Source organism: Arvicola amphibius, chromosome 2 (assembly GCF_903992535.2).
Source record: "Arvicola amphibius chromosome 2, mArvAmp1.2, whole genome shotgun sequence".
Taxonomy (NCBI): domain Eukaryota; kingdom Metazoa; phylum Chordata; class Mammalia; order Rodentia; family Cricetidae; genus Arvicola; species Arvicola amphibius.
Genome location: NC_052048.2, coordinates 122,299,931 through 122,444,109, shown reverse-complemented (window position 1 = coordinate 122,444,109; position 144,179 = coordinate 122,299,931). Strand labels below are relative to the sequence as shown.

The following is a 144,179-nucleotide window of genomic DNA, read 5'->3' as shown; positions in this document are numbered from 1 at the left end:
TTTAATAAAATAAAATTTTAAAAAAGTGGTCCTGGTCAGCAAAAGGCTTACAGATACACAATAAAGACAAATTCAGACCTCTAAATGGGTCACAGTGGTGAATAAATGTATGTGGGCTTGTGTGAGAGAGGAAAAAGGATATAGATAGTTTTAAAAGGGTAAATGGTTTTTAAATGTTTAAAAAATAAAACAAAGTTTTTAAAGAGAGTGCAGGCAGTTTAAATTAAAGGAGTAAGCTACTGGCCAAGCAGTGTTGCAATTAATACAGTTCCTGTGTGATTATCTGGGTGGCTGGAAAATGAACAAGCAGCCTGCACCAACAGAAAAGCAAGAACTTTACCTATAACGCCACCTCCCCAAACCATCTTGCCTCTTTTTTAAAGACTATTGTTTTAGTTCACTGAAAATATTTCTTGCTGATATATCACCATTTTTGTCATCTTCTCCTCCAGGCAAAAATGTTTATAGCTCATTCATTTTGACAGCATGTAGCCAAACAAACCCACAAATGGACCAATTACCTTCTTCACTGTAGAACTTTATGTGTACTTCTTAAGAAACCAGTTTCTCCCAACACTGTTAGATAGCTAGTTTGATATTGATGGAGGGATGGTTCAGGGGTTAAGAGCACTGCCTGCTCTTCCAAAGGTCCTGAGTCCAGTTCCCAGCAACCACATGGCTCACAACCATCTGTAATGAGATTTAGTGCCCTTTTGAGAAAGAGACCTGGTCAGTCGTCCTTATCAACTTAGACCATGAAACCCAACATGGACTAGTTCAACAGAACTGCCATATACAGACTGCCCATGCATGCTTCAGCATTGCCAGGGCATAAATTTCATTCATTTAATTCATATTAATGAACTTAGAGGACCTTGAAACTAGATTCCTTCTGTCATAGTCAGCAGCCAGTAGAAAAAAAAAAAGGACAGGAACAAGAAGATTTTAATTATTCAGAAGAATGTAGCCTGTGTCATTTGTTCTGCGTCTGGAAGGAGATGAGCCATCCCAGACTGCCTACAAGGCTATTAATGGGTAACTATCAAACTGGATTCCACGGAGTCCCAACCCTCATAAGATTATTGTAGATCAGATAGCAGTGACATCCTTCCAAAGTAGCTAGTAATTCCGTGAGATGAACCGAAAAACTCTCCATGCTTCTCATCAGAGGAACTGCTTGATTTGCTGACACTCTTGCATAATGGCTTTTGGGCTCAGTGGCTTCAAGTTGCCCAGTAACTTCTTGGAGAAGACGCATCCAAGTGTTATAAAAGGATTCTGAACATGGAGATGCTGGAACTAATCTCTCTGTAGGTGGCAATGCCAACAATGCTATTTCTTCTGACTTTCAGGAGGGGGCTCGGAGAAGACACCATCTCTCTATCTCTTTTTATTATTATTATTTTGGAATTTTTGAGACAAGGTTTCTCTGCAGGTTTGAAGCCTGTCCTGGAACTCGCTTTGTAGACCAGACTGGCCTTGAACTCATAGAGATCCACCTGTCTCTGTCTCCCAAGTGCTGGGATTAAAGGCATGCGGCTCTACCACCTGGCAGCACCATCTCTTAAATGAGGAGTTCTTTCTCATTTATGAGAACTATTGTTCCTTGATGTAATTTCTGGGCCCTCTCTTAAGGCAAAAAAGTTTGAACATGGAGTGTTACTATTTTCCCAGTCATTCACAGATCAATCTAGTTGTAAAATAGTATTGTAACCGACACTCCCTTTTCCATGCCAACTCTCCTGTCCCGCTCCTTGCACTGAGGTCATATGATTTTACAGAAAAATCAAATCAACCTCTTTATTTCTAAAGTTGGGGTGGTGTAAAAAGTTTGTCCCCAGTATAAAGAATACACCCTGAGAGAAATCGGTAAGAACTGAGAGGGGAGTTATCAATATAGAAGAGAAGGAATACAAGAGGCCTGTGGAGAAGCTGTCACTTCTACGTGAACCTTTTCAAATCACTATTGAATGAATCCCCCGTTCACTCTCCAGGCTAGATATCAATAGTTGTATGCTTCGTCTTGGCTGGTGGGAGTCAAGGTCTATATGTATTCTTTCAGCTTTTCCCTCTGATCCACGGTACGGGAATGATTGCCTTTTTAAATACTGCTCATGATTCTTTGCCACAAGGATGTGGAGAGGTTGAACTTACTCTCAGGAGGGTACCAAGAAGAAATAACTGTGTTCAGATCTTCCTCAAAAGAATTGAAGGTTAACAGTCATGAAGGGAATCTCCAAGTTCTCCTTCAGGACTCTTTGGAACATGGTGCAAAAAAGGGCCTCAAAAACAAAGGAACTCCCCTATTAGGGTCTGGCATCACCTCCTCAATCCTATGTAGGAAATAAAATTATTTCACTATATGATGGTAATGAATTCAATTATGAGCCAGAGATAAATAGGAAATATGAACTATGTTTCTGAAGTTAGAAAGCCTGGGCAAAATGGTTAAGGTAAATAATAGCACACAGCCTTCCAATTAGGTCTTATACTGGTAATCAAAATGCTGAAGAAGTCACCAAAATAATGTACACTTGAAAAAGACTACATAAGCACAGTTACCTCTTCTTAAAAACTGTATTATAGCTAGCACAGAGACAGCAGGTAACAGAGTATAAGTTGAACAAGAACAGGTGACCCAAGACATACTATCTCAAAAACTAGGAAAGTGAGGGTGACCTCACAGACTGGTAGGGTACGTATTTCAGGGGCACTTGTAACCACAGAGGAGCAGAGAATACTATACAAAAAGACGATTCTATGTCCTCCCATGATAAAGATAAAGGAAATCCCATACAACCAGATAGGAATACCAAAGATGTCACCAGGATCCCAGTCCAGACATTTTCCTCCTCCTTATGACCTCTGGTGAAACGATTAGTATGACACAAAAATGAACAGAAGAGAAGATAGAAGACATGTGGTCTATTGCAGAGCCAAGGAGAATACATACTCAAGAGGTGAGAGGAGACTGTGGCCAGAGACCATTGCCTTAGTCTATATCCTCCATAGGTTGTATACTGTATTCTGTTTTCTCTAGAAATGACAACTTCACCTTAGAGTCTGTTCGTTTCAGGTGATTTAAACAGGTCTGTTGGAAATGACTCTTACAGGACCGTCAGTGGTGCATATCATAAAAAGGTTTCTAATTGTTCCTCATGGGATAGACATGAGGAAGAGGGTGACTCAGGCCTAGACAATATATAGATGAGCTATATGCTGTAAAACCCAAGTATTCCCAATAGGACCTGAAACAGTACCAACATATCCCCTGACGGAATTATAACAGCAACGCCAGATGTGACCTCTGCTGGAGGAACCTGCCAAACACTAAAGCAAAAGCAGTGAATTGTGCCGTACTGATGACAGTTATTGATCAGAGCCCTACAACAATCCAGACTGCCGTTCTCCAGTGCCTCACGGAGCCTGTTCCAAAACATAGCTAACTGTCCCCACCTCCGAGGAGGGTAAAAGTCCTTCTCTGTAACACCTTTCTCACCCAATCTGTCTGGTGCCACAAAGGAATTACAGACCTTGTCATTGGAACCCAAGACCCCGCTACTGATGGCCTACTAGATGTAGAAGACTATGCCTCCTGTAATCAGGCTGAAGAAAAGGAACAGAGAGAACAAATGGAGGCTAAACTTACCAGAAAAAGACAAAATAAAGTGAGACGAAGAATCTTTAATAGCCATATGGGATGGCTCAAGATTCCCACCAGAGATTGCTAATTCTGGAGAATTTAATCTGGCAGACAAAGGGTAGACAGGTCACAGAAGAGAGATTGCCCAAGCCAGTTCTTTTTCTGAGTGTGGTAAGACAGGACAAAAGAGGGTTTTTGACTCCAACATGCAAAGGGACCCCTAGACTGCAGTCCAAGATACTGTCTCTGGTAAGAAGAAGTTCATGACTCCAGTTGGCCTTCAACTCAACCACCACCACCAATGGGACAGAGCCTCAGGGAGATCCGAAAGGGCAGGTAGAACTATATTGTTTTCCTTGACAATGGGGCCTCTAACTGTGTTTTCACCATGTATTGACAGCATCAGTGAGATTCCTACGACCAAATGTTTCATTCTGCCTTCATGTTGGCTATGAGATAGTTTACTTTTCATCCCCACTTTCCTAGTCAGGCCTGAATGTCTACTTCCTTTATCAGGCAGAGGCCTATTGACAAAACCAGGGCCTAGATTACTTACAGTCTACTAAACAATCCCACCATACTGGCAATGGACACCTCTCCTGAAGGAACACACTGTGACTCGGTCCTTTGGACCTCCCTATTAATCCCAGGTACAGGCTACTGCCATGCCAACAGGACAATCACAGTCTCTCCAGTGACCATCAGATTAAAACATTCCCATGCTCTTCCAAATTTTAAATAACATTCTCTTCATCTTGAGCCTTGATAAGGACTTCAACCCCTAATCAGTAAACTCTTCTGTTATAAGCTCTAGCTCTTTACCGATCACCCTGTTATACCCCAGTGCTGGCTATCAAAAAGTCTATCAGAGACCATCACTTGGTACAAGACTTCCATGTTGCAAATAAAGCTGCTAGTCTCATCACTCAGTCATCTCTGACCCTTAGACTACATCAGATCAATTCCATCTAACACTCAGTGGTTCACAGTTCTGGATCTTAAGATGACTAGATGACATTTTTGTAGCCTAGTAGCCCCTGAATCTCAATTTCTTTGCCTTTGAATGGACTGATGCATAAAGAATGAACTCTTTTTCCCTAGGGATTAGGGATAGCCTCATGTTTTCAGACAGGTTTTAGTTAAAGAATCTAAATAACTTAACTTTAGAAAATGCAATAATTTTACAATGTGTAGATAATCAATCTCCTTTGTTAAAGAAAGCCCTAGTCACCCATAACAGATTTCAGAATCCCCCCCATCTAATAGTGAACAGACACTCTCTAAGTGCAGGGTCCAGCTGTCAACCCAAAGGCATTTTTATCTGGGATTCACCTTAACTCTGGGTCATATAACTCTTTGGTTTAGCAAATTCAAGTTCTGCAGACCCTTCCAACACCTAACACTGTAAAATGGCTTTTTTGGAACAGGTTAATGTTGACTTCACATTCCCAGATGGCTAAGCCTCTGTTCATAATGACCAAATTTCCCCTTTTTTTGGGAACAAAAACAACAGAAATCTTTGATAAATAAAAGCCTCTTGACTCCAGGCTCCAACTTCAGAACTACCATACCTGACAGGCCTTCTAAATTGTATGTTACCAAACATTAGGGTGTAGCCCTGGAAGTCCTCACCCAGGCTTTGGATCAAGCCCATTATTAACCTGTTTTGATAATTATCGAAACAGCCTGACCTGGTGGACCAAGAATGGCTGAGTTCCATTTGGTTTCTTATGGAAGAACTTCATGAGTTGATTCTGGGTTCTTCTTTGCTTGTTTGTTCTTCATACCAAGTAACCCGTTAGAACCCAAAGGTTCCCACTGACTTAGACATGTTCGTCTTTTACTTTACCAAGGCTTGTTACTTGACAGCACTGAACTATCTTTAGGTTGACAGTCCACCCTCAACACTGGTACTTGTTTTTCTACCCCCAAAGAATAGTACACCTAGCTCAGAGGACACTCTCGGTAAATCCATTTGCAATCGCCTTGATGTTACTAATTGATTTCATTATAGTAAAGAAGACTTGCAAGATAAGCTTTCTTTAATAATTCAAAGGTATTTGACTCACTGGTGGCCATTCCCATGGAGAATATGGCAGACAATGAGCTAGCTATGCTGCTGTTTCCCTTAAAAACACTCTAAAGACCTAATCCCTGCCTCCCAGAAGCTCAGAACAGCTGGCTGACTTGGTAATCTTAACTCCTGCTTTGAAACTTAGCCAGGGAAACGGTACACAATACACACCAACTCGAAGGATGTCATCCCGGTACTGCACTCACTGTTACCATCTGGTGAGACGTTGCCGTTATGTTAACAGTTCCATTGAAGGCAGGCCTCCGGTGCTAGTCTTATTGAGAGCAATACACTTGCCAGCTAAAACAGCAGTAGTCTATTGTAGGGGCCATCAAATAGGGATGCAAAGGGAAATCAGAGATCAGACACAACAGCTAAATGGGCGACTAGATCTAGTTCAGTTAAGTCACATTTAGCTCCCATCTTCTTCCTTCTCCCACTTATAGACCAAAAGAAACCACCAGGGCCTTGTCCTAAGGGTGTAAACAAGAACAAGATGGGTGACTTCAATCAGAAGACCCCTTTCACTTCCCCCAATCTATAGAAAACCAGTAAGAAATAACATGATTTCTGCCCTCTAAACCAAGACCAAATTTATACCAGATGTTCTGTAGTAAAGAACTTTATAAAACTAATGACCAGATTTCAAAACCTATGCTCTCTGTGCTGTTACTAACCCCTCAGAATCTAAAATCTCCTCCTTTGTGGCTCCAGACCAGTGACATGGGCCATATACTCATGAAGAATGGCAAACAGAATTGATGTAAGCCCTATGGTCAGAGATTTAAATATAGGTCTTCACTGATACACACATGGGATTTAAGAGACCTTCTTTATGTGACCTGAAAGCACCCTCTCCTAACAAGTTGAGGTCTCAACTCTTAAGTGGGAGCAGAGGGTGCTAGGCAGCTAGTTGGATATTACCAGTTGTGCAGGCCTAGAAACTGGACTCCCCGCTTCCTCATCAGAAGCCTGTAGAGCAAAGGGAGCAATAGGCTTACAGGGGCTGAGTCATGCTGCTGGGTCAGGGAGATATGCTAATGTGTGCTTCCCAGAAGGCTATTATTGGGGAACTATTTAAACTGAGCTCCATGAAGCCCTAAATCTCATAAGATTATTGCATAGCAGGGGAAAAGAAAGACGTATCATCTTATGGTATGTATCACCAACCCATCTTGTTCTAGAGATCCTAAAATACAGTCCATAATATTGGGACAGGCATCGGCAGGTGAAAGAGAGAGGGGAGTGAAAGAGTACGCAGCTGTTTACTTCCATCCCAGAGGATCCAGAAGCACAGGCAGGAGAAAGGAGAGGGGAGCGGCATAAACATCAAGATCTGACTCTGCCTCCTCCAGCTAGGCCCCAGCCCCTAAAGTTCCCACAACCTCCCAAACCAGCATACCGAGAAGGGGATTGAGTGTTTAAACATAAGAACCTGTCGGAGGCAGGGTAGGACATTCTAGACATTTTACCCCTAAACAATAAGGTCTCCTTTGCTTGCAACAAATTATCTTCTATGCAATAGTCTTTGTGTCTCATCTAAACTCTTCAACAAAAATGACAAGGATCAGAGAGAGAAAGAGTAGGTAGACCAAGACCATGGTGATGATGTCAGCATCCTTTGTCTGAAGATTCACAACGGCTAATAATGAACATGCCTCTTTCACCAGTGAAGATTCCTATGGTAACATAGAATTTAGCAGTAGAAAAGATTCTAATCACGGCACAGTAAATCCCATAGACTGGGAAGACAGAAAATGACCTGGATTTTAAGACAATGAGCAAACATGCAAGTCCACTTGGCAATGGAATAGGTCTATCAACTCAACATAATAATCTGGGTGTGACCTAAATTTCATCAAGATCACCTGAATCGTTAGGTATCACTTCTCATTTGATGCTCCTCATCACGGTTGCTAACTCACCAGATTCCCTTAATATTAAGATATTTCAAGCATTGTTGACAACCCTGAAGAGCTTTATATGTCTTTATAAACACACACTTCTACCTTTTAACAAACAGGCTCTTTTTGGAGCAAGTATGATTTGTGCAGGGTTGAGCTCTGGCTCTCGGGCAGGACAGGGCAGACACAGGCATTGGGGTCAAGGCTCACAACAGTACAGTGTGTGATTTGTCTAGAACGTTCTACAGGCAGGGATTTCCTTGTCATCCCTAGAGGTAGCAAAGGATGAGGTTGAGGATATGACTATATCGTCACACTAATTAAACTCAGAACATGGAGAGATTTTATTTGTGCTCCACTTGAATTCCTACAGCCACTATATTTTCTTTTTCTCTTCTCAGCTCACTGAGCTTAAAATAATATGTAATTAATCTTCTAATACCTAGCACAAGATAAATTAATCCTCAGACAGCTGGGATGACTATAATGCGCAAAGTAAATCAAAGAGGATGTCCCAGAGGACCAGGGCAGGATATTTTACACCTTAAAGTCCAGAAAAGTACCCAGTGAATTCTATAGACCCTTGCTACATTTCTCCCCATTTTTGTTCTTTCCTGGTCTAAATCATACCCTGTCTTGGGGAGGGAAAAATATTAAAACTTGGGGTTTTTGATAGAGAAAGCAATAATGTTTAACCTAGAAAAATAAAAGTGTAGAAAAGAAGACTTGTTGAGAATTCTAGCATTTTTAATTAACAAACTTTGCATGCTTAGGGGGGTATTGTGTGACATTTCAACACAGTGTGTAATGATCTCACAAAGGTAATCTGCATGCCCTTCAGTGTGTGAGGTACTTTTGAGTCACTGTGACTGTCTTAGTTAGGGTCATTCTTGCTGTGATAAAACACCATGACCAAAGCAACTTGGGGAGGAAAGGGTTCCTTTCACTTGGGGGAGGAAAGGGTTCCTTTCACTTGGGGGAGGAAAGGGTTCCTTTTAACAGATCATCATCAAGTTGCAGGAAGGGCAGGAACCTGGAGGCAGGAGCTGATGCAGAGGCCATGGAGGGGTTCTCTTTACTTGCTTCCTCCTCATGGCTTGCTCCGCCTGTATTTTTTACAGAACCCAGACCACCAGCCCAGGAATGGCACCACCCACAGTGGTCCGGGCCCTCCCGCAGTGATCACTAAGAAAATGCCCTACAGCCGGATCTTACAGAGGCATTGTCTCAATTGAGTCATCTTTCTGATGACTCTAAACTTGTGTCATGTTGACACAAAACTAGCCAGGATAGTGACCAAATAGTAAGAAGTTCTGGAAGAAAGGATTTCTTCTGGCTGATGGTTTCAGAGAGATTTCAGTCCTTCACAACAGGGAAGGCCAGCAGAGTCCATGACAGTGGGAGCATATGGCAGGCATCTGCTCACATGGCATGGACCAGGAAGCAGAGAAAGCAAGGAAGGACCAGGAGCTGGCTGCATCCCCCAGGCCTGCTCTTCCTCCCGCCAGTTATGTCCCACCTCTCAAAGGTTCCACGGCTTCTTAATAGTTACCAGCCCAGGAACAAGCGTTCAAACATTGACTTGGGGCAGCAATTTTAAATTCAAACCAAAGCAATCATTTCAAATATCTGCCATTTCTTTGTGTTAGGAACATCCAAACGTCTAATCTATTTACCTACTATGCCACAGAAGAGTAGAAGTTACCACTCCTGGCCAACTGCACCCCTGTATCCATTAAGCAGCTTGTCTCCACCATTGCCTTCCCCTCCGCTAGCCTCTGCTAACCAATGCTCTACTTGGCGCTTCTACAAGATCAACTGTTTTAAGTGAGAACACGCAGGGTTTGCCTTCTGAAGCTGGCTTATCTCACCTACCGTAATAGTCTATGTTCATCTGTTGGCACTGATGTCGGAATCTTACGCTCTAGCTGGCTGAATAGTGTTTTCTTGGACACACACATCCCATTTCACCTCACCCCCCACCCATCCATGGACAGTGGTGGTGATCCATAGCCTGGTTATTTTGGCAAGTGCCGCAGTAAAGATGGCATAGAGCACTTCTGCAGACCGATGTCCTTCCCTTTGGCTATGCACGTAGTAGGGAGATTGCTGGATCAAATGGCAGTGATATTTCTAGCTTCATACTTTCTCCATAATGACTGAGTTGTTTACCTTCCTAGGAACAATGAATGAGCATCTCTCTTTGACGAGCTGTCTTGTTTGTTTGATTGGTATTAAATTTATTTATGGGGGGGACACATATGGCACAACATGCATGTGGAAGTCAGAGGACCACTTGTGGGAAACCAGTTCTGTCCTTCTAGCAGGTGGAACCCAGGAACTGGGTCACAAGACGCGGCAGCGAGTGCCTTTAAAACCCTGGGCCATCTTACCAAGCCACTTTACAAAGTTCATTAAGAATTATTGACTTTTTAACTTAAGTGACTGGATTTCAAGGCATATAACTTGTGCCTTAATATATTTTCCTTTAAATAAAGTTTAAAAATAAAAAAGACTGTCACAAATTTGCCCATTCACGTAAAAATGAACTAGTAGCTTTATTCACGACTCAAAAAAAGGAGCATCCATTGTCCATTGACTAATGGATGAATAAATAAAAGCTGGTCTATCTGCAACACAGACTGCTGTTTGGTGATAAACATGAAGTACTGATACACTGACGTGTGCTGCGAGGAAGATGGACCTTGACATTTTTACGTCAGATGAAGGAAGTCAAACACAATAAAGTTTTTTTGGTTTTTAATTCCTAAATGGATGATATAGCTTTTTATGGGTAATTTTCATTCATTTGTAATTCTTAGACACTGTAAGCAGGCATCTGGCAATATTTTTCTAATAAAGTTAATCAGTTGTGCCATCACTATCTCCTTACCAATCATCTCTTTCTCCTTGGCTACTAAAGGCTGTGTGCACCTACGTCTCTACTGGGCTGTTGTCTCTTCCATTCATTTTGTGATTCCCCAGACTGGTTGTGTGCTGTTAGACTATTTTTTTTATAGGAAAAATGAATAAACAAGAGAGCTAATTTATTCTTATTCTTCTTATTATTATTATTAAGACTCTTCCTGATTATATTCGTATGTTTATTCCTCTATCTGAATATTCAAATCAAGTCTGAAAGTGGCCTGGTTTGGGCAGGAATTTTGTGAATTAGTTTCTGCAAACACAGTATCTGTAAAACAGTGAGCCTTTGTGTGTGAGAACACAGGATGACTTTTCACTTAGTCTAGCCTTCTTCTTTGCCTGTGAATAAGGCTTTTATCCTCTTTTCTTGTAGACCTCGAACATGGCCAACTGATTGTAATGAGACACCATGGCGCAATGTTCATAAGCAAAGCTCTGGAGCCAGACTGCTCGGCTAACACCTCCAGTACTTCCTGGTCATGTGACCACACAAATCACCTCACTGTTTAATCTTTAAGATGGAAATGATGGGCTAGTGGGATCTGTCTCAGTTGGTGAAGTGCTCCCTTGGCATGTGAGGTTTAGTTCCCAGTTCCTCTGAAGAATTAAAATATAAGTGACAGGATTTACATTACAGGATGGTTGGGAAAACTAACCAGATTTCTTGTGAGGATTTAAAGAGATTATTTACGGAAATCACTTGTTTTAAGAGTGCTTGGTTTGAGCTAGGCATAGCGCAACCAGCGCCTTGCACTTGGGAGGCCGAGGCGGATTAAAGGTCATTCTGAGCTACACAATGAGACTGTCTCAAAAAACATACAAGCAAAAGGAAAGAAAGAGGCTGTAATAATCGATGCGATCATTACAAACCAGGAAGAACTTCACAACCATAACCAAAGGGTAACAACCAACAGAAAAACTGTTAGAAGCGTTCAATTATACAACATTTGGAGGACAAATAAGAAATACCTATTCCTTTTGTACATTTATTTATCCCTTTGACCCGTGAATTCTAGTTTTAAATATATTCATTACCTGGGAGGGAGCATGAATACAACTCACAATTTGATTTGCAGTGGAACAGTTTGGGGACTGTGCTCTGTAGAGCTCATTGTCACAAAGAGGCAGAAGTTCTACAACCCTTTATCTCAATAAACCTTACTTGCAGGCAGGGTAGTCCACAGCTAGGTCACTACTGAACCTGGTAAATAGCTAGTGTTCAGTCACTTGGGGGAGCAGATTCTTGCCATTGGGGGCCGCACAATATTCTTGTTTGAACTACCTGTTCTTTAAGGTGTTTCTGGAAAGCAGGATGGGATAGCTGTGAACATGGGAGCAGTTCATAAAAATATTGATTCTACTGCCTCAAATCTGTCTCTAGGCAGGGGCTGATTTCATTTTTCTGTTTATTTCTTGTTGCAGTGAATTGTTAAAAGTCTTCACAGAAACAACTTAAGGAAAAGAGGCTATTGTAGCTCTCAGTTCAAGGGTACAGTCAATTATGCAGGGAACCCCTGCAGCCAAGAAGCAGAGAAGCAGAGTGAAATCTCATGGTCAGCCAGCACCCCTCTTTATACAGTCCAGGATGGGACTCAAGTCCAGGGCATAGTGACTCTCTTCTTTAGGGTGGGTCTCCCACCTAAACGAACCTGATCAAGATTATCCCTCAAAAGCCTGCCCAGGAGTCCACTTGATATAAGCAACCCCTCAAAGTTGTGCCCAGAGACTTGTCTCCTAAATGATTTCAGATCCTTGAAGTTGACAACATTTTTATTTTTAATTTTTGGTTTTTTTGAGACAGGGTTTCTCTGTAGCTTTGGAGCCTGTCCTGGGAACTAGCTCTTGTAGATCAGGCTGGCCCTGAACTCAAAGAGATCTGCCTGCCTCTGCCTCCTGGGTGCTGGTATTAAAGGCGTGCACCACCACCACCCGGCTTTTTTTTTTGCTTTTCTTGACAGGGTTTCTCTATGTAGCCCTGGCTGTCCTGGTTGGTACTTGCTTTGTAGACCAGGCTGGCTTCAAACTCACTGAGATCTGCCCTCCTCTAGCTCCTGAGTGCTGGGATTAAAAGCATGTACCACCACTGCCTGGCCAGGACTGACAATATTAACCATCCCACTATCTCATAATATATTATAATATATTATATGTTATATAATATATATTATAAGTGAATATCATAATATTCACTTGCACTGAATAATATTTAATAGAAAATAATGAAGATAACCTAAATATCTGCTAGTTCAGAGACTAGTTAGATATCTCACAAGGTACTTATGAGTAATTAGAAAGAAAAAGGCATAAATGAAATTACATCTATATCAACTATTATGCATGTTTTGAATGATACATATAACACAGAAGCATGTCTGCATATTCATGGGAAATATACAAAATGTGTATCATAAATCATATTTACTTCTGGAGAGTGAGATATGACCTAGAAAGGATAAGACATTCATAATAAACTATGCTTCTAAATGTTGAATTGTTAATGAAATGACTTTAATTAGAATTCAAATTAGGTTGTCTTCAATTTTCAGCAATTCTTGATCTCATTAGAAATGCAAGCAACCCTGGAGCTTGCTCACTACACTGTGAAAAATAAAGTAATTTAATTTGTCAGTTTCTCCGGGGAATATTTGATTCAAATAATACTTATTAGAGAATGTCTCCTGAGCAACACTGTCTCTCATCTTTCCTTTAGTTATAATATTGGCATTGGAGTGTCTAAGGATCATTAAGGTGATTAAGTTTGAATGAAGGCCCATTTGTTCCTCCCATGAAGGACTAGCAATAGTCCTATGGAATGAGAACCAAGACATTAGGGTTTTGTCAGGCCCAAAGCAACACGAGGAAGAGTCAACCCATGCATGCAGTGAGTTATAAGTAGCTCGGCTGTGCAACTGGACAAAGTGTTCCCGCTAGCAAGTGCAGAACCAAACAGGCACGGCCGTGGCAGGAAGTGCAGAGATTGGTCTATTGCCTGCACCACAAAAGGAGATTACAAGAACTGTTTCCAAAACCATGCCCTCTTTGAGCAGAGGCAGCACGGGGATTTTATCCAGGGATTCTATACAAGGGCTACCCCGTCCCAAGAATGCTCAGTTTTAGACTATGATTGAAGAAAAAAGGATAGCTACATCTTGTGGCATGGCTTATCTCAACATTATGAGACACGTGTTTAAAATATTGAAGAGAGGAATAAGAATGTAAGCATGCTTGGCTTGAAAAATAAAAGTTTAGTTAAAGATAAAGAACTTGAAGATATATTGACATAGGACTTTGGCCCTAAAGGTTCCTCTCTTGCACAGTGGCTAACCGAAGTAAGCTCTTCTAGTACCTATTTATCTGCATATACATATGGAATGGACTAATTTTCCTAAATGTCTATCAACTTATATGCTCCACTGAATTCCCTTCTCTCCTGCGGAGTGGGACCCTGGTCCCCAACACTTTGTGTGGAGCTGTAGCCGCCAGCACCTCAGTCTTCACTTGGTAGCTCATTAGCCTCCCTCAGACAGGGCTCCGCTCTCTCCAACCACATTCTCTGAACCCACATGTCTCCTTCCTGCTCTCGGCATTCAGAACACATAGGTTAAAACAAGGCTTTCTCATGAAGTTGTGTGGCCTCTTTCCTTTGGGTTGTGATGTTCCCTCCACTGGAACAGCTGTGGTGACAGTTGTCATTAAGGGTCCCCTTTCTCTTAGTCATTGCCACTGATCCAATTTGTAGAATCGTCCGTAGGCTGGGTATGGGAAGATGAAGTGTACGAGTGACCCTGCCCATATGGGAGCAATCCAAAGCAGCCTCCTTGGGGAGTTTCAAGCTCAAGTATATCCTGCTAAAGACAAAGTACCACAGGTTTTGTGATGTGCATGCCTTTTCTGCTTCCCTGTATCCGTGATCATCGTGTGTCCAGCCTTCCATCACATCTACTTTTGAGCTGGGCGGCATCTCTAATATTCCTTGGAAATACTCTCTCTGCTAGATTTTTACCACCACTGGGGAACCAGGACACTTCCTAGACTCAATGGCATTCGGAGCCTAATAATGATCCCTTACTCAAGTTGACCTCCAACTAGAGCTGAAGAAGCCAGATCCCAGGCTGGTGTGCATCACAGTGATTCTCAGGGTGAGGTCTCGCCCCTCCCCAAGGCCCTTGGGTATAAGAACATGGAGCACCTAGCCTCTTCAGCAGCCGTGCACTCTTCCAGAGGCTACTTATTCCTGAAGAAAACCCAGAGACAAGGTGGGAAGTGGAACTCTGCCTCTTTACATGCACAATAAAGACATGTTTTTTTTTACTTTAGAGTAGAGGTTACTCAGTATATTTTGTTTTCAGTAAAGGGATTTAGCACCCATCTCAGAAGAAACAATCTCATTTGGCATTTTTATTCTTTCTGGGGGTTCACGAACCCTGTGTGTTCCCTTTGTCTGCTCAGTCCATCCTCTCTGTGTACTGCCACGACTTCTGATCCTGTGTATCCATCATGCTTTTGCTGAGTACCGTGACACCCCGAAGAAATGACTTATTTAGTATTCTATGTTCTTAGGGATTGTAAAGGAACATGTGGACTGGGTGAGTAGCATCTGCACTTCTGCAATTCCTCCCTACATTTGACTCTTTCTCCCATAATTCTCAATAATTACTCCCAACGTGATTTGTTTCAATGCTCCACCTGATGACCTCAGAAAAGCGCCCATTTTCTGGTATTCTGGATAAGCAAAAGGCAGAGAGGTACATTTCCTTTGATCAGAATGTATTCCTAGCAAGACACACGGTGAATGTGGCCCTTTCTTATGTGAGCTCATTATGTAATAGGTTCAAACACTGCTAAATCTTATCATTCTTCTAGTCTCAAGATACGCTCCAAGAAGCTTTTATTCTCAGGGAAGCTAATTGTTAGGAATTGAGACACTACCTTAAGTAAATTCCTACTTGCGCAAGTGTTTTGAAGCTGCAAACTTCCACGTTCCCTGCCAGTTGCTCCAAGGTTTCGCTTGGCACTGCAAAGTTTTCCCCCAAGTTTCGTTAAAAGTTCACAAGTCCATGTGCCCTCTACAAAGCCTTTCACTGTGTTTGCAGAACCTTATAAAAACTCCAGATATCACTTGAAAATGTTTTAAGTAAGTGCCCTTCCCAGATCCTTTCAAAGGGCATGAACTTATAAAACGCACTACAGAACCTTGCAGCAAAGATGTAAACAACTGTGTCTCCCAGAAGAGAACTGAACTGAACCTAATTTGGAAGCAACTTAAATCAATACTGGGAGATAACCGAAGTACTTTAGTAGTTTAGGTCAAAAGTAAAGGACATTTCCAAATCAGTGTGATACTTCTATAGGCAACCATTTATTAATGAAGAGTAACATTCCTATTCTTTAATATTTTTAAGTTTTCATCTTCTAAGTTAAATAAATAAGGCACAAGTGAGAAACTGAAAATGAAATACTCATTTTGTTCATCAAAAATTAATTAGCATTATATTCTTTCTCTGTTCTCTCACTGACTGAGCTTGTTACCTTGAATATCAGAAATTAAATGAACACTGGATGGATTAATTGATGACACCTCTTGGATTTCACACAGGTACCAGTGTTTACACTTTGCCATGAGGATTAAATTTCATTGTGGATACTGGGGAGAAACTTCAAACTATGAAACATTTTCATAGGGAAAATTCCAAAATAAGGTTTTATTTCTTCCTCAATATTTCAATTTCAATATTGCCTTTTAACTTGACTTTTCGTAAAAGACTAAAAGTGCAAGAACAGGCTCACAGTGGTTCCTACAGATGATGTCTGGTCTGTTTCATTTTAGAAACGCATCAGAGGCCATCACTTAGAAACACGCAAAGCTTCTTTGAGGGTGGTCCATGCAGCATCAACTTTGACCTGAAAATTCTTGACCTTTGCGTCAGAACTAAGAGCCCAAAGGCACAGTGGTCAATGGGTCTACCTAATCAACAACCAATCCAGCTGCTTTATATGTTCTTAAATAAATACCCCATTTTTCAATTTGCCATCTTAATTACAAATACTATCTAAAAGATTTAGTAGGCCTGCAAAGCAGAAGTCATATACTAAAACACTTTTAAAGTATAGTATACATAAATTTAGAGATATTTTCAAACACTAGATAGCAAATTCTGATGAGGAAAGTTAGTTTGATAAACATAACTAGCTTTAGACATAATTTTAGCTTCCAATGTAAAGTCCAAAGCTTCTGTATGGCTTCTACTTTTTCAGCTGTTCTATAAGTCCATGTTTCACAATCAGGAGGTCTCTCTCCTCTGAAAGTTACCCTACCTGCCACTAGACAAGTGTGTGTGTCTGTGCGCATGCGTGTCTGCACATGCTTGTTGGTCAGATACAAGAATACAAGTCTTTCCGTTGAAAAGTGAAGAATTTAGATACATGGATATTTCTACTTATCCATCTTATTGGTTCATTAATTCAAGGTGTATTGCTACTAAATGTCAAGAGTTGAGATAGAAAAATAAGTTTGGTACATGATACAACATATTCATAAGAAAAATTTATCCTAATATATAACAAAATAAACGTCAAAAAACAATCAATCAAAAGAGACAAATAAGGACATTTCATATTAGTCACAGGAAAAACCCATCAAGAAGAAATCTCAATACTGAACATCTATGCCCCAAATACAAGGATATCCTCATATGTAAAAGAAATACTACTAAAGCTTAAATTGCACATTAAACCCACACACTAATAGGGGGAACTTCAACACCCCACTCTCACCACTGGACAGGTCTGTGACATAGGAAATTAACAGAGAAATAAGGGAACTAACAGATGTTATGACTCAAATGGACTTAACATAGCTATAGAACATTCCATCCAAACATAAAAGAATATACCTTCTTTTAAGCACCTCATGGAACCTTCTCAAAAATTGACCATATACTAGGTAACAAAGCAAACCTCCCACAGATACAAAAAATTGTAATAACCCCATGTATCCTATCAGATCACATGGCTTAAAATTAGAATTCAATAGCAACACTAATTTCAGAAAACCCACAAACACATGGAAATTAAACAATTCTCACCTGGATCATCAATGTGTCAAGGAAGAAATTAAAGACTTCCTAAAATTCAATAAAAATGACCACACAACATACCCAAATTTATGAGACACAATGAAAACAATGTTAAGAGGGAAGTTCATAGCACTAAATGCCTACATAAAGACGCTGGAAAAATCCTACACTAGCAAGTTAACAGAACATCTGAAAGCTCTAGAACAAAAAAAGCAAACTCACCCAAGAGAAGTAGATGGCAGGAAATAATAAAATTCAGAGTTGAAATTAACAAAATAGAAACAGAGAAAACAATACAAAGAATCACTGAAACAAAAAGTTGGTTCTTCGAGAAAATCAACAACAAAAAAAACCCTTTATCCAAATTAACCAAAGGCAGAGAGAGGATATCCAAATTGACAAAATCAGAAATGAAAAGGGGGATATAACAACAGACGCAGAGGAAATCCAAAGAATCATCGGGTCATATTTCAAAAACCTGTACTCCACAAAATTGGAAAACTTAAAGGAAATAGACAATTTTCTGGATAAATATCATCTATCAAAATCAAATCAAGACTAGATAAGCAAATTAAATAGACCTATAACTGCTAAAGAAATAGAAACAGTCATCAAAAGTCTCCCAACCAAAAAAAAGCCCAGGATCAGACAGTTTCAGCTCAGAATTCTACAAGAACTAATACCAATATTCCTCAAATTGTTCCACACAATAGAAACAGAAGGAACATTGCCAAACTCTTTCCATGAGACTACAATTACCCTGATACCCAAACCACACAAAGACATTATTAAGAAAGAATTACAAACAAATCTCACTCATGAACAATGATGCAAAAATAGTCAATAAAATACTGGCAAACCGAATTCAAGAACACATCAGAAAAATCATCTACCATTATCAAATCAGCTTCATCCCAGAGATGCAGAGATGGTTCAACATACAAAAATCTGTCATTGCAATCCACCATATAAACAAACTGAAAGAAAGAAAAAAAACACTACATAACATTAGATCTCATAACACAACATCTCATTAGATGTTAAAAAAACATTTGAAAAAAATAAAACATCCCTTCATGATGAAGGTCTTGAAGAGATCAGGGATAAAAGGAACATACCTAAACATAATAAAGGCATAGTAGAGGCAAGATACAGCAAGCCAACAGCCAACATCAAACTAAATAGAGAGAAACTCAAAGTGATCCCACTGAAATCAGGAACAAGACAAGGTTGTCCACCCTCTCCGTATCTATTCAATGTAGTCCTTGAAGTTCTAGCTAGAGCAATAAGACAACAAAAGGAGATCAAGGGGATATAAATCAGAAAAGAAGTAAAACTCTCACTATTTGTTGATGATATGATAGTTTACATGAGTAACCCCAAAAAATTTTTACCAAGGAACTTCTACAATTCAGAAACACCTTCAGTAATGTAGCAGAATACAAGATTAACTCGAAAAAATCAGACGATACACAGATCCTCCTTTACACAGATGATATATGGGCTGAGAAAGAAATCGGAGAAACATCACCCTTCACGACAGCCACAAATAACATAAAATATCTTGGAGTAACTCTAACCAAATAAGTGGAAGACCTATATGACAAGAAGTTTAAATCTTTGTAGAGGGGGCTGGAGAAATGGCTCAGAGGTTAAGAGTATTGCCTGCTCTTCCAAAGGTCCTGAGTTCAATTCCCAGCAACCACATGGTGGCTCACAACCATCTGTAATGGGGCCTGGTACCCTCTTCTGGCCTGCAGGCATACACACAGACAGAATATTGTATACATAATAAATAAATAAATAAATAAATAAATAAATATTTAAAAAAATAAATCTTTGTAGAGAAAAATGAAAAAGACATAAGAAAATGGAAAGATTCTACCTGCATAGGTAGAATCAAAAATGGCAATCTTATCAAAAGCAATCTACAGATTCAATGCAATGCCCATCAAAATCCCAGAAAAATTCTTCACAGACCTCAAAAGAACAATTCTCAACTTCATATGGAAAACATAAAACCCAGGATAGCCAAAACTGTCCTGTATAATAAAGGAACTTCTGGAGGCATAACAACCCCTAAATTCAAACTCTGCTACAGTACTGAAAATAGCTTGGTATTGGCATAAAACAAACAGGAGGACCAATGGAAGAGAACTGAAGACCTGGATATCAATCCACACACCTAAGAACACATGATTTTTGACAAAGAAGCAAAAAATATAAAATGGAAAAAAGAAAGCATATTCAACGAATGGTGCTGGCATAACTGGATATCAACATGTAGAAGAATGAAAATAGATCCATAGTTATCACTATGTACAAAACTAAAGTCCAAATCGATCAAAGACCTCAACATAAAACCAACCACACTGAACCTCATAGAAGAGAAAGCGGGAAGTGCACTTGAATGCATTGGCACAGAAGACTGCTTCCTAAATATAATCCCAGCAGCACAGACACTGAGAGAAACAATAAATAAACAGGACCTTTTGAAACTGGAAAGCTTCTGCAAAGCAAAGAATATAATCAACAAGACAAAAAAAAGCCTACAGAATAGGTTCTATATCAAACAGAGGGCTGACCTCCAAAATATACAAAGAACTCAAAAAATTGGTCATCAAAAGAACAAATAATCCAATAAAAAGGGGGTATGGACCTAAACAGAGAACTCTCAACAGATGAATCTAAAATGGCTTTAAGACACTTAAGGAAATTCTCAACATCCTTAGCCATTGGAGAAATGCAAATCAAAATACCTCTGAGACTCTATCTTATATCTGTAAGAATGGCTAAGATAAAAAAAAAAACATGATGATAACTTACACTGGAGAGGAAGTGGGTTAAAGGAAACACTTCTCCATTGCTGCTGGGAATGCAAACTGGTAGAGCTGCTTTGGAAATCAGTATGGTGATTTCTCATAAAATTAGGAAACAATCTTCTTCAAGACCCAGCAATACTATTTTTCGGTATATACCCAAAGAATGCTCAACAAGGACATGTGCTCAACTATAGCAGCATTATTTGTCATAGTCCAAACCTAGAAACAACCTAAATGCCCTTTGACCAAAGAATGGATGAAGATGTGGTACATTTACACAATGGAGTACTACACTGCAGAAAAAAATTACATCTTGAAATTTGTGGGTAAATGGATGGATCTAGAAAACATCATATTGAGTGAGGTAACCCAGACCCAGAAAGTCAAATATAATATGTAATCACTCATAAGTTGCTTTTAGACATAAAACAAAGAAAAACCAGCCTACAATTCCCAATCCCAGAGAACCTGGACAATAATGAGGCCCCTAAGAAAGACATACATGGATATAATCTACATGAGAAGTAGAAAAAGACAAAATTTACTAAATAAATAGAGAGCATGGGGATCATGGGAGAGAGTAGAAGGAGAGAAAGGAGGGAGGGAGGGAAGGAGGGGAGAAGAATATATAGCTCAATAAAAACAATTTTAAAAAAGAAAAGAAAAATTATCCATAACTTAAAAAATTCAGAACTTCTAGCATATTCTCTCGAAACTAGGGCATTATTTAACCCTATCTGAGCACCATTTAATTCTCTAGAAGAATGTGTCCATGTCGGTGCTGTTTGCTGTTAATTAAAGGATCCAAACCTATGAAGTTACCCGTTAACCAATAGATCTACGTGCTACTGGTGTGCAGAGGTCAGGAGTGCTGAGAAACACTGTAAAAGAACTCTCCTGTGGTATTTCTCTGGCTTAAAAAGTCAATAGCACTGGTATTGAGAAACTGCTCCAAAAGATCAAAGCCACTGGCTTGGGAAATGAGGAGGCCTTTGTTCAGAATGGTAGAGAGCAGCTTTGGTGGTTTCTGCGGGGGAGGGGTGTCAGCCGGTAAAGGCCGAGAGAGAACAATTTTCTAGTTTCAAAAGTTAAGGATGTTAAACAAAGTTATTGCTTAAGGGGGAGGCTTAAGTGGAAATTTTGATAACTTGTGATAACAAAGTATTTAAATATATTTGAATCGAATGAAAATTCCAGTTTTCATTTAGAAGAATGATGTCTTTCACACAGCAATCTAAGCCATTGTAGCATGGTATGATTTTATGATTTTGGCATTTTAAATGGGTTTAAAAGTGGTTATGCTTTATAATGGTAAACATTTAGCAAAGGAAAAGAATAAAGTATCTTAACATCTACATCAAGTTTCAAAGTTAGATATGTAATCAAAATCTTTTACGTGACTGTATTGTCACTTGCTTAGTAAAGCCTTGCTGTATTTCTAAATGTAAATATCCAAATTATCCACGCTAGTTTATTGACCATATTCCATTATTGAATAAGACACTTATTGAGTGTCTTCCTACTTTAGGAGTGACGGATGGCTATCCACTATGTACAGCAGAAAAGTTTGCCCTGGCTGCTCCAGCTGGGGAAATGAAAAGCTTACAACAAACAAAGGGGTCAATGTGAAGCCATTACTATCAGAACTGCCTTCCTTTTATTTTTAAGAGGACTGAAGGCTGTTTTGTTGCATGAGAGAAAGCTGAAGCGTTGAAGCACCTTCCGGCTCAATGAGATTCTTTGCTGGACACCTGGCAGAGCCTATGGCTGGCACGAGGAAGACTTCTTCTGCACTAGCTGGTAAGTAGTTGCCACACACAGAGTGCAGTTCTCTTTTCCTCCCTCACAGGACAACCTCCAGCTCCTGCCACACTACCTTATTTTTTTTGCAATTGGGATCAGCGAAGGCCATTGCACAGAGATAAGAGATTTCCTGACGTCAGTTCTCAGAACGCAGCAAAAACCATGCTGGACATTATCATATAGATTATAAAAGATTGTATGAGTTTGTTTAGGAAACTAACCATCACTTGTGGCATAATTTTCATAATTTATGTTTCCTGCTGTACACAAACAAACTATAGTTGTATTGGGTTGGAATACAGACTTCCTTCTGAAATTGTTGCACTACTAGGTTTCAGTTTTCATTATTTTCAAGATTCACATCTCTGGATGTGAGTCCAAATATGCTTATTAATTATAATGATAGAAATGACATTTTATAAATTAAAGTTTTTAATTTTATTATTTAAAAACACTTGAAAACGACTACACAACTGAAATTAACCAGACCTAAAGTTCGTACATCCCTGAACTTCTACACAGTTAGGACTGTCCTTCTGAAGCTGTGGCTCTCAACATGGGCCTTTGCTGTTTTGCTGCCAAGCATGTGCTTATGAACTTATCCACCACTACCAACAAAACCTCCATAACAGAACTGGAGAAACAATTAGCTCTATATCCTTTCTCATAACTCCTGTCCTTTACCTGTATTCAGTCCTTTGCATCCCTGATATTTAACCTTTCTTGTTCCCTTTACTGCATGTTATATTGTATGTTGTTAAAACAGAAAGCTTGAACAATGGTTGACTAATGAGTCTCTATTTTAACCTTACTGATCTGTTCTACCAATAGATTAATATTACAAGGTGCTGTTTTAGTTTTTCCCCATCTCCTAAACCTTCAGGACATCTGCTCCTGAAGGGGAAGTCACTTTTCTTTGCCTAAACTGAGGAAAGGAGAGCTACAAAACCTGTGGGACCCGCTGTCCTGAAGCAGAATATCAAGCAACCTCTTCACTAGTCAAGGCTTAATAAAAAGAAATCTTTTGGCCGGGCGGTGGTGGTGCATGCCTTTAATCCTAGCACTCGGGAGGCAGAGGCCAGCCTGGTCTACAAGAGCTAGTTCCAGGACAGGCTCTAGAAAACTCTACAGAGAAACCCTGTCTCAAAAAAAAAAAATCTTTTGTTCTACTTATTGCAAGTAAACATTTTCATTAGTTTCATTTACGTGTAGTATTAACATGATTTTTCCTGATGATTATTCAACTGTATTTCATTCTAGCTAGATAATGAAACTGACCTTGGCTTATCAAGGACGTCCTTCAACATGATCTCTCAGGCTGAAAGAACGGAGGGGGCTGAGCTACTCTCCTAGGATCTATTTCATTCTCCTTTAGAGCGCTCTGAATCCATGTAAGGATAGGACTTGGAAACTCTTCTTCAGTTTGTGAAGGAACATCATGGAGTAACCTAGAAAAACTCAGGTCAGTCACCGGGTAAGGTTAGCATCAACCCAGCCAGGTACTGTTCATGGCTTTCTGAGAATACTTTTGTCTTTAATTGAATGAAAGTATATTTTCCATGTAAAAATAAAAAGTTTCTAATAAGAGCTCAGTTTCTTAGTAAGGCAGTTACATTTTTCAATAAATTGACTCAGTTTTTAATTGCTAAGTAATGTATACATGTATGTATGTATATATTTATATTTGAAACTTGACATTCATGTTTATTTAAAATGCTAATTTGTATTCTTTCAGTACAGGGATAGTGGACAACCATTTTTATGTATTTAAGTAAATAATTTCTTGCATAATCAATCTGCCATATGATAATATTTAAGAAAGGTAACCATGCACATATTTAAAGAACTCTTGCCTTAGAGTTCCAATTAACCAGTCATAGTTTCAGGAATTTTTCTTTGTAATTTCCTGGTGTCTTAGAGACACCCTAAACAGTTTTAAAACATCAATTTGATTGGGTACATTACTATCCCCCCCAGTTTCATTTCTAATAGAATCTAAACATGGCAAGCAGAATAGTTTTACATCCTGTGGCTTACAGTGCCAAGCCTGGAGGGCTACCCTTCATGAGTTAAATGTTCAGAGCTAAGTTCAGTTCCTCTTCCAACAAAAGCAGTGAAGACTGAACCCTAAATAGCTGAAGTGGGTAACTCTTGTCTCAGGGGATCCAGCTCCCTCTTCTAGCCTCTACTGGCAATGCACACACCCTATACACATACATACATACAATATCCATAAACATAAATTAAAAATCAATAAATCTTTAAACGAATGAAACCAGAAAACTGGGCATAAGGGTCAACAGATGTTTCCCTTCAAACTAGCCTAGGAATGAAGGCAGAATTGCTGTTTGAAATGGAAGCTGGGGACATCATAATTGTGATTTTTACAGCTGCAGTTCAGTACTGTTTACTGTGACTTTCAGAAGGCGAGATTGGTAAATGTGAAAGGGAAGAACCACGGATGTGAGTTATCGCAGCTGACGTATCAGCCCGAAGAGCCATGGATGTGAGTTATAGCTGACTGGTAGCAGTCCTTGAGTTTGACAGGAAAATTCCTACCAAATTCCTAACAAAATGAAAAGTGTATCAGGTCAAGGTAATAGAGTCAGGGCACTTATTTCTCTTTTTAACAAACAGTTCATTTCCCTCAATGGTCTATTCACTGAATAATGCCACGGGTGATTAAGGAACTGAAACTAATTGAGCAAGAACCATAAAACAGTAATCCATATGATATACTGATGTCAGCTACAGGATGAAAACTTTGTCATTTCAGTAGTTTCAGAAAATAAAACTAAGATAAAACCTCAGAAACAAAACCATAAGCCACCGACTATATGAACTATAATCTATAAACCGCTTCTATAAGAACTAGAAATTTTGTAAATGCTTTCCCCCCAAGTGTATGTATATTACTTTCAAAGAAGTGTTTCCAAAATATTTTCAAAAATAAAAAAATAAATTAAAATGGCATGCTGTGCTAGACCCTGGGAAACAAAGGTGAACGCTGCCTTCCATGTCTGGAGGATGTGCACAGCATGGGGACACAATGGTCACTGGCAAGCAGTAATTCCGTGCTAGGCACAGAGGTTTGATGAAAGACAGCAGAAGGCGTCTTATGTTCCCTTAAACTCTTCATCCTTTCACGGGAGTTTCAAGGCAGGAATGAATCCTTAGGGACAAGGAGAATGTGTCTCAAGGGAAAGAGATTGATTTGCTTTACACAAGGGGCAAGGAACAGGATGCCCCAGTATGAAAAGCACACAGCTTACGGAGAGATGCTGGGGTGGTTTGTCTACAGAGGATACTGACTGGCGGGAGCAGAGTGGGAGCACCAGTGGAGAACGTTAGGAAGAGCACCGGCAGAGTAGGTGGAGACACCTTTGGAAGAGAAGGTAAACATTGATGCCAAGTGACCAGAATGCGGCATTGACTGTGATGAGTGGCAGCAGCTATGGCATTCAGTGTTCCTTGGTTTTCCAACTGCTAGTTTAAAAATCAAACAGTCGCCGGGCGGTGGTGGCGCACGCCTTTAATCCCAGCACTCGGGAGGCAGAGGCAGGCAGATCTCTGAGTTCGAGGCCAGCCTGGTCTACAAGAGCTAGTTCCAGGACAGGCTCTAGAAACTACAGGGAAACCCTGTCTCGAAAAACAAAACAAAACAAAAAAATCAAACAGTCCTAGAAGACATGGAGGAAGTTACTACTTCTTCTTGTTATCCTTAACATTGTCTTTCTCGTTTTGATATTTAAATTTAACTGTCAGATTAATAGTTATTATCTATGAGCTTCTACATCTTAGATAATTTTAACTGCTTTAAGGACTAAATCAAAGGCATTGCAGGCTAGTGGGAACAGGCGTTAGGAACACGGGACTAGGTTAGTTGCAGTATCCCAGTTCAGAAACGCAAGAATCAAGCTATCACCCCACCCCAGCCCTGCTCCCACCATCCTCTTGTAGCTGACTTGGTAGGTCTCTCTCAACCCACAGCCCTCGATTTTATAAAGCCTATTTTGAGCTGTATACCGGGATGCAGCCATGAACTCAATGGGTTCCTGGGAAAGTTTTTTTGTGTTATTGAGAGTAAAGTTTCTCTTGTATCCACATCTTCTTAAAGAGGAAAACACCCAGGGTTGGGGGGGGGGGGTGCATCATATCATATCATAGTATGGTTAAATGAAGTAATTAGCATTAGATTGCAATACCTTTACAAACAACAATGGGGTAAAAGTAGTTAACTGCTCTGGATCTGAAGGGTAAAATATTAATCTGTTCTCTACTTTTTAAAAGTGTGTGTGTGTGTGTGTGTGTGTGTGTGTGTACAATCAGCCTTGATTCTTTGTACAGCACGAGTGCATCCATTTTTAATTCTCTTTAGTACGTGGTGGGGACTTTAGTAATTAAGACTATCCTCAACAAGCAAACGTCTAAGCCAATCACGTTCCAAGTGAGAGGGACTTGTGAGCTGTTCTTAAAAAGTTAGAATTATACGAATTGCAGAATGAGATGGTAGCCAAAACCTTCAATCTAGTAAGACTGGTTTCGAACTAAAGGCAGCTCAAAAGCAGTGGGGAGACGAAGAGGCTAGGAATTTCGATCATTAAAAAAAGCAATGTGAGTTGAAGAAATGAAGACCTAGAAATTAGTGCAAGGTGTGATGTCTGCGTCTGACTGACGGAAAGTCCAAACTCTGCCAAAAAGGAGGGTTAGCTAAGGGCGCCCTGAGGATATAAGTGATCGGTGGCAGCGATGGGCCAGGGCACACGCAAGGTGAAGGGGGACGGCGGCCTTCGAGCCGGCCTGCCGGACGCACCGCGGGGCTCAGCTTTCCGCGGGCGGTGAAAAGCAGGAGGGGAGCCCGAGGCTGAGAAGCGCCGGCGGGAGGAGGCGGGAGCCCCGGGCCGCTAGCGGCTCCTCCCCCGGCGCCTCCGCTATTTGGGTCAGACGCGAAGGCCGCGCCGCCGGACCTTGGGACCCGCGGGCTCCGGGGCTCTAGTCGGCTGTCCCTTCCCGCTCGTCCGCCCTCGGGCCCCGGTTCCTCCGGCTCCGGCCACAGAGAAGCCCTCGTCGCGAACCCAGGTGAGTAACAGCCGGGGAGGGGGCGACGAGCCTGGATGACTCGGTCGGCCCGGGGGCGTGTGGAAGAAGGCGGCGGCACTTCCGGCGGCGGCTTCACTTCCGGGTCGTGGCCCGCCGCCTGCTGACCCGGCGGTGGCGGACTGTCCTGGCGTGGCGCTGGCGGGTCCGGTGTCGCGGAGGGCTGTCAGCGTGACCCCTGGGCTGGGCGACCACCCGAGCGGGCACCGCGCCCCTGCACCTGCCGCAGCCTCGCGCCAGCCTCCGTCTCCTTGTGTGCACTAAAAAATTTGGAGTCTCTGCCTATTTTATGCAAACATGGAAACCAGACTAACCGCACTACTAGCCTTTGCAAATAAGCTGAATTCTAAGGGGTCCCAAATTTATGTCATAGATAAGGAAAGACTTGGGAATCTGATGAAACATGAGTGTTAGAATTCAATTGGAAAGTACTGACTTTTCGGCATCGCTGTACAGAGTCTGGCTAACCTTATCCCCCCACCAAGGGGTCAGAAGGTTCCCTTTGGAAACCTGCAGCTGATTTGTAACTTATAGTGTTTCTTGACCCTCTTGGTGAAGTTTTTCCTTTCTCAGGTTTTTATGAGCTACAGCATTTTATGTCCTCCCCCCAATCCCAAGGACCAGCTGATGACTGGTGTGAGGTGCTACTTAGGACCTCACCCTAAATATTCTTGTTATATTGAGAACATAATTTTAGTATGAACACTAGACCATCACCGTGAGGTTTTCCTTTTCAAGGAGGCGTTCCATCTCCTAGTTTTCCTGGAAGTTAATATTCCACCGTTTCACTCGCACTGTGCCAGTAGACGATCTAGTTCTCGGCTAGTAACCATTGATCGTGTGCCATACTAATTTTAGGTAACTGATACCAACAATGTCTCTCACTTTCCATCATAAGTGATTTAAAACTGGGAGTTTGTAATTATCTTTTGCATCTGAAATGCAAATTCCGTGTGTTAAAATGAGGTGTAAGGTCTGCTCAATAAATTTTGATTACTTAATCCATACTCAGTATAAAAATATACTACTGTAAGCAAAAGTATAAAAACAATGTAATTTTATGCTACCCTCTAAGTTATACCGTAGACAAGCATGGATTCTTATTTACAACTGTGGCACGTCTCCCTCTCGTCAGACTATCGGTCCAAAACCACACTGATTTATTTCTTGCTTGTACCTCACTATTTTTGTTCGGTGTTATTTTTCAAATTATTGACATAGAAGCACGTTTTAGCATAAATTCAAACACGGACCTATACGTTTCTAATGGTGAGATTTCTAAACAAATGCTGACTCTATTGATTCTCGTTCTTCTCTGGTGGTTTTCCTGGTTTTGATGTCTTCTTTCACCTCTGAACACCTTGGCTTCAGTCAGCATTCTCCTTCCTGTCCTTGCTTGAAGCCTCCAGATTCCGCATGCAGCTAGATGGCCCTAGGATGAGGAAACAGGAACCCACGGGTAACCTGGTAACCTTTCTCGCTTCTTTAGTCAGATAACCCCTGGGCAAATGGCAGCAGCTTGATTGCCTCAAAAATAATAATGGCGTTACTGTTTTGAACCTAGGTAGTACCTAAAGAAAGGTAAAAGTTGAACTGTTTCTCGTGTGTGTAAACCTGGGTCTGCCATCGACTTTCACTTCCGTTTATTTACTTGTTAAATGAAAAAAATAAAAACTTTCAGATGTGTGTGTTTCATAATGTAAAGTTCAAGGCTGGCCTGACAGAGCTGGACCAAAGAATTAAGTCATCATAGGAAAATTCCTTGTGCTGGACTTTTAGATGGGCATGTGGACGTTCCGTGTGTGTGTGTGTGTGTGTGTGTGTGTGTGTGTGTGTGTGTGTGTAAAAGAGAACAACGCAGACAATGAGTGTCGTTAGGGATCTGATGCTGGGCCTCGTGCATGCTAAGCAAGAGCTGTACCATTGAACTGTTCCCCTACCCTAGTATTGTTATCAATGAGTAAAAAACAAAGTATAGCCTCAAGATGATCCAGTTTGATGCATGATTTACCTGGAAGATAAATGTATATCATAGGTATGTAGTAGCTTTTTTAGTTCTATCGCTTTTTATGGTAATTTTAAAAGGTAATTTAGTTTTATGATATAATGTGGTTTTTAAAATTGTTTTTATTGAGCTCTATATTTTTCTCCGCCCCCTCCCTTCCTCTCCCCTCTTACCCTCTCCCATGGTCCCCATGCTTCCAATTTACTCAGGAGATCTTGTCTTTTCTACTTCCCATGTAGATTAGATCCAGATATGTCTCTCTTAGGGTTCTTTTTGTTGTCTAGGTTCTCTGGGATTGGGAAATGTAGGCTGGTTTTTTTTTTTATGCTATAATGTTTGATGGAGCTAAACAATAGTAAACACTCATCTGTTACAAAGCCTTTCGATTCTGCTATCATTGTGTCTTCTGGATGAGTAGGAATGAGCATTTGGTTAGATTTACAGTTCTTTATATTAGTTCAGAGGATATTTGGGCTTAAAAGAGAGATAAAAAGAAAGAAAAATTGGCAAAAGCTCTGCCATCAGACAGGCCAGAATAAGTACCAAGGTCATCTCTGGAATTGGTTAAGAGAGAGATTTAAAGTCAGTCTCTTAGAGATCACAATCTGAGGTAATTTCTGAAAGACCCCCCCCCCACAACCTTATTTTTTTTAATGAGATAGAGCATCCAAACTAGGTAGTAACTATTGTCCATGCATATAGTATAATTGAAATTACCTGGCATGAGTGAGAAGGAAGCATGAAACACACAACAAACCCACTTAGGAGTTTATTAGAGGAGACATGTACAGGCCTGGCAAAGTCAGTGTGCAGAAAAGAAAGAGAGAGCTGAACATGGCACATCCAGCTTTTAAAGACCTAACGCATGCGCACAGGGAGAATGACATGACTATGTCATACACAGATGACAGAGCTCATGCATGCGCACAAGAGCTCATGGAACTGCGTCATATGTAGGTGATGCAACCATGCCGCACAGGGGTCACACAGGGCCTTTCAAGGTCCCCAGGGCGACTAGCTACTTTTTGCCTGAGGGCTTGTCCACACAGGCATGGTCCTGGAACCCAGAAGTGCCAGCCAAGAATTAAAGAATTAAAAGTGCATGGCTGGCACTTTTAATTCTTTTTTGATGGAGGAGGGTCATCTGTCTATGTGTTATTTTCATTGGTTAATAAGGAAACTGCCTTGACCCTTTAATAGGACAGAAAATTAGGTAGGCAGAGTAGACAGAACAGAATTGTGGGAGAAAGAAAGCAGAGTCAGGCAGACACCTCAGGCAGTCGCCATGCCTCTCCTCTCCGAGACAGACACAGGTTAAGATCTCTCCTGGTAAGCCACCCCTCATGGTGCTACACAGATTACTAAATATGGGTTAAAGCAAGATGTGAGAATTAGCCATAAGAGGCTGAAACTAATGGGCCAAGCAGTGTTTAAAAGAATACAATTTCCATGTAATTATTTCGGGTAAAGCTAGCTGGGTGGCGGGAAGCGACCTGCTACCTCATCAATACAGAGTGGCGCCTCAATGTGGTAAACTGGATTCATGTAAAACCTGAGAGAGCTTAAAAAGGAGAGAGAGAGAGTTTAACACGGCTTTTTGCTGTTTGCTAGGGCATGCTGTAGAGAGATTTCCTGATTCAGCAATAGCAGCAGAAAAAAAGCCACGCCATCCATTTTAAAACGTGGCTTCCTGGGCCCTGCCGCTGCTGGTGCAAACTCCAGCTATGGAGCATTTCTGGGCCCACCTAGGGTCGGGAACAAAGTAGCTGAGACCATGCCTGTGGCTCAGCTCTCCTGCCTGGGTAGGCCGCGGGATCAGGTCTACTAAAAAGTGGTGGTTTTGAAATACCAGTTTCTGGGCTGTGCCGCCATCACGATCTGGCTCCTGCTGGAGACAGAGCTTTTGAATGGAGCATCTGGAGCAAAGTGCTATGATTTGTTTGATGGCAACTAGACTCGCTGTGTGCCTAAAAGGGGGACATTGTGTGCTGCTGCTCCGAGACATAAGCAGCTCTGCCATGCTAGTGGTGCAATGTGCAAGGATCAGAGGCACAAGCGGCGGCTCCGCCATGTTGGACTGGGCGTGGAAAGCAGATAGTACCTGTTTTTGATCTGGGAATGTCACAGTTTAGATTCTTAAGTGCTTAGTGATTTAAAACTGCAAAACAAAAATGTTCCTGGATATTAAAAAATTACAGATTCACAATAAGAAAAAGTCAGACATAGAAGACCTTTAAATGGGTCACAGTGTCGGATGACTGTACGTAGGCATGAGAGAGAGAAAAAATATATAGAGAGAATAAAGTTAATGCCTTAAATAAAAACAGTAAAGTCTTTAAAGAGACAGAGTACAGATAGTTATAGATTAAAAGAAGTAAAGAAACATAAGCACGTAAAAATGGAAAATTCACAGAATCTGGATTCTTTGTATTATTGTGTTTTCTTTTAACTTTTTGACTGTGAAGAAGCTAAGTACAGAAAAACATTTCATTGTATGGGCTGCCAAACTAAACCAATATGTATGTTCTAAAGGTATCTTGACTTCAGAATTTGGATCTAAGGATATGATGCTTTGGAGAGGGTCTTCTTTTGTTTTCACAGAGGATGAGACCCTGTGGATTTCTTTTATCCCAATCTGGTATGATAGACCACGCCCTCTTGAAAGGTTGCTGTGAACACCTTCAAAAAATTACTTCACTCAACTGCCGACTGAGATGAACCTAGCACACAGGTTATAAACCATAAAAGACCTAAATAACAGCGCCCCCATTCAGCAGGAAACAGTTTGGAGAGAAATAACTATGTCCATATTCCCAAATATTGTTTATAAATGTTCTTTTACATTTAAAGGGGGTATGATATAGATATGAATAATTTGCATTGGTATGGATTTTAAGGTCAATTTTGTTATATGTATATGTATTTCTGCTCTTGATTAAGGTATTGTGATTGTGTAGTTCATTTAAAAATGTAATGTATAATTAGGAAATATAGGTTGTTAATGGATAATCATCAATAATAGTCAAGCTTGTATTCATGTTAGTTAGATTTTCTAGATATATAGTGGTATATTTCAATTAGATAGGCATTCTTCATATCTTTCAAAGACTGCAGAATATGGCATTTAATGTTTTAATAACTTAGGGCTTTTCATGACAATGAGACACGTCTGCTCCTGGCAGCACCAATCTACTTCAAGAGGAAGATGGGCATCGAAGAAGCTCCTTATGGAGCTTGTTAGCCATTTGGGCAAGAAATTGCACTTGCCTGGACTGTTGCATAAACTGGACACAAAGAACCTGCAGAGAGAGGACTGCTGAACTTGCCTAAATGTGAGATGGTCTTTTGGGGTTCCTGATTCATGAAAAAGTCTGTGAGACATTCTGCAGGATAAAAAAAAAAAGTAACTGAACTGTCTTTGGAATTTCCTGCTTCATAGAAATGTCTGCTGGATACTATGGGCCTGTAGGCCGAAGATGGATGCCCCAACAGTATAGAGGAACTTTGGGTGACTGTCCAGGCAGCAAGATGTCTCTCTCATTGCTAGAATTTGGAAGTTGCTTACTTCTTGTTTACTTAGGTAATATTATATCCTTCTGGAGTCTTTGATGGAGTTGAAGAGTAAATAGATAGTTATAGTTTTCCTTAGTTATGATAAAAGATAAAATAGATATAAATATTGTAGCTGTAATTCTTGCTTGATAACTGTTTTGTTATATGTAATTTTACTATGTTAAAGTTAAAGCCTTTCTTTTTTGTTTAAACAGAAAAAGGGGAAATGATGGAGGAGGGTCATTTGTCTATGTGTTACTTTCATTGGTTAATAAAGAAACTGCCTTGGCCCTTTAAGAGGACAGAAAATTAGGTAGATGGAGTAAACAGAACAGAATGCTGGGAAGAAGAAAGCAGTCAGGCAGACGCCTCAGGCAGTCGCTATGCCTCTCCTCTCCGAGAGAGACTCGGGTTAAGATCTCTCCTGGTAAGCCATCACCTCGTGGTGCTACACAGATTACTAGATATGGGTTAAAGCAAGATGTGAGAATTAGCCAATAAGAGGCTGAAACTATGGGCCAGGCAGTGTTTAAAAGAATACAGCTTCCATGTAATTATTTCGGGTAAAGCTAGCTGGGTGGCGGGAAGCGGCCTGCCACCCCATCACTACACTTTTTTTCTTTTATTTAGTGTGTGTGTGTGTGTGTGTGTGTGTGTGTGTACAACAGTTGTTTCTTTCCCTTTGCCAGGAGGGTCCTGGGGATTAAACTCAGGTTCTTGAACTTGATGGCAAATGCCCTTAACCACTGAGCCATCTCAACTCTAATAGGAATCTGAAAAAAAAACATTGTTTTAAGCAGCTCCTTGGGAATAGGTTCCTGCTGCTCCCCGCACCCCATAGGTCATCTAAAGCATTATGTTTAGTTGGCCTTGTAGTATCCAGGAAAAATAGTGCCTTGCTAGAATATGTCAAATATTGTTCTAGCCACAGGACCCAAGGCTTCACATATACCACCTATTTCAGGAATGATGTCTGTCTAGGATATCTGCCCTGGCTTTCACGCCTGCTGTTTTGGAGAAGAAGCAATCAAAGAGAACTTTCATAGACTTGTATATCTACCCACTTAACCTGAATTTTTGCTAATGAACTCTGTCTTTTCTTTCATCGCTGTGAATGAATGGCTTATACACCCACTCAAGGTCAAGCTTGTGCTCATTCTCTAGAGATCATCTCCTTTGCTCACTTTGTAGTTCTGCAATTCTCCGCCATTTCTTCTACACCAGCTTCGCTTTTCTATTGGATCTTTCATATTGGAAAATAAAGTTTTCCTTGACCTTTTGCCACCGTTTCTCTATATAACTGGTATCCTCTCTCCTTATTTGCTTTTCTAGTTACACATCCCTTAGGCCAGTAAGCCTTCCTTTGGACTAAGTAAATGTCTTAGTATTCCGTTTTTACCCCCCACAACACACATACACACACATGTGCACGCGCGCGCGCATACACACACACACACACACACACACACACACACACACACACTGGTTTATCTATACCCTTATGGTTTTCTGTCCCGGACTTTGGACTTTCCCATACTTTGGACTGTTATCCTTCCTCTTACCTTCTAGGTCTGTTATAAACCTATGGTGATGTGTCGTCATTTTAGCTTTAATAGCAACTATTTTATAAGTAAATACTAAAATGAAAAAGCTGACTTTTATGTTACCCATATTTGCCACTGTTGGTATGTGGTGTCCTTTGTGTGCATTAACTGTTTCTGTTTGCCTTCTTCTTGAAGAACTTCCGTATCATTTCTTCTAACACTTTTTGGTTGGTAATAACAGTCTCAGCTTTTGTTAACCCACAACATCAACCTTTTACCTTTGTGTTGAAAGATATTTCACTGGATATAGAAAGTTCAGTTGGCAGGGCAGTCCCCCACCCAAGCGTTTTAAAGATGTCATTTCATCATGTTCTTATTTAAATGACTCCTGAGGACACAGCAATGGCAACCATTCTCCTTTTCCCCTCTCTCTCTACTCTTCCCTTCTTCTGGCTCACTCCACCGATTCTCTCTCTCTCTCTCTCTCTCTCTCTCTCTCTCTCTCTCTCTCTCTCTCTTTCCAGATAGTCTCTGTGTGTAGCCCTGGCTGTCCTGGAACTTGCTCTGTAGACTAGGCTGGCCTCAAACTCAAAGAAATCCTGGCCTCAACTCAAAAAAATCCACCTGCCTCTGGTTCCCAAGTGCTGGGATTAAAACACCTCCGCTGGGCTTCCCCACTGATTTTTCTCAACACAATAATTATACACCTTGGGTTTTGTTCTTGTTGCTGTTCTTGTTGTTGTTGTTTTAATTCTGCTTGATTGAGTTGACTATTGTTTAATTTGAGGATTGTTTGTTCCCCTTTTTCTCTCCTACAGTCCTGTCTGTTGTTGACTGTTCTCGAGGTTCCACTGGCTGGCTTCTTTGTTTTCCTTCTTCCCTGCTCTTCATTTAGGGATGATGTTTATTGCTGTGTCTTCAAGTGCACTGCTTTTTGTTGTCTCTTGTTATGTTTTTTCACTGTCAATCTCATTTCTTAAAACTCTTTTTCAGAGATTTTTTTATTCCTAGAAATTCCCAACAATCTTGCTTAAAACTTTCTTTGTTCTCTCCTCGTGAATGAATTTTGACATTTATAATATGACCATATCTTAATTTACTTGTAATAAATGGAAAATATTTTAATAAAATATTTTAAATAATTGTTTTAAGGCCTCTGCTAATTACATCATGTCTGGCATCCTCTGGCTTGTGTAAATGTCTGAAAATTTGTTGCTAAGTGTTAGACAATCTGGTTGTATGTTGTTGAATTCTGCGTTTTTTTCTGTTTATTTACAGGATTAGACACATTCATCTTCATTCCAGTTAAATCACTGTGAATCAATAATACTTTGGAGTCTTATTTTTAATCTATTTTGGAGGGATCCTAAGCAGTCTTACCTCTAAGGTTCCTTTAGCCTCCCTACCAACACATTGTCCTTTTGAGGTCTCTGCTGAAAGCCTCACATAGCCTGAAAGTCTTCTTGGCAACTTGAACGTTAATCAGTTCTATGAAATCTTTGGGACCCATTCATCCTATAGCTTCCTGGTAGTTGTGATTTCCCTTTAACTTACTCTTTGCCAGTCCCATGGAGATTAAATGTCTCTCTTCTAGACAGACTTCTCTTTGCCTCTATCTCTGGCACATAAATTCTAGATATTTTAGTATGTATGGACCCTAAGGTTATCCACTCAGTTCAGTGACTACCTAGTTGTTTGATTTTCATTTTTCCCCCTTTTCCCATAATCCAGAAGTTACTTCCAGCTGGGACCCAAGAATTCCTACAGGATTTATTTCTTTCTGTTTGTTTTTATAGTTAGCAGTGTTTTAATGATCTGCTTATTATGTGGTTAGCTTATGACTATTTCTCCCAAGTTGTTAGCAAACTTTAATACAAATATATGTCTGATAGAGAAAATTGAAGTAAAACCAAGTTTGGGGACTTCTAAGGATATTTTTTAAAGCTTCAGTGTACATAGTTACAAAAGCTATTGCAATATTAATCAACTTATTTCTGTTTCAATATCTCAGAGGGAAGGGGAATATACCAATGTTTTCATTTAATCATTTTCTGACTTTAGATAAACAAAAATATTAGTAGAAATGAGATTTGCTAAAGAGAAATTTTGGTCCATTTCATCAGAGTAGCTGAGTTGATACGGAATGAGGTAGACTCTGTTTTGTGCTTTCAATGAAAAAAAAAGTGAAAGATGAGGAAAAAACAGACTCAAAGAAATGGCTTTCAAAAGTTATTTTTAAAAAGTGAAAATTTAAAGTAAAAGCATTAAGATCTCAGATATGAGTGGAAATGTAAGAAGCAAAGGAATTCTGGGTCAGAAGAAAGATGAAACTTGCGTATGCCTTACTGGCTGGCTTCCTAGCTGAACGAAACGGAGATGGGGTGAATTATGAATTTAGCAAACCTGCCATTTGTATTTTATATCTCTAAGCCCCAAGCTTTAAAAAGAAAACACTATTAATCTCTGTAATATTAAGTCCCAGTGTGAGCAAGATATTCAGAAAGAGCCGCTCTCAGCCTTTAATGATGAGCTAAGACCAAGAGACCCAGCCCGTTAATTGCACACAGAATAGCAGAGAAAATAAGGAAATTTGAACTCTCACCTACTTCTCTCAAGCTGATGGCATCTCTACTTCTATCTATCTAACCCTTTAAAGTACAATTAAAAGGTAAGTTGCAGATTGATTGTAGAAGGCATGAATTCAGAATTAAAGTCAGTATTTCACACTATACTTCAGTAATAACCTTAAGCAATTATCTCTCTTGAGGTCTGAGTTAAAGAGATACTTCCTTACAGCGTAGTTTAGCTTATGATTTGTCAGGCTTTTTGATAACATTTAACGATAAAAGTTTATCTTTGACTGATTGAAAAAGCATCCTTTGGGTTTTTGTTTGTTTGTTTTGCTTTGCTTTTCAAGTTTCTCTGTAGCATTGGAACCTATCTCAGAACTCACTCTGTAGACCAGGCTGGCCTCTAACTCACAAAGATCCACCTGCCTCTGCCTCCCTAGTGCTGGGATTAAAGGTGTGTGCCACCACCACCCTGCAAGCATCAATATATTTATTCTGGATAGAAAAAAAATTCATTTGCATTTTTACTTTTTTAATTTTAGAAATTAAAATCCAAGAAATGCCTCATTCCACAAAGAAAGAACTGATCCTTGGCATCATGGTGGGAACTGCCGGAATCAGCTTGCTGGCCTTGTGGTACCACAAGATCCGCAAAACAAGAATAACAATGAACTTGCCGAAATGTCTTTCCCTGGGCAAGAAATTCAATTCACTAACTTTGCAAGATGAAACTCACAGTGAACAAGGGGCATCAGTGGTCTTTCAAAGAAGGCAACTTCAGATCCTGGAAAAGTTAAATGAATTACTGACCAACATGGAAGAACTTAAGGAGGAAATCAAATTTCTTAAAGAAACGATTCCGAAGCTGGAGGAATATCTACAGGATGAACTTGGAGGGAAAGTAACAGTTCATAAGATCAGTCCCCAGCACAGAGCTAGGAAAAAACGGCCGACGACTGCTCCAAGTGCAGCAACAAACAATAGTTCAGAGGAAGCAGAAAGTGAAGGAGGGTAAGTGGCCGTGCTGCCTCCTCTGCAGAACTGGTTATTTCTCATGTTATTGTTGTGTAGTAGCTATTCACTTGTGTGCTCTGCTCTGAACAGAAATGAAAAACAATGACTGTTTTGCCGTATATTTAATTAAATTTAATTAAAAATGTTAACTATTATTGATATTTTAGATAGCTTAGATCACATTGATAAAAAGATGGGATAGATAGATAGATAGATAGATAGATAGATAGATAGATAGATATGCCATCCTGTTAGAGTTGAGGAAGTTATTATTTTCCAGAGTAGATAATAGATAACTTATTTTCTAATGTGGTTATTAAAAATAACCAGTAGTAAGTTGCATCATGTAATAGCTGGGGAAGATGATCATCATTTGCCAAGATGGATAACCTATTTTATAATGTGATCACTGTGTGACTTTTATATACAAACTCCGTATACCAATGTGGTTCAATAGACCTTCCTGTGATGTTAGAAGCTGACTGTATCTGTGCTGCCCAACACAGTAGCCACTAGCCATGGGTGATCCTTTAGCACTTAAATGTGGACTGGTACGAATGAGGAAAGAACTTACAATTTTTAACTCATTGTAATTATAATTTTATTTCATGTAATTAAATGTACCACTAGGAACTAATAGCTACTGAATTTTACTGCTGATCTAGAAAGCTCAGAGGATATATAAGGGATTCTGTTTTATCCCTACATTATCTTAGTACTAAGAACAAGTATTCTCTTAATTGGGAATCAATAACCTGTGAACTTAAAACCTTGGCACCCTGGGTAGTGTTTCTGAAGAACAAAATATCCAGGGTTTTGTCGTTTGTTTCTTAAGGATTTGTACTGAATGTGATAGAACTGGCATCCTTGAGGGTGGGGACCTTGTCTTTCACAGAGTAGGTGCCAGTAAGAATGTCTGGGCCGAATGAGTGCACCTTCTGTGGAACTGGGAGGTGGCATCGGAAGACAAATGCATGTACTCAAGTCTTAGACATCAGTGCCAGGTCCAGAATTGCTAAGCATCTTTTTGTGCATTGGGAGAATGACTATGAAGTTCTTTAGATAGGGAAAAGCCAAAGATGCCAGATGGTCAGGTCTAAGAACTTGGTGTTCCTGAACAGAAACAAAATACCCTAGACTAGTTTTAAGATGGACAAGTGGAATGTTTAGAAAGCTCTTGAGTACATTGGGAAGTGTGAATGAGAAGAGAGACCTGGGAATTTCCATGAGAGTGGGTAAGAGCCTCTAAGGACTCTAGTAGTTTTCAGTTATCTACCACAATGGGGCATCATTGAAAGGCACAGATAACCAATGGTTATCGTGTCTGCATGGACATTCTTCATCAGGAATCCCTTCACAGACAGAACACATTAGAGCGAGAGACTGGGAGGCGACCCAGAAGCCTGGTGTAAGAGTACAGGCTAAAGTGGTAAGTAGCCTTTATTCTAAAAACCCTGTCTCAATTAATTCAAGCCAGCTTGCTCAGGAAAGTCTAAAATTCTAGAAAGAAGCAGTCCGTGTTCCATTTAGGACAGATAAAAGAAGATAATAACGCCACATATCAGGATAAGTATGTAGTGAATGTGGGTTCAAAGACAACGTGTAGAAACTGTGAATGACGTAACTGGAATGGAGGTTTCTAAACTTTGAGACAGAGAGTGACACGGTATCTCCCTTGGCTTGATCATGGGTGTTTTTGCTAGCAATTGCATAAAAGGGTAGATACAATACAGTTTTACTAACAGACTAGACTATAGTAAATGTCACTAAACCAAATAATCAGGGAGAACTCTCTCCTATTTAACACTACTTTAGAAAAGTTCTTTAAGCCAAACAAAAAAATGTTTAATTTAATTAAATTATTTTTGAATGAGATACAAAAAGATGCATCATATCTTTGTAGGTAAATATCTGTAAGCTAGCCACCTCCCTAGGCCTTCTCTCTCTATGGAACTTGCCAGATTGTAACCCCGCCGGCAGGGTCAGCTATTCAGGGTTCTCTGAAGGGGCGCTAACCTGCAAGACATGAGCTGAAAAGAGGAAGGAAACCAAGCAAGATTCTATTGTCAAGGTCTCCGTTTATTGGGGTGAAAGTTACAGCTTATATACCCTTGAATGGGGTGGAGGTAGGGGAAGGCATGAACTCTGCCGGGTAACTGAAGGTCATCAGCCAGCACCTGGTGTAAGCCGAAGCATGTGATTCATTAACATTGGAGTAAGGGGTGGGTTCCGTTAACAGATGTGATCCATTAGCATTGGAGTAAGGGGTGGGTTCCGGATAGCTCTCAAGATAGTGGGATGAGGGGTGGGTTCTCTGTAAACATCCTTAGGGCAATGACCTCTGCTATCCCTGTAAGGACGATGGTCCCTGACAAATCTATCCTTAGGAAAATGGTCCCTGACACCAGATCTCAACCAGCTCCCCAGCAGGCACTCTTTAGCACCACAGTCATTTCAAAGACCCCAGGAGAAAACCAGTCAAGAACGAGGAGTATGCCAGTCAGATTGTGCTAATTTAGGAATAACAAAATGATGGCAAGTGTGGGGCAGCTGACTGGTCCCAGTTTGCAGAATCTACTGGGGACCCTTTAACTGTATGAGCTGACAAACCGACTTTGTCTTTGTGTATGTGTGTGTGTGTATGTGGGGGGATATTTGTTTGTTTTTTGTTGTTTTTGCTCTTAACAGCTACTTCCTTCTGTTGGTGTTGAAATTCAGGTCTAGACTTCCAGGCAAACAGACACAGATGCTGACTGTAATGGTGATCTTGTAGCCCTCAAAGTTGTTAGAGTTAGAAAATGATTTTTTTCAGATCTATTAAAAATGAAACATTGTCATTGAAATCTTTTCTTTAGGAGACAGCCATTACCTTAATCTGAATGCAATCTTTGACGGTTTCAGTGTTTCTTTCTACATGTATGTGTTCCTACATATGAGGAACAAATGGTAAATTGTTTCTAAAATTTATAATGTACAGAAATGACATTATGTGATGTATTGGTTTTGTAGCTGTTTTGCTTTAATACTTTTTTCTCTTTTGAGGCTTTTCCATGCTGATGCCATGCAAATATGTTTGTTTTTTAAATGTGGTATTGCATTCCATTGATGGGATATTGAAGTGGTTACTTACATTGTTCTATTAGTAAATAAAACTCAAGAGTCAGATATCAGGATAGAAATCTGATTGCTCAGAGAAGCGGCTACTAGACGACCAGTGACCTCCCCTCTCTCTCCTTTCTCTATCCAAGAGGGCCCTCAAGTTTTTTTTTTTTTTTTTTTTTTTTTTTGTTTTTTTTGTTTTTTTTTTTTTGTTTTTCGAGACAGGGTTTCTCTGCAGCTTTTTTAGAGCCTGTCCTGGAACTAGCTCTTGTAGACCAGGCTGGCCTCGAACTCACAGAGATCCACCTGCCTCTGCCTCCCGAGTGCTGGGATTAAAGGCGTGCGCCACCACCGCCCGGCTCCCTCAAATCTTTCTAAGTCCCTCCCTACTACTTTCTGTGTCTCTTTGTATGTCCTGGGTTCTCCAAAATCTCTAATTCTGGCTAGCTGGTCGCTAGCTCTGCCCTCTAATTCAAGGTAAACTTTATTGGCAGTTTAGGGAGTGTCAGAATGCAATCAAAGTATCTCACAACAGGATACAGGTATGCCCTATTAGTGAATGCTTAAGTCACCGTTTGTTTGATCCTATAAATAATGTTTCAGTGAATGCCCTCATAGTTCCTTAGGCACATGTGGATGAAGTTCTATGAAGCATGTGTGTGAAGTACTGTCTTAGAGACTGCTTGTATTGCTTATATGCATATTAATAAATCTTTAATGCGTATTAATAACTCATGTGCCTATTAACAAGTCTTTAAAGTACTCCCAGCTCACAAACCTGACTGTATGAGACTGCTTATTGTCTCATACTAATACTTGTAGTGTCAGACTTTTAAATTTTAGACAAACGTGTGAAGATGAAATGTTAACTAATAATTTTCAAATTTGTATTTCCCTGAACATTAGTAATGTTGAGCATATTCTCATAATATGTTTGCAAACAGATCTTTTTAGAGCCTGTCCTGGAACTAGCTCTTGTAGACCAGGCTGGCCTCGAACTCACAGAGATCCACCTGCCTCTGCCTCCCGAGTGCTGGGATTAAAGGCGTGCGCCACCACCGCCCGGCTCCCTCAAATCTTTCTAAGTCCCTCCCTACTACTTTCTGTGTCTCTTTGTATGTCCTGGGTTCTCCAAAATCTCTAATTCTGGCTAGCTGGTAGATCTTCCATGAAGGGGGAAGGGAGAAAGAGAGAGGGAGAGGGAAGGGAGCTGGAGAGAAAAAAATAATATAGTTGAAGTCCCTCTTATTCACTGACTATGTATCCACTCTGCACCAGGCACTGTTTGGACTCTGGGGACACAAGAGAGAACTAAACAGTCCTGTAAACCCTACCACTTTTCTTTAAGATGAAGCAGGCAGGATGCTGAAGAGGAATGCTTCCAGTCATTTTAACCAGAGCCCCAAAGGTGAAGAACTACACAAAACCTTTCAGGTGCTTAGCATCCTGTGTGCTAGACCCTCCTGGCAAGGACAAGGACGCGCTAAGAGACTGAAGCCATTGCCTGTTGAGCACTCACACATGTGCGGCTCTGGAAGGAGACTGAAGGGGAATGTGTATAGCCTTCTGGGACCAATATGGCTGGAGTGGGTGGAGGCAAATGAGCCTGAAAAGGACCTGTAGAACTGGTCGAGCAAGCGTGTGTTGAGGTGGAAGAAGAAAACCAAACAACCCCACCCCAGAACAAAGCAGCAGAGGACAGAGAAGCCAAGGAAGAATGCAGTTTGCAGGACATCAGTGAGACCCTGTGCTCTCCTCATACCGACACAAGAATACACCCTGGCGCAGCTTTGACAACATAGATGACATCAGTTCCTCAAACCTGAATTCTTTACTTAAGATGTAGTTGAGGCCAGTGAGGTGACTCAGAGGGTCAGAGCCTTTGCCATACAAGCCTGACAACCTGTGTTCAGTCCCTGGAACCCAAGGTCAGTTGACCTGTGACCTCCACATGCATGCCATGATTTGCACACCCCATCCCCAGTAAAACAAAAGAGCAAACAAACAAACAAAAAATAACAAGTGAAATAATTTTCATTAAAATGTGGTTAATAATGTATGTGTCTTGTCATTTTTAGCCTTAGTTGAAATGATACAGGCAGGTGCTTTGCCCCCGGTCTGATCCATAGTGAATTCTGTAAAACACCGTTATTTTATCAGTTAGAAGGGAAATGGGCCTGGGGATGCAGCTTAGTGTTTGTGAAGCACCTGCCTAGCAATTGCAAGGTCCTGGGTTGAATGCCTAGCACAGTGAAGGAAAGGGTTAAATGTCTCAAATGCACTTAAATGGGGGCAGGATTATTTTCTTTCTGCAAAGATTTTAGGAATCGAAGACATGTAGGGTCTGTCTCATCTATAAAGCTCTTCCACTGGGGCATGGAAGTAACTGCAGACGACATGAGTATGGCTGTGATTCAAAAAAAAAGTTTTCACAAAACAGGTGGCAAGTAGATTAAAGACGGTAGGTTACTTAAGCCATGTTTCTTTCCTGTAACATAATCTGTTTTGAGCCCCTCTGCATTGCCCTAGGGCAGTGGGCCAAAGAGGGCCAGCCCGAAGATTCTGGCAATTACACTGCTTGCTGTGTCATGAGTGTTATGTCTCTTGTTGCTGACTTGGGACTCCCACATCTTCTGTAAGAGGTTAACCGATTCGATTGTGTGTCAAATAAAGTCATATCACAGATCTGACAGTGTTGTGTTGGAAACTGATAGCTGTAGGCCTCTTGTAAGGAATCTGTTCAAGGGTTTCCTGGAGCAGAATCTTAAGGAGTGAACAGTCACAAAGGAGTATAGAAGGATCTTGAGCAGCAAATAAAAGTGTTTGAGGGGCAGCTTTACACCCTAAGTGGGTATACACACGCTTTAGGGACAGTACTCTAAACTGAGATGGAGAAAGGACTCTTTTTTAATAACTCTGTTAAACTTACAGTTGATAGGTGTCAGTGGTTCAAAGAATAATAAATCATAAAGGATAATACACAGCACAGATCTCCTTCATCTGTGCCTGTAGTCCAAGTATCAGATGGGGTGCTTCCCTGTCATTGTGGAGAGATAAATATTTGCTACTTTTTAAACCTTCCTTCCCCATTTCATATATCATCAGTTCAAGTGTTTAAGAGTAACCACTGCACAAGATGTAACGACACTAGGCAAAGGATATTCCAGAGAAAGAAGGAAGGATCCCGACACCAGTCTTACACATAAGATTGCTGGTGAGAGGCCATCCCAAGGAAAGAACTGTGCAGAAATCGTGTGTGTTAGCACCTACATTCAACTGCGTTTTTACTTCTTAACTTGTCAGCTGGCTCCTTGAATGTACTGAAATCCGAATACACATTCCATAGCCATAGGAACTCCAGCTCTTCAGAAAGGTAAGCCTCAGGAGAGCCCCAAAGAGTCTCCTATCATCACATTCTGTGTGGTTGCCATGGTAGTCCCTCGCACAGCTTAGGCTTCTGACACCTGTGTCACTAGATTCTAGAGTCTCCCACCATCACAGACTGTGTTGTTGCCATGGTAGTCCTACATGCAGCTTAAGTATTCCGTTTTCTGACCTGTTCCACCTACACAGGGCATTTTACGTCTTATGAGTGATGGCCTAGAAGGGAAAGACTTACTTTGGATTAAATTCAGTATGGGAAAATGCTTAAGGTACGCCTTACAGACAAAGCAAACAAAAACAACAAACACTTCATGTGTTTCCTATCTGGTGCGCTAAAGAATGCTGAAAGTGTTCAGAAACCCACTGTAGCACTGCCCTCAGGTTCCCACAGCAACTGGAGATGTGTGTGTTTGAAGCATCCTCAAACCTGCCGAGATTTTTTTGCTTCATCCATGGCAGATATGTTAAAATGTAATTAGTCAATGGGATATGATTTGTTTCAGTTAAATATGGTAGTTTAACAGTCTCAAAGTGTGTGCGTGTGTGTGTGTGTGTGTGTGTGTGTGTGTAAGTTCTAACTCTCTGGGGACTTATGCATAATGTCATCTTATGTTTCCCTTCATTTTTCTTTCTTTCTGCCTTCTTCCCCGAGTCTTTCACTCTCCCTATCCCTAAGCTTTAACAGAGTGGGCAGGCTCTTGTTGGGAAATAATCTACCTATCTACACATTCTTGGGCACATCTGTGTGTCCATTGACCTTAACCGCCCCGTTTTCTAAGTAGCTGTTGTTTCCCATTGCTATGGTAGAAATTATTCTCCAGGAAGCTTGCTAGGTCTCCACTCATTTCCCTGTTGGCTTTTTCTTCCTCATTTGGTCCTCTTTTCACTCTAGCTGCCAGAAAGATGACCAGAGCTCCCAACAAAATTATCCTGAGGACCTACTTACTCCACCACACAAGCATCTTGGATCCTCTTGTATTTTACGACCCAAAGCAGCTCTGGGTTTAATAACTTGTCGTCCTTCTTCAGCAAGTAAGTTAAGTAAAAAATTCTCTTCTTCATCAAGTGCATCCAGTCGCTTTCTTTCCTCTAGACGACCACATAATTTACTGGCAAGACTTAGAAGGAGACGGAGACGGCGAAGTAGAGTTAACTTCGATTCTCAGGAAGACGTAACTTCCAATGTCACAAGGTCTTCGGATTTCATTGGTGCCATTAGATCTCGAAGATGTTTTTTATCCCCTCACCTAAGTGTAGTTTCCTGTTATAGGAGTAGCATTAGCTCTGATACTCCACAAGGTAATCTGAACCTGTCTCATGAAAAGGAAATGCAAAGCTTTCCTAAAAAATCAAGTATTAATGATGCTCAAAAACGTATAAGCTTCTCTGATCCTGACCAAGGCATTAAGTACTTTCCAAATTGGGAAACAAAAGCCGTTTCTCCAGGCCATCGGACTGTTGAAAGGACTTCTCACTCACCAAGCCTAACAGCATCTCCCTTTTCTCTTCCAACTGTTATGTCTTCTTCCAGTCAGGTAACTTTATCAATTGCTGATGGCCGAGAACATGGCCAACTAAATAAGGATTCGGAAGATGCCCTTCATCACAGGTCTCAGAGTACAAATTACTCTCCAGGTGACACCAGACGTCTGTCTCAGAATACTTCCACCAGCCTCTCCCATGATGGACTTCCTTCACCGTATAAAGATGTCAACAGCTTAATTGTTGAAGTTACCTCAGGCCCCTTTGAAGAAAAAGGTTTTGCTGCCTCGCCTCCAGATGAAGATACAGCTTCACCTATTGAAATGGCTGAAATAAGGTCACCTAGATTTTCCTTTCTCTGAGTAGGGCAGCTTAAATCAGAATTTCCCAGCCTTCAGTCTCCAAAATCACTAGAAACCAGTACTCACTCCACTTGGAAATCTGTGCTCATGGCTCTACCACAGTCAGGGAAAGAGGTTTCTGGATTGTAGTCTAAATGTAATAGTGTGTGGTTTTGAGAGTTTGTAGATATTATTAGAATGTAGAAGCCAAAGACGATTTCATGTTTTAGGCTTCTGTCAGATTACAAATCAGAGGTTGGCTAGTCCTAACTTTCTAAGTGACTGTTGTAATGTACCATAGTCTGAAAGTGACATTGCATTTTTTTTATGTGTAACTTACCTGAACAAAATACTTCCTTGGAGACAGTGCTTCCTTTGGTCCTAATCACACTAGAGATGGTAACTCTATATAATCTGTGGTTATGGTGATTGATTCATCCGTTTTCATTCATAGCACCTTTTACTTGTCATATTTCCCACACAGACACCACAATGACAGAGTTTTCATTAACACAAGAATTCAGTAAACAGTGATGTAATGGGAAATATAGCTTATTTAGAACCCAGATTTTTAATGAAATTAATTTATTTGGGGCGCATATACGTGCCGCGGTGTATGTGTGGATGCCAGGTGACAGTCTTGAGGAGATGATTCTCGCTACCATCTAGGATCCAGATGTCAGTCTCGTGTCATCAGGCTTGGTGGTGAGTGCCTTTATCCATGACCTGGAAATTTTGATTAATAATCTAATTCTGCATTTGTGTATATGCACAAATCTTGGAACTCAAGGAGTCACGTAATGTCTCTCAAAACTGTATTTTTAGAGTATTTTTTTATTCTTTCTCAGTAAACAAAAGTTACATAAGTACTCTCAAAAAGTAACGAGTAGAGAGCTAATGTAAGCAACTAAAAAAAACATTTGTTTTAATATAATTAGACTTTGTTCATAAAAGGGTACTTATGGGTATTTTCAAGTTGTTTATCATAGTAAAATGAAACCCCAAGCCCCATCATTAGGTTGAAATGTTATTTTTAAATGCAAGTGTTTTCTATTTATCTTAACATATTAAAATTTTATTTTTAATTTTAAATTTATTACTTGCAGTGAACATGAAATTCATGTACCATTGAAACCATTTTGAGGTGTGTAGTTTGGAGGTATTAAAAACATCCACAGTATTATAGGACTAACATTACCATCATTTCCACGGCTCTTTTCCATATTGTAAAACTGAAGTTCTATACCCATTAAATAACAACTCTCTGGTTCTTTTTCCTCCTGTACCCTGTCTACTGGCTTTCTGCTTTCCATGGTTTTGACTAATTAAGTGGCTCATATAAGTAGAATTGTTAGCATTTGTCTTTTCCAACTGGCTTATTTCACTTTGCATTACGTCATCAAAGGTCTGTGTAGCATATATCAAAATGTCCTTTCTTATTTGTTAAGGCTGAATAGCACCCCGTTTTATGTATGAATCACCTTTCACCCATACAATTCATCTGTCATTGGATAATTTGGATTTTTTTCTGTGTTTGAGTTGTTCTGAGTAATTCCACTATGAACATGAGGGCAAACGCTCTTTGAGATACTGCTTTTTAATTCTTACTAGCATGTATCAGTTATACACAATAATGGGTTTCACTGTGGCGTTTTCATACATGCACACCATGTATTTCAATCCTATTCACTGCTACCATCTACTTTCCCTCTTACTCCCTCTGATCCCCTTTTCTCAACTAGCGCCCCAATTCTATTTCTTGGCTTTTATTTATGACTCAAGGTTTGTTGGGAGGAACATGGACACCTTACCAGTGCTATACTGTTGAAGAAAACATTTCCCCACCAGACATTAACAATGTATAAATTCTCAGGGAGGAAAGGGCCTGAAGAACTTCTCCCTATCCCACGACAGGATGTTGACAGGCCTGCTCTGGTACAGGCCGTGAGCAGCACCTGTGAATTCTCGAGTGCAACAGCCGTGCAGTGCCTGGTAGTCAGCATCCCACACCGTACTCCCCGTCTTCCAGCTCTTACGTTCTTGCCCATCGCTTCTGTGATACGTGCAGGACTTTGTGGGGACGGGGAGCTGTGCAGATGCCCCGTGTCTTTCTGAGCATTCAGCAGTTGCTTATTCTCCCACTCGAACAGTTGTGTGTCTCTGAAGTTACTGCTGGCGACTTCAAACAGAGGCTTCTCTGACCGAAGCCGACAATGCCACTAATCCACTGGCGTAAACAAAGAGGGCAGTTCGACAGTCATGTCATGTCCAGTTAGCAAAACGACAGGAGTAGCCTCCTCACTAGGGACTATCACCTCCCCAGCCTCAGGCTTTTGGCTGGCTTTTTAGTAGCAGATGTGAATTCCCTCCTGTGGAGCCAGGCCTCCAATCCAATCAGAAAGCACATCGGTTACTCTCCAAACAGACTTGCCGTTATTGCACCAGGGGTATGTCTTGCTCATAGTTGAGTAAAACTCCTAATGGCAGTTCTCTCTCGGCATCTGCTTAGCAATTTGAGGGCTAGCCAGGGCAAGCTTCCAGCTCAGTTCCAGAATGATTTTTTTTGTCGTATAAGCAGGGCATGTGGTCAGATCTTACTTCAAGTTGCTGATCTTTAATTCTTTAAGGAACCATCTTAATGTTTTCTGCATTATCTGCACTAATTTTAAATTCCTACAAGAAAGGCATAGGATTTCTTTATTTTCTTAATTTGTCAACATCTATCTGTTTTGTTTTAATGGGTGTGAAGTGATATTTCATTTGAGCTTTGATCATCTTTTGGTGTGATTTTCTTTAGAGAAAATCTATTCAAATCCCTTGCTTATTTTTTTTTTTTGAAAATCAGATTATCCATTTTGTTGTTTTTTTCAAGAGTTCTTTATGTATCGGGGATATTAACTCCTTTTCAGAGATAAGAGTTGGAATATTTCCTCCATAAGTCTGTGTTGAATTTTTACTTTGCTGACTGTGTGCTTTGATACAATATTTTTGTATCTGTATTTGGTAAAGTCCTGAGCTATTCCTCAGTTTTAATATTTTCTTTCATTGCCTTTGCATTGGGTATTGTAGTCAAGAAATATTAATTCACTGTCATGAGGTCATTGCCTTATGTTTTCTTCTAAGGGTTGTATAGTTTAGTTTTGTAGTTAGGCCCTTGGTGTGTTTCAGAGTTAATTTTTGGCTATGATGCTAATTAAGGCTCTAAGGGTGTAATTTTTTAAAAGATGTATCTATCTGTTATTTCTGTGTGCATGAAACCCAGCTTGTTCATGAATACTGACGTCAGAACTATGAACCTCATGATTGTACCAGAAGCACTCGCACCTGCTGGTCATTTCTATAGCCTCAAAGAACATGATGTTATCCAAATTGATTCTTTTGTATATAGGAATACAGTTTTCCCAACACCACTTGTTAAAAGATACTGTTCTTTCTTCTATAACTATAATATAAATGATAGTTTTGACTCTGTCATAATCCTTTTTTCTTTTTTGTGGTGAATAAGGCATTCACTGAGCTGAGCCAAGGCAAGCGTGCGAGTGACTGCCTTAACGTAGCCATGTGATGTTCTTCTTTGTGAGTTCATCATAATCAGTGGCCTTATAAAAATTAAAAATAAGTATAAAATAAAAAATGAAAAATAAAGTAAAGGATCTTGGCACCCTTATCAAAATGATTTGACCAGAGGCTCTTGTGTGGGTTTACCCTCTTGGCTCTCTATTCTGTTTCGTTGGAGCGTACGTCTGTTTCCATGCTCAGGGAACACTGCTTTAGCTCTGTTGTCTTGTGGTAAATTTGAAATTGAGAAATAAGATATCTCCGACATCGTTCATTTTTTATTGTTTTTTTATTTTTACTGCGCTCTACATTTTTCTCTGCTCCCCTTTCTGCCTCTCTCCTCCCCTCCCCTCCAATCCTCCCCCAAGGTCCCCATGCTCCCAATTTACTCAGGAGATCTTGTCTTTTTCTACTTTCTACTTCCCATGTAGATTAGATCTATGTAAGTCTCTCTTAGTGTCCGCACTGTTGTCTAGGTTCTTTGGGATTGTTATTTGTAGGCTGCTTTCTTTGCTTTATGTTTAAAAGTCACTTATGAGTGAGTACATATGACAATTATCTTTCTGTGTCTGGGTTGCCTCACTCAATATGATGTTTTCTAGCTCCATCCATTTTCCTGAAAAATTCAAGCTGTTATTTTTTTTTTCTGTGTAGTACTCCATTGTGTAAATGTACCACATTTTCCTTATCCATTCTTCGGTTGAGGGGCATTTAGGTTGTTTCCAGGTTCTGGTTATGACAAACAAAGCTGCTATGAACATAGTTGAGCACATTTCCTTCTGGCACGATTGAGCATTCTTTGGATATATACCTAAAAATGGTATTGTTGGGTCTTGAGGAAGGTTGTTTCCTAATTTTCTGAGAAATCACCACACTGACATCCAAAGGGGTTGTACCAGTTTACATTCTCACCAGCAATGGAGGAATGTTCCCTTTACCCCACAACCTCTCCAGCATAAGTTGTCATTTGTGTTTTTGATTTGGCCATTCTTACAGGTGTAAGATGGAATCTCAGAGTTGTTTTGATTTGCATTTCTCTGATGACTAAGGATGTTGAACATTTCCTTAAGTGTCTTTCAGCCATTTTAGATTCCTCTGTTGAGAGTTCTCTGTTTAGGTCTGTACTCCATTTTTTAAAAATTGGATTATGTGTTCTTTTGGTGACCAATTTCTTGAGTTTGTATATTTTGGAGATCAGACCTCTGTCTGATGTGGGGTTAGTGAAGATCTTTTCTTATTCTGTAGGCTGTACCGTGTCCTTTGCTTTACAGTTTCAGGAGGTCCCATTTATTAATTATTTCTCTCAGTGTCTGTGTTGCTGGGGTTATATTTAGGAAGTGGTCTCCTGTGTGTATGCATTCAAGTGTATTTCCCACTTTCTCTTCTATAAGGTTCAGCATGGCTGGCTTTATGTTGAGGATTTTATCCATTTGGACTTGAGTTTGGTGCATGGTGATAGATATGGATCTATTTTTAAATATGCTTTCTTTTTTCCATTGATATTTTTTGCTTCTTTGTCAAAAATCAGGTGTGTGAAGGTGTATGGATTAATATCCGGGTCCTTGATTTGGTTCCATTGGTCCTCCTGTCTGTTTTTATGCTAATACCAGGCTGTTTTCAGAACAGTATCTCTGTAGTAGAGTTTGACGTCAGGAATTGTGATGCCTCCAGAAGTTCTTTTATTGTTTTGGCCATCCTGGGTTTTTTTGTTTGGTTGTTTTTTTTTTTTTTGCTTTTCCATATGAAGTTGAGTACCATTCTTTAGAAGTCTGTGAAGAATTTTGCTGGGATTTCAATAAGCATTGCTTGAATCTGTAGATTGCTTTTGGTAAGATTACCATTTTTACTATGTTAATTCTACATACCCAAGAGCATAGGAGATCTATCCACTTTCTGGTGTCTTCTTCAATTTCTTTCTTCAAAGATTTAAAGTTCTTGTCATACAAGTCTTCCACTTGTTTGGTTAGAGTTACTCTGAGATATTTTATGTTATTTGTGGCTATTGTGAAGGGTGTTGATTCTCTGATTTCTTCCCCAGCCCTTTTATCATCTGTGTACAGGAGGGCTGCTGAATTTTTTTAGTTAGTCTTGTATCCTGCTACATTACTGAAAGTGTTTATGAGTTATCGAAGTTCCCTTGTAGAATATTTGAGGTTGCTTATGTAAACTGTCATATCATCAGCAGACAGTGAGAGTTTGACTTCTTCTTTTCCGATTTGCATCCCCTTGATATCCTTTTGGTGTCTTATTGCTCTAGCTAGGACCTTAAGAACTATTTTGAATGGCTATGAAGAGAGTGAACAACCTTGTCTTGTTCCTGATTTCAATGAAATCACTGGGAGTTTTTCTCCATTTAGTTTGATGTTGGCTTGCTGTATATTGCCTTTATTATGTTTAGATATGTTCCTTGTATCCCTGCTCTCTCAGAGACCTTTATCATGAAGGGATGTTGTATTTTGTCAGAAGCTTTTTCTGCATCTATTATGATGATCATGTGGTTTTTATTTTTCAGTTTGTTTATATGTTACATTGACAGATTTTCATATGTTGAACCATCCCTGCATTTCTGGGATGAATCTGACTTGATTATGGTGGATGATGGTTCTGATGTGTTCTTGGATTCGATTTGCCAGTATTTTATCAACTATTTTTGCATCAATGTTCATGAGTGAGATTGGTCTGTAATTCTCTTTTTTAGTAATGTCTTTGTGTGGTTTGGGTATCAGGGTAATTGTAGTCTCATGGAAAGAGTTTGGCAATGTTCCTTCTGTTTCTATTGTGTGGAACGATTTGAGAAGTATTGGTATTAGTTCTTTTTTGAAAATTCTATAGAATTCTGAGCTGAAACCATCTGGTCCTGGGCTTTTTTTGGTTGGGAGACTTTTGATGGCTATTTCTATTTCTTCAGCAGTTATAGGTCTGTTTAATTTGCTTGTCTGGTCTTGATTTATTTTGGTGATTAGTATTTATCCAGAAAGTTGTCCATTTCCTTTAAGTTTTCCAATTTTCTGGAATACAGGTTTTCAAAATATGACCTGATGATCGTCTGGATTTCCTCCGCGTCTCTTGTTATGTCCCCCTTTTTATTTCTGATTTTGTTAATTTGGATATTCTTTCTCTGCCTTTTAGTTAGTTTGGATAAAGGTTTGTCTATTTTCATTATTTTCTCAAAGAACCAACTCTTTGTCTCATTTATTCTTTGTATTGTTTTGTTTCTATTTTGTTGATTTCAGCTCTCAATTTGATTATTTCCTGCCATATAGTTATCTTGGGTGAGTTTGCTTCTTTTTGTTCTAAAATTTTCAAATGTTCTGTTAATTCACTAGTGCGGGATTTTTCCAGCTTCTTTATGTAGGCATTTAGTGCTATGAACCTTTCCTCTTAACAATGCTTTCACTGTGTCCCATAAATTTTGGGTATGTTGTGTGTTCATTTTCATTGAATTTTAGCAAGTCTTTAATTTCTCCTTTTATTTCTTCCTCGACACATTGATGATTCAGGTGAGCATTGTTTAATTTCCATGTGTTTGTGAGCTTTCTGGAATTAGTATTGCTGTTGACTTGTAGTTTTAAACCATGGTGATCTGATAAGATATATGGGGTATTTCCATTTTTTTTATTTGTTGAGGTTTGTTTTGTTACCGATTATGTGGTCAATTTTTGAGAAAGTTCCATGAGGTGCTGAGAAGAAGGTATATTCTTTTTAGTTTGGATGGAATGTTCTCTAGATGTCTGTTAAGTCCAGTTGAGTCATAACATCATCTGTTAGTTCTCTTATTTCTCTGTTCATTTTTTGTCTGACTGACCTGTCCAGTGGTGAGAGGAGAGTGTTTCCCACTATTAGTGTGTGGGGTTTAATGTATGATTTAAGCTTTAGAACTGTTTCTTTTACATATGATGGTACCCTTGTATTTGGGGCATAAATGTTCAGTCTTGAGATTTCTTCCTGATGGATTTTTTTTCCTGTGACTAATATGAAATGTCTTCTTTGTCTCTTTTGATTGATTTTAGTTTGAAGTCTATTTTGTTAGATATTAGGATAGCTACACCTGCTTGTTTCTTAGGTCCATTTGATTGGAATATTTTTTTCCCAATCCTTTACTCTGAGATGGTGTCTGTCTTTGAGGTTGAGATGTGTTTCTTGTATGCAGAAGAAGGATGGATTCTGTTTTCATATCCAATCTGTTAGCCTGTGCCTTTTATAGGTGAGATGAATCCATTTACATTAAGGGATATTAATGACCAGTGATTGCTATCTCCTGTTAATTTAGTTTTCATTGCTGGTGATGTATATTAATGTGTTTTTCCCTTCCTTGGGATTTGCTGCTATGAGACCATCAATTGTCTGTTTTTGTTGGTGAAGCCAACTTCCTTGGGTTAGAGTTTTCCTTCTAGTATTTTGTGTAGGGCTGGGTTTGTGGCTAGGTATTGGTTAAATCTGGTTTCATCATGGAATATCTTGTTTTGTTCTTCTATGGTGATTGAAAGTTTTGCTGGGTATAGTAGGCTGTGCTAGCATCCGTGGTCTCTTAATGTCTGCGTAACATTTGACCATGACCTTCTGGCTTTCATTCTCTCCAATGAAAGTCGGGTGTAATTCTGTTAGGTCTGCCTTTAAATGTTATTTGGCTTTTTTCCTTTGCAGCTCTTAATATTATTTCTTTACTCTGTATGTTTAGTGTTTTGATTATTATGTGGTGAGGGGACTTTTTTTTGATCCAGTCTATTTGGTGTTCTGTAAGCTTCTTGTATTTTTATAGGCATATCTTTCTTTAGGTTGGGAAAGTTTTCTTCTTTGATTTTGTTAAATATATTTTCTGTACTTTTCTCTTTCTTCTATACCTGTTATTCTTAGGTTTGGCCTTTTCATGGTGCCCCATATTTCCTGGATATTTTGTGTTAAGCTTTGGTTAGATTTAATGTTTTCTTTGACTGATGAGTCTGTTTCCTCTATTGTGTCTTCAGCGCTTGAGATTCTCTCTCCCATCTCTTGTATTCTGCTGTTCATGCATGTGTTTGTGGTTCCTGGTCATTTTTTCATGATTTCTGTTTCTGTAATTCCCTCGGCTTGTGTTTTCTTTATTGCCTCTATTTCAGTTTTCAAGTCTTGAATAGTTTCTTTCATATGTTTTATTGCTTTTTCTTGGTTTTCTTTAAGGGATTTGCTGATGTTTTCCAATTTTTTTAAATGTTTATTTATTTATTATGTATACAATATTCTGTCTGTGTGTATGCCTGCAGGCCAGAAGAGGGCACCAGACCTCATTACAGATGGTTGTGAGCCACCATGTGGTTGCTAGGAATTGAACTCAGGACCTTTGGAAGAGCAGGCAATGCTCTTAACCACTGAGCCATCTCTCCAGCCCTGTTTTCCAATTTTTATTTGTCCTCCATTTCTTTGAGGGAATTTCTTATTTCCTCTTTAAGAGTTTCAAACATTCTCCTGAAGTTATTTTTTAGGTCATTTTCTTCTGCTTCATCTATATTTGGTTGTTCAAGTTTTGCTGTTGTAGGGTCTTTAGGTTTTACTGGTGTCGTGCTGCTCTTTGTGGTGTTATGTGTGTTCTTACCTTTTCTACTCATCTTTTCCTCTAATAGGCGTGGTTGGGGCTGTCTGAATTCTGTTGAATAATCTTCTAGGTGAATCCAAAGCTCAGATGGTTGTTCCTCGTAGTACAGTTAGTTCCACAGCTCTAGTTACCCCTTTGGTCACTCTGTGTTCCTGGAGGTCACTCAGCGCTCCTTGGAATTGCTCCACTCCCTTGGAGTTTGCTGTCTCAGTTCTGTTCTAGCCTAGCTTGTTGGCTTTGACCTGTTTCTCTAAATCCTGGTCTGGATCTGTTCCTACAGAGGTCCCTGGCTTGGAGTTGGTCCTGCAAAGGTCTCTGGCTCCAATCCACTCCCTCCAAGTTCCCAGGCTTGGGTGCGCCCAGATGTCCACACCTGCAGAGGATGTGGATCAGGCTTACTTCCTCAGAGGTCCCAGACTCACTCCTGGACCTGCAGAGATCTCTGGTTCCTGTATACTCCCTCAGAAGTCCCAGATTCACACCCAGACCTACAGGGGTCCTGGCTTAGGCCTACTCCCTTAAAGGTTGTAACCCCGCTTGGCGGGTCAGCTATTCAGGGTCTTCTGAAGGGGCACTAACCTGAAAGAACATGGGCTAGAGAGAGAAATGGAGACCAAGCAAGATTCGATTGTCAAGGTCTCGTTTATTAAGGTGAAGGTTACAGCTTATATAGCCCTTGAATGAGAAACTCGGCTTGGGGTGGGGGAAAGAGGGTAGCAAAGGTCACCAGCTAGCAAACCTGGTGTTCCTTGTGCAAGCAGAAACATTCTTTTTGTGGTTCCCTTAACAAACAGCTCTCAAGATAGTTAAGATGTGGGGCAGGTTCCTTAACAAACAGTTCTCAAGATAGTTAGGATGTGGGGCTCTCTGCAAACATCCTTAGGACAATGGTCCCTGCTATCATCTTTAGGACAATGGTTCCTGCTATCATCTTTTAGGACTATGGTCCCTAACATATCCCCCTTCCTTTTATTATGGCAGGCAGCTAATTAGTGGAGAGCACCGGTCAGAGTCTAACCACGTTGTCAGACCTATAGGAGAAGGGACTGGGATAAGGAGGACCTTCCTCTCAGGTGGTGGAGCAATTTTTTCCTCTCCTGGGAACAGAGGGGTGCCTCGTGGGTAGCATTAGTTCTTAGTTCAAGAGGGGACCAGGTTTTTCCCCCTTACCCGTCCTAGGGTTCCCAGGGCCCTGTCTTAGGTTGGGGGTAGGTCCTGCCACGAGCTGCCCGTCCTTGGAGCTCCTCAAAAAGGTATCTAGCAAGACCAAAGTAAGCAGGTCTTTGACCGCAGGGTCCCTGTCTTAGGCTATGTGGAGGGCAATCCTCATCCCCTGACATCATGCCATGTTGAGCCGGCCTGTATGATGTGCTGTTCAGGGGAGGGTTCCACAATATTCCCGTCGTTGGGCCTCTGCGTGAATTATTAATGAAAAGACTGTGAGGAGCTTTTCAAATAAAAGATATCTCATATAGACTGAGTAAAAGATATAATTTGGACACCAATGACTCCATCTCTGGACAAGAAGAAAGGGCACCTTCCAAACCCAGTATTCACCTTTTAGTCTGGTCTATGGTATATACTTCTTCCTAAGTGTCTACTCCAACATAAGATTACAAGTGCTGCTTGCCAAATTTTTTTCCATGGGTTCCAGGTTTGGGGTTTGTAGCAAGGGTAGAGAGACAGAATGCATGGTCCTCTCCCTGCAGTGCTTTGCCTCGCACCCCTTTTGCTGGTGCCTATGTTTATCGTGGATAGGCACACATATCTCTGGGTTTTATGTGGCAAAATCTAAAATTTTTAACATATGCATTAAACCCAAACATTTTACAGGGTGTGTCAACTTTTCCCAACATCGATAAGCAGTTACAAATATCATTAGGTCAGTTCCAGTAAGAGTACAATGACAGACATTGTTATATCAAAACACCACCAGTTCCAGTCTCTGAGCAACAGTTAAAATCCTGCTCTTTCCCCTTCTTAAGTGAAGAGGAGTTAAGATTTTAATCAAAATGAGTTTTGTGTCCCAAAGATTAAAACAGTCAGATGTTTAGTCTGCATCTTAGCTCCAAAGCAAACAGAATTCAAACTGCAGAAAATTGTAGTCACCAATGGTCAGGTCATCTCAGCAGGGCATCTGTGTCTGTGTCTCAGGTCTGGAAGCAGCTCAGCGTTTGTGCTTCAGGGCAGGTGGGATTCCTGGGTGGGGTGAGCTGGATTCAGCTACCTGAAGCACATCTTGTCAATTATCTCAGCTGAATCTCTGGAGGCAGGATGTGTAGAGTGGCATAGCAGGTCCTACCATCAGGCACTTCTCTCCATGGGGGCAGGGAAGACTGGACCAAGGACTCCCCCCCAACTCGTCTCTCCTCGAACTCCTCCATGGGGTGTTTGCAGCTATGACATCATCAGGTCCAGCTTTATTTTCTTTCTGTGAAACAGAGGCACAAACATATCCTCGACCCCAAATATATATAGGTCGGGTTTTTCTTATAATGCACTGCAAGGGCTTTTTACCTTGCATTAGTAAAGATCAGCTTGATGTTATCATGTCAGATCTGTTCGCATCAGGATCTGTTTGCAACTTTTTAAGTTGCTTTCAAGGAGCCTTGGTACGTTCCACAATTTGTTTTTATTATTAACCATATATGCAGTTCTTCCATTGGAAGAGCCATTTGTAATATTTAGTATAAAATCCTTTAAGGGATTTTTAGCTGTAACATTAGCAAAATACAGTTGTGTGAACTGTAGCAATGATCATCTGGGAAAGAATCATTGTTCTGGCCTTTGAATTGAGCAAACACAATTGTCCAGGAATCAATCTTAAAATTATCAATTAATCTATTGTTTAGTATAAAAAACATTGATCATAGTCAATATTTATTGAACCATCTTTCAGATTTTATCCTGCCCTTTTGTACCAGACAGGCTACTGCTTTAAATTAAGACTTTAATATCTTAACTGACAAAAACTGGGAAGGTTTAGCCATAAACAGCATTTTTTAAATAAAACTATTGTAGAATAAGTTTTGTACTTAATACACACACTTGCCATAGCTGAACCATAATTAATATATTGTACTTGTACATTATTGTATACTTTACCTGCGTGAGTACCTGTTAGGCAGCTTTTATAAGCTCTCTATTGGATACTGGCTCATTGTTTCTTGTAAGAATTTTACCTATTGGCTCAATATCTCCCATAAGAATATTAAAACTAGGGCTTTAACCATTGTATATCTAATTAAAAGTTTGTAAGCTATCCTCCTTTTAAGTTGTAAGTCTGCCTAGCAGATAGGAAAATGGAAAAAAGAAGCATTTTAACTAATGATCAACATGTAGAAGAATAAAAATAGATCCATATCTATCTCCATGTACAAAACTCAAGTTGAAATGAGTCAAAGGCCTCAACATATAAAAATTATATTGAACCTCACAGAGAAAAAATTAGAAGTACACTTTGCCACATCTTAAACATAGCCTCAGTGGCACAAACATTGGGAGAAACAATAAATTATATCTCCTGAATTGAGAAACTTTTGTATAACAAACATAATATCAATCTATAGAATGGGAAAAGATTTTTACTTATCATAAACCCATTTCAAAAACATATGAAGAACTCAGGAAATTAGTTATCAAAAAATTAATCCAATAAAAATATTTGTTACAGCATAAACTGAAAACTCTCAACAGACGAACTTAAAAATGACTGAAAGACACTTAAAAATGCTCAAACATAACATCCTTTAGCCATCAGAGAAATGCAAATCAAAACTCTGAGATTGTAGAAGGAACGGCGGGGCTGCGTCCCACCACCCGGCTGCCGGCTAGCTTTACACCCGAAATAATTACACGGAAACTGTATTCTTTTAAAACACTGCCTGGCCCATAGTTTCAGCCTCTTATTGGCTAATTCTCATATCTTGCTTTAACCCATATTTAGTAATTTATATAGCACCACGAGGGGTGCCTTACCAGGAGAGATCTTAACCTGCGTCCATCTCGGAGAGGAGAAGCATGGAGACTCACTATGGCGAATGCCTGAAGCGTCTCCCCAACTCTACTTCCTTGTTCCCACAATTCTGTTCTGTCTACTCCACCTACCTAATTTTCTCTTAAAGGGCCAAGGCAGTTTTCTTTATTAATAATGAAAGTAACACATAAACACTCCTCCATCATTTCCCCTTTTTCTGTTTAAACAAAAAAGAAAGGCTTTAACTTTAACATAGTAAAATTACATGTAACAAAACAGTTATCAAGCAAGAATTACAGTTACAATATTTAAATCTATTTTATCTTTTATCATAACTAAGGAAAACTATAACTATCTATTTACTCTTCAACTCCATCAAAGACTCCAGAAGGATATAATATTACCTAGGTGAACAAGAAGTAAGCTACTTCCAAAACTCTAGAAATCATAGAGACATCTTGCTACCTGGACAGTCACCCAAAGTTCTTTTGTACCATTGGGGCATCCATCTTCAGCCTTCAGGTCCATAGTTTCCAGCAGACATTTCCACGAAGCAGGAAATTTCGAAGGCAGTTCAGTCACTTTCTGCTGTGTCCTGCAGAATGTCTCACAGACTCTTTCATGAATCAGGAACCCCAAAGAATCATCTCACATTTAGGCAAGTTCAGCAGTCCTCTCTCTATGGGTTCTTTGTGTCCAGTTTCTGCAACAGTCCAGGCAAGAGCAGTTTCTTGTGCAAATTGCTATCAATCTCCATAAGGAGCCTCTTCGATGCCCATCTTCCTCTTGAAGTAGATTGGTGCTGCCAGGAACAGACGTGTCTCATTGTCATGAAAAGTCCTAAGCTATTAAAACATTTAAATGCGATATTCTGTAGTCTTTGAAAGATATAAAGAATGCCTATTTAACTTAAATATATCTCTATATATCTAGAAAATCTAACTAACATGACTATTAGCTTTACTATTATCGATGATTATCCATTAACAACCTATATTTCCTAATTATACATTACATTCTTAAAAGAACTACACAATCACAATACCTTAATCAAGATCAGAAATACATATAACAAGATTGACCTTAAATTAATATCATTAACCAAGATTCACAACAATCCAACTTATTTATATCTATATCATCTCCCCCTTTAAATGTAAAACAACATTTATAAACAATATTTGGGAACATGGGCGCAGTTATTTCTCTCCAAACTGCTTCCTGCTGAATGGGGGCGCTGTTAATCAGATCTTTCATGGTGTAACCTGTGTGCCAGGTTCATCTCAGTCATCAGTTGGGTGAAGTAATTTTTTTGAAGGTGTTCACAGCAATCTTTCAGGAGGGCGTGGTCTATCATACCATATTGGGATAGAAGCAATCCATAGGGTCTCATTTTCTGTAAAAACAAAAGAAACTCCTTTCCAAAGCATCATGTCCTTAGATCCAAATTCTGAAGTCAAGGTATTTTCAAAATATCTATGTTGAATTAGTTCAGCAGTATTTATAAACAAATATCTTTTAGCAGCTGTTGCTTCTTCCCCAGCATTCAAACAATTCAAAGAGAGCATAGCATACAGTATCAAGATTCTCTGTGCATTTTCCATCTTTATGTGGCTTTACTTCAACCTCTATTTCTTTTATTTTTACTTTTACTTTTTGAGACAGGTTCTCTGTATATCTTTGTCCTGGGATAACTCTGTAGACCAGGCTGTCCTTGAACTCACAGAGATCTGTCTGCCTCTGCCTCCCCAGTGCTGGGATTAAAGGTGTGTGCTACAACACCTTGAACTCACAGAGATCCTTCTGTCTCTGCCTCCCAGGCATTGGGATTAAAGGCGTGTGCTACCACACCTTGAAGTCACAGAGGTCAATCTACCTCTGCCTCCCAAGTGTTGGGATTAAAGGTGTGTACCACCACAACAAACTACTTCCTTTTTTTTCTTTTTCTTTTGCTTTTAAGAACTTTAACCTTTAGCCTGCATATATTTTTAACACAGTGTAAACCACTTAGACATTTTCTTCAACTTTGAATTTTTCTTTTACTGTATATCTCTCTTTCTGACTACATGAGTCTTTATCAAACAATATCGGTAGGACTAAAGCCGTGACTTTGGCGGCTGGATCCAGCCCTTTCCCTAGCCTTCAAGCCTCATGGCGGAGGTACCGGCTGTAGCCATGTTTATCACCACAACTCTGTGGCGGTTCAAGGTTCCTGCCAGCGAGCAAGCTGCAACAGTGTTAAACAACAATCAAAAGCTCCATAGTTAGAACTGCCTGCTTGAAAGAGTCAGAGTTTGCCATGGCAGGACGGACCAGAATGCCAGCATTTTAAAACAGCACAACTTTTTTCCTGCTGTGGCTGAAAACCGAAAAGCACACGTTCAGCTTTTCATCAACACCGTTTAAGTGTTTCGTGGCAGGACCTCTTAAAATGGCTGCAGGGTTTTGCAGCTAAAGCTGAGTCAGGAAGCCTCTCTTAGATGAGAGTGCTTGCTTGCCAGACCCGAAAAATAGAGCTTTACTCTATTCTTTCCCAAGCTTTCTCAAGCTTTCTGCGGATTCGGTTATCCACGTGGGCGCCATTCTGTAGTGAGGGGAGCTGCGGGCCGGCTTCCCGCCGCCCTGCTCCCAGCCACCGGCTAGCTTTATCCAAAATAATTACACGGAAACTGTATTCTTTTAAAACACTGCCTGGCCCATAGTTTCAGCCTCTTATTGGCTAATTCTCATATCTTGCTTTAACCCATATTTAGTAATTTATATAGCACCACGAGGGGTGCCTTACCAGGAGAGATCTTAACCTGCGTCCATCTCGGAGAGGAGAAGCATGGAGACTCACTATGGCGAATGCCTGAAGCGTCTCCCCAACTCTACTTCCTTGTTCCCACAATTCTGTTCTGTCTACTCCACCTACCTAATTTTCTCTTAAAGGGCCAAGGCAGTTTTCTTTATTAATAATGAAAGTAACACATAAACACTCCTCCATCATGAGATTTCATCTTATCCTTGTAAAATTGATCAAGATTAAAAATTACTACTAACAACTTATGCTTAAGAAAATCTGGGTAAAGAAAAAACTCCATTGCTGGAAGTACAAACTGGCACAGCCACTTTTGGATCATAGTATGGTTATTTTTTAAAATTAGGCAAATATCTACCTTAAAACTCAGCAATACCCCTTTTGGATCTAAATACAAAAGTTTTTTAACCATACCATAAGGACATGTGCTCAGCTATGCTTACAGCAGAATTACTTTATCATAGCCAGAATCTGAAAACAACCTGAATGTATCTCTTTTACACCTAGGATAAATGAGACATCATCCTTTTAAATAGCCATAAATATCACAAAATATCTTGGAGTAACTCTAAGCAAGCAGGACAGAAGTTTTGGATCCTGTCATCTCTGCTTGTGAAGGGGGAAATGTTCTTTATTTTTAACCATTATCACTTGTTAGAGTATAACTCTGGCCCTTGATAAATTTAATAAGAGGTTCCAGTCTTAGCAGTCCACCCTGAAGCAATACCTGACAGCAGGAAAGAACCACAAGCTGAGATAACTGGACTCCCACCCAAGAGCGGGCCACACAAATGGAAAAACTTGTATGATAAGAACTTTAACTCTTAAGAAAAAAATTTAAGACATTAGAAAATAAAAAGATCTCCTATTTTCTTGGGAAAGTAGAAGAAACACAGCAAAAATGACAATCTCACTGAAAGCAATCTACAGATTCAGTGTAAATGTCCATTTAAAATTATAGCAACATTTCTCACAGAACTCACAAAAACTTAGGATAGCCTAAACAATCTTAAAATCCTGTACAATCAAGGAACTTCAGAATGCATTACAATCTCTGACTTTAAACTTTACTACAGAACCACAGTACTAAAATCAATTCACCTTGGATACAAATTCACCTGTCTACAAACAACAGATTTTTGACAAAGAAGCAAAATTGTGAAATGGAAAAGCATTTTAACTTGCTTATCTCAGAGGCTACCTTAATTTAAACCTGTCCTTTTTCCTTTAGCTGAAGCTGCGCCGCACGGCAGGGGGTAGGTCACAGGCTCACTTTGCCTGTTAGACTGCCTTTGCCTTCCCGAGCTCTAGCGGGCAGATTTTTAACTATCTTTTTTATTTTAATTTGTAAATCATAAAGTTAGGAGAATTTTTTGAATCCTCTCCTCTGTTCTATAGACTGTGTGAGGTTAAATTTGCTCTCTAAACTTACTCTTGCTTCTGCTTGCCCGCAGGTGAGTTAGGTTAGCTGACTGTGTGCACGTGGCTCCTCACAAAAATCATTTTTTCTTTACCTTTTTTACTCATTTAGCATGCAATAAAAGTTGTAATTCTACATCTATCACGCTTACTGATTCTCAATAAATCTGCCATTGTTCCTGCTCCATTCTTACTCCCTTTAGTTACCAACATAACTGAATATTTTCCTTATCCCCATTATAACTTATTTACAAAGTTTTACTCCCGATTTAACTTTTGTCCCGCTTTTCTACCTTTCTTTCTCTATGCTACATCTCTAATAAGAGCCCAGTAACTGAGGACAGCCTCCAGCACGGGGTCTCCATTTTTTAACATTTTACTAAGATCTTTCCCTACCTTGTCCCATGTCTGGGGGTGAATTCCTGGGCTGGTTAAAATTAACCAGGGGCATTTTTCATCTATAAAACAAAAGAATTCAGCTAAATCTCTCTTTTTAACTCTTACTCCTCTCTCCCTGAGTGACTGTTTAAATTCCTGTATGAATTTCTCTTCCTTTGAAAGCGATTGTCCCATGTCTTATAGACAACAACAAACCTGCGCCTACCTCATCCTGCAGACCTGTCCGAGTATCATAGCTGGCCAGGATCTTATTTTCCTTCGTCCGGGGACTGCGCCTCGTCGTCCTGTTAGGTAGCCGTACTTCAGGGTCCCTATTCAGGCGCCACTGTAACCCCGCTTGGCGGGTCAGCTATTCAGGGTCCTCTGAAGGGGTGCTAACCTGAAAGAACATGGGCTAGAGAGAGAAATGGAGACCAAGCAAGATTCGATTGTCAAGGTCTCGTTTATTAAGGTGAAGGTTACAGCTTATATAGCCCTTGAATGAGAAACTCGGCTTGGGGTGGGGGAAAGGGGGTAGCAAAGGTCACCAGCTAGCAAACCTGGTGTTCCTTGTGCAAGCAGAAACATTCTTTTTGTGGTTCCCTTAACAAACAACTCTCAAGATAGTTAAGATGTGGGGCAGGTTCCTTAACAAACAGTTCTCAAGATAGTTAGGATGTGGGGCTCTCTGCAAACATCCTTAGGACAATGGTCCCTGCTATCATCTTTAGGACAATGGTTCCTGCTATCATCTTTTAGGACTATGGTCCCTAACAAAAGGTTCCAGATTCACGTCTGGACCCTCAGTGGCCCCTGGCTCTGGCCCACTTGCTCAAGTTGTTCGCTTGTCCCTGTTCCTGTGGAGTTCCCTCTCTGAGGTCTGCTCTGGTCCAGATCGCTGACTCAGTCCTTGTCTGCCAGTGTCCCATTGTTCATTTTTTCAAGATTGTTTTGACTACCAGGTGTTCCTTGTGATTTTAAATGAATTTCAGGATATATTTCTATATTCTACAAGATTATTAGTGATACTTTGAGAAGGATCACATTGAATCTGTAGACTATTTTGAATAGTATTAGCATCTTAATATTATATCTATAAACATGATGAATTTCTTTTCTATCTTCCTTATACCTTTGAACAATGTATTATAAGGATACAAAACACTAGGTGCAGTGGTTCATGCCAACAGTTCCTACTACTTGGGATGCTGAGGCAGGAGGATCACTTGAGTCTAGGAGTTTTGGATTATAGTGCTTCATGGCAATCAGGTGTCCACACTAAGGTCAACATCAATGTGGTGGCTTCTGGGAGTGAGGGGCCAACAGGTTGCCTGAGGAGGACTGAACCAACACAGGTCAGAAGCAAAGCAGGTCAAAACTCTCAGGATACAAGTCATTAAACTCCCTTAAATTGCTCTTTATTTTATCCTTTAATATGCTGTTAGGAAAGGAACCTGTTATTACTGTTTTCCGTTGATACAGCTCCTTTTCGATGCATAGGACAGCTGAGATTTGCTTTTTCTGTCTCAGCTTTGCTTTATGCGTTTCTTCCTTCGATATCATAGGATGTGTGTGTGTGCCTGCACTTTTGTGTTCATGTGTGTGTGCCTTTGTGTGTACATGTGTGTATATGTGTCATGTGCTTATGCATGTGTGTATAATGTTCGTGTGTGCATGTATGTGCGTGTGGGCATATGTGTATGTATTAGCGTGTACACGAGTGTGCTCGTGTGTTTTGTGTTTGCTTGTGTGCGTGTGTGTGTATGTAGCATCTGGGTTTTGCTACATACAATATGATGATATAAATCATATTAGCTATGCAAAGAGATAGCTTTTCTTCTTCCATTTTCATATGGATACCTTTTATTTCTTCATTTTGCCTAATTGCTCTGGGTTGAACCTTAAGGGATATTTTGAACTGAACTAGTGGAAGCAGGCAGCTTTGTGCATTCCAGGTCTAAAGGAGCAGCTCTCCGCCTTTCATCATTGGGCATGTTACCCTTGTGCTTTTCTGTTTGTTTATTTATTTATTTATTTATTTATTATGTATACAATATTCTGTCTGTGTGTCTGCCTGCAGGCCAGAAGAGGGCACCAGGTCTCATTACAGATGGTTGTGAACCACCATGTGGTTGCTGGGAATTGAACTCAGGACCTTTGGAAGAGCAGGCAATGCTCTTAACCACTGAGCCATCTCTCCAGCCCCCTTGTGCTTTTCATATGCAATCTTTGATCCATTGACACAATTTTCTTCCATTTTTATCAGAAAAGAGTGCTAAATTTGCTAAAAAACCAAAGGGTTTTTTGTTTGTTTGTTTGTTTATATTAGTGGAGATGATCTTGAATTTTTCTTTGCATTTTGTTGCTATAGTATACTATGCTGGTTATTTTCATGTATTAAGTTACCCTTGCAGCAAAGAATAAATCCTACCCTGTTGTGGTGTATAGTCTTTCACACAGTGTTGTTAAATCCTGTAAATCCTGTTTGCTTGTACTTGAGAATTTTTGCGTAAATATTCATCAGAGATATTAGTCTATCATTTTCTTTTCTGGTAGTATCTTTGTCTGGTGTTTTAATCTGGACAATGCTGACCTCATAGAATACATTTCAATTGTCTTCCCTCTTCAGTTGTTGGGGCAGTGGACTCAAGAGTGTCGCTATCAATTCTGCTTTAAATGTGTGGTAGAGCTGGGCCTAGTGACACATGCTTTTAATCCCAAACTCAATAGGTAGAGTCAGGTGAATCCCTCTCTGAGTTTGAGGTCAGCCAGTGAGACCCTGTCCCAAACAAAATGAAACATTTGGTGGCATTCACGGAAGCCATCTGGCCCTAGACGTTAAACTTGTAGGGAGCTCCTGATTATGCATTCACAAACTCTTTGCTCGTTTTAAATGCTAATGTTTTCTATGTCTTCCTTATTCAGTCTGGCGCTGTGTGTTTTGAGAAATTTGCCAATGTCCACTAGTTTATTTGATGTGTTTACATCAATTACTCTCATAATCCTGTTTCTATAAAACCAGAAGTAATGTAGCATCTTCCATTTTGAGTTTCCTTTTTGTTTCCAGTCAGTCTAGTTAAATACTTATCAGTTTTGTTGATCTTTCTAAAGAGCATACACTTTTTCTATTGATGGTATTCTCCTATCATTTTTCTGTTCAATTATTTATTTCTATTCTAATGACTATTGTTTGCTTTGTTTTGTTTGGTGAGTTGATTTCCCAAGGTGTAAATTGAGATTATTGTTTTGGAAACTTCTTCATCAATGTAAGAATTTGTAGCTATAAATTTTCCTTTTATCCCTGATGCATTTATATAATTTGATATATTTTCATTTGCTTTCGACTCAAGATATTTTGTAATTGTCTTTATGGTTTCTTTTTGGACTATTTGTTGTTTAAGAATATTAATTAGGGCCAGGCGGTGGTGGTGCACGCCTTTAATCCCAGCACTCGGGAGGCAGAGGCAGGCGGATCTCTGAGTTCGAGGCCAGCCTGGTCTACAAGAGCTAGTTCCAGGACAGGCTCTAGAAACTACAGGGAAACCCTGTCTCGAAAAACCAAAAAAAAAAAAAGAATATTAATTAGGGACTAAAAAAACAGCTCAGTATGTAAAGGGCACACAAACATAAGGAGCGAGCACCCATGGAAAAAGCTGATTGTGGTGGCCCACAGCTGTCACCCCAACATCCCTGGGAGCTTGCTAGCCATTAGCCTCACCTAATCAGTGAACCCCCAGTTCCCAGTGAGAGATATCCTCTCTTAAAGAACAAGGTGGTGCCAGTCAGATGACTCCATGAGCAAAAGTGCTTGCCATACAAGGTTAACAACTTTGAAATTGATTTACAGAACCTACATCAATGTGAAAGGAAAGAACTAGCCCCACAGGGTTTCCCTCCACCTGCCACATAATGCTGTGGTGTAGGCACAGTACACATCATAGACATGCATAATAGTTATAGTAACTAACTATAACTATTATAGTTATAGTAACTAACTATAACAATTAATTTACACATTTAATTAAATAAATTTAATTAAACAAACTAAAGAACCCCAAGGTGGACTGTTGGGGAATTACACCAAGTTTGTCTTTTGGGCTCACATGCATGTGCACACACATGAACACACACTGCCCCACCCACACATATACATACACGAAGAGCATATTGTTTAATTGCTGCCTATACTTGGATCTTCCAGTTTTCTTTCTGTTGGATTCTAGCTTCATCTGTTGTGATCAGAAAAGGGAATCCTTTTCAGGGGTGATGGTGCACTTCTATGAATCCCAAGAGGCAGGAAACAAAGTCTATGCTTCTCAAGTATTTTTTAAATGTATAAGACTTATTTTGTGGTTTAACTTATTTTGTGTTCTTTATCTTGAGGAAAACGTGTATTCTTCTGTTGTCTAGAGGCATTATTGGGTCTGTCATCTACAGTAATATTTACATCATTTTCCAATCAGTTTTCTGCCTGATATTCTTGTTTTATTCATTACTGAAAATAGGAGATGAAGGCTAGGAGTGTAGCCTGATGGTAGAGCGTTTGCACAGCATATACAAGGCCCTGGGTTCAATACCTAGTGCCATCTGAAGAAAACATGACACTGGGGGCTTTTTACTAATTCCTCTATCACTTTTCCTTCAGTTCTGCCAAATATTGATCAGATATTTCATATGTTCAGAAGCTCTAATGTCTTGTGAATACTTATTATTTATCCTTAATAAATTGACCATTTTGTGACATATTGTTCTTTATTTTCTAATTATTATTTTTGAAATTATAATGTGATTACATCACTTCCCCCTTCCCTTTCTTTCCTCCGTACTCTCCTATATGTTCCTCCTTAATATTTCTGGCCTCTTTTCTCATTAATTATTGTCGTATACATCTATGTGTATATATTCCTAAGTGCAGCCTGCTCAATCGATATCCTGTTATTTGCATGCATGTTTTTAGGGCTGACCATTTGGTATTAGATAATTCCTGGTAGGACTATTTGTCACTCTCGGCGTTCCTTAGTGGCCTGTGAATCTTTGGGTAGAGTTGAGGCTCCGTGCCCTTCCCGCCATCCACTTTGGCATGTCTGTTGGTGGTGGTGTCCTTGTTTAGCTCGTGTTTAGACAGTCATGCTGGTGAGAGTTTGTGGGTATAGCACACTCCCCCGTCCTCCGGCTCTTACAGTCTTCTCCCTCCCTCTTCTGCAGTGCTCCCTGAGCCTTGGGTACAGAGTTGTTTTACAGATGTATCCATTGGGCAGTAGTGGCACTTATAACTTGATGGTAACCAGCAGATTGCTTATTAGGCTTAGTGCTGCTCAGCAAAAGGGAAACCATGACTTACATTCAAAAACATTCCAGCTCCCCAGGACTAGTGAAGTCGTGGATCTGGAGAAGAGCCTACAGCCATCACTTTATACCCACAGATAAGGGTAGGCCCCACCCCTCACCAAGGAGACCATCACATAAAACCACAACCAATCAAAATGCAGAGTCGAGGAGCCCAGCCCCACTGTTCTTTGCCTTATATAACAGATTTTGACTTTGAGTCTATATTGTGTGTTGTTGCTATAGTACTTTTAACCTGTTTCAGTCACCACACACCTGGAGCGTCCTTTTCCATCTCTGACCCTCGACCTGTGTTTTTCTTTAAAGTGTTTTGTAAGCATCCCAAAACGTTTTCATGTTTCGCTATTTTATTATTTTCTCTGTGTGTTATAGGGTTTTGCCCCTCATTTCTTCAATTAATTCTTTCCTTTGTGCTAAAATTGTATGTTTTATGATGTGTTCTTATTTTCTTTTAAGAATGCTCTCTGGATGGTTCTTTTGTGGTTTCCAATTTTTAAAAAAGGTTGTAACAATTGGTTGTAAAGTGGTCTAAATTTCAGCAATGTGCAACACTTCTATCCTTTTTAGCTTCCCTGTTTTATGTTGTCACAATTTGCATCTGTATTATATAATCATTAGCATATATTCACAAATCTATACTTTTCTTTTAAATCCTAAAGAAAAGGTAGAGTTTCAAAACAAAATTATGATAATACTCAGTTTAGTGTTCATCCATGTATTTGTCTTTACTGGAGAACTTGACATCTTTTAATGTATTTGTGTTGTTTTGTGACAGGATCTTGTCTGGTATGACCTTGAACTATGTCAGCTAGGGTTCTCCTGTCTCCACCTCTTCAGCACTACAGGGGTGTGTTGCCACCCCCAGTTTACATGGGACAGGAGATAGAACCCCGAGCCCCATGAGAGGTAGGCAAACACTTCACCAAGTCAGCTATACCCCAGCCTATTGTGGATATTACAGGATGCACACGCAGATCTAGATCCACAGCTGCACCCCAGCCTATTGTGGGATATTACAGGATGCACACACAGATCTAGATCCACAGCTACACCCCAGCCTATTGTAGGATATTACAGGATGCACACACAGATCTTCTAGATCCACAGGTTGATTGTTTTCTGGTTATTTTGTCTAGTATGCATTCTTCTACAAGAATTCTTAGGCAGAAAAAATTAATATCTTATAATGGATATTTTTACCACACAGACAGAATAAAAAACTAAAGACCTATGTAGAAAAGGTTTCTGAATTGATTCTGAAAGGAAAATTAAGAGTTTATTAATTCACAGAAATAGACCTAGGAGAAATTATGATACCTTTTACTAATAGTGAATTTTCCTCATTATGGACAAAAAATGAACATCAGCAAAGAACTTGCAATAATTTTTGGGAGAGATTAGCAGCAAATATCACAAAAACAAGAGAACTAATTGGGTCCTTCCTCACACTGTATGGGGAACATCAATTTCTAGAGCCCTCACATTCTATACTGATGCAAATAAATAAGTAAAGGCAGGCTGTGTCGAAAAATTTTAAAAAAATGGCTCCAAGCCCTCATGATTCTGTTCAAAAGACAGAATTATATGCTATTCTCATGGTATTATTAGATTTCCAGAACCTTTTAATATGGTTGCTGGCTCTTAATACGTAGAGTTGTTTTATATAGTGAAACCACTGAACTTATTCCAGATGATTCTGAATTGACTTTATTTATTCAATTACAAAAATAATCAGAAATATAAATTATAACTTGTATATAACACATACCAGAACCCATACAGGTCTATCAGGCCCTCTACCACAAAGTAATAATGAAATTGATCAGCTTTTGGTAGAAAACATGCTGGAAGTCTCAGAATTTCATAAGAAACCATGTCAATAGAAAGGGTTTGGAGAAAGATTTTTCTATTACTTGGCAACAAGCCAAGGAAATTATAAGGAAATGTCCTACTTGTTCTTTGTATAACCAAACTCCACTACCTTCAGGAAACAACCCAAAGGCTATCCAAAGAATTAGAATTTGGTAAATGGGTGTGTTTCATTTTGCAGTTTGGGGAAATTAAAATATGTATACCATACCATAGATAACTATTCAGGATTTCTTTCTTCTTCATCTTCTTTTTTGTTTTTGTTTTGTTTTTTGTTTTTTCCAGACAGGGTTTCTCTGTGTAGTCCTGGCTGTTCTGAAACTCACTCTGTAGACCAGGCTGGCCTCAAACTCACTGAGATCCGCCTGCCTCTGCCTCCCAAGTGTTGGTATTAAAGGCGTGCGCCACCACCACCCAGCAGTATTCAGGATTTCAATGGGCAACTGCTTTGAGTTCTGAAAAGGCTGATTCTGTAATTACACGTTTATTAGAAGTTAAGGCCATTATGGGAATACCTGTAAAAATTAAGACTGACATTTCTCCAGCATATGTTTCTAGTAAAATGAAACAGTTTTTTGCATACTACAACATAAAGCATTTTACAGGTATATCATACAATCCTACAGAGTAAATCATCCGGAGGAAATGTCCCAAGAAAAGGAGCAAATTGGCCTAACGATATAACATTTCCAACAGGAAAAAAATTCATAAATCTTCCCAAATCTTTGTTTCTCCTGTTCTTTACAGATATATAAGGCAAACAGTCTTTTGTAGTCCCAGTTCAATTAAAAATTAAGGCTGGCTTTGGAATTGGAGCATGGTTTTCTCCTTCTCTAAACCCAAGCATGCTTGTTAAAGAAAATTCAGACTCTGTCTCATGTCAAAAGAGTCACCTAGTTTGGGACAGAAGAGAAACCAAAATTAAGGGACTGCTCTATTGCCAGTAATCTCATAATCCTGTGGTTTTATTTTGGCTCTTTAAAACTTTTCTTAAGGTATAAATATTACCTTAAGATGGTCACATAGAATACTAATTCTAGAAGAATTAGTTTCATCTAGCTTCCTGTACATGATTTCAGACTTGGGTCTGAATCAGGTAACTAGAAATTAAGTTTGTGTTCCCCATATTTACTTAACAAGCTGTGGTACTTTAACATCACTGAGATCTGCTGCATATGACATTTAAAATGTTTAAGTTTTCTGTAGTGAACCATGACCACTCTGTAAACAGAGACCGCTTTTGTTTTCTGGCCACTCATATTCAAATAATCACACAAAACTATATTAATTACAACACTGTTTGACTTATTAGCTCAGGCTTCCTAATAACTAATTCTTATATCTTAAATTAACTCATTTCTATTACTTTATATTTTTACCACAAGGCTTATGGTTTGTTGCCTCTTGTACATGGCATCTGCCTGACTCTGCCTTCTTTCCTCCTCTATCTCTGCTTGGATTTCCTGTCTTGTTATATTCCACCCTGCCATAAGCCAAAGCAGATTCTTTATTAATCAATGGTAATAAAACATACTCACAGCATACAGAGGAGGATTCCACATCATCTACCCTTTTCTGTCTAAATAAAAAGGAAAGTTTTAACTTTAACATAGTAAAATTATATATACAAAACAGCTATCAAGAAAAATTATAGTTTCATTTACATTTGGCAAATTAAGAAAAATATCATCTATCCTATTTTTGTGAGTCTAAAGTTTTATAACTAATTTTTCTTTTATCATAACTAAAGAAAAGCTATAATTATAACTATCTATTCTTCAACTCCATCAAAGACCCCAAGAAGGATATAATATTACCTAAGTTAGGAGGAAGTGCATTGTAAGCAACTTCCAAAACTCTAAAATTGAGAGAGACATCTCGCTGCCTGGACAGTCAGCCCAAGTTCTTCTGTACCATTGGGGCATTCATCTTCAGCCTACAGGCCCGTTGTATCCAGCAGACTTTTCCATGAAACACAGGAAATTTGAAAGACTGTTTCACCTATATTGTCAGTCACTTTCTTCTGTGTCCTGGAGAATGTCTAGCAGACTGTTTAATAAAGCAGGAACCCTGAAGGACTGTCTCAACTTCTTTTGATATGTTCAGCAGTCATTTTTCTGTGGATCCTGCTTGTCCAGTTCATACAGTGTACTGTCAAGCACTCCAAACAAGAGCAGTTTCTTGGCTAAATGGCCAGTCTTGTCACATTGAAGGCAAATTCCATAATGAATTTCTTCAGTGCCCATCAACCTCTCTGAAGTAATTGGTGCTGCCAGAAGCAGACATGTCTCACCATAGAGAAAAGTTTAGGTTCTTAAAACATTTTAAATACCATGTTCTGTGGGTCTTTGAAGTGTTGAACATAATCTAACTGTAATATATCTGTGTATATCTAGAAAACCTAACTAACATGATTACAAGTTTGACTATTATAAATGACTATCTATTAATCTGTAATTTTTAATTATATATTACATTCTTAAATGAGCTGCACAAACACAGTACCTTAAACAACAGCAGAAATATATAAACATAGTGTAACAAAATCGACTTTAAATTTGTATCAATAGACCAAGAGCCATACCAAAATATTCATATAGCATATCCTCCTAAAAATTAAAACAGACATTTATAAACAATCATTTTGGAAATTTGGGTGTTGTTATTTTTCCAAACTGCTTCCTGCTGTTTGTTAGGCAAAGTATTTTTAGGGTTCACAGAGACCTTTTGGAGGTCTTGTTCCATCAAATCACATTAGCCTAGAAGAAGTTCAAAGATTCTCATCTTCTGTGGAAACAAAAGAAAAACCTCTTTTCCAAAGTAACATATCCTTAGACTCAAATTTTGAAGTCAAGATACCTTTAAAATGTGTTGATTTAACTTAGCAACCCCCAGAATCAAATGTTTTTCAGCAGTCAACTCTAACAGTCAAAAATCCAAAGAAAACACAGTAATATAGTAATATATATACTCCAGACTCCCTGTGTATATTCCATCTTTACATGCTTTATTTTTTTACTCTATTACTTTTTAATATTTATTTTATTATGTTTACTCCTTCAATATATGACTGTCTGTATTCTTTCATCTCCCCACCCTCGTAAGCCCATGTACATTTATCCAACACTGTGACCCATTTAGAGGTCTTTATTTTCTGGTCTGGATCTATCTTTATTTCTTATCTGTAATTCTTTTCTGACCAGGAGCTCCTCTTAAAATGCTAAGTGCCGTGGCTAGATCTAAGGCTGTGGCTCTGCCAAGTCCAACATGGCAGAGGTACGTTCACTGCCAGCTCTGTCAGCCATGCCCACTGCCCCAGCACCAGGTATGCGGCAGGTCTGTGTTGCTGCCATTAAGCAACTTGCCACATGCTTCTCACAAACCCCATAAGTGCTCTGTAGCAAGACCTCCTGAAAGAGCCAGAGCTGTTTCTGCCAGCACTATGAACCAGGAAGCCTTCTCTTAAAGGAGCCGCACCTCTGCTCTCCACCAGCAAACAGTCTATCTGGAAAACTGCGACTGAAACTGAAATTGACTGCCATTTTCGTGCATCTAGAAGCCCTTTCTTTAAGCTTTCTTAGGCTTTATGTACATGTACGGTGCTGAATGTTGGGCACCATTATGTAAACAGAGACCACTTCTGTTTTCCAGCTTCCCAGACTTGAATAATCACACAAAACGATATTAATTACAACATTGTTTGACCTATTAGCTCAGGCTTCTTATTAACTAACTCTTACATTATAAATTGACCCATTTCTATTACTTTATATCTTACCACAGGCTTGTGATTTGTTGCCTCTTGCTTCATGGGCAGCTATGTGGCATCTGCCTAACTCTGCCTTCTCTCCTCTATCTCTGCTTGGATTTTCCATCTTGCTATATACTGCTCTGCCATAGGCAAAGCAACTTCTCTATTAACCAATGGCAATAAAACATATTCACAGCATACAGAGGTGAATCCCTCATCACCATTCCTAACAGAGACCTTTGAAGTACCCAAAAGGTTGATGGAGCTCCACAATTTTACCTGGATTGTGGTAACACCACTAAGCTGACAAATGCCGCCCAGAGATCAACTCTGGACTACAGACTACTCAGGACAGTTTCAAAGTAGCTAACTAAGATGGTTCAGCCTCACAGACTACTCCAGCTAGGACTTCAGATAAGCCCTACATTTTCCTGTTAAACAGAGACTGGCATCAAATGATACAGCTAGCTCTCCCAGGACTTGGCCATTATCTCAGTTTTCTCAGGGTCCCCTAGAGATGCTTGCCTGCCCCCAGACAAAAGGAACCAGTCTACAGAACACTGATGGGGTGGATGGTTTGGGTCATTCCATGGCTTATAGATATTTGTAATCATTAAGGGGGTTAGTTACAAGTTGTTATTGGTAATAGTCAGGAAAAAAAGCTGAACAAAGAAGATTAGAGTCAGAGATCTCATTCTGAAAAAAAGGAGGGAATATAGAAATGACAGGATAAAGGGTAGACTATTGCCTTAAGCAACTACTAGCCTTAAATATTTTACATATGTTTGTATTGTTGTATATTGATACAAATTTAAAGTTATTTTTGTTATACTGTATATATGTTTCTACTCTTGTTTAACGTATTTTTGTACATCGATACAAATTTAAGGTTATTTTTTCTAGAACATACTGTACCTATGTTTTTACTCTTGTTTAAGGTATTATACCTATGCAGCTCATTTAACAATGTAATGTAAATTTTAGTCTTTGAATAATAAATGCATGTTAGTAGTTATTCACCTAAAACAATCAAGCTTGTATTCATGTTAGGTATGTTTTCAAGGTCAAACAGATATATTTTAGTTAGACAAGTGGTCTTCAGATACTTCAGAGTTCTACAGAATATAGCATTTAAGATATTTTGATAACATAAGCTTTTTATGACAATGAGACACATCTGCTCCCAACAACACCAATCTACTTCAGAGAAGATGATGGGCATTAAAGAAATTCCATATAGAGTTTGCTTTCTTTGTGGCAAAAGTTAGTCACTGGGCAAGAAACTGCTCTTGCCTTGACTTCTGTTAGTATGATGTCTGAATTGGACAAGCAGGACACAAAATAAAGTGACTGCTGAACTTTACCAAGACAAAATGGGACAGTCCTTCAAAATTCCTACATCACAAAAAAAAATCATTCATGTATTCTAGAAGATGGATGCCCAACATTACAGAGGAACCTTGGGTGACTGTCCAGGCAGCCAAATGTTTCTGTCATTTCTATAGTTTTAGAAGATGTTTGCTATGCACTTCCCATTTACTCAGGTAATATTATATCCTCAGGTCCCTAATGGGATTGAAGATTGGATAATTAAAGTTGCAGTTTTCCTTATTACCAAATTCAGAAAAGAAACTCATTAAAGAGGTGTAAAATGAGGTTAGCATAGAAAGTGAATTAGGTACAAAACTTTGGACTTGCCAAGATAGAATAGATAATGGAGTATTTTCTCCAAATATGCCAAATAAAAATGGAGTGGACATTGTAAATTTAGTTCTTACCTGATAATTGTTCTTATTGTATATAGCTTTTATTTGTCATAGTTAAAAAATTCCCTTTTCATTTAGACAACAAGAGGGAAATTTATGTGATATTTTGATTGCATTCTGATGTTCCCAAGGCTTCCAATAAAATTTGCCTTAAGCCAGAGGGCAGAGATAGGTACTAGCTGACCAAAATTAGCCATAGAGGTTTTGGAGGACTGAGGACAGATAGAGAGACACAAGAAGTAGTAGGATGGGGCTTAGAGAGGGTCTTGGCCCTTTTTTAATTGAACAAGAAAGAGAGGAGGTCACTGGTTGCTTCTCTGCCACTTCTCTGATCATTCAGGTTCTTACCCCGCTATCTGACTCCTGAGTATTTGTTGATAAAGAATAGTTAGATAAATGCTTCGCCAGCCTGAGAAATTTACATTTTTATTTGTCTTCAGGTTATTGTATAAGGCCAGTCTGGAGGACTCCTTTTTGCCCTTTTTGTAGGGCAGATAATAAACTTGGTTTTTAAATATTTTGCTGTAAGTATTTAATTCCTCCTGCATGTCTGAAGGGCAGTTTTGGCTGGTTGTAGAATTATTTTGTTATTCCTTTCTTCCTTGTGGCATTGCAGCGTTTCATCCCAGCACAATCTGGTCAACAAGGCTTCTGCCGAGAAGTTGCTAAGAAGGCAAGCCTGGCATATGCTGAGTTTCTTTTGCCCCTTTCAAGATGCTTTGCTTTTGTCTTTCAGCAGCTCATGTGGAGGCCCTTGGGTGGACATCCTTGGGTTTATTCTACTTGGCATCAACTAAGCATTTTGTCCACTTTTCCTTCCTCAGATCTGAAGATATTTTTCATGCAAACTCACTGTCCCTTCTTCTCATCTTCATGAACCCTCATCACGTGTATTTGGTCACCATAATGGTACCTCTCAAGCCCTTTAGATTGTATCTGTATCTATTTTTATTCATTCTTTGTTCTTTTTACTCCTCACCATACTTTCAAATGTTTAAGTTTGCCTGTTCTTTTTTTCCATGTTAAAATTCTCTGTTGCTCTTGTTCATCAAACTTCAGTACACTTAACATAATCTTAGCCCTGTAATTTGGTTCTTTTTCATAATTTATGTTTCTTTGTTAACACTCCCATTTTGTTCATTTGTTATGTTCCTCTTTTTAATCTTTTTTAGTCTCTCCTTCTTTTCCTGGCTTTTAAAGCAGGTTTAAGGTTAGGATTTTAAAATCACTGCCTGGGAACTCTAAGGTGTGCCTTCTCTTTTAGCGTCCTTGTCTGGAGATGCAGTCTCTTTCTTTGAATGAACCACCTTTCCTCATTTCCTTGTATGCTTGTGGGTTTTGTTGAAAACTGAGAATTTGAAAGAACATCCAGACTGTGCACTGGCTCCATGTAGAAGACCCTCAATGATCAAGCTGAGTGGCATAAAGCATGCATTTCTTACAGATCTGTTTGCATATGTACTGACAATTTTTCCACCTCCTGCTGTATACACAACTCTTCTAACATTCCTTAATTTTTTCTAAGAGTTTTCTTGGAAACTTCAATGTCCTGTTGTGTTCCTCTGCCCATTGACTCTGATTCCTAGGTACCCATGAGTCCGAAGTCCTGTTAGACCTTTTCTGCCACAGTGCTCATTACTGCTTTCATCTTTCAACCTTTTCCAGCCCAAATCCTTCCATAGCCTCCCCCAAACACATGTTCGGGTCTGTCACAGAAATAGTTTACCCTTTGGTACCAATTTCTGTTTTGATTAAGGTTTTTATTGCTGTGATAAAACACCATGCCATCTGCAACTTGGGGAAGAGGTTTGTTTTTTTTTCTTACATGCCCATATCACAGCCCACCATAAAAGGAAGTCAGGACAGGACTCAGGCAGGGCAGGAATCTGGAGATAGGAACTGATGTAGAGGCCAGTAAGTGCTACTTACTGGCTTGCTCCTCATGGTTTGCTCAGCTTCCCTTCTTATACGATCTAGGACCACCAGCTCAAGGGTGGCACCACCACCCACAGTGAGCTGGGCCTTCTCATGTCAATCATCCATCAAGAAAATACCCGACAGGCCATTCTGTCGGGACTACTTCTCACTGATGTTCTTGCTTCTCAAATGACTTTGATTTGTCAAGTTAGCATAAAACTAACCAGCATGGAAAGTAATGTTCATTTTTGAAAACTAAACTAAAGTTAGAACAGTGGATGAAAAGTGCTTGCGCTTGCCACACAAGCATGAGGACCCGAGTTCAGATCCCCAGCACCCATGTAAATGCTGGGCACAGCCACACCCATCTAAACCCCAGCACTGAATGAATGGAGACAGGCAGGTCTCTGGCACTCTCTGGCCAGCCAGTGTGGTTACCAGGTGAGCACCAGGTGAAACGAGCCAGGCTGTCTCCAAAAACAGGGTGGAAGTGACTCAGGGAGACAGCTAATGTCAACTTCTGGCCTCCGCACACCACTCATGTGCACCACACTGTACACGCACATGAGCACACACATACACCACACACACAGTTAGCACACACACACACACACACACACACACACACACACACACTTAGCACATCATGTTCAACTAGAACTGAATACCTACCCATATGTAAACATGCACACACACATTTTTAAGTGCCTGCTAAGTTGGTGTATAATCTGTTCAGTATTCAGCAGCATCCGGTGATGTATACTTTGTGACACTATTTTGTGTACTTAGCTCTTTGGTTAGTGAACCTTACTACTAAGAAGCAGATATTCTAGTGGAGCTGATGCTTAAAAAAAACCACATGCTGTAGGATCATTGTTTATAGCATATTAAAGAGAATATATACTATGGGGGGAGAGAATCAGACATCAAGAAGAGAAAGGAAGAGTTGGCACTGTGGCATTCGAGTGATCTGGTCTAAGGATCCCTAAGACAGTTACATTGGTGCAGAGACTTGAGTCAAGAGTAGAGAGTCTGCTGCTGTCTAGGGAAAGAACATTCCATCAGAGCACAGCAGGTAAAGGTAGGAGGCAGGAGCATGGTGACAGGCTGAAGAGGACCAGTGTAGACTTGAGTGACAGGGAAGATGGGTTAGAGATTAAATTGGGGAACTATTAGGGTTGGCATATTTCTCAAGTCCTTGTAAATAGCCAGCTCTTTGGCCTTTTCTCTGGGTAACAATGGGTGCCACGACATTTTCTAGCACAGAGCAGAGTACTTCATTTCTGCATTTCAAAGAAAATTCATTGCATTTTCAAAGGCTTGCCCAGGTCCTTGTGCACAAATCTAAAGGGAGTTGGTGGTTGTTTCTGCCATCCTAGGTATATTACAGCCAACACTGACACAGAAGAACAGAGTTTCCCGGTCGCTAAGGCTTTCAACACACACATTGAGGAGCTGAAGCTGGATGTCCTCCTACAGAAGGTAGACCGTTTACGGATAAACGAAGCTAACAAAGTGGAGAGTTTTGAGCTACTGTGTGACCACAAAGAAAAGGTAAGTGCTACATGGCACTGACAGGTGCGTGCAGCGCTCACTGTCTATTTAAGTACTACCCTGCTTATATTGAACTCCAATACCATGTCACAGTTCACAGGAACAGAATATTTGATGTGTTTTTAATAAAACAAGTGGCTTTTTTTAAAATGGAATTTGAGTTAATTAGGTTTACCTAAGGTCACAAAAATAGGGACCAGCCTTATATGGTGTTACGTCGAGTTTATTAACTTTGATATGTAATGCCTGTGTTATAACATGAAGCATAAGACATTGTGCCCAGGCATGTCATATGTGTTCTCTGGAGAGAATAAAATTGTATTTGAAGTTTTCTATATTGCTATCAGTGTAACACCTCTCAGTATTTTAAAGCTATTTCTACCAATAGTCATTCTGCAGTGTTTCATGATGGGCTTGACGAACTAATTTGTCTCACCATCACCAGTGACAAAGGGGATCTAAGGGCTCATGCCAGCTCAAGGAGAAATATTATCTTTTTTCCCTGTGAGCAAGATAAGTCTAACCTGGGTATGAGGGTTTAGCAACTCCAACACACTGTGTAAAACCTAACTGATTAACACATAATGTATAAGCATACCAAAAGACCAGTCTATATGCTCTGTAAGGATCTGCAAACTTATCATCAATAAAAGCTTTAATTTTTTAAAAAAAAATCTCCAATCATAGTTAAGTAAAAATCGTAATGCCTTTTTGAGAATATGCAGTTCAGTTTACAAATACTACTGACAGTGCTCAGTAACCTCTTCGTTACAGGGCAGTAGATAACTCACAAAGGATACTGAGAGAGCCGGCGCCCTGATCCAGGGAGACGGTGTCAGTTCCGTCCACTACACAGCTGGGTCTAGTTTCTGTTTAATATTAATTGATTTATGATCCAAATGTAACACTATATCTGGTCATATTTCTTAGCCATAACATTTGGGTATAAACCATATAAATGTTAAATATCCGTATGTATAAATTTAGTCATCAATAAATACCATTTTGCCTGCCTAAATCTTTTAAGGTACGATGAAAGCAATTATCTGGACAGATAAGTGTATTAATCTAGTGTGTGGTTCTGTCTTTCCAGTTTAGTGAGGAAACAGAGTTTCTGTGGCGGCTTACCCGTGCCTATGGAGACATGTATGACCTATCTACCAATACACAAGAAAAGAAACATTATGCTAATATTGGTAAGTCATTTGTCAAGACTGGTTGTTCTCAGGTCCATTGTTTTCCACAGTAAACCATTAGTAGATTTTGATTCAACTGAAATCATCTTAGTTAAAGACTCAATCTATTTCAACATATTCTGGTGACCAAAAGCTGTACACAGTCTCAGAACAAAATGGCCTTCCTGCACGAAAGTGTATGTCCCTTTAAGGTGATGGAGCTAATAATTTAGAGCAGGGAACTGAAAAACTCCGACCTCACTTTTTAAAGTTTATGATGTCAGCCGGGCGGTGGTGGCGCACGCCTTTAATCCCAGCACTCGGGAGGCAGAGGCAGGCGGATCTCTGTGAGTTCGAGACCAGCCTGGTCTACAAGAGCTAGTTCCAGGACAGGCTCCAAAGCCACAGAGAAACCCTGTCTCGAAAAACAAAAAAACAAAACAAAACAAAATAAAGTTTATGATGTCACAGGAAGCTAAAACACCTGTGCTGGTATGGAGGCCCATGGTCTCCAGCTGCAGCTGCTCACAGTCACACGCACAACTCACTTCCTGTAGCATGCAGGCCTAGGAACACAGAAATAACCTCTCACGTCAGGAATTTTCAAAATGTGTCTGCATGAAACAAAGTCAGCCTTGATGTGATGCTTAGTTAAGACGAGCGTATAGCAACCATGATGCCGCCATGTATACGATTGGCATATATTTGAAATTTCCACAGTAGCAACAGTCACGGGAAAAACCAAGGAGGGGGCTGGAGAGATGGCTCAGTGGTTAAGAGCATTGCCTGCTCTTCCAAAGGTCATGAGTTCAATTCCCAGCAACCACATGGTGGCTCACAACCATCTGTAATGAGGTCTGCTGCCCTCTTCTGGCCTGCAGACACAGACAGAATATTGTATACATAATAAATAAATAAATATTTTTTTTTTACTCTCCTGTTTTTGCTCTCCTGTTCCAAAGCTTTCTCTTTTGCTGGCTTTTCCATGATCATATGAGAAAGAAATAGCAAGCGAGAACCCGTCCAAGTCTAGTTCCGGCATTTTTATTTCCATGAAGGATGTATCACCAGAATCTGTGTTGGTCTTTCTTCCTCTGGAAGATTTCCTTGCCAAGTGATCACTGCACTTTAATTCCCCCCTCACTGGAGGAAGATGAGAGATTTCCCCTCTTGTCCTGTTTATATTTATCCCTCGCCTTCCAGGGGTCAGTTTTCTATAGCAATCCAGTTGGCAGGAGATACACACAGTAGAGTTCTAGAAAAGAGATTAATTTTAAAGAAAAGAAATTTTCAACCAGAGTCTAGAAGGATTTATACTCATATCTGTGGGGGCTGGGGGAATAAAGCATATTGATGTAAAAACTGTTTGACATTCATCAGCAGTAATGCATTTTTCTTAATACCTCCTTCTCTTGGATTTTCTGTTTGCAGATGAGACTAGGGGCACAAAATAGAAGGGGTCTCAGAATAGACTGAGGGGGGCCTCTGACTTTGCTGGGAAGGCAGTTTGTTCAAATAACCATAGATAAAGAGACCAGCAGGGATGGGCTGTTGTTTTAGAAGAGTGTAGCAAGTTCAGAGTGTACAGCAAAAGTCGCTAGCAAGAGCTAGCGGTTCATGTAGGGGGGTAACCAGTTCCTATAGGTACAAGCGTTTTCATCTGTTTTTAAATTGAATGGGATTTTGAGTGAGCTGTCTTGGCCTTAACTGTCAACTTGACACAGCTTAGAATTGCCTGAGAGGGAATCTCGGTTGAGGGGCATCCTAGATCAGATTGGTTTGTGGTCATGTCTGTGGAGGGTTGTCTTGATTGATAACTGCTGCAGGAGGGCCCAGCCCACTATGGGCAGTACCACTCCCCAGACGTGTAGTCCTGGACCGAACAAGAAAGCCAGCTAAGCAGGGGCCTGCAAGTGAGACATCAAGCAGCATTTCTCCTCGGTTTCTGCTGTGCCTTCGTGGCTGTGAGGTCCTTGGTGAAGAGCAATGCATGGAACAACATGCAGGCCTGGGGCTGAGTCCCTGCTTGAGTTCCTGCCCTGGCTTCCCTCCATGGCGGTCTCCGGTCTGTCTGTAAGCTGATAGACCATCTCCTCCCCAAAGCTGCCCTGACTTCCCTCCATGGCGGTCTCCGGTCTGTCTTTAAGCTGATAGACCATCTCCTCCCCTAAGCTGCTTTTGGTCACGGTGTTTGTCACAGTAACAGAATGACACTACAGCAGGAGTTAACCTAGGAGATGGCAACATGGGAAACAGGATGCAGGAAATCAGGAGTAAAGCCAGTAGTGCATAGGGTCGAAATGAGGTTCTTTAAGAAGAAAACGTACATTATCGCAGCAAAGAGAGCATCGTTCTCACTCACACAGAAGGGATTTATTCAGTTATTGAAGTAAAGCAGAAAGAATCACTTTTATTTGTACATTTAAGAAATTAATTCAAAATGTTATTGGGAACAGTGTTAAGGTTTGGAGAGGGGTGAAAAGGGACCCAAGAAGGGACACGTGTGTATGACAGTGCCACACTTGAGAACTTAGTGTATAGAAGGGCTGATAAATGGCCGTCATGATTCAGTGGATAAGGAATGTACACTTAGTAAGGTCAAGATCGCGTACACCGGGGCTAAGGGCAAGGGTTCAGCCGGCTCTTGCGGAATGTTGGGTTCAGTATGAGAAGAGGTGCTGAAGTGCGTTCCCTCCTCAGCTCGTGTGTGGTGCCATCCGGAACTCCTTTATAAAACTCAGTGTGCCATTGTGCAATACGTTTTCCAAGTGTGGTTGGCTGTTCACTCGTATTCCAAGTAAACTAGGGTTCTCATTCTTAAGGGGGCATTTCTATAGCACTTCAAGGATAGGTGTGAATCTTATTCTGTAAGGGAAGGAGCTGCTCTTGGGGGAGAAGAGGAGATGCTACAGCCAGCCTGGATGCTACCCGACTTCCTCTGTTATCCTCAGAGAGGTGGATTCAACCCTACCTAGCCTGTGACGGTGCGCCAAAAGTTTTCAATAGCTGAAGCATTGATTCAGATCTGAGTTTCTGTTTTGAGAAAGTCTTGCTGTACAGGGCAAGCTGGCTGAACTCACAATCCTCCTGCCTCCGGTCTGCAGCAGCCACCATATTCAGTTTAGTTTGCTTTCACATTAAAGAGCACATTTTTAGCTGGATGTGGTAACTCATGCCTGTAATCTCATTACTGAGGCAGGAGGATAGCCATAAGTTCAAAATCAGCCTGGGATACATAGTGAGTTCCATACTGGTCTAAGCAACAGTATGATTCTCTGTCTCAAACAAACAAACAACAACAACAACAAAAAAGTATGTTTCTACCTGGGGAAAGGGAGCATGTTTAAAAATACCTGACCCCTTTGGTGTTTGTCCGAAGGAAATACCAGTTATTACTAAAATGCTTTGTTTAAAACTTTCTCCATCCTAGGTTGATTTCCACACAAAATATATCCTTCAGTGGATAAACTAGACATGCACCTTGAGCAAATAATAAATTACTTATTTTAGATGATTCCTATTTACGATTACCATGCCACTTTTGTAGCATGGCCTTTGTAGTCCCTGGATAGTGTCTTCAGGGCACAGAGGGGTGGGGGCAGGGAAGAAAGAGGCACAGAGAGTCTCTTTGAGAGTCTCAGAATACCGTCAAGCCATTAGCAAACCTCTGTGAAAAATAGTCCTCACATGGCTAAAAGCAGTTCTAAACTGAGTGATTTGAGGGCATCATTTATTCCCTAGACCCATTCCTGTTGTGAGTGAGCAGGCCGAGCTCCGCGGGCCTTCCCGACCCCACTCTTCAACCAAGTTGTTCGTCTGTGTACTTGCTGCATACTGAAGGTTGCGAGACCTTGCGAGCCCTGGAAAACAAAGGCCGTCTCTAATTGATGCTTTATTCCCAGAAGTTCACACGACATGACAACTAATGGGCACTCAGCAATTGCCGTTTGAATTGAATACACGAAAGCAGTGTGTTTTACTTTAAGTAATAAATAAGAAACTTTCCTTGCCCTTGCCTAAGTCAGTTAATCCAGTGGGTCTCAAATTTGAGCACACGACAAAATCCTTGGCAGCCAGTAAAGCACAGATCATCAGGACTGACCGTGGAGTAAAGCATTGATCCAGCTGGTGAATGCTCTTCCAGCAAGTTCCCTCACCTCGGGACCTTATGAAGGAGCCACGACTCTGCTGAAGACTCCACCTCTCCCCAACGCCTGCAATGACAGTAACTTCTCTCTCTTCGTCTTTCAGGGAAAACATTGGGAGAAAGAGCTATCACGAGAGCGCCCATGAATGGACAGTGTCATCTGTGGTAAGCACGCAGGATCCCTGTGCCTCAGCAACACAGGGGCCTCTCGCGACTCCTTGGGGAGTTTGGGAGACTATGACTGTCATGCTCACCACCCAGAAGAGGATAGCCATAGTGCAGCAATTGTTATTATTGTTATTACGGTTGTTCTCACATATTTCCCATTAGATGCGTTCTAAATGTGAGTATCTCCTGAGAATCTGACAAGTCTCATGTCTTTGAAGGTAAACTATAATTAAGTCTGATAAAATACACCAGGTTTCCTGAAAACATAGACTAAAGTTACATCCTGTGTCTGAACAAAATGCGGAACAACTGCTCCACAGAATCAAAGCGTAGAGGTTGCTTTCTCTAACCTGGTAAGTTATGGGAAACAGAATCCCTAGGTCAGGAAAATCCAGTCTGTGCATATGATGGCAAAAAGAAATGTGACTAGCTGGGTAGACGGAGGGTGGGCACCTGTGGAACAAAAGAGGGAAAACCCTTCGTGCTTTGTTTGTTTGGGGTTTTTATTTTGCTTCTGTTTTGAGGGTGGTGACCGCTTGTATAGTGAAAAATAGAAAGGAAAACTAAAAGCAGCATATTGTTTTAAACTAGCCTTCCTTCTGCTGTTGTGGCAGTTTTACGTTTTTAGATCCTTAGTTACTGCTGCGCAGGCTGGCTTTGCTTTTCTTCTCCTGGGCTATTCATACGGTTTCCCCAGACATTAAGGCTCTACAGTGAAAAGTTAACTTATGACCCTTTGTTCACTGCAGGTTTTCAGAAATATGCCCGCTCTGGGGTTATTTTGTGTCTTTAAGGGCATTATTTTAGGCAAAATCTGTTTCAAAACATCTACCTCTTCCCTGTTCCTGTTACCTCCCCCTAAGGTCTGCTCACCAGACAAACTAGAAGCAGCGCGGTCTATTTACTCGGTGGTCAGCAGGGGGCGCCCCATTCACAAACACTCGCTTAACCTTCCTGAACAAAATCCAGCAGTTTTTGTGTACCCCAAAATCTAAGGAACACATCCCAAAATAAGGGATGAACTTTAGGAGCTGGAACATGTGACTCGCTTCCCAGCGCGCCCCTGGAACAGAAAGTGAACGGGGAAAGCTGCTCTTACTCTTGGTGCTTCTTCTGTCTAACCTGGAAAGGGGGTGACCGTGAAGTTAACTTTCCACTGCGGACTTAAAAGATCACTGTAGTGTGTAAGAGTCTTGGTTTATAGCTCTAGTTAGTTTGTCCAGGTCATCAAATCGCCATAGTATAAATGTATGCTTCTAGATTAGCGTGTGTGTTAAAGGGCTCTGCTCCTTCCCTCTGAGGAGTACTGTAATGGGTTTGTTTGTACTGAGCAAGCTCTTTTCTCTCCTCGTCTCTTTGGAAACTGGGTATCTGGGACCTGGTTAGCCAGATCTGAGTGTAGAAAAAGTCGTCTTGTTTCATCCTTCACTCTGAGTTTCTCTCCTTCTCCCTATTACTCTCCCATACCCTTTCTTTCGCTGCCTCCCTCTCTTCCTCGTCGTCTTCCGCTGCTCTTCCCTCTATCCAACACTGTAGTCAGATTTTTCACTGAGACTGTCTGGTCCCCAGTAATGACACAGAGATTTATTGATTACGAAAACTCAGTACATAGCTTAGGTTTATTTCTAACTAGCTCTTAAAAATTAAATTAACCCATTCCTATTGATTTACTTTCTGCTTTGTGGCTTCATGACCTCCTCTCTGTCTTGCCCATCCTGGTTGCTCTGCATCTACTGGCATCTCTGCCTTTTTCCCTGAATCCTGCCCTGAAAATCCTGCTTAGCTATTGGCTGTTCAGCTTTTCATTAAACCAATCAGAGTGACACATCTTCACAGTGTACAGAAAGATTATTCCGCAACCCAACATTCCTCTGAACCCATGAAGAATCACATTATAGCTGTGCCTTGTCTTCAGTGGGGACTTTCGTCTATGTAAGTTCTCAGTTTTCACACAGAAAAAATATTGAGTCTTCCTCAGGGACCCCAACAGCACCTGTGCTCTGCTTCTCTTCATCCCCTTCACCCTCTCTTTCGTTTTTGTTGTTGTTGTTGTAAATTAAATACCTTGTTTATGACGATGGACTTAAATTCCCAGGTTACGTTTTATCATCACAAAGTCGTGATCCAGTTATGTTTCACGTGGTGTTTTTAAATTCGGTATTAATTTTTAACCTTAAAAATGTTAAAATCAATTCACTTAATGAAAATTTAATAAGTTTGAATTCCAATTTAACCATAACTCTTAAAGTGTGTTCTATCGACTCAGTAGAAAAGCCTTCATTCAACCAAATTGTAAAATTCAAGGCAATGGCAAAAGAAAACCTTAAACTTTGACCTGTGAAAGAATAGGTGGAATTTAGATAAACTGATTACATAGCTGGCTCTCTCAGTGTTGAGGGAAAACCTTTATTCTTCCGAAGTCTTTCACGGTACATTAAGACATTAATAAAACTTTTCTCCTTCGGTCAACATGAATGGTAAACTGGGAACTGAAGCCTAAAACCAGCAAAATAGATATTTAATGGACAGCTGAGGTGATAGATCAGCTGGAAAGAGTTTCTTTGCTATAATTTTTTAAAATATTTATTTATTTATTATGTATGCAATACTCTGTCTGTGTGTATGCCTGCAGGCCAGAAGAGGGCAGCAGACCTCATTACAGATGGTTGTGAGCCACCATGTGGTTGCTGGGAATTGAACTCAGGACCTTTGGAAGAGTAGGCAATGCTCTTAACCTCTGAGCCATCTCTCCAGCCCCCTCTTTGCTATAATTTTAAGGCTGCCTAAACATTCTATAGGATCCTATTATCTTTATCATATCAACCTAAAATACTCTGGAATTGAAATAATAAAGTATGTTTGCAGTATGTTGACCAAATAGGTTTGACTGTAGGTCTAACTGTATCTTCCATATGAGCTGTGCTCCACAGTTTGTGAGCTATAGCTACACACCTTCTAGCATATGTGTACAGGAAGGAAAGTCTGTTTCCATTTTCTAAATAGAAGCAAAGCTCCGTGTGTGTGTATGTGTGTGTGTGTGTGTGTGTGTGTGTGTGTGTGTGTGTGTTGATCAGTAAGCAAGGCCACACTATACGTAGGAAAGCAGAACAAAACTTAAGATATTGTATTCTGATATTTTCAGCCATCCTTCTATTGCAGGAGGCTGTCTCTATCCATAACAAGTACAAAGTGCTGGTGTTGAATCACAAATGGTACAAGAAATGAGTGGAGTTATTTTAGTTGTTGAAATAATATGGCTGTCACCTATTAAGGGTATATTCAATACAAGTGCAAATACATATGTCTATAAAATCGGAAGTCTCGTGAAAGCAACAATACTTCAAATAACCTCTAGATGGAGGCAATTCACCGTAGTGTAAAGTAACTTTCTTCAGAATTCCCATCAGACTGAGATTTGAGAAATCAAATATTAAATTACATTTTTAAATGAACACTACAAAAATAACATACACAAAGCTAAAGTTGATTAGAAGAAATGAAGTAATGCTATTTTAGGAGAAAGTGAGCAAGTGACCTTGGAGTTTATGACACAGAAGACAAATAATATATTATCCTAAGTTTCTAGGGACATATTATTTGAAAGGGAAAAGAGCACTTCCTACAGTGTTTATAACTCATGGAATTTCTTTGTCTTTTCTCTTCACTCAAGTAACTTGGAAAGAACTGCAATAAGAGCAGATTAAAAACCCAGAGATTGCATAAGTAGTGCTGATTTTTCAGAAAATATAGGGGGTGCTGGATTTATGAAAGATGACAATAATCATTCAAAAAGTTTTACCATGTTTAAAAAATCCCTAATAATATGTGAATTAAAGTGTCCAAAATCCTGGAAAACAGAAAGTTGAATAAAATATAAAGCTTAATTAGTAATAGTATATTAATATGGATTCACTGTAACAATTGTTTATCGGTACCCATACTGTACTATAATAATACTTACTATAGTAATAGAATATGCTAATAATGGGGAAACTAACTGTGGGATATGCTGCTGCCTGTGCCATATGCCAAGTTTTTGTATATTTAAAGCCATTCCGAAAGGAAAGTATACTTGAATGGAAAGTAATCTTGAGTTTTGTAGTCCAAATAAGTTGAAAAATTTTAATACTCATAACCAAAACAGAGGTAGTTACATGAAATTCTAGGGTTGAAATCACTCCGAGAAGTCCTTGGCAATGATACAGCAGAACTTTAGAGCACATTTCAAAAGAACATATGAATAAACAATCAACCCAGACCTTTATTCATTAAAAATTAAGTAGAGCCAGGTGTGGTGGTGTGCGCCTTAATCCCAGTACTCAGGAGGCAAGTGTATCTCTGTGAGTTCAAGGCCAGCCTGGTCCATATAAGCGAGTTCCAGGACAGTCAGGGCTGTTACACAGAGAAACCCTGTCTCGAAAGACCAAATGATAGTGATGATGATGATGATGATGATGATGATGATGATGATGATGATGATGATGAAATACTAGGATCCACTGGTAAATTCTATCACATATTTAAGGGGGAAAACACACCAGCTTTCTCCAAGTTCTTCCAGAATTCCCTTCTTTTTCCTCAGTATTATAGCATTTCTAAAACAAGATGGAAATATTACAAGAAAGCTGCAGGCAAGCATCTCACGAGTATAGGTATAGAAATCGTTTTAAAAAGCATCAGCAAACTGAATCCCCACAGTGTACAGAAAGAATACACAGTAGCCATGTGGGCTTTTGGGAAGCTGATGAGGCACAGTTAGTAAAGTAACGAAGGGAAGAAGAGAGAGCATGTGCTGACATCAATAGATGCAGAAAACCACGCTGGACAGGCAACTTTTCTTCGTGGAAAGTAAAACAAACAAAACCTCTCAGAAAACTAGGAGAACGGGAACTTCCTCAGCTTGGCAAAGAACAGACCCCAGACCCGCTGCAGTTAAGGTCATTCCTAAGGCTGGAAAGTTGCTTTCCTGCCCTGTGAGTGTGGACCATGAGGGACCTCGGGATGTCTGCCCTGTGAGTGTGGACCATGAGGGACCTCGGGATGTCACTCTTTTACAGTCCAGCTCCGGCACAGAAGGATGCGACAGATACAGACTGAAGATGTGATACCCTTTACTCTTAGAATTTAGTCCTCAAAGCAAGGTTGTAGGTTACAAAATGGATGTGCAAAACCCAGTGGCTTTCATATAGACTAGAAATTAGCAATTGAAATTTAAATGCTGTTTGCATTAGCATGCCCCCAAATTTAAATACTTAGGTTTTTTAACATACAAAATGTATGAGAAAAACTGCAGCAAAATTCCGGTAAAGGATGCGGAGGGCTAGCTCATGCTGTGAGTTCACAGCCCAGCATTGTCGAGGTGTCAGTTTCCCACGGTGGCCCTGAGATTCAACACACCACCAGCCAAAAATCCCTCCAACTTATTTTGGGATCTCATGAACATATGTTTTTATGGAGAAACAAAAGACTCGCGTCAGTGTTGGAGGAGGGGACCGAGCTGAGGAGCACCATTCCTGGCCTTGAAGGCTTGGGGCAGTAACCCGGGAGCAGCAGTGACCACAGGGCCTGCAGGCAAAGGGTACAGATTCCACTGAGGAGGTCAAGGATGCTATGGAAAAACACTGTTCTTATATCTAACCTCAGGGTGCAGAGACACAAAATGAAGTCTCGTTTAAAATGTGTGAGTGGCCATGTGTCTTACTCTCCATCCCCAGGTCATGTGTAGTAGGCTGGATTGATTGTTCCTCCTGCCTCTACTGTAGTGGATTCCATTGGCTGTACGGAGAACAGTGTCACAGCTGAAAGAGGTCATTCTCTTGGCTGTGCAGGCTTGGTTGACTTCTGTCATCCTTTGTTTCCCAGAACGGTCATCTTGTTCCAAATTGAGAAATTGCTCACTTCATTTTTGTACTTAGAGTTTTTGCTTATTCAGAGAAATGATTGAGATTGTCTACAAAGCCACATTCCTGATCTCAATTAGTATAACAATAGCAATCACATAATCCTAAAGTAGTACAACAATAGTGTTTTGCCTTAGGCAGCAGCATTCTGAAATCCTCTGAAGACTTGCACAGACAGAAACAGGTGTGAAGAACAATGTATCACCAGTTTCTAAAGTAAACAAGCAAGCTGCGGAACAAGGGTTGCATCCAACCTATAATCAAATAACCACTGCTATTAATTTTGTATTGCCAGTGGGGAAACATCCCCGGTATACACTCTTGTACTAATACACTGTTTCGAACTGGGAGAAATGGAAATTTTTTTCAAAGCATGCTTTAGTTTTATTTGGTTTTAATCGGGATAGTCGTTTTGTTTCCAGTGACAGTTAAGGAGGTCGGGGAAAGTTTTAAAGAGGCACTCATCTTTAAAGATTGGTTTTCATATGTTTTAAGATTTATAAATCTGTTAACACATTGTTACCCAGTTTCGTACATGATTGGACTGAGAGAGAGCTTTGTCTGATGATGACTTTGTCTGATGATGTCACTGAAGATGGCCTCTGGCACTGGCTAAAACCTCCTTCTTGCCAGGCATTGTTCAAATCACATCACTTTGAATGACTCACTTACCCTCACCACATGTGTATGGCATAGACAACATTCCTGTGCCCAATTATGCCTGGAGAAGTGGCTTCATATTAATGCCAAATATAATTTGATGTAAAGGGCCCTTACATCTATATTATTGCTTCTGTAAAACATTGACGAGTGCTTTAGAGGCATAGTATAAGTGTTATATGATAATAGCATTTGTTTAAAATTTTACATGGCAGACACTGGTTTTTTTTCCTTTTCAGGTATGCAATTTTATGTGGTTATGTATCTGAGTTTGAGGGATTGCAAAACAAGATTAACTGTGGACATCTATTCAAGGTATTTCTTGGTGTTCAAAATGTTTCGTTTTACTAACTGACATGAGATTACTCGGCATGTTAAACTCTAGGGATTTAGTTTCGTGTTTAAACAGCAGAAAATGAAGCAGTTAATACTGTAATAAAAAGAATCAAACCATTTGGATAGTTAAGTATTATCCAAGATGGTACAAGAACCCACATAGTAGATGAGTGTTGACTTATTTTGGCCATGAACTCACTGACATCATAACACTCTCTACTGACTTCGGGGACAGGGGTGGGGGAATACAGGGTCTGATCTAAAGCTTAAAATTACCATGATGCGGGAACAAAATAAGCAACTTGCCGACATGCCATATCCTGTTTGCTGTTGGCTTTTGTGACCCAATAACTAATCTCTCTGACTGGGTAATTGTGGTAGAAGAAAATGGCTCTTCCCTCTGCCCCCCTGCCCAGTACTCACTCCGACAGCACTGAAGGAAGCCATCCGTGGCCTCTCCAGCACTCTGCTGTTTCTCTCGAATTAAATCCTGCTTTATGCCATCTTGTTCCAATAAACTCGCTTCTGGGCTGGGGTTGGTGCATCTTCATTGGGAAAGTCAGGACCAAAAGACATGTGACTTGGGTGTATTCTGCTTTCACTGTGGCGCTGGGTTTGAGGTTAAGCATGGTGTGCCTAAGGCACAGGCGCTGCTTTGGTTCCAGGTGCAGGGATCTCAGTTTGGAATTACTGCTGAGATTTAGTTGTGTGAGTGGTCAGGAATGGGGAAGGGCTGACACACTGTCAGGCCACGCTGGGTTGGGCTCTGCTCCACTCGGCCATATCTGAAAGCAGGAGCTGACTTGGCTGTGATTGTTTCCAGGAGCATCTGGACAAAGCCATCCAGCTCTTACCCGAAGAGCCCTTCCTGTACTACCTCAAGGGAAGATACTGTTACACTGTGAGTTAAGCCTTTGCTTAGAACTCTGGAAGACAATGTGGCTATTTAATGCATTTTCAGTGACTTACTCATTCTTTTCTGTTTTTACCAATTGCACACTAGAGAGCATTGTAAAAATAGTTTTTAATGTATGACTTGTATGTTTCTAAATCGAATATCGATTTTAAATTATAATGTATATATTTTATCTTTTATAAGCTTACATTTTATGTGTTATATCTAGGGGTATGTGTGTGTTTGTGTGTACATTTTTTTTTTCTTATCTTTCCATGGGATTTCAGAAGTCATACTTTGGGCTGTCTCAGGTTGAGATCAGCTACCACACACATGCAAGTATTCTGCCCATGGTTCTGTGGAAAGAAGAAATACTTTTTATTGTAGTGTTAGGGATCAAACTCAGGATTACCTTCCACATTTATCACTAATATACAGTCCCAAACGTTATCTCCAAGCATGATACAGGCCAGGGTTCCTTCAAAGAACTTAACTTGATGGGATATGAGATATTGAAATAGCTCGACTAAGGACAACTGGTCAACCTAAGACCTACTGTCTTAAATAACACTGTTAGCTTGCAGGAGAGTTACAAAATGTAAAAGTGTATCCAAAAAGGTGCATGAAGAAGGTGTAGGACTTGAAGATACAATTCATAAGTAAGGAAATTAGGCTGCACATAAGCAGGAACCTTTTCATTAAGGCCGAAAGAAGATTGGGAAGAAGGCTCTCTTTTATTGAAGACCACATGTGAATTTTATGCTTTATATTTCTTATTATATCTCATCTATTTTAAGGTACAGTTACTTCTATAGCTACAGAGGCTAACTCTGCACAAATAATAATATGTATTAACCATGAAAGAATTTGTAAGTTATTATGCCTTCTAATACCAGCCTCAAAACCATAAAATAAAAATTGAAATTATGCAAATACACATATATTTGCAAATTGACAAAATGCTGGTAGACTTCACATGCTCTTGTCTCCCTCTGAATCAAACTCACCAATTCTACAAGATTGGCTGGCCAACAAGGGTCAGAGACCTGTCTGTGTCCGTCTCACTCCTTACCCCAGTGCTGGGCTGACAGTCAAGTGTCCTACCCCATGCCCTTTACTTGGGTGCTGACCACCGGACACAAGTCCTTATGTTTGTATAGCAAGCCATCTTCCCCCAATCTGCCTTTTTTGATAATTTATAAATCAATAATACAAAAACTATTCATATGCAAAACACATAATAATATTAAATCCCATATTTAATAATTTATTGAAGTGATTGAATTTCAACTATACTCAGCAATCTGATAAAAAGCAATGTTAGGTAAAAAAAAATCACGAAAGGAAATAAATAATGTGTTATACTTTTTACGAAGCTTAGAATAACAAAATTAAGCAAATAAATAAAATTGTGTAGAATAAGTTGTGAATAAATTTGTGTAGAAATGTGGGTAAAATTATGTAGAAATGCACATAGGTTTGTCAACACCAGGGATTGACCCCACAGCCACGTGCGTGCTTGGTAAGTGCTCTGCCTCAGTACTACATTCCTAGGTCCACAGGTATGCATTTCTTTTTATCAGATGACGACTACCTAGAAATTTTAAAAAATAGGTTGAGAAGTTGTTTGATGTCACTGAGAGGACAAGAGCTTTACCAATGCCTTTAAGGGGCATTTCTGAAATACATGCCCAATATTCATATTTGGAAAAAAGTGAAAAAATAAATAACAATATGAAATTGAATTTGATTACTATTTTTTATTGTCCGAGCACTCCATACATGCACATAGTTTGTTTTGTTCACCCTGTCCCTTTCTCTCCACCTCCCCTTCCCTCCCCGACACTCTTCCCTTCCAACTTCAATTACACTTTGTCTGTAACCCACTGAGTGTGTGCAGGGGTTTGGGGGCATCTACTGGAGCATCTGCCAGTAGCCTTTCAGGGCTCTGAGTGTTAAGTAAGGATTCTCAGCCCTCTAAACTCCCTAGACTGAGAATCGTGATTTCATACTCATCTCTGAGAAAGTGGCTGACGCAGAAGGCTAGTTGATAGCATGAAGCCGGCAGAAGTAGAGCAGAGGCAGGTCCTGTCACTACCACATACTGTGATATATGAGTTATGAGTGTGTTTATTAACATGCATTATGGATATGTACATAGGTACAGATATGCATACACATGTAACTGGAGAGAGGTGATCATTCAAAGGTGACTAGCTTCCTAAACGTGGTGTTCCTTTGTATGTGTAGGTCTCAAAACTCAGCTGGATTGAGAAAAAAATGGCCGCTACTCTGTTTGGGGAAATACCATCTTCAACGGTTCATGAGGCTTTGCAAAACTTCCTTAAGGTGTGTTTCTCTGTTCTTTTAGTGTCATGACACCTCATCCACACCAGTGTCAACGGTCCTGTTGGCAAGGAAATAGTTCTCGCCATGTGCAGAGCTCTAATTGAAGCCCCGGGTTGAATTGTAGCCTTGACAGTGTTGCCTTTAAGTCTCTCGAGATTTGAGTTATGCTTCAAATATAAACTTTTGGGATCTGAAATTATGCTCTTGGTCCTAGGAATGTCACACTAACTTTTTGTTTTGTTTTGTTTGCTGGCGTTGGTTGGTTGGTTGGTTGGTTGATTTTTTTTTGAGACAGGGTTTCTCTGTGTAACCCTGGCTGTCCTAGAACTCACTCCATAGACCAGGCTGTCTGCAAACTCAAGAGATCCACCTGCCTCTGCCTCCTGAGTGCTGGAATTAAAAAAGGTGTGCACCACCGCACACTGCTGACAAACTACTTTTTAAGAGAAATTCGGTAGCCTAAATAAACCTGTAGATAGAGCAACTCTTATTACCAAATCTGAGAGCAAATTATTGGACTTGCTCCCAGCATTCCTCATGAGTTTGACACGGAACCAGTATAATATTAAAGGATTCTGTTGTGTGACTTTTCTGGAGGGATGCGAACAAATTTTCACTGGGACCAGACAGGACACAGACAACAAACTGATTCTGCCCAAGCATAGCTGGGTGAGTCAGAGTTTATGGGGCTACTTATGGGGCACAGGTGACCCAAGGCAGCTGCACTGAAAAGACCATCCCAGTGTGGGTGGAGCCTGCAGAAGCCACCTCCCGAGCTCCCCTCTAGCTTAGGCTGCTCCACTGAGCAGTCTTGTTTCCTGCCTTGAAGTGGGGCCTTGTGAGTCTCGTAACTCTCTGGGTTTCCTGAAACCTGGTTAAAGTCCCTGAGTTTCGTGTGTCTGCTGAGTGTAGCTTCTTGAGTCTTGCAAGCCTCCTTCTTCCCTCCAGGAAAGAATGTTTCAGGTGGAGCAAATGGCAGGAGATGTGAGCAATTGTCTTTCCAACCACTTCTAAGCTGCAGACACTTCTGGAGGAGGTTCTTCAGGCATCAGATCAAACCAGTTGTTTTTTCCCCTACTTAAAAGTGTATAATTGCTTTGCTGATACAACTTTGAACAAGTAAATACAATATTGTACACATCTAAGCATGTACTGTATCCACCCATTAAATTAACTTCCTGTTCAGCTGGTCTTTGTCTTACTCTGGAAGCAGTAAGAACTCTGAAGTTCTTTAGGTATGTCTCTTCCCTTAGGTTCTGAGTCCCTCCAGGCTGGGGACTAGTGTCAGGTTGGGAGCTCGCATGCCTTCGCCACCTTGACAAAATGTGGCAAAGACCGACTGGGGTCCTTAGAAGAGTTCTCTAGAACCCCATCTCTAAAGGAATTCTCAGGCCCCAGAGATTAGGAACTGTGGGCGGAAGAGTAGAGTGGGCACATTGAAACCTACTCTGTTTACTAGTAGGACTAGCTGATTCAAGGATACTGTTTCCTTTCAAAGCGCTGCATGTGATCGATGGTCACATGTTATTGAAGTCATGTGACATGTGTTCCTAAGCTTTCAAGCCTTAGTCTATTAGAAAATGCTTGGCATGGGGTAACAGCTATGCTCTACTCTCATTTCCTAAACAGACTGTGGAATGTACAGGACCTGTCCCAGGGAGAGTGTGTTGCCAGATGTCTTTGTTCTCAAAGGAAAAGAGGAGAGAGGGTAGTACAATAAAAATAAAGACAATGATTATGTATGAAATCGTCTTGTTGTCTTGGAAAACTTAATGATCATAATGAAAGCATCAGTCCACTTTAATGGCTATCCTTGAAAGCTTTGTTTTTACACAAAGATACTTAAACCAATAAAAGCATTCAAACATGAAAAAAACCAAGATTCTTGTGACAGTTTGGCCCCTGGTGTCTGATTTATGGAAATATATCCTTTTTTGTTACGACCAGCATTCTTGTTAGAGCGTTACCGTGTTATACTCCCGTCTGCTTTCTCTTAATTCAGGCTGAAGAATTGCAACCTGGCTATTCTGTGTCCAACTACATGTTTGTGGCCAAGGTAAGGAAGAGGACTGCTAAAGACCACTTTGAGTGCTTTACACAGTAAACGTAGGTTACCTTTAATATGATTTTTTTTTTTCATTTCTAGTGTTACGTTGATCTCGAGGAATCTCAGGATGCGTGGAAATTCTGTAACCTGGCGTTATTACTGCCTATTGTTACCAAAGAGGTGAGTCCAGACCGCGAGAGTGAGTCTGAGGGCCTCAGCAGTACTGAGGTCCAACTCTCTTATCTTTCTAGCCTTCATTTGTGTTATTAAACTTTTTTTCTAAGTTGCGTAGGTACTGTCAGGAATTCAATTTCCTTTCTGTTGCGAGCATAGGATAAAATGATTTCTATGTACAACCACCTGTCTCTGAAAGATTTTTCCGTCTCACATAGACCCAGTTAGCGATTTTGCTAACTAGGTTCTTCGCTGCCAAACTCACAGCGCCACGAGTTGCAGTGCAGGCGATTCTCCGTTAGTTTCCTCCCCTGCCTGTGAGCTGCCACAGCGTCCCTCAACTCCCTTCAGGCGCCTGTAACTTCTTCAAATTACACTTCCCCGTGAGTGTGTCTTTGAATCACACTTCTCCGCGAGAGTGTCTTTGAATCACACTTCTCCGCGAGAGTGTCTTTGAATCACACTTCTCCGCGAGTGTGTCTTTGAATCACACTTCTCCGCGAGTGTATCGTCTTTGCCCCCGACCAGGATATTCTAAGCCCCTCACACATCGAGCTGCTACTCAGACTGTCAGCCCAAATTAATGCGTATAAACAGCTTTAGAGTACACAGCAACATTTCTATGGCTTAGTGAGCATCTCTTCACTTTAAGGGGCTAGTCACAGATCCTAAGAAACATTCTTTCAAACTGAAAATAAAACGAACTCCATGTCTGGGCAGTATGTAATGATTGCTGGCTGAAATACTGACAGCATCCACAGCCTCACCGTTTGCCCAGCGATAACATTCAAGTTCAGCCCCCTGGAGCATTCTGAGGAGGCTCAGATGGGAAAGATATCCTAACACTTTGATTTACAGGGACAGATGTACTAATCTGAAGGAGAAGCTGTAGTTTAAACTGCTATAATATTTTAGATGACTCATAGGAGAGTTATCTGCAATATAAGCTACTTGATAAATCAATAATGCATTGTATAACATTTATGAAACATGATAAAGTGACATATTTGCCTATATAAACTATGTATATATGGCTCTTCTGGGGTAATCTCGGGGAACTTCAAATCCTGCTGTTAGGGCTATGACTTCACACTGCCTAGAAATGGAGACGGCACCACGTTAACATTGGGGAAAGCAGTCTGTCAGCCTACGTGAAGGCTTTCCCCCCCTACATCCCACTCCAGATTTCATGGAGAAACACCTCCCTACATCAACTGCCTTCTCATAGACGTGTATCCTGCGTAGTCCGAAGAAATCTGCAGTCTATTTGTAATAGTCTGTCAGGAAATGCACATACATCAAAAATAGTATCAAAGTCCTTAGAGCACCAAGGTAAATGTGTGGCATTTCATTGTACATTTGTGTTTTCTTTATAGGACAAGGAGTCACATAAAGAGGTGAAAAAAATAATCTGTTCTTTGAAGAGGTAAATATAAGAATTTCTTCTTCAGCAATCCCAACACGGTCTTCTAGAGTTTATCAGAATTGTATTTTTATAATCCTTTTGTCCTTAATGTAAAGATTATGTGTTCTTATTTGATTTGAAAGTATAATCATGCCATCTGCAGCAGCTGCACCACAAAACAAATCATGATGTTTGGAAACAGTATTTAATGTTAGTATGTAATGATCCTTAAGCATGTTTGCTTCATTTTTTATGTCAATAAACTACAGCCTTTAGAATATTTGTGTAACAAATACTTAAACAGTCTAATAAACTGCACCCCAGTAAATATAATCATTGTTTCAATAGACTTTATAAAATAAAATAATTTCACTCATAAGGATGAAAATGTAAACACTGGACACAGTAGAAAAGGAAGAACAAAATAATTATAGCTAGTAATCAGAGAATTGTAAATAGAATTACAATAAAATACTGTTTTTCTATCAAACTTGGAAGTTTTTTTTCCTTTTTTTCAGGAAATGCTCAATATTAACAGTATTGCCTTAATATGTGTTTGTATACTGTTAGTGTGGGGGGATATTTTTGCTACAAACCTTGGGTTAAAATATATCTAAGTACTAAAAACTATATTGTTTAATGCTGCAATGTCACCTAACAGAAATAACCCTAAAGAGAAAGCGAAGTGACTTGTGTGTGTTCCCAGCAACATAACAAGAGAACAGTTAACCATACTGTATTTTCACTATGGTAGAAATATTTTGATATTAAAAATAATTATATGCTAGGCATGGTGGCACACTCATTAATCCCATGGCTCAGGAAAAGGAGGTGTATAATCATGGGTTTTAGGGGGTCTGGCTAAAAAGCAGGACCCGACCCTCTCTCAAAAAATACACACTAATATAAGATATAGTATAATGTGATATATGATATATGATGTGATGTAATATGATGTGATGTAGTGTATGAAGATCATGAGTCCAATGTGGATATGAAAGCAAGACTCTTGTTTCATGTGTGTTGTGTGTGTGAATGTGTGTATGTGATAGGGAAATGCATAGAATATCTTGTAAATAAGTATATAGATGTGATGTCAACTGTGTGAAAATATGCCAGAAAAGTATTAATAGAAAATAAACTAATGTTAGTTTTATATCTGTGACTCTGCATTTTATTTGTTTATTTCTCAATTTTTAGTAATAAACTAATACAATTTTTAAAAATGAAACTTAGTCAGGGATTGATAAAGATTCTCTGGTATCCTTTAACCATCCAAGAAATCAGAGTGAAACTTTAAATTTTCTGTTTGCTCTTCCCAACACACACGTGCGTGCAAGCACACACACACACACACGCACACACACACACACGCACACACACACACGCACACACACACACACGCACACACACGCACACACACACGCACACACACACACGCACACACGCACACACACACACACACACACACACACACACACACACACACACACACACACACACACACACACACACGCACGCACACACACACACACACACACACCCAACCCCTCTCTTAGAGATGCCAGCTCATTAAAGGGAACTGTTTCTTCTCAGATAGTGGCCAAGTCATTCACTTTCCTCCCCTCAGGTCTACTGTGGAATGGGGAGAAAACGTGCGGGTCACCTCATAGACTCTGCAAAGGCCACAGTGCTGTTGAGAGTGGCCGGCAGCTCTAAAAAGCTAAAAATAATAAATAATACTCATAATAATCTTCAAGCTGAGGCAGGCTGCTCCAGCTGGCAACAAATGACCTAGTGTTTGTCATATTATACGCTTCATGGAAGCAGCTCCGCAGCTCCTCCCAGTAGAAAATGATTGCAGACTTTTCTCTAAGGAATATGAGAAATAGAAACAGTGTCCTGGTAAATAGAAGGAGGGTCTGGGAAAGAGAAACAGTGTCCTGGCGGACAGGAGAGACTTGAGACTCAGGTCATTTATTTATTTTAGCAAAATTCCTGTTTGGTCCCTGATGTCAATATGTCTTCAATGGGCAAGTTGTTAGCCACTGCGCAGGCAATTAGTGTGGCCGTTCGTGGCTAAGTCCTTGGCCCAGCAAGAGTGTGACACTTTTACTTTAGTCTTCAGAGCAGTGACAATTTCCCATCTGTGCCGCAGTTTCTCCCAGAGTGTTAGCAGAAGACGGTCCCCACCCAGCCCTCCATAGTCAATACCTCCAGATATTAGCACTAAATCCAGGCTGCCTGCCTCCTCATGCTTATGTATACAGCACACACACACACACACACACACACACACACACACACACACTCACACCCCTGTTCCAGAACACTGATGTCTGACTGCTGCCCTCACCAAACCATGTGATGCAAGACCGTGTCATGAGACCAACTCAAATGTCTGCATTAAATTTCTCTGCCTCGTAAAAGCTATTTTTCTTGCACAACCAACCACATTGCATAGAGAATATGGCATCCCCCTCCAGGGAATTTCACACAAGTTCATCTGTATGGACGCTAGTTTTCTGTGGTTACTTCACTCACCACTCAGAATGCCTGACTTTGGAAAAGCCAGAACCCATTAGTTCAGCATGTATGAAGTGAGAACCACTTCCGGTGCATCACTGAGGCCAGGCTAACAGAACCCCTTCCCCCCTTAAAGATGAAATGCACACACACTGACCTCTCGGGAGTCTTCACGTCCAGTGCTGAGAAGAGGGAATTCAAATCCAGAATCTTGAATACCTCCTAAAGATAGGAATCAAAACTGTATGTTACAATCTCATAAAACATTGAAGCAGTAACATAATACTCCCCTGACATTTTAATGCTTTGATGTCCCTTTAGCTGTGCTGTTAGCTCTCCTTCCTGAGGGACAGATGGCTTTCGCTGTGATAGGAACACTGAGGTCACTTCATTTGTGCCCAAATGTTATAGCTAAGCTTTCTATTTTGTAATGGTTTTATACTTTTGAATTAGAAAATGCACTAGTTAAAGCTGAAAGGGGTCATAAATACATCTTCAACACCAAAATTCCCATTTTAACAATACATAGTTTATGCTCTGATGTAAGAGGAACACAGTGGGGGCCAGAGAATCCTACTGGCCAAGCGGGGACTGGGATCCAGATCTTGGCATTTCATGTATTCTCAAAGCTGCCTTGCGCCTACGGCTGCTTACATGTTGTGATTGGAGTCCGGTGTGTCTGGCATAGAATGGGCATTCTGAGGACAGTAACTTGCATGGTGCTTGATAGCTACTCCCAAGTTCTTCTTCCTGTATCAACTCATTTTATACACCAGTGGTTCTCAACCTTCCCATTGCCGAGACGCTTTAATACAGTTCTTCATGCTATGATGACCCCCAGCCATAAAATTATTTCCTTGCTATTTCAGAACTGTAATGTTGTTCCTGTTATGAATTGTAATGTAAATACATGATGCAAACCCCCAAAGGGGTCGCAACCCACAGGTTGAGAATAACTGTTATACGCCAACCCTATGAAGAAAGGGCATTTGCTTTTTACCCTGTCTACATCATGGAAATCAGAACACAAGATACAAACTGCCATACCCTGAACAGTGTTGGGAAGACTAGAAGCAGGGACATGCCAGGGTCTATGCTATGATCTAAGCCACAGCATACTCTTGTTGGTAAATGGCAAGGGAGGAGAGGTCAGGGGCAGAAGTGGAGGGGACAAAAGACAGAAAGTAGCAAGAAAACACTAAAAAGGGAAGGGCAAAGAGAGTGTAAAAAGAACGTGTAAAGAAAATTTTTTTATTTATTTATTATATATACAATATTCTGACTGTGTGTATGCCTTCAGGCCAGAAGAGGGCACCAGACCCCATTACAGATGGTTGTGAGCCACCATGTGGTTGCTGGGAATTGAACTCAGGACCTTTGGAAGAGCAGGCAGTGCTCTTAACCTCTGAGCCATCTCTCCAGCCCTAAAGAAAATTTTTTTATATTAACAAGTATTTTCTAGTTTTATATCATAGATTTCTGACAACCTGTCATATAATCTTCTAATGCATTAAATCTTTCTCATATGCTTACCTTAGCCCCTCCCCTAGACAAGAGGAGAGGATAGTGGAGTCTAGTTGAATGGCATGCCCTATTTTGTCTGTGTTTATAGGAAGAGCCTTACTGTAGACTTGAGAGCTTATTAATTGTGATGAACAAGGCTGGTTTCTTCCACAAAGACAAAGGAGATTTTAGAAACAAGGAAGGTTAATATCTTGATGTTCTGTGATCTTGTGTCTCTTTAGATTCCTGCAGCCAAATCACTCAGGATGAGTTTTTAAAACAGCCATATTGGGAGACTACTGGCTTACAACTAATTGACATGTGTTTGACATGTATCATTTGACAAATTTTAATATATCTGTGTACCGAGGAAATCTCGAGCACAATCAAGAACCTTTCTATAACCTCAAACTATTGTCCCTGTCCTTTGTAGTCTTTCCTCCCAGCTCTGGTCCTGCTCCCTGCTGCAGCCACACACAATCACCAAGCTGCTTGCTGTTACTGTAGTTTGAGTCCAGTGATAAAGTATAACTCAGAAGTAGAAAAAGAATGAACTACCACATCCTCCAAAATGGGTGAATCTCAAATGAACTATGCTTAAAGAAGTCAACAGATCCATATGTATGTATAAAGATATTCATAATGTATGTTTACATAAGATTCTTCAGAACTTGCTCTATAGTGACGTATTCTAGCACAATGAAAGCTAGCCAGCAGGGAGAAAGGCTCCCCAGTCAGTTCAAGATTGATTTCTATGTCCTGTAACCAAAAAGTGTCAGGGCTTCAGCAGTAAGTTCTCATCTAGCTGTGGGGAACAATCAATGGCAATGGCTTCTATCGTTTGGAGACCTCTGGGGCCTGAGTAGTTGCTGCAGGAGATGTTCCATGCCTGGCACTGAGATTCTTGTTTAATGACTCCCATCTCTGGGAAGAGCATTGTCCACCCATGTGGGGCTCCTTTCAAGTTCTTTTTAGAATAATCATAACATAGACTTTTAGTTCCTCTCCAAGTGTCTCATATCACACAAGTTTTGATATACTGTTTTTCTGCCTTTATTCAATGGAAGATAACTTTTAATTTCCGTTTTGATTTCTTCTTTGACACATAAGTTAGTTAGAAATCTGTTCTTTTTTTAAATCTGTTTTGGGAGTTTGCAAAGGTCTGTCTGCTGTTGGTTTCAACTCCACTATGATCAAAAAAATCTATTTGTCTATGTTGAATTTTTTAACTTGTTGAGACTCTATGGTACAAATAGTCTCTATTTTGGTTAATGGTCAGTATATGCTTAAAAAGAATATGCACTCCTTTTTGGAGAGAGAAAATCTCTGTACTGTCTAGACTAGTCTTAAACTCTAGTTAAGTAATCCTCCTACCTCAACCTCCTGAGTAACTGCACCTATAAATAGACCACCATTGCTGGCAGAAAATACAGTCTTTGTTTGTTTGTTTGTTTTTGTTTTTTTGAGACCCAGTTTCTCTGTAGCTTTGGAACCTGTCCTGGAATTCACCCTGTAGACCAAGCTGGCCTCGAACTCACAGAGATCTGCCTGCTTCCGCCTCCCGAGTGCTGAGATTAGAGGCTTGTGCCACCACTGCCCGGCAGAAAATACAGTTTTTATAGATCAATTATCTCATCAAGTTGGATAATAGTTTCACCACATCTTTTAATTCCTTTGGTCTCAACTGCTTTGTCAAGTCAGCAGAATTAGGCTCCCATCCATGACCTGGAAACTCTCGAGGTAGTGAGCTGGGGCAACTGTAGGGTTCATATTGTTGCCCAACTCTCAGGAATTGCTTGTCCTTCTCTTCTGTCCAGTATCTTAAAACCATTGCTGCCCATACTGTGTCCATATAGAGAGCCACGTGGTGGAGCCTTGGGAAGATACACATTGCATATAAACACTCACCTACTCACCATCTTTCTAGCCAGCAAACTCAGAAGTGTCACATAGACAAGATTCTGTACTGTTTCAGATATGTCTACTTTATAAAATAAAACAACTAAATCACCTATGAAGTTGGACTTCGGGTAGAGCTGAGATAACTCTTGTTTCTAAACAGGGTCCCTGCTCTTGGCGATAAAATGAATTGCCTGTGAGGAGTTAAGTCTTACTTTCCCTCCTCCTTGAGCCTTTCATGTTGACTCATATTAGCCAATTTAAAGTTCAAAAATCTAATTTAATACTAGGAAAAAAATCTGCTGGGAATTACTGTGTTATAAGTTACAAATGCCATAAAACTGTGGCTACAGCAGAGTCCTAATTGGACAGTCCCTTCCAGCCAGGGAGAATGGCCCTGCCCTGCTGGCTACAGAATGCATCTGGCTTGCAGTGTTGCCTGCCATAATTTTTTTAAAGGTCTCAGTCATAAAGATAGCAATTTTACAGCCAAGCCATTAATTGTTTTCTTTCTTTGTTTGACATGTATTTTAATCCCCTTGTTTCCTTTAGTTCTGGGAGCTCAGGATCCCTTTCCATTATAATTAATCAAAGATTTATTGAACTAATGTGAAAAGACCATCTAAATACTGATCCAAATTTTAGGGGGACCTGAAGCACATACAGTTTATATAATTTTTAATATAAAAATATAAGAAATGTAAAAAACAAAATTAGCTTTGAAAGCGACTATGTATGTACAATGCAAAAGATATTCCAACAAAAGCTGAAAATATAATAACTATCATTAAAAATCAAAAAAAATAGCTCTTTATTGTTTGTAACTGTATGACACAGTTTATCATATTTCAACTTTCGCCATATACTCTCTGTTCATGCTGTCATATGACACTAAAATGTCAGTGGTCTTTCCCCTAGCATCATGGAGTAGCATTTGTGTTTTGTTGCAGATGACATGGGAAGGCTCCTCTCAGCCCCACTTCAAGCTTGCAATGACAAACTTCTCAGTGTCCCTTCTTCCTAAAGTGATCCCTTTGGGATCTCCAGTCACTTGAACACCTTAGGCTGCCACAACAATGGGACCAACTCTACAGGGCCTCTGTACTTCCAGAACCCCCATCTCACCTGTCATGATGGTGGGTCCCTGAAATCCTTGAAGCCTGAGTCATGGTGGACCCTCAGCAAGGAAGCAAAATCTTGTCTTTAGAAGTCCAAATCAGGACCTGAAGCTCAATGCAAACCTCCAGAAATAGCCTGTTACCACTGATGATGAAGTTTCATATTGACCATCTTAAATATCAAATCCTGTAGGATGTGTAGGAAACCCTATCCACACACCATCCTCCTTGGCTCTCCAAGCCTTCCTCTGAAGCTCACTCCTTGGGAGGACAGTGAAACAAAGAATGACAGACTAATACCAATATCTTGTGGTCTTTTCCATGTTGTTGACCACTTAAAGGCCAGCCCAACTGTACCCCATGCTTCTGCCCCACCTGTCCTTCCAACAGACCTCCAAAGTCACCTCACTGTGCACACACTGTCTGCATGCCAGACAGACTGGACTGGCCATTACTCAAAAGCTTTCTGGTCCTCCTGCCCTACTGCTTGGTTTTATTCCCTATAAGAATAAGTGCTCCCCCCCCCGAGATTTGCCCATAGAAATCAAAGCCTGACCCAGTGATGAAAGGTCCTCCATAAAAACCTTAGGACCCATGTCATCAATTGTGATCTCACCCACCCCACAATGCCAGAACACTTTTCTATGTCTTCTTCAAGGCCAACCAACTTCAGCAAGGTGACAACAAAGGTCATGTGTCATTTACCTTCATAGCTCCTGTCAGTATGTGTTCATTTAACATTAGTGAAACCAAATAAAACAAAGCGAGGTGTTAGAAGGGAAAGTGGAGAGCCACTGCTGTCCTCGGCTGTGGTGTGACAGAAGAAGGGGCAGAGAATGGGTGCAGAGGGAGGAACAATCGAAGGGACACAGAAAGTCAGAGGCCAAGCAAGAGACAGCAAAGCTGAGGTGGTGCCAAGGCAAGCTTTTAACCTGTCACATCTGATGCGCTAAGAAAATAATTATTGGGGAGAGGGGACTGGCTGGAACAAAACTTAGATTTGATGATGCCATTACCTAGTCCATGCAGGTGGTGGTGCATGCCTTTAATCCCAGCGCTTGGAAGGCAGAGGTGGGCAGATATCTGTGAGTTCAAGGCTAGCCTGGTTTAGGGCAAGTTCCAAGACAACCAGGGCTACACAGAGAAACCCTGTCTCAAAAAGCTAAACAAAAGAAAGGGGGGGAGAAAGATTAACATGCTTAGTTCATGCAAGTAGGAAACTAGATCCAGGGGCCTGATTTCCAGCACTGATTTGGACAGCACTGAAATAAATCGTATCAGAGCTATATCATGCCACCTAGGATCAATATCCTTGGCTATTAAATCTATTTCCATTTACTTTGTTTCTACTTTTCTTGAAATTAAAGTAGCTAAAAATGATAGACAAATAAAATTCTCGAAATTTATGTCATTGTTAACTTATCCAAGAATATAATAAGTGTCTCCCACGGGAGTGGGAGGAAATGAGGTGTTGGTTCACTAGAAAGGAAGCAGAAATTTAAGGGGAGCTTTGAAAAGAGAACTTGGTGGCCATAGGAGAAAAAGTCGTGAGAATGGCCCAGAAGATGTCCTCTTAGGGAACAACTCACTTGTCCCTGATAGTGTCAGTTTCTCCATGAGATGTTTTAATGGGGTCCCTAAGAGTCCAGCTCTTAAGAAACCCCTCCCTGGATGCAATCAAAGACACAAGAAGCGAAGGAGACTAAAGTCGAGGAGTTAAGAAATCTACTCACAACAGGGTCCATCCATCCATGTTTCTTTATTCTCTCTGTCTTTTTACAAACATTCCCAGTAATATATACCCTTAAAATCAGCAATTCCCCAGCCCTCCAGGTTCCAGGGCTGGAATTCTTTTTCCTCATTAAAATCAGATAAGAGTTTTCATATACACACAAAATAAATAAATAAATATATCTGCAGTTGTCAGCTCAAAGGTGGGAGTGGCTGGTGCATGTCTGGTAAACTCCTTAATGGAGAAAGTTAGTTAAGAAAGAAATTAATCCATCGGGGGATTCCAGAGGGGAAGGTTAGTATGATACACTACATTTTTGGTGGTTAGTAAAGTGCTGAAATGTTTATTTTCAGCATGCCCCTTTTCTCTGCTCCCAACATGCATAGAATCAGATAATCAAGCAACCTAAATAATCAGGGAGAAGCCATGGCTCCTGATCAAATAACACCAGATGCTGCCATTTCTATGGGCCGCCAGGTCTGGAGTACACACTTAAAGCTCTAAGCAGTAAAGACAAGGGGGAGATCCAGGCCTCTAAATGATCAGTTCTGGGGTATGCCATTATCAGCTGTCCTGGTTGATAGGTGACTGTGTGTCTCTAGCAGGAAGGAACGTTTTCTCTGGTAGCAGTTAATTATCTCTTCTGCTGTCCTTGAGAGTAAAACACAAGCCATAAATTACCTAAGTTAAAAATCATCAGTAAACTGAGGTGAAGATGAGCATAAGGAGTTAAGAATCTTTTAAGTGGGGTAAACAGCTATGAATCAGCAGCTTGGACAAGTAGTAATTCTATGTCCATGGGTATCTGTGACTTTCTTAAATGGAGTGCTCCTGCCTGTATCCTAAACACTGACCAAATGCCTGCTGATAAAGATAATTACAGAAAGGCAGATCTCTCTGTTTACCTGGCAGTGGGAAACTGTTTTCACGCAGAGCCTAAAGGCATAGGAAACAGTTCTGCACTGTGTGAATTAATTTCCAAATATGTAACAGAAAGGGAGTCAGCTACAGCAAAAATCTACAGCAAAAGACAGCCACTTTATTCACAAAGAATAATACCAAAAAAAGCCTTGCCTTTTGGTTTTAACTTTACCAGGACCCCTGGCTCTTATAAGTCACTCGTGAAAAGATGACTGAGCAATTACTGTATATTGTTATGATTTGTCGCAATGTTTCTCAGCTTCACTTTGCATCCCATTTTATTTCACATAAACATGTAAATTTTCACTGCTACAGAACTATACTTTATACTTCATAGAATGGTTGAGATTATGTTCTAACATTTGCAAATCCCCACTGAAACATGCCCGGGATTGGCCAGAGAAACTTAGAAACAAGGGAGACATTTATCTGATTTCTCCCAAACCCACTTAGCTAAGGGTTACTGTACCCCATTTCTTTGCAAAGAACAGCTTTCTGGGGTATGGAGTATGGTAACTCCACACCATTCCCCAAGCTTCCTCCGGGTTACCAGACTGGACAACCTTTCAGAGTAGAACCTCTTCAGGATGCACAGGGGCCTATGAGGCATGTCGGGACCACACAAGGTCTTGTTCAAGCGAGAGCGGATGAGTTGGGTCAGTTCCTAAAAGAATCATCCTACAAAGTAGCTTGTGCACCACAATGGCTCTGCCTACGCCTCACTCAACACTTTTACTAGTAATTTTGGGGACCAGTTACACACTGCTGACCAGTACCTCAAGGAGTTCTCTCAAGTGAGTGCTGTCTCTGATTTTCTCAAAATTCAAAAGCTGTCTCATTTTTTTTTTTGCATTAAGTGTATTGAGTTATAGATTGTATATAGAAAAACACTGGTAGTTTAATTGTATTGTTTGATGAATTCTAACAAATATGCCTACAATGATATTCCCACCACAATTAAGATGTAAAATATATACACCACCCCCAAAAGTTCCTTTAACCCTCTCCCAGTCCCACCTACATCCCAGACCGACTGATCAGCTCTCTGTCACTCCATTGTTTTCTAAGAACTCCAGAAAAATGGACTCTTGTATATACTGCTAACCATGGTTCTTTTGCTGAGCACGTTTTGATATTTATATTTAACAGAGAGATGTGTGATTTTTTTTTTATTCCACTTTGGAGGCATTGAAAACACCAAATTTGCTTCACCTGTGTGGGGTGACTTTTGGTTTGGAGTTATAAAAAGCTGACTTGAATTCTTGGGCACTGGTCTTTCAGCAGATTTGGGGTTTTGTTTGCTTGGTTGATTTGGTTTTTGCTTTTTTGTTGTTGTTGTTGTTGTTGTTTTTACAGGCATGTTTTTATTGAGGGAATAAGCAGAAGAAAGTGCAAAGCTAAAAGTGGTGCTGTTGTTTCTCATAATGAGTATGCCTTATACCTTCATCAAAAGCCAGCAAGCTACTTTCCAAATCCTTGTGCCATCTCTCACTCTAGTCAGGAAGGTGTGTGCTCTGCTCGCTCCACATGCTCACCACCTCTTGGTGCCGTCTGCCGCAGTCTTCGGTTTTATACACTGCGGTGTCTGTCCCTCCGTGTCCTTTCCTGCACATGTTCCTGGTTGCTGAGTTTGAATGCCTTCCCTGTGCTCTAAGTACATTTCTCCTTGACTCAGTTATGCTGGCTAATTCAGTGTCACCAACTCTGATGAATCCTACAGCCAAGAGAGCCAACAGAGCATCCTTGTCGGTTACTAGAGAACCCTTTCGTTTTTTCTCGACATACGTTACCTAGCAACTCTTCTTTCCTTCCCATCTTAGGTTGAGATTACCAAACAAGGAAATGGAACCTGGGACGCCAAGCACTGCTGTTCAGCCAAATGCACAGGAGCCCACTTGATACAATCCCATCCATCAGTTTGTCCTGTGACCTCTCACGACACTCTCCAGAATTCTTATTTTGTTATTCAATTCTATGTCTTGCTGAATTGCTATCTCATCCATAGGAACATGAATTCATTGCCTAGATATTAAAAAAAGAACTTGGTTTACCTTGATCCTGTGTTCTTGCACAGACCAAAAAGTACTTTTAAAGCTGATCTTATCCTTTTCCTTTTGAGAGATTCAGTCTGTGTGAAATTTGTTCCACACTTCCGAGAAGTCATTTCATAGGAACCCAAAATTTCATCCCTAGGACATTCTGAGATTCTGCCCCCAACCTCCTGCCCTTGTTGCCGATGTAAAACAAACCTCGTTTGAGCTGCGTCTTATCTCCACAGAACAGTCAGTGGACTATTTGAGTTTGTCACTGCATCTATTAACTTTAAAAGAACACATGTCTTAGTTCAGTAAAGATTTATAGAAACACAGATAAAAGGAATTTAAGTTGAGATGTTTATGCCTCCAGCTCTCTTTCTTCTCCTTTTAATGATGGTGAAGAATATTGGCTTTTCTTCACTTTTTGGAATGCCCTTAGGGATGCTCCAGCAGGGGTACTGACAGGAAGTCACCATTGTGCTGAAGCTAGACAAGGGGATCTTTATGAGGTCTGGATGCCTTCCACCCTTTGCCTGATCTGCCCAGAGATGCATCAGTTCCTACCCTGTCACTGCCAAAAAGAGCTCACTTCAGCCAGCACACTGCTTGTGCTAGACACGACTTACTAAGGCTGGACCCAGGCTACGCTGCCCAACTCTCCACCCTTAACAACACCCAGTCTGGTGTCTAAATAGCAAGGGATGCTCAGTTCTAGCTGCTTCCTTGGAACTGTCCAAGAGAGAGGAAAGAAGCTCGGGCGTAAATTTCAGACTTTTTTAGATGAGAATTTAGCCTTTCCAGTGACTGATTCTCAACAGTCTTTCTATCAGTCAATAAAATAATTAATATCCATAAATTATTCAGAAGCAATCAAAATTCCAAAAGATATTCTGCATTGTCAAAAAAGATTAAGTTATAGGTGATAATTAAAACATTTTAATATGGCGCTCTGTAATAATTCTATTAAAATGCTGTTAACCCTCATCCTCCAAACTTCCTTTGTTTTTGCTTGGTTGGTTTTTTGGATTTTTTTTGAGAAAAGATCACACAATGTAGTCCAAGCTGGCCTTAAATTCGCACTTCTCTTGCCTAGGTCCCCTGAGTACCGGGTCTGTAGATGGGTGCTGCCCTGCTCAGTTCCCAAATATTTCTAATGTGCACTTTAGTCATTATTCTGTTTAAGTGCAGGTGTATGCATGCCAGTGTGTGTGTGTGTGTGTGTGTGTGTGTGTGTGCGTGTGTGTGTGTGTGTATGTGTGTGTGTATGTGTGTGTGTATGTGTGTATGTGTGTGTGTGTATGTGTGTGTGTATGTGTGTGTATGTGTGTGTGTATGTGTGTGTGTGTATGTGTGTATGTGTGTGTGTGTGTGTGTGTGTGTGTGTGTGTGTGTGTGTGTGTGTGTGTGAAGTCAGAAGGCACCTTTGTGGAGTGGGTTCTCTCCTTCCACTTTCACATGGATTCCAGGGATCGAACTTGAGTCTTGGGGCTTCCACAGTGTCAGCACCCGGTCCAGGAAGGGAGTCACGGAAGGAGTGCTTGTGGGAACTCTCCAAGAGAACAAGACAAGAGTCTTGTGACTTCAGTTCCTTCAAAAACACAGAATTGCTCTTGGAATGTTTTCATGCCCCTCCCCAGGGTACAGACAGGAGTGAGTATATATCAGATTACACCTTACTGCTTGCGGCTGTTGTTCAATTAAATGTTTAAACTGTGCCTCTATGGGAAAACATGGCTTTTTGCCACGTAGCACGTGGCACTTATCCTTGTGATTGTACACAGTTTGAAAGCAGGAGATCTTTACTCACATGACCTTTCGGAACTGAGTTAAGTCGGCTGTTGCACCAGCCTCATGTGTTGGCTCCCTTGTCCCAGGTCCCACTGCCTTTGGAGTGGTGGCAGTATGACAAGGGCTTTTACAGACTAAGTCACCTTGCTGGTCCCCCAGATTCCAAATCTATCGATGTTAAATTTAAAACACTAACATTTCCTAATACATTTAGATTTGTTTATTTATAAATTGTGGATATTAATACTGTACTAAAATGTTCGTGAGAAAATGTGCACAAATATTAGGGGTCGGAAGACAGCTCAGTTGATAAGTGTTTGCTATGGAAGTGTGGGGATGATCAGCTCCCACATAAAAAGCCAGGGGTTGCGGTGCATGCCTATAATTCTTGCCCAGGAGAGACAGAGAAAAACTGGATCCCTGAAGCTCTACCCAGCTAGCCTAGAAGAATCAGTAAGCTTTAGGTTCAGTAGAGACCGTGCTTTAAAATATATGGAGAGTGTGGGGAAGACCCTCCACCATTAACATCTGACCTCCGTGTGGTGTGTGTGTGTGTGTGTGTGTGTGTGTGTGTGTGTACATGTATATACACACGAGCAAAAAAAGGGGGAAAGCATTTTATAGAATAAAATAACCTGATTTTAAAAGTTCTTCATGAGAAAATAAACAGATATTTTCTTACTCTAATTCACCATGCTTAAGAACAAAACCTTGAGAAAGACACTGATGTCGGGTTCAGACCAGATGACACTGTCCCTCCCATTATTTAATAACATCCTAGTGGTATTTGCTCTAGTGAGCAAAACAACTAATGAAGACAGGGGTAACAGTATATAGAATGCAATGAATGCCATTCTGGATTCTGCCGGAATCAGAGTATACATGGGGAAACCTGAGGGACTAACTGCAAAACTATTTTCAACTGTAACAGGATTCATTAATAACACATAAAATAGTAGCCATCACAGATAGATGCCAGCCAGTTAGAAGACAGCCTGGTGTATAATGCCTCAGTTAGCATAACCTAAGCAAAATCAAATATCTTAAGAATAAACAACAGGATAGCAAAAATTGAAGGACTCCAAAGGTTTGAACAAACAGAAAGACATGCTATACTTTGACAAGAAAGACAGCGTTCTAAAGACTAAAGCACGCCTTGCAATTTCAAAACAAGAACCAAGACCGTTTTTGTTTTAATTTTCAGGTGGAAGGCGCACAGGAAGAGTCGTGACAACACAGAAAATGTCAAGTCAGAGAATGTGGCGAACTACAAAGACTAGATAGTGAAAATAAAATGCGTAAAACCGTGGTCCTCAAAGACACTGTGAGTGGACAGATACGTTGATGAGCTGGGGTTTTCATTTGTATGCATGCATTCAAAGGCACATGCTAATTTACCATATGGTAAAAGTGGTATATAAGAGAGTTGTTCAAAGAATAAGATCTTGGGGGGTTGGGTGGGGTAGAAGAGAGCTGGGGCGAGCTATAAGAATGTAAAGCCACAGAGTTGGATCTTGTTTATTTCATAAGAGTCAGGAGCAGCTCCCACTTCCCCTACCGCTGTGATGTTCATAGTCCACTGGGGAACAGTAGTGGTGTCTTTGCCCATTACATCCCAAGCACTCCCGTCTGTATCACGACACAGCAACGATGATGCGTTGCAAGCATATACGACACGAGCTGATCAACAGAGGCGGCAGGTACGTAGACTAGCTCTGAATACAGCATCAGAAAAATGGCAACTAAGAAGGATAGCAAGACTTTAGAGAAATGAGGATGTGGGGGTGGAGAGAACGGCCTGGCTTGACACACTCACAGGAACCTTCTAGGTGTGGCTCAACTTGAAGATACAGAAATGCCGATACTAGAGAATGACGGAGATCTCATCACAGAGATGCCTGACATAACATCGGAGAGGGGAAGAGCGTCCCTATAGTAGCACCACCGAGGGGCGTATAGGCATGTGTCTGCATGACCTCAACCAAGACTTGTGCCTCTTGCCTGCAGCTCTCAGCGTTCACATACATAAGTGCCGAACAGGAGTACACTCTTCAAACCCTGGTAGGGGCCCAAACAATAACTGTTCTCTGAGTTGAGCCTTGTTTGTGCCGGGCACTCACTTCACTCTGGCCACCTTTTGCTTCCATGGGAGCCCTGGGTGGCGTGGCTCAGACAGACTCAGTAAGAGTTCCCATACTTTTGGTCAAAGAAAGTTAAGGCTGGGAGCCGCAGACTGGCCTATTGGCATCTTCTTGATGCTCTGTCCAAGCGCAGGTGAAGGAAGCAGTGTCGCCTGCAAGCCTCCTGCTCCATCTGCGTTCAAATTGCCGGACAGCGCTGATAGGCACAGAGCAAGGCAGAAGAGGCAACAGTGCCCGTGTTCCTGGATGAAGCACCCACATCCCTGTTGTGGAGAAACGGGGCCAAGGGTGGGCAGTGCTGAGCTGGCAAACACAGCGCTGTCTGCTGTAGCCTGATGAGATAGCAGCCTGGCCAAGATGTTCCTGTACGGCCTAGTGCAAGGATAATCCAAGCAGCTTAGGGAAGGCAGATTGTCTATTTGGGTGGGGGAAGTAGGTAGGATCAAGAGCATAGAGCAGAGGAACATAGCTACTACATTGCTAGCGTCCATTGATCTCTGAGACTTACAGGCTTCTAGGGAATGGCAGCATGGTGTAAAGGAGAACGGGGCACACTAGACTGGAACCTGATTCAGATCCAGACCTTGCACCTTGCACTTGATGCCTGGATGAACTTGGGTAAGTGACTCGAGCTCTTTAAAAAGTGAGGACACGAATCTTCACCATGAAGGATTTTGTTGAAAGGTAACTAAATATGCATAAAGTAATCGACACCTCCAAATATGTGACATCTTCCCAGCCTTCCTTCTCGAGGGACAGACATTCTTCGGGCTTCCCAGGCCCCCATGTCCCCCACTTGCTTTCTACCTCCACGCCCCTGGTCCCCTGCTAACGTGACTCACATACAGGAACTTAGCCGAACACATTGACTGTCCCCTAGATCCTCTTGTTTACATAGATGTCTTTGGAAACACTCAGCAAACGGGCTCACTGCCCAGCGTCTCAGAAGGGCTTGGTAACAGCAAGGGCTCCTCATAAGCCTCAGGAGACCAGCCCTCTTGCACACCACTGCCCCAGGAATGTGCCGCACACTCCCTAGCCAGTCAGCTGCTGACAGTTTTTGTAACTGAGTCTCAGAGGAACTTGGAGGAAACTCAAAGAAGGAACTCCCCCAAAAATGCTTTGCACACCCAGGCTTTTTTAATCCCCACGGGCCATGATCCCAATTGTCCAGATGATGGAAAACAAATTGAGGTTAGATAAGTCACACGCACACTACGAGAGCCAGAGCCTGCCAGAGCCGGGGGCCACAGGCAGACAGCCTGCAATGAGACAGGGAGAGGAAAAGCTTGAGATAAAAGTGCAGCGCTCTGCGGGGTCTGTGTGCCTGGCAGAACCTGTCCGGCTTGGCGTCCATTCTCTGTACTCCCAGACCAGGCCTCGAGCACCCTCCCCAGCACCCACCGTTCCCCCTTTGCAACAACATTTAGCTCTCCTCATTTCTCTTGCTTCCTTTCTTTTCCCGTCTAGATATTGAAAACCTTCGTTTTAGCCCACAGAAATCTGAAGCCTGGACAGGGACTTCCTACTGACTGGCCTCTGCCTTGGATGTAGGAGTCCTTGGAAGGGGCCAACCCAGCGTCTCCAAGATGCGAGGGGATCCAGTCCGGGGGGAATTCTGCTGTGACTCTACGCAACACTCCGGCTTTGCTTCCCTTGGGGTGTTTTTGGATTTTCCCAGCAATCGAATAGGCTGAGCGTTACCAGTTCAGTTATCTTAGTGCTCAGGGGAGCGAATCAAGGGGAAACTTGATAGCCATTGCGGAGTGAGCTCGTTTCTGGGAAATTCTGAACTGTCTCCCATATGATTCAAAGCTGGTTAGCACTGTGTGCATCACAGCTCTCAGAGAGGACTGAATCTTTAGCAAGTAACTCGGTGTTCAGAACCAGACTGTGTTCTTTTATCTCCTGAGGTAGTCTAGAGCCAAACGGAAAACACACGTCTTCAATCTTGCATCCAAATTTTATTGCATCTAGAATAAACCTGCCGCAGAGCAGAAGCCGGGTAAAACATTCTTTGGGAATTAGAGTAGAAAGCGAGTTGATTACAATAAGCATTTCTGACAAACAGGGGCTTGGGAATGATGGGTGGGTTGCGAACAGGTAGGGGCAGAGGTACCTTATCAGCCCATATCTGGGGACCACAGCGTCACTTCCTAGCATCTCCCAGGATAACAGTGCCCCGAGAGGTTTTCCTCTTTGTCACTACGTATTCCAGGCCAGCATGTCCCACTGGAACACAACCAACGTGTACAGTTAGTTTCCTTCTCTCAAATTTGAGTTTGACAAATGACAGGTAATTTTGAGCAACACTTAAAATTCAAGTGCCATGGACACTTTGTAGACGTCATTTCAATCCTAACTATTGTTTAAGGTTATCCTTTAAGGTTTTAAGCCATTTTTGAAACTGTCTTTATTTACAAAGTGGAAACTTTATTGATTTCTGCTATAATTTCTGTTGCTTCCTTTCCCCTTCTGAATTTAGATTTACTATAGTTCCTGTCTGTAAGTCTATAGGTAGAACCTAGTTATTGATTTGGGTCTTTATTCTTTTCTAATGGATGCATCAAAATTTGTAAATTTCTAATTTATTTAGATTTTTCTATTTTATGTGTGTTTGCCTTTGTGTATCCATATGCTTGTTTGGTGCCCCAATAGATTCCCCTAGTGTGGGATTCACAGATGTCTGTGAGCAATCCAAATATGGATGCTGGAAACCAAACCCAAGTCCTCTGCAAGAGCATTAAGTGCTCTTGACAACTGAGCCATCTCTCCAGCCTTCTCTCCAGTTCTGTCCATTTGCCTGCAAATTTCAAGATGCCATTTTATACTGCTGAGTAGTACTCCATTGGGGAAATGTACCACATTTCCTTTATCCATTCTTCAGTTAAGGGGCATCTAGGTTGTTTCCAGATTCTGGTTATTACGAATAATGCTATGAACATAATTGAACAAATGCTCTTGTGCTGTGGTATGAGTGTGGCTCCTTTGGGTATATGCCAAAAGTGGTATTGTTGGGTCTTGAGGTAGATTTTTTTCTAATTTTCTGAGAAATCATTATACTGGTTTCCAAAGCGACTCTACAAGTTTGCATTCCCGCCAGCAATGCAGGAGTGTTCCCTTTACCCCACATGCTCTCCAGCATAAACTGTCATCAGTGTTTTTGATATTGGCCATTCTTGCAGGTAAAAGATGAATCCCAGAGTTGTTTTGATTTGCATTTCTCTCATGGATAGGGATGTTGACCATTTCTTTAAGTGTCTTTCAGCCATTTTAGATTCTTCTGTTGAGAATTATCTGTTTAGATCTGTACCCCATTTTTAATTGGATTATTTGTTCTTTTGATGTCTAGTTTATTGAGTTCTTTGTATATTTTGGAGATCAGTCCTCTGTCAGATGTGGGGTTGGTGAAGATATTTTCCCATTTGTATGCTGCCATTTCATCTTGTTGACTATATCCTTAGCTTTACAGAAGCTTCTCAGTTCCAGGAGGTCCCATTTATTAATTGTTTCTCTTGGTGTCTGTCCTACTGGGGTTATATTTAGGAAGCGGTCTCCTGTGCAAATGCGCTCAAGTCTACTTTTCGCTTTCTCTTCCATGAGGTTCAGTGTGGTTGGTTTATGTTGAGGTCTTTGATCCGTTTGGACTTGAGTTTTGTTCATTCTTCTGCATGTCGACATCCGGCACCATTTGTTGAAGATTCTTTTTTCCATTTTACATTTTTTTGCTTCTTTGTCAAAAAAAAAAAAATAAGGTGTTCGTAGGTGTATGGGCTAATAATAGAGTCTTCAATTAAATTTTTTTGGTTCGTCTGTCTATTTTAATGCCAATAAGAAGCTGTTTTCATTACTGTAGCTCTGCAATAGAGTTTGAAGTCAGGGATGGTGATGCCTCCAGATGTTTCTTTATTGTAAAGGATTGTTTTGGCTATCCTGGGTTTTTTTAATTTTTCCATATAAAATTTAGTATTGTTCTTTGAGGTCTGTGAAGAATTGTGCTGGGATTTTGATGGGTATTGCATTGAATTTGTATATTACTTTTGGTAAGATTGCCTTTTTTACTATGTTAATCTTACCTATCCATGAGCATGGAAGATCTTTCTATCTTCTGATAGCCTCTTCAATTTCCTTCTTCAAAGATTTAAAGTATGGTCATACAGGTCTTTTACTTGTTCAGTTAGAGTTACCCCAAGATAGTTTATGTTGTTTGTGGCTATTGTGAAAGGTGATGTTTCTCTGATTTTTTGTCAACCCATTTATTATCTGTATACGGGAGGGCTACTGATTTTTTTTTTAATCTTGTATCCTGCCACATTACTAAAGGCGTTTGTCAGGTATAAGAGTTTCCTGGTAGAATTTTTGGGGTCAGTTATTTATACTATCATATCATCAAAAAATAGCAAAAGTTTGAATTCTTGCTTTCCAATTTGTATCCTCTTGATCTCCTTTTATTGTCTTATTGCTCTAGCTAGAACTATACTAGCTGGTACTATATTGAATAGATATGGAGAGAATGAACAGCCTTGTCTTGTTCCTGTTTTTACTGGGGTGACTTTGAGTTTCTCTCCATTTAGCTTGATGTTGGCTGTTGTCTTGCTGTATATTGTCTTTATTATGTTTAGGAATGTTCCTTGTATCCCTGCTCTCTCCAAGACCTTTATCATGAAAGGATGTTGTATTTTATAGGCTTTTTCAGCATCTAGTGAGATGTGCATGTGCTTTTTTCCCTTTTCAGTTTGTTTATGTGATGGATTACATTGACAGATTTTCATATGCTGAGCCATACCCACATCTCTGGGATGAAGCCTACTTGGTCATGGTGGATGATATTTCTGTTGTGTTCTTGGAGTCAGTTTGCCAGTATTATATTGAGTGTTTTTGCATCAATGTTAGTGAGGGAGTTTGGTCTGTAATTCTCTTTCTTGGTTGTGTTTTTGTGTGGTTTGGATATCATGGTAACTGTAGCCTTGTTAAAAAAAATTTTGGAAGTGTTCCTTCTGCTTCTATTGTGTGATACAATTTGAGGAGTATCAGTATTAGTTCTTTGGAATTCTGGTAGAATTCTGTGCTGAAACCATCTGGTCCTGAGCTTTTTTATTTTGTTTTGTTTTGTATTTCAGTGTGAGGCTTTTGATGACTGTTTCTATTTCCTTATGTGTTATAAGTTTATTTAATTTGTTTATCTGGTCTCGAATTAATTTTAGTATGCAGTACTTATCCAGAAAATTGTCTATTTCCTTTAAATTTTCCAGTTTGTGGAGTACAAGTTTTTGAAATATGAACTGATGATTCTCTGGATTTCCTCAGTGTCTGTTTTTATGTCCCTCTTTTCATTCTGATTTTAGTAATTTGGATGTTCTCTCTCTGTCTTTTGGTTAGTTTGGATAAAGGTTTATCAGTCTTGTTGATTTTATTGAAAAATCCAACTCATTTTCTCATTGATTCTTTGTATTGTTTTCTTTGTTTCTATTTTATTGATTTTAGTCTTCAATTTGATTATTTCCTACTGTCTACCACTCTTGGATGAGTTTGCTGTTTTTAGAATAATAATTCACTAGTGTGGGATATCTCCAGCTTCTTCTTCTTCTTCTTCTTCTTCTTCTTCTTCTTCTTCTTCTTCTTCTTCTTCTTCTTCTTCTTCTTCTTCTTCTTCTTCTTCTTCTTCTTCTTCTTCCTCTTCTTCTCCTCCTCCTCCTCCTCCTCCTCCTCCTCCTCCTCCTCCCCCTCCCCCTCCCTCTTCCCCTCCCTCTCCCTCTCCCTCTCCTTCTCCTTCTCCTTTTAATCTATGTATTGTGTAAACAATGTTCTGTCTGCATTTTGCCTGTACACTGGAAGAAGACATCAGATCTCAGTACAGATGGAGCCACCATGTGGTTGCTGGGAAGTGAACTCAGGACCTTTGGAATAGGAGGCAATGCTCTTAACCTCTGAGCCATCTCTCCAGCTCCTCCTTTGCAGCTCTTAATATTCTTTCTTTATTCAGTATGTTTAGTGTTTTGATTATTATGTGGCAAGGGGACTTTTTTGTCTTCTATTTGATATTCTGCAATTTTATTGTACTTTCATAGGGATGTCCTTCTTCAGGTTGGGAAAGTTTTCTTCTATCATTTTGTTGAATATAGAATTTGTGCCATTGAATTGGACTTCTCTTTCTTCTATTCCTATTATTCTTAGGTTTTGTCTTTTCATGGTATCCCAGAATTCCTGGATGTTCGTGTTAAGAATTTTTTGGATTTGACATTTTTTGACTGATGTATCTATTTCCTCTCCCCACAAGTTCTTGATATTTCCTCATCATTGTTCCCAAATATCTTAATAAACATCTCCTTAATAAACATCTCCTTTTAAACACTCATCAAACTGGGCTGGGAATGTTTAAATGTGTTCCTTCAAGTAGAAAAGACAACTCTGAGTCAATGTATATGTTATCTTTATAAGGTTCCGTTCCATAGCAGTTTATTATAGTGTCCAACAACATTTAGAAACATGACTTGGATGCTGAATAAATTATGGGCTGGATAACCTGACTGTATATAAAGTTATATTGTATTTGACAACTGTAAGAACATGTGAGAATCCTCCAAACTACAGTTCAGAAGAAAGGATTAAACATATGTGATAGGTACCATCAAATATTTAGGTTACATACAAGAATTTTGAAGCTATAGCCAACCACAGAAGCTACAAAATCATGAAGCCCATAGAACACCAGGAATTATGTCTCCTAACTTCAGCACTGTGCCTATTGGCCGGCCCCTTCCTATCACCCTCTCTCTGCTACTCTCCCCAGCCACTGGCTACTGCTAGTCTAGTCTCAGTTTCTTCAAGCAACATCAACTATTTTAGATTAGAAATGAGAACTTTGGATGTACTCACCATAAAGGAATGAAAAGGGTTTGAAGATGGTGGATGTGCTAGCTACAGAGTTAACCCTTAGCCAATAAACAATGAGCCAAAACATTACCTTGTAACTCATAATACGTATAGAATTACTTGTTGGTTAAAAATAAGATAAAGTTAGAATTTAGTCCTAAAAATCAGAAAGTCAGAATCAATAAGAAGAAAAAAAGCCTGAAGATCCCAAGCCACAATCCTCCTTCAACTTGCTTTAATGCTGTTATCACAACACGTGAGTCTGAATTCTGAGTTCTGGTTGCTGGGTTTATGATACGAGGCTGACATGTTCAAAGAGTCTGGAATATTGCCTTTGTGAAAACCATGATTGATGTGTTTCTCTTGCCTGGTGCCTCCTTTGGGGATCTTGGCTTTGCGGGTGTGTTTCTCTGTGAGGCAGCGTCAGTCCATTAGGATGCTAGCACAATCCAAGGCCAGCCAAGACCCAGGCAGAACCAATCATATGGAAGTGCTTTGTCAGCCAAAAGTGCTCTCAAGCACGAAGAGGTTGTTGTCCTTGTTAGGAGTTGGTGCCTTGAGAAGTTGATCATGTAGACCAGGATTGACAATTTTTTTCTGTAAATGGCCAGATAGTAAATATTTTAGGCGTTGAAAGCCATGTGGTATCTGTCATAGCTACTGAACCCTGCCATTGTACCATGAAAGCAGTCATGACCAATAAGAGAGCAAATAAATGTGGCTGTGTTCCAGCTAGTTTTATTCACGGATCTAAGAATTGGAATTTCATAACTTGTTCTTGCATCGTGAAATACTATTAGTCCCTTGATTTCTTTCAACCATTTAAAAATACAAAGCTGCTCCTAGCTCACAAGCTGTATAAACACAGGTGGTAGATCAGATTTAGTTCATGGGCTGTAGTTTGTTGACCCCTGATGTTATTTAAGATGGCTGGGAGCCAGTGGAGTCACCATATCAGAGGAACGACTCGGGAAAATGTTCCCCTTGTGATGGCAGTACTTGAGAGACCTTAGCTCTTGCAAATTCAGTTTCAACATACTTATACTTCTCCCATGCTTTGTTCTTTGAGCTTGAGTCTATTTTCCCATGGGGGTGTTGACTTGTCTGCCTGTAGGTGAAGGCCAGGTCAAGATGAGTCAACCAGATGGAATAGGGGAAGGGGTGGAGAAACTCAGGGTGGAGGATTCCCAAGTAGATGAAGAACTACACTCAACTGCTCATCATCCTCCCACATACCTTTAGGTCAAGGCTTCATGCTTAGTCTTGGAAGAAGAAGCCATCTAGAGATATCCCTCCCAGGATGGTGGTTCTCATCCTGTCAGGAGAAGGATAGGAGGAGTGAGCATGAAGACTCTGATGATCCCATCTGTTTCCCCCAGCTCTGCTCTAGTGGGGCACCAGATACACAGACCTTCATTCTGAGGAGTGGGATGGAACTAGAGACAGACAACAAACCCAAACTAAATTATGTTACCTTTATTCTGTCTCGAGATACATGCCGGGATTGCCAGACAGATACAATAGAGCAAGGTTGGGAATTTGAAAGAGCTTGGAAGAAGGGACAAATGGGCGCACCTTATTTCTATAGCAACTGGTTCCTGGAAGCAACATTGCAAAACACAGTGAAATATCAACCCCTTTCTTCCACCTCTTCTTCCAGTGTCAAGGCCAATCTGAGAGCAGCTGGATTTGCTGTGGGCCTGTGGACACTGAGGAAACAGAGCCTTAAATTAAAATGACGAGGCCTGAGATGGGAAGAGAACAAAGGTGGCCCTTTAGCCTGACTGTGTGAGGACAGCAGTGAGACATGAACCAAGAGAAGAGAATGGATGGAGGCAGAAAGAGAGGGCAGAACGTCCTGCGCTTTATCAGCACAGGTATCCCTGAGGCTTCTCTGAGGTGGATGTAACCTGAAGCCTACTGTCCCAAAGATTGTGTGGGAAAAACAATAAAGCAATGCCTGAGGAGAAGGCTCAACACAGGCTGCTCACCAGAGGGTGTGTGATCCCCCAACCACGGACTGCTCACCAGAGAGTGTGTGGTCTCCCATCCACAGATGATGGAGGAGGGTCATCTGTCTATGTGTTACTTTCATTGGTTAATAAAGAAACTGCCTTGGCCCTTTGATAGGACAGAAAATTAGGTAGGCGGAGTAAACAGAACAGAATGCTGGGAAAAAGGCAGTGAGGCAGATGCTTCAGGCAGATGCCATAGCTCTCCTCTCTGAGACGGATGCAGGCTAAGATCCTTCCTGGTAAGCCACCACCTTGTGGTGCTAAACAGACTACTAAATATGGGTTAAAGCAAGATATGAGAATTAGCCAATAAGAGGCTGAAACGAATGGGACAGGCAGTGTTTAAAAGAATACAGTTTCCATGTAATTATTTTGGGTGTAAAGCTAGCTGGGTGGCAGGAAGCAGCCTGCCGCTCCCATCACAACACACAGACTGCTCACCAGAAGAGGATGTGTGATCCCCAACCACAGACTGCTCACCAGCAGAGGGTGTGTGATCCCCATCCACAAGCTGTTCACCAGCAGAGGGTGTATGATCCCCTATCCAGTCTCTCTCCAGGAGACCCAACTCTATGGAGATGGGTGACTATCTTTTCAACCATATATAATAAAAGTATGTTTATATGACACAGTATGAAGAAGGCCAGAGGAACTCCTGAGACACACAGAATCAATGTGGAGACATTCAGAACATGCCACATTAAAGGATCCCACAGATCATTAGAACATACTTTTTTGTTTTTATTCTATTTTTGTTTCTGAGAGAGGGTCTCATGCAGCCTAGGCAATCCTCAAACTCACTGTGAGTGGGAGAATGGCCTCAAACTCATCCCTCTACTTCTGAGTGCTAGGATTGCAGGCATGCACCACTAAAATCCACTGTAACTTGTATTTTAAAGGTATTGTTGAAACGTACGTTAGCTCCAAAAGCCTGCTGTCTGGTTCTTCATTTCTAGAATGAGCCAGTGAACTGGTGTCAGGGAATGGTCTGGACCACACCAATGCCATTGCAAAAAAAAGCAAAAGTTGGCAGATTAAGGACTTGCCCACAACATCTGTCATAGGGTGTGATCTGACTGTTTTATTTCTAATTGCCCAGATTTTAAGTGACTATGAAATCAACTTAATGGGTGGAACCAGACTTTTTGTTAGTGCTGAGATAATTAATGTGTTGTTTGATAACTCCCTTTCTGAATTTCCTTTGGGGGGGGGGGTTTAGGCAGAAGCTGACATCCTCAATGCTTAAGCCTTGGTATTGCTTCCCATAAAGAGCCTTCCCTGACTACTCATTGTAAACAATCTCCCAACACAGTCACACACATGCACACTCACAAACACACACACTAAACATATACCATACCTACATGCACGCACACACACACTATACACACAGCACCCCTACATGAATGCACACACACACACACACGCACACATACACACCTCACTCTGTTTTTATAACAAAATTAACGGAAATGTTATTTTTCTTCACCCACCCATTCACCTCACTAAGAATATTGACTCCATGAGCTCAGGGTCTGGGGTTCATCTTTCTATCTCAGTTCCTACAGCAGTGCCTGGTTGATAGGCAATTAACACCCAAAGACATCAAAGTAAAATTTCTCTGACTTGTGGTGATTCTACTCCAAAGACCACCAGTCCATTTCCTGCTGAACTTGGAGACTCCGACATCCCCTACCCACTCCAAACAGCAATAGTGTCAGCGCAGGCCTTGGTCCTTCTTTACAAACCTTGGCTTGTCCTCCCCCCTCAGAGCTTCCATCTTCTTGCTTAACAGAAATGGTTGTCATGAGTTCCGGAAATCTACCTCAGTCAACGGAGGTTCATTTACACCGATTCCCCTTTAAAACTTTTACAATTTGGTTTGTTATCATTTTATTTTCATAAAATTATATGCCCATGTAACTATTTTCATCATGAAGAACTATGCTGTGGAATAGTATTTGAACCATGTTAAGATGTGTGATATTTGTTTATGCTGTCTTTGTTTAATTATGTAAAGATATGTTGCATTTGTTTCACCTTGCCTGCCTAAGGCACCTGATTGGTCTAATAAAGAGCTGAACAGCCAATAGCTAGGCAGAGAACAGGATAGGCGGGGCAGAGGGCATAAGTAGGAGAAACGTAGGCACAGAAAAAAAGAGAGAAAGGGAGAGAGTGAGAAGAGAGGATGAGGGAGAAGTAGAGGAACAGCCTGGGGCCAGAAGTCAGGGAGCTGCCAGGCAGACATGAGAAGCAGTAAAGGAAGCAATACAGAAAGACAGAAAAAAAAAAAAAAAAAAAAAAAAAAAAAAAAAAAAAAAAAAAAAAAAAAACCTGAGGCAAAATGTAGATAAAGAGAAACAGATTAAAATAAGAACTAAGCTAAAACTGGGTGTTCACAACTAAGAATAAGTCCGTGTCATGATTTGGGAACTGGTTGGTGGTCTAAAAGAAAAAGCCTGGTACAGAACTGAATACAGCTTTCTCCCCACTGAACTGTTGGGAACATGCAGTGTATAGTCTTTTGAAGCTGAAAAAAAAAAAAAAAAAAAAAAAAAAAACCATAACTCCCTTGCCAAGTGTCCACATTTGGGGGTTTATGTACAGTTACTCCTTTTCTCGCTGAGTCATATCCTATTATGTGACTGTACCACATTCACTTTAGCTAATCATCCTTGAAAAACAGTCATTTCCAGTTTGGGTGATTGTGAGTAGAGCCACTGCAAACACTCAGGTATAGTTTCGGTATGCACTTATTTCCCCCCACATAGGATAAATATCTCAGAGTCGGCTCATACCACACCATTTTACATTCCTCTCGGGACTGTGAGAATTTCAGGAATTCACATATTCCCTAGCTCTTGCTATTACCAGGTTTTTTTAAAAAAAAAATATTTAGCAGCCAGGCAGTCATGGTACACGCCTTTAATCCCAGCACTTGGGAGACAGAGGCAGACAGCTTCCTGAGTTCGAGACCAACCTGGTCTCCAGAGTGAGTTCCAGGACAGCCAGGGTCACACAGAGAAACTCTGCCTCAAAATTAATTAATTAACTAATTAATTAATTAGCTAATTAATTAAGCCACTAGAATGAATTTGCAACAGTGTGTCTCCCAAAAGGAAGGAGACGGCTTGTGAAACTACTGAGGGTCACGGCTCTCAAAAGTTAACAAACTACCTTGTGCTTCTAATCATAGGCCAATTGAGAAGAGACCAAAGTGATGGCACCAAGACAAGGAACTCAGCTTTCAGGGACAGTCCAGACAAGGATGCTGCTAAATTATTTTTGTATATTCCCACCCCCTTGTAAGGCTGCCACACCAGAATGTGTTTAAGAGCTTATTTAAGTACACTGACCCAAAACTCCCAAGTGTTTAATGTTCCTTCCTTCTCTTTCTTACTCTCTTACCTGACACATGCAGAAAAGCAGTAATGACCTTTTTTTTTATTTTCTTAAAGTTGGTACTTAGCAAATAAAGAACTGAGACACAAACTGATATTTCAAGATTGCCCATCGACGTCCAAAATAGACAGCTTTTCCATGTGTTTTGTCATGCGTGTGCAAGTATGTGTATGATTTGGAGGGCATATCTGGAGGCCAGGGGACGACACTGGGATGTCTTCAATCACCTCTCCACCTTACTTTTTGAGGCAGGGTCTCTCACTGAACACAGAGCTCAGTGTTCCAGCTGCACTGGCCCCATGAGTCCCCAGAGTTATGGCGATCTCTGTCCACCAGCACCAGGGTTGTACAATGGGCACTGCCTCACGTGGCCTTTGTGTGTGTGCTGGGATTAAAGTCAGTCTTCATGGTAGCATAGCAAGCACTCTGCACACTGAACCATCTCCTTCTCCCCCAAGTGCCTTAATCCAAAATGCCAGTTGAGAATGGTTTCTGTATCTGAGCATGTTTAGTTTTCCTTCTTCTTCCTCCTTTTCTGAGCATAACTAAGGGAAGCAAGCCAGATTCCTGAGCTAAAATAAGAGAAAGGTAAAAGCCAGATAGTTTCTGGAACACGTGTACGGAAGAGTGGACTGGGTTCCAGTGCCAGGATGACTTTTAGAAGCCTCTGGTGAGCACACCTGGATGACGCCCAAAGCTGCCTTCGTTTCCCGCCTGCACCTAGCCTGGACTCTATTAGATTAATTGAGCTTACTCCCCAAAACAAACAAACAAACAAACAAACAAAAAAACCCTGACCCCACTGAGATTTTAATTTCTCCCGCAGAAAGTATTCTTCCCTGGTCCTGAATGGATATGACCATTTTCCAGAACTTTTTTTTTTGCATATATCTGGAAAACAAATGAATATTCCTTAAGACTAACTAACAGCCGTTGCTTCTGGGCTGCTAAACTGATGTTCCCCACCAAAGCATAGGTGACATAGAGTGCCACTTTTCCTGCTTTTCTTCCTGTTTTCACAGTAACAGGAGCGGTTGTCTGGAAGAAATAAGGACCCCTGGCATTGCATGACCCTACCTCCTGTGTGTGAGGAACAGGGAGGCCCTGGCTGTGTCCGTGACACCGTGTAACTTACCAAATAGACAGCAGAAAAAGATTTCCACATAGCACACTGTAGAATTTTTTTCATCCAATCTATTTTACTGGACATCAGCTTCTCTTACTAATCAAGGGACATAAATCTTCCGAATGAATGGATGGCGCTCTCAGAGAAGGGGTCAGCTTGCTGCCAAGAGAGGATAAACATATCCTACATTTTCCAGATAAAGCAGAAATATTAGGTCAGCATGATAAGACCTCAATCCAGTCGTTCAAATTTGCAAGTTAATTCTTATTTTGCTTGACTGATCACCAGGAATAATTAACTCTTTGTTGGTCTTTAGAAAATCAATACTATAAAGACCATGGATTTGCTCAAGAAAATTGGGTGTTGAAAAAGTATTAAATAAAAAATAAATTGGAAAAAATAAAAAATCAAACAGGCTAAAGTATGGAATGATCAAACAAAATGTTTATGCTGCATTTTCTTTACATTAGGGAATAAAGCACAGGAGTATAGCAAAGTTGAAGGTGGGCACACACCACAGAGAGGTGTGAAGTAACACACATAGGGGCTGCAAGGACCACACGCTTCAGTGTTTCGATGCAAGAACACATAAAAGTAGAAATTCATGACCAATGAGACCTTGCTGTAATATAAAAAGGAACTTCACAGAATTATGAAAGTGAATTTTATTGTTTAGGTAATAGTGTTTGTAATAGATAATGACCAATAGAACTCTTTACATTTTAGTACATCAAAAGTAAAGGCTATACATCAGTTAATGCTGTGTGCATAGGATCTGTCTTGTTTATGACTGTGCACTGTATCAGCTATATACATACTAAGAATATATATATGATAAAGTACAAAAACACAGGAAGAGGCTAAATAGGAAGTTATCCTTGGGTTATAGTCATTGGGTAATATATACTCATTATCACACAATCATGTCATGGCTGAAAACATACTAATTAACATACATGGTGACGTATCGATTTGATCTAGTACAGCCCAGGTGTGAAAATATCAAGAGTATGGTAACATTTCACAGGTAAAGGCTAAGTGCTGGGCCAGGAGCTCTGTTGATTAATCCACAAAACATACCCAAGGCATCTTCTTTTGTTTTGGGGCGGGGGGGGGGGGGAGAAATGTTCTGACGAAGTCCGAGCTCTAACACACAAATGAGGCATTTAACAAAAACACACTTTTGCTGCGCTGAGCTGAAGTGGACATTCTGACTTATGTGGGGATCAGCAAATGAAGCCGTCTGTGGCAGAAATAAAATCAGGCTTTCTGATGAAGCCAGGAATCTATCTCGATAGCCTCCAGATTTAGTAATTATTACTTATTTCTGGTTTGCAACCTCCTTCCTTTCACTGAGTTCTAAGTATATTCGACAAAGCTCTCTCTCTCTCTCTCTCTCTCTCTCTCTCTCTCTCTCTCTCTCTCTCTCTCTCTCTCTTTCTCGCTCACACACACACACACACACACACACACACACACACACACACACTGTCTCTTTTCCTTTCACTGAGAGCCTTAGATGGAAACGGTGCCTACATTCACAAAACAAACATCTGGGTCTGGTTAACATAATGAGGGGTCCAGATTGGTACATGACGACTTTCACCATTAGGAATTTCTCAGAGTAAAGAGGCCACGGGGGCCCAAATCACTGTCCCAGCCCCTACTGAGGCACATGTTTTTACGATATCTAAAAAAATCTTTAAAAATGTTTGATAGATCTGGCTTTTGTAGTTGAAATTAAGGCCTTTGAAATATTGACACAATCTGTCTTCCAAATTCAAAGGGTTCTGTTATAAAATTTTTTGATTAAAGATTACATTTTTATCGTTCAGTTTCCAACTACAAAATAGATGTAGAGAGGGCAGGTAGAGGTGGGCTAGGGCGATTCTTAAGATACCCTGAAAATGTAAAGACTGCCACTCCACACATTTTTTCCTCGATGTTCATGCTTCAAATTTTATAGTTCAGTGAATTAACTTGGAGCGAATGGGAGCCTTTTGCACATCTTTCCTCGTACTCATTCTCTCTTTGCGTGCAGCTCTGGCTGCCTCCACACAGCACACGCTCCTTCCTTTGTCGTTTTGATATGAAAATTCCAAAAAGCCCAAGAAAACCAAGCAAGCAGCATGCTCTCTGGAGTGCTGCAGGCTTCTTTTGTTACCTTTAATTGCAGTGAAAACGGAAATGGGAACCCCCACCGGCCCTGGCCCTCCTTTCCCATTCCTCTAGCCCTTCCTGAAGGGTTTTCGACTTGTTTACATAATCCAAAACCTTAGATTTCTTTTTTCCCAGCTACCAAAAATTAACTGCTCATAGTGTACCATCCTAAATAAAAGGATTGATTTTAGCTATCTCTACCAGCTCACAATGCAATCACTAAACAGCCTCCAGACAAAACAAACAAAATCACAGACCTTAATACTCAATTTTAAAAACACTAACAATAATAATGATAATAACATTTAAAGAGAAACTACCCAGTTGTAATGAGTTCCCTATCATATGGTCTAATATAAAGAACATCTAGAAATTTCACGCCCCCTTTTTTTTCAGCATTTGTCCTCAGACAAAGGTTAGGTGTCTCACCTTCGAAGAAATAATGACCCTATTCCCTCTAGCTTCAACCGAAACGAAATAATCAAGGTGGACTTTAAGCTCATTTAAAGCTGAAGTATGTCAAGAGTTTGGAATTTTAACAAATTAATGGGGCCAATCCCCCAAAGAAGCATCTGTATTATAACAATTACCAGATAAGAACATATTTTGCTGATTTAGTTTTGAGATTTGTCCCTTGTCTGAACCTTGAATGAGAAAAAAAAAATCTTTCTGTTACTTGGTTTCCTGATGTCAAAGCAGATTGATTTAGTCAAGCTCATTCCCTGGACTTGGACAGATTCCAAGATTATACTTTTTGGTTTATAATATGACATAAGAAATATACTATTCAAATATTTTTCTGATCAAATTACATTCATATGATGTTTATGAATTACCACGTAACAAATTTATAGGCATTGAATACTGTCTGGTGACATTAGGGGGTTTTTTTTGTTGTTTGTTTTTATTTATGAGACTTACTACTGAGACCAGTTTCTTACAGTCCCATATTTGACAACTTAAGCCGGCCTGGCAAATCTTTTTTCTCCTCCCAAATGGAACAGTTCACCTTAGCAGCCAAATGGCATGCAACTTTAACTTGTAAAAAAAAATTTACCATCTAAACAATTTACCTTTAAATTAATTAATCTCTGAAACCTGCTACAGTTATTAAATTAACTAAGAATTTCTTTTTGAGTAACTGACTTTATGGTCCATCCTAAAGTGGCAGGAACATCTTCAGGCAAAAAGCGAACCTCAGCCAGGGCTACTACAAAGGAATTAAAGTATTTTCTTAAGTAAGTTGGTTCTTGGTGAAGAATTTCTGGTCTTCACAATTTTTCATTGAAATCACTTGTCTTTGAATCTTGAGTCTATCCTAGAGCTTTGTGTACTGTAGGTTCTGAAGGCATAAATTTCTGCCCATAGAGGTTCCATTTCAAATCCACCTACAAAGGCAGAATTACTGAAGTACTCTGTTAGGTAGTTGTACACATCTGTTGATATGTGTGCATATATTTAATTGCAAAAAAAGATCATTAGACCCCTTTGACTCAAAATTAGACTCTTTGACTCAAAAATACTTTCAGGAAGGGCAGCATGAGCCCATGAGGAGCCACGAATTAGTAAACATGCCCCACCCTCAGGCCACTTAGTCTCTGCTCACTTAGAGAAGTGAATACCAAAAGTGGAGCTGGAAAAAAAAAGAAAAAACCCTGTATTTCCCTCCCCAGGTAATGAGTCAGATGTTCTTGTAACATCTCTGCTACTCTGGCTTCTCACTGGCGAGCCTCCTCAGTTTGCAGCTTTTGAACAGCGCTATCAAGGAGCTCCATGGACTCTCTGAGAGACACGTGGATTTTAAATGACTTGGGCTTTATGGTCAGGCCGTAATTGAAACTCATGTTTGAGGGCTCGTTTTGGTTAGCCTTGAAGTCGCACTGATGAGCAAGGATGGAGATAAAGAGAAACAGCAGCATCTTAGAGAGCTCTTCGCCGATGCACCGCCGTTTGCCCACGGAAAAAATCATCACACTGTTGGCTAGTTCCTTGTTGATGAAGCCGTCCTCGTCCAGGAATCGAGCTGGATCAAAGTCCTCTGGGTTGAGCCACTTCGCTGGGTCATGATTCACAGACCACTGGTTAACAAAAACCACCGTGTTCTTGGGGATGTAGTAGCCTGAGACAAAGGTGTTGGCAGTGGTGGCGTGAGGAATGGTGACAGGCACAAAGCTGGTGAATCGCATCGATTCATAAAGAAAAGCCATGACGTAAGGCAGGTTGGGCTGGTCATCCATGCAGGGCAGACGATCCCTACCGACAACCTGGTCCAGCTCAGCCTGCACCCGGGCCTGCACATCAGGGTATCTGTTTGGATTTCAGTATGAGAGAGAGAGAGAGAGAGAGAGAGAGAGAGAGAGAGAGAGAGAGAGAGAGAGAGAGAGAGAGAGAGAGAGAGAGAGAGAGAACAAAGTTAGCTTAGTTTACCTTCCACCTACAGCACACCGCAAATCTACTCTAATTCCACAAACTAGGTCTGGGACTGAATTACAATTTCTGAAAGAAATTAAAAAAAAAAGGCTCATTTCTCTCACTCAATATTGCAAGTTAAACAACAACAATCTTATTTTTCTGTAATAAGCCTCTTATGGCCTAGGATTTATTTCCCATTGTGAGAAAATAAAACCCTTAAGTTTTATACAGTCTAAAGATGCACGATAGTGGCCAGACCTACTTATGTCCTGAGCACAGCGCCTAGGCCCACAGTATGTTTTGGGCACCAGGAAAATATCTGTGTCTCTTGTAACGCCTGTAGACCTAAACAAATCGACTTATGAGTAGAAGTCCTCATAACACACTTTTCACATATTCATTTTTATACTGATGTAGTCATAAGATATTGTTCAATGTGTTTATAGAGAAGTCTACACAGGCGAAAGGACCCCAGGCCCACAAAAGTGAAAATGCTGCCCTGAAAGCAGACTCTTTTCCTTCCCTTATATCTTCAGGCAATTCATTGTCCTTTTTCCCCATGAAAACGTGCAGTTTATTTAATAGTTAAAGGCACTAAGGCATATAAAATTAAATTGAAAATTTCACAGGTAGCTGTTTCTTTTTTAATTTTAATTAATTTTTTTACTTTATTTATTTTTTATTAAGATATATTTTTTTCTCTGTCCCCCATTCTTCCTCCCCTCTCCCCACCATTCTTATGTTATGAAGCACTGTTGGTCTCCTGATAGATAAAGCTACATATTTCCTCAATTTAAAGAGCAGGGCCCGAGTTTTTCAGATGGGGGTACACGTTTTACTCCTGCACTGTTGTTGATAGAAAGTGGGGCAGTTCTTTTGGAAGACAAAATCTTAGTGCACAGTAAACTCTATATAAGGCAACAACCCCTCGGTCCTTCACTTTTAAACCCAATTGTTTATCCCTAGGAGCCTATTTTCAGAAAATAACTTATTGGTATAATGATATATAACCATAATAATACTTAAAAGTTAAAATGCAGTCAAAACCAACAATTAATCCTAAAGCTCAAAACTGATTTTACATATTTACAATATTAGTACAAAATATTATGTAGCCTTCAAAATCACTAAAATCCAGGCTGGAGAGATGCCTTGGTGGTTAAGGGCACCAGCTGATTTTGCAGACTTCCTGAGATAATTTCCAGCACCCACGTGACAACTAACTGGAGTTTGTAACTACAGTCCCAAGGGGTCCGCCCTCCTGGCCTCTTCAGGCAACAGGCATGTACTGGATAGTCAGACATACAGTCAGGCAAAACCTTCACATATATCAAAACAAATAAATACAAGTTTAAAAATCTTTTCTAAAGAAAAAAACCAATGCTAACGGCCGAGGAAGCTTAAATGGAAGGCTCGGAAGGAAGGAGTGGGGGTGGAAGAGAACAGCTGCAGCGACTGGAAAGGAGCGACTGTTTAAACACCGAGAGATGCTAAAATCAGAACTTCCCAAAGCTTCTCATGAAGGGCCAAATGGTAAGCATTTTGACCGCATGGACCAAACCCTCCTACCAACAGCTACTAGTCCACCCTGTATTGTGAATGCAGACACTATGTAGGAGTGGATCAACCGGCTGCGTCAGTGAAATTTACACTCTAAACAGGCATTGTAATTTGCCCACTGATTATATTGCCTCTTCACGAAAAAGAAAAAATAATGTCATCTTTAACTGGCAACGACCCCAAAATTATTTTTATTTCTTTGGAACACATGAAAAGCTGTTTATACAGCTCAATACAGATCCCCCCTCCCCCCGCGCGCGCACAAAGGGTACACACTCATTTTGGAATGTGAAAGACCTGGCTACCAAACTCCAAGAAGGCCTTTTTCCTGATCTTGGGTTGAATTCCCTTTATTCTGTTTCGGCCTCCCTTGCCCCCCTGGTAGCCATATTTCCAATGTATGTTTTCACGATTTGACTTTACTACTAAAAAGTTGCTTTAAATATACTAAAAATGTGATGTAGAACATCTAAAGAAATACGAATTGTGTAAATCCCAACAGGAAAGGAACTCTGCCGGCTAAACTCGGAGGGGCGCGAATATTCAGTATCCCTTAAGTGCTAAGAAACGCAGTAGGGCTTCCAGATAAAACACAGGCTAAATCAGAATTTCAGGTAAACAATAGGTGATCTTCAAATTCTCACAAAGGATTCATTTGCTTAGACCACCTGACAGCGTGGGGGGAGGCTTCTTAATCGTTGCAGGCAGCCTTACAGGGCTGTTGAGGTCTGTGTCCTGGCCCAGAGACTAGGATGGCCCCGGTGCCTGAGACTCCTCTCTAGATGCTGTCGCAGTCACAGAAGTGCCTGCTCCGACTTTATTTGCTTCCGCCTTCGGGTAAACCTTATTCTCAGGTTGTCCTCTAAGGACCTGCCTCCGCTGGCTTCCTTTACGTGGTAACAAAACCCTGGCCGGTAGCTGGATGTTTAGACCGGGGCTGGACAGCCTCGGAAGTGCCAGCTGTACGCCGCCGTGTTTAGTTAACATTTTACTGAGCTTCCTTAACCTTGGAACTGGTCCAATTCTGTTTCTATTGAGCTCCAGAAGAATCAAGATTGATCTGCCGCAAATGACAAAAAGATCTTGTTTTTGCGGGCAAGGGCTCTTCATAAATTTGTTCCCAGTCACAAGAGGAGGGGGAAGGGACAGAGACAATGCCAAAGATGCTGGCAACGCTAGGTGGGGAAGGCATCGCAGTCGGCCCCGTTGGTAGGGGTTTATCTTCCCTGAGATCTCAGTTTTAAGGAATGGGGGTGGGGCAGGGTGAAACCTCAAACCCCGCGCCCAGCTAGTGACCTTTTAGCCACACGCCCTTTTTCAAAGGAGAAAAGCGCAAGGACTGACCCATCCCTCCTGGAGGCTTTACCTGGTGAAAAGGATGAGCAACCAGAGCAGAGCGGTGGAGAGGGTGTCCTGGCTGGCTCCGAAGATGTCTGTAATAGTGGCAGGCACGTTCTCCAAGTCCAGCCCAAAGGGACCGTCGCCAGGTCCCCCGGCCTCCTTCTTTTCTGCGGAGAGGATGAAGGCGTCCATCATGTCACGGGGAGCAGCTCCGGGTACCAGGCTTTCGCGGTGCTTGAAGAACTTATCCAGGACAAAGTTGGTGAAGTTGCGATTGAGCTGTTCGAACTCGCGGAAGGTGGTGCGCACCGGGTTAGGGAAGAGCTGCAGCCAGGGCATCACGTCCACCAGGCTGCCCGCGCCCACCGTGCGCCCGAACTCTTCGTTATGGCTGAGCAGCTCCAGGAACTCGGCATCGTCGTGGTTGTAGCGGCAGCCGAAGCACACGGCGCTCATGACATTGGCCACGGCCACGATGATCGGTTGTGTTGGATCCAGGACGGCACCGCCTGAGCAGCGTCGCACCAGCACTGCGACCAACTCTCGCGCCTCGCACAGCGCGTGGCCCTCAAGGAGGCGGCGGCTGCGCGGGTGGCGCGTGGAGAAGGCGCGCATCGTGCCATAGGCCGAGCGTCGCTGCGCCTTCCAGCGCTCGCAGTAGGGGCCGAACGCCAGGCTGCGGCCGCCAGACACCACGCTGAAAGAGGCAAAGGGCGGCCGGTCGGCGAAGATGCTGCTCTGCTGCACCAGAGCTTCGTGGATGGCATTCTGGCCATTCAGCACCACCACGGGACAGCTGCCCAGACGGATCTGGAAAACGTCACCATAGCGCCTCGCAAGGCGAGCGAAGTACAGGTGCGACGCACGGCCCACAGACGCCGCGTTTCCGATCAGTGGCCATGGGAAAGGACCCGGGGGCGAGGACCACGGTTTCCGTCGCCACTGTTGCAACAGCCACTGTCCCAAGTGCACGGCGGCCAGGACAGAGAGGAGTAGCAGAAGTGTGGTCTGCTGGGTAGACAGCGGGCTCAGCTGCTGCGGGTTGTCTGCTCTAAGGCTGGTGGCCATGCTGGGGACACAAAGGCAAAACGTGACACTCAGATGTGCAGATAAAAAAAAAAGAATGGGCCCCAGCATAAGCATGGGACTACAGAACCCTGTTGAATAGAGAGGAGGCAGTGCCTACCTCGGTCAAGGATGGCTTTCTGGACAAGATGCTTACGACTACCCTTCCATACCCAACCCAGCCTCCAGCAGAAACACGCTAGTTTCTGAATCCCTAGCTGCCTAACGGTTTCCGGAGTTCCGACACAAGGCCAGTGGCAGACACAGAGGCAGGTTTCTCTTAAAGTGCCTAACACCCCGGAGCCCTGACTTTCAAGAACTGGTCTAAAGAGGCCCCAGGAAGGTGGCTCCGCGGACAGACTGACCTGCGACGAAGCGTGGTTTTCCAGCGGTGCAGAGCAACCGGCTCTGGGAGAAGCCCTGAAGCTTCTGCCCACGGCAAGACTTCAACCTGAGAGTCCCCCGGGGACCTGGAGGCCCGCCCTAGACACCTGATGCCCGCTGCTTTAGCACCCACTCTTGGCTCAGTCAGAACCTAAACTTGGATTGGGTTGGAGGAAAGGAAGGAAAAAGTGTCTCAAGTTTGCCGAGCTCCACTGCACCTGGGGCTCTGCAAAGTCGGGGCTTTCTCACGGAGATGGACTTCGGTTGAGATGGGCGGGGGTTAGGAGTTGGTAAACTGGAATCAAATCCTAGGCTGAGGGAGACTTTCAAGCTGGCGTCGCAGAGGTATCTGCAACGCACCCCAGAGGTGACATGCGCCATCCCTCTACCCGGGGTTTTAAGGGCTGGGTAGAGAGGAAACGGGACCCTGAGGGGTGGGGCGTGAGGGGCGGGGCGCGCCGTGAAAGTCTGGGACTTGGACTCGGACTCTCAGGTCTCATGTCTACTCTCAGGGTGACCCAAGGATGGTTCAATGGGAAGTCCGCTCCGCGCGCTCAGACCGTTCTGAAAAAGTAGCTGGCAGTTTTGTTGGAAGCCTCCTTGAAAAGTTTTCCCGTGGCGATAAGGGCTTGTCATCAGTTATCCCCCAGTCAAGACCCCACGATTTCCCCAGAACCGAGCTTGGGACAGAATTTCCCACGCCTCTGCGCGCTTGAGCAGAGAGCACCCAAGAGCACGCCCTCCTTCTCCAGGTGACTCGAGCTTGGTGCCTTGCTCATGATCCTTAGGCACCAGGCCAGAAAAGGAAACTTGTCATTTTTTAGGTACCGGGGTAGCTTGGTTTGAGACGGTTTGTCTTGCTTTTATTTTTATCTTAAGGTCTTGCAAACCATTTGGCCCTACAGTCGTGGCCCTTTGTGTGCACAGATCTCTTTCCACCTCTGCTGGCGAAATCAGGAAACCCTGAAAGCGGCTGACCATCCTTCGGAGGCACACAAAGCACAGCAGGCCTGGAGGCTTCCCACTTTGAAAAGATAAGGGCCACGCCACCTGCTGGACGCGCTCTGGTCGCACTCAGGCTCTGATCCAAGCTTGGGGCAGTTCTGGAGTGCGAGACCTAAGAGGGGGCGGTGTGTGGGAGGAGGAGGCAGCTCTGCAAGCCTGCGAAAGTTCGGGTTGAAAAGTTTCTGCTGTCACCTCCCCCTTGCGTGCGGAGCTGTGCCTTGCGTGCGCCGCTTCTGGGAAGTAGGGCTCCAGTCATCTCCCTGGGCGCTGCTCGCGGCCGCCCCTCCCGCGCTTCTCACGCCACCTGACACGCCGAGGCGGCGGCCAAGGGCGAGGTGCCTGCCGCCACCACCCTTGGCGACGCACGCACAGCTGCGCCCGCAGGGCCTGCCCGAAGGATGCTCGATCGCAGCTGGCTTCTCGACCCTCGTTCCCGCAGCCTGGTTCCCAAATGCGGGGCTGCGGACCATGGGGGCGCTTCCCACGGGTGACTCAAGGTCCTGGAAGCAGTTTCTCCAGTTCCTTCCGGTTAAGGCATAGAATCATACTTTCAAAACACCTGTGAGAACAAGGTTTCTGCCAGGCTCTGGAAAGGGCGAGCTGTAGAAGAGATAGATTGCTTGCAGGAATTGTAGCTCCAGTCCATTGGTGTGATCCCCGGACTACCCACTCCCAATGTTGTGTTATTGTCTCTTTTACAAAAAAAAAAAAAAAAACAGATTGAGAGAGATTATGGGACTTAAGTCACACAGAGGTGAAGACGGGATTTGAACTCCCAAAGTCCCACTCCAAATTCCTCATACAGGTTTATACGGAGTAAAAGCATACTTAAGAGGCCCAAAGTTGTCTTTCTTGCTAAAAAAATAATATATATCATATATAATTTATATAATATATAAATATAGATAGATAGTTTTTTTAATCAGCCAAGAGCTAACCAGAGGCTCAACAGCTGAGCGCGCTGACCAACAAGCCTGACCACCTGAACTGGATGCCTGGCACCCACAAGGTACAAGGAGAGAACCAATGTAAACAAGTGATCCTCTGACCTCCCCACCTGTGCCAGAACACACAGACACACACATAATAAATGCAATACCTTTTAATCAGATGGAAGAATCTGATGCTCTTTGTTCATGACCCAGGGTTGTAAGACTCACAAAGAAAAGGTATGCTTACTACACTTAAGTTGGCGTTTATGAGGGAGGCCAGTAGAAGGTGCCTCATAGACGACGCTGGGATAACTGAGTACCTTCTAAAGAAACTTAACGAAGGTGTTTGAAAAAGTGTCTAACATCTGTGAATGAAATGCCTGGCCTGCTAAGAAAATGCCTTTTTATAAGTGTTTTCGGTAACTTCTGCTGTTTTCTGAATGGGATTTTATATACACCAAGGTCGAGTACTCAAACCAGAGATGAAGTTGGCCTGGGGGGCAAGAGCATTAGTTTCATAAGAACCATTGGTTTCTCAGAGCTGCGCCACTCCAACGTGTCTGTCTTAGTTTGTTTTGCTCATGTTGTAACAAAAGGCTAGAGACTGACCCATTCACAGAGAAAAATAGGCTTATTTGGGATCCCAGTTCAGTTGGCAGGAATGCCAGCCCTCCAAGAGCATTCCCCCAGCTCCCGAGAAGAGGGAGAAGGAAGGGGGCAGTCATGGCCACAGTCCCTTAGGGCAGAGAGTACCCAGGAGAGGCCACAACACAGCATGTTCTTTGCTCCCAGTGTCTAGAAGTTCCCACTAGGCATCAGCACCACACTGAGAAATTAAAGTGGCAACACATGCACTCTTTGGAGACACATGCAAATCATACTTTCAAAGGAGGTTTGTGGCAACTTTTGATATTCAGCTTTGCAGGACCCTGACTAGTGACCTGGGACTCTACCACCAGCACTAGACTCCCACCACAGCACTAGGTTAGGAGATAAGAATCTACAACCAGCTGGCGCACGTTCCCAGCGCATCTCACAGCGTCTCTGCCAGAATTAGAGAAGGTGGAAGCTGCCTTCAAGCCAAGTCAACTGCTATTTTAAAATAAAAAGCAAGGCTAAGAACTCCTGTTTAACAAATGCTGGGTAGCTTTTAGATCATCGTCTGCACGCCTGCCTGCCTGCCACAGTGAAATGCTCTCCTTGGGCACAGCTCCTCTGCTAGGACAGGGTCTCAAAAAGTAGAGGAACCAGTCGGACCAATGCTGTTGGGGAGATAGGCTCTTATCAAAGAAGACGTAGACACTGACGTGACTGGCCACAGTGCACCGTCATCAGGTGTCAGTCTCTTCCAGGCTTTTTTTTTTTTAGTACAAATGTCACCGAAGGGGTTGACTACTTAGTCCTCAATTAAAACTTTAGCATAAATATAGATAGGTAGATAGATCGATCCAAAGCACTGATATTTATTCCTGATCCATCTCAAAATGGGGTTCTGTTCTCTCTTAGCCAATCATCTGTGATGGGGCTTTGGGATAACCATCAGAATTTCTCAGCCAACCTGTGGATCCTAAATTTAGAAATCCCCTCTCAGTAAACAAAACAGAAAGGGTGAAGGATTTTGCCCTCTGAAATCTCAAACTTGAATTTTTTTCTTTTTGTTTTTTTTCTTTCCTGCAACTAACTTTCAGAAAGAGCAGTTAAGTTAGAGAATGGTTTAAAGTGGAGGTTTTAAAACGTTTTATAGTGTATTGACTCCAAGACCCAGCTGAAGTTTACACAGGGCAAAAATGGACGAGCTCATAGGATTAGTTAAGACAGCTCAGGGCATGGAACGACCCAGGCAAAGCGGCTCTTCCTTGCCTCTACTTCTGCTGATTTTCGTTCTTCTACTTCCTTCACATGCTGGGTGAAGAAGCTAGCCACAGGAAGCCTTCCATTGGAAACCCTGAGAGAAGGAAAGCATCTCTTCCAAGGTCCTAGAAGGACTCTGAAAGGCCAGGCTGGTATTTGGGTTTCACACTATAGTTAAGAACTTGTTTTATAATCAGAAAAAGAAAGACGGACAAAACACCAGGAAGATAAGGAGCCACCACAACCCACCCCATCTTTCCATCCATGCACAGAATCCTGACTGTTCTCAGACTCCTTCTCACATCTGCCACTCAAGGTTCCAAGACATGGACACAGCAGCTGGTGCTGTGACCCTGTAGCTGCTGTACCAGCAACAGCCTCCACCACTGCTTCGCTTCCTCCTTTTCTCTTGGCTGCTTTCCTTTGGGGCCCTTTTTCTTCCCCTTTGTTCTTCTTGTGTTCTCATTTTCCCTTTCCCTGGGTCCATTTCCAGCTTCTACTTCTCCTCTCCTCCAAGGCAACCTTTTCTCCAATCTTCCCTACCTTGCAGTTCTATTTGTAACTCTATCTCCCTTTCGTCCTCCTTCCCTCCTTCCTCCCCTCCCTTCCTCCCTTCCTCCCTCCATTCCTTCCTCCTTCCCTCCCTCCATTCCTTCCTTCCTTCTTTCCTTCCTTGCTCCCTCCCTCCTTCCCTCCCTCTCTCCCTCCCTCCCTTCCTACCTTCCTCCCTCCCTTCCTCCCTTCCTTCCTTTCCCCTTCTCTTCTTTCTTCCTTTTCCCCCTCCATTTGAAGGAGGAAGCCAGAGCCTTATACATGTCATACAAATGTCCTATCACTGAGCTACATACATCCTGGCCTCTCTGCTCACCCCACGCCCCATACAAACCCATGCCCACATACTTTCTACTTTCTTTGAACCCTTTTCTTTCTTTCTCATGGAAGATTAAAGAGCAGACCAGCAGAAAAGTGGGAACAAAAAAAAATAAGAGGAGGAGTGGGGGAAAGAGCAAACTCGTCCGCCTAAACATTAAACTTTGTGATCATTTCATCTAGTGTTCCAGCCACTACACTAGAACAACTGGGCGCAGCAATGGGGCCACGGGAAGGGAAAGAACTCCAGGATCTATGGTTGATTTTGCGCATCTATCCTCTGGGGTTCTGCCACAGCCTGGTCCAGTTCTGAAATGTGCCTTTCAGACAAGAGCAGGGGGATAAAGGCCCTGTTCCCCCAGATCCTTTGACTCACATGAAACTCTGTAGACAAACAGGGGATATTGTTTTTCATTTTCCTTTTCTAAAGTTAAGTGCTTACTAGGTTACTAAGAAAATATGTATTTCGACAAACTTCCCATTTTAAAAAAAAAAGACAGAATGTATACTTGGCTCCGGGAAAGCGAACAGCAGATCCCGGCTTCAGGGCCAGGCTTTTATTTTTGTTCCTTTACCCTCTTAATTTTGGTATTATATCTGTCTTTTTCTCCCAAGTTTTCTTCTTTTACCATAATGAGATAAAAATTCAAGCTTGAAAAAAAGTTGTACTCGTGCCCAAAGTTTGAAAAAAAATAATTGGTAGTTAAATAACCTAAGTGGTTGTTTTTCCTTCATAATCCCAGAGAGAACATAAGAGCTGGATAATTACATGTTAGCGTTTTTTGGCCTTGACCTCAATGGAATTCACCCCTTCTGCTATTAAAGACGCTACGGCCTTTCCATTTCTTTAGTGAGGAAGTTCTGTATACTAAGAGGCTCTTTTCAGAAGCAAGAAAGTTCCAGAATGAACTTTGTTATGTTATAATAAACCTTGAGCTATTCTTTGACATTTATCTGAACGAACATACCTTTCAAGTGGCATGCCTGAGGAGAGCCACCATGTTGCCTCTGAACCATTCTCCTGTCACTTAAACAATGTCCTGGTCCCTTAGTCATCATTTGAGTAACCTGGTTTCAAGCATTGTGTCCACTGTCTGGGCCTCCTGGACAATGTAAGAGTTTAATATTCCTGTTGAAGCAAATGCCTGGAACTGATCATATCCCAGGTCTGTTGTCTTTTCCTTTCTAAGTGCCTCCAGTTAGAATAGTTACACTTCACTGAGGTTGGGATCACCTTGTGAGACTGTACCTGAGAGCTGGCACAAACTTGAATTGTCCATTTTTCAACTAATGTTTTATTTTTCTCAATATAAACTTTACATTTATTCTTCCCAGACACATCTTGTAGCTTGAAGATAATTTTCTAGCCCTGGAGGCCATGTTGATACTCTTGGGGTTTTTGGTTTTGTTTTGCTCTGTTTGTTTTTTTTAAGCATGTACTATTTTTTGTTCTTTGAGAAATTCATACACGGTTACAATATATTTTTATCATCTACAACCCCCAACTCCATTCCTCCAACTTGGTCTGAAATCCTTCACATTCCCTTCCCAACTTCTCTCTGTCTCTGTCTCTGTCTCTGTCTCTGTCTCTCTCTCTCTCTCTCTCTCTCTCTTCCTCCCTCTTCTCTCCTCCCCCTCCCTCTCCCTCCCTCTCTCTGAATAACCCACTGAGGCCAATTAGTGCTGCCTGGTTGTGCATGATTATGGAGCCATCCACAGGAGCATGGGCTGAAGAATACTGGCTGCTCATCCTAAAGTGGCCATAGGCTACCAATAGCTGTTCAGTTCTGGCTTGGACATCAAGAGTCCCCGCTCACTGTGTCCCCTACCTCACCCAATGCAGCCTGAAGCAAGGAGATGGGCCAGTTGTCCCGCTCTCAGGTCTCCAGATCCAGGTCACCCACACTCCACACATCACCACGGCCAGCTCTACCGTTTGGCCCAGGTGGGTTGCAGGACCACTCTCCTGCGGGCTGAAGCTGGTGACAGGCAGGGCTAGTTCTCTTACTCTTGCGAGAACTTTCC

General features: G+C 41.0%; 2 protein-coding genes across 5 annotated transcripts; one reads left to right on the top strand and one right to left on the bottom strand.

The window, feature by feature from the left end:
• The first annotated feature begins 26,992 nt into the window (after nt 1-26,992).
• Rmdn2 (regulator of microtubule dynamics 2) lies at nt 26,993-99,984 on the top strand. 4 transcript variants are annotated; one of them, XM_038318783.1, is made up of 12 exons: nt 26,993-27,326; nt 37,558-38,026; nt 45,405-46,331; nt 80,064-80,238; nt 81,332-81,434; nt 85,665-85,725; nt 92,528-92,603; nt 93,448-93,525; nt 95,770-95,868; nt 97,871-97,924; nt 98,015-98,095; nt 99,466-99,984. In XM_038318783.1, the coding sequence occupies exons 2-12, from the start codon at nt 37,575-37,577 to the stop codon at nt 99,517-99,519; spliced, it is 2,160 nt and encodes a 719-aa protein (XP_038174711.1). In that variant the 5' UTR covers nt 26,993-27,326; nt 37,558-37,574; the 3' UTR covers nt 99,520-99,984. The 4 variants fall into 4 exon arrangements, with proteins under 4 accessions (XP_038174711.1, XP_038174710.1, XP_038174713.1 ...); XM_038318782.1 differs by lacking the exon at nt 26,993-27,326 and adding an exon at nt 29,249-29,379; XM_038318785.1 differs by lacking the exon at nt 26,993-27,326 and having other exon boundaries at nt 45,405-45,544; nt 46,148-46,331.
• A 32,337-nt stretch (nt 99,985-132,321) lies between these two features.
• LOC119807802 (cytochrome P450 1B1) lies at nt 132,322-137,628 on the bottom strand. The gene is made up of 3 exons (XM_038319956.1): nt 137,478-137,628; nt 136,073-137,116; nt 132,322-133,041 (listed from the first exon to the last, which is right to left on the bottom strand). The coding sequence occupies exons 2-3, from the start codon at nt 137,113-137,115 to the stop codon at nt 132,453-132,455; spliced, it is 1,632 nt and encodes a 543-aa protein (XP_038175884.1). The 5' UTR covers nt 137,116; nt 137,478-137,628; the 3' UTR covers nt 132,322-132,452.
• Nucleotides 137,629-144,179: the final 6,551 nt, after the last annotated feature.

What these genes read in the sequence shown, in the direction of transcription:
- Rmdn2 (XM_038318782.1), top strand. An exon ending in TGTGTGACCACAAAGAAAAG is followed by an intron (nt 80,239 to 81,331) that starts GTAAGTGCTACA and finishes CTGTCTTTCCAG; the next exon opens with TTTAGTGAGGAAACAGAGTT. An exon ending in ACTGTGGACATCTATTCAAG is followed by an intron (nt 92,604 to 93,447) that starts GTATTTCTTGGT and finishes GATTGTTTCCAG; the next exon opens with GAGCATCTGGACAAAGCCAT.
- LOC119807802 (XM_038319956.1), bottom strand. Translation starts at nt 137,115, where the DNA reads ATGGCCACCAGCCTTAGAGCAGACAACCCGCAGCAGCTGAGCCCGCTG. An exon ending in TTGCTCATCCTTTTCACCAG is followed by an intron (nt 133,042 to 136,072) that starts GTAAAGCCTCCA and finishes AAATCCAAACAG; the next exon opens with ATACCCTGATGTGCAGGCCC.